We start from the raw sequence: 121,015 nt of genomic DNA on the forward strand, positions 1-121,015 counted from the left end.
GGGAGGAGGGGGATGGGGTGGGGGAGAAGGGTGATGGGAGGGGAGAGAGAGTGAGGGAGGGAGGAGAGGGGGCGGTGGGAGGGGGAGAGAGAGAGTGGGGGTGGGAGGGGGGAAGAGGGGTGTGGGGAGGTGGAGAGTGACAGAGGGAGTGGGAGGGGGGCAGAGAGGTGGGGGTGAGAGGGAGGAGAGAGACAGGGAGTGGGAGGGGGGCAGAGAGTGAGGGGGTGAGAGGGAGGAGAGAGACGGGTGGGAGGCGGGAGAGAGAGAGGTGGTTGGGGGGGTGGGAGGGTGGAGAGAGGAGGGGATGGGAAGGGTGAGAGAAGGGGTGGGAGGGTGGGAGAGAGATAGAGGTGGTGGGAGGAGCGAGAGAGAAGGGGTGGGAGGGGGGAGAGAAGGGGGCGGGAGGGGGGAGAGAAAGGGGGCGGGAGGGGGGAGAGGGGGGGTGCGTGGGAGGGGGAGAGAGAGAGAGATGGGTGGGAGAAGGAGAGACATGGGGTGGGAGGGGGAGGAGAGAGAAGGGTGAGGGGGAGGAGAGAGCGGTGGGGGGAAGGTGAGAGAGAGAGGGGGTGGGAGGGGTAGGAGAGAGAGAGAGGGGGTGGGAGGGGGAGGAGAGAGAGGGGGGGAGAGAGAGAGGGGGGAGGGGTGGAGAGCGGAGGAGAGAGAGGGGTGGGAGGGGGAGGAGAGAGAGGGGGGTAGGAGGGGGAGGAGAGAGAGGGGGTGGGAGGGAGAAAGGGGTGGGAGGTGGAGGAGAGAGAGAGAGGGGTGGGAGGCGGAGGAGAGAGAGAGGGGTGGGAAGGGGAGGAGAGAGGGGGGTGGGGGGGGAGAGAGGGGGGTGGGAGGGGGAGGAGAGAGAGAGGGTGTGGGAGGGGGAGGAGAGAGAGAGAGAGGGGGTGTGGGAGGGGGAGGAGAGAGAGAGAGAGAGGGGGTGGGAGGGGGAGGAGAGAGAGGGGGTGGGAGGGGGAGGAGAGAGAGGGGGGGATGGGAGGGGGAGGAGAGAGAGGGGGGGTGGGAGGGGGGAGGAGAGAGAGGGGGTGGGAGAGGAAATGGAGAGACGGGGGTGGGGGGGAGTGAAAGACAGGGGTGGGAGGGGGAGGAAAGAGAGAGGGGATGGGAGGGGGAGGAGAGGGAGGGGGTGGGAGGGGAGATGGAGAGAGAGGTGTGGGGGGAGAGAGAGAGGGGGTGGGAGGGTGTAGAGTTCAGGCTATGGGGGGTTAGGGGTGAGAGAGAGGAGGGGAGGGGCGCGTGGGAGGAGGGGGAGGGAGATGGGGGAAGAGAGAGGGGAGAGGGAAAGAAAGGGGGTGAGGAAGAGGAGAGGAGGATCAGAGAGGGAAGAGGAGAGGGGGTGAGTGGGGAGATGGGATAGGCAGGAGCAGGTGGAGAAGGAGGAGCAGGTGGGGAGGCAGGAGAGAAGGGGGAGGGACAAGGAGGTGGAGAAAGATGAAGTTGGGATACAAGTGAGGGAGGGGTAAGGACAGGCAAAGGGAGAGGAAGGAGGAGGTGGAGAGGGATGCGGGATAGAGAGGGAGAAGGGAGGAGACTGGTGTGGAGGGCAGGATGAGAGTGGGGAGGAAGGTGGGGGAGGGGGAGGAGAAGGGAGTGAGGTGGGGGAGGGGGAGGAAGTTAGGGAGAGGGAGGGAGGGAGGAGAGGGGAGGGAGGGAGGGGACAAGGAGTGGGGAGGGGTGAAGGGAAAGAGGGTAAGAGGGATGAATAAGAGGGGATGCACGTGAGTGGAGGGGGGACTGGGAAAGAGGAAAAGGGGAGAGGGGAAGAACAAAGAAGAAACAAAATTACAGCACTTGAACAGGCCCTCTGGCCTACTAAAGCCTGCGCCGATCCAGATCCTCTACCTAAACCTGTCACCTATTTTCTAAAGATCTATATCCCTCTGCTCCCTGACCAGTCATGTATTTGTCAAGGTACATCTTAAATGACGCTATCATCCCTGCCTCTACCACCTCCATTGGCAACACGTTCCAGGTGCTCACCACTCTCTGCATAAAGAACTTTCCATGCATATCTCCCTTAAACTTTTCTTCTCTCACTTTGAACCCTTGAGCCCTAGTAATTGGGATCACCACTCTTGGAAAAAGCTTCCTGCGATCCACCCTGTCCATACCTCTCATGATTTTGTAGACCTCAACTTCCATCTTTCTAATGAAAATAACCCTAATCTACTCAACCTCTGTTCACAGCGAGCACCCTCTATACCAGGCAACATCCTGGTGAACCTCTTCAGCACTCTCTTCAAAGCATTCACATCCTTTTTTTAGATTAGATTAGATTACTTACAGTGTGGAAACAGGCCCTTCGGCCCAACAAGTCCACACCGCCCCGCCGAAGCGCAACCCACCCATACACCTACATCTACCCCTTACCTAACACTATGGGCAATTTAGCACAGCCAATTCACCTAACCTGCACATCTTTGGACTGTGGGAGGAAACTGGAGCACCCGGAGGAAACCCACGCAGACACGGCGAGAACGTGCAAACTCCACACAGTCAGTTGCCTGAGGCAGGAATTGAACCCGGGTCTCTGGCACTGTGAGGCAGCAGCGCTAACCACTGTGCCACCGTGCCGCCCACAGATAATGTGGCGACCAGAAGTGTACGCAGTATTCCAAATGTGGCTGAACCAAAGTCCTATACAACTGTAACATGATCTGCCAACTCTTGTACTCCTTACCTTATCCAGTGAAGGAAAGCATGCCGGATGTCTCCTTGACCACTCTATTGACCTGTGTTGCCACAATGGACCTGAACACCCAGATCTCTCTGTACATCAGTATTCCCCAGGGGTTTTCCATTTACCGTATAACTCGCTCTTGAATTGGATCTTCCAAATGTATCACCTGGCATTTGCCCGGATTGAACTCCATTAGCCATTTCTCTGCCCAACTCTCCAATCTATCTATATTCTGCTGTATTTTCTGACAGTCACCTTCACTATCTACTATTCCATCAATCTTAGTGTCATCTGTAAATTTGCTAAGCAAACCACCTATAACTTCCTCCAGATCATTTTTGTATATCACAACAGTGGTCCCATCACAGATTCCTGTGGAACACCACGGATCACAGTTCCGTTGATGGGGGAGTGCCGAACCAGAGGACACAACTTAAAAATACGGGGTAGACCATTTAGGACAGAGATGAGGAGAAACTACTTCACCCAGAGAGTGGTGGCTGTGTGGAATGCTCTGCCCCAGAGGGCAGTGGAGGCCCAGTCTCTGGATTCTTTTAAGAAAGAATTGGATAGAGCTCTTAAAGATAGTGGAGTCAAGGGGTATGGAGATAAGGCTGGAACAGGATACTGATTAGGAATGATCAGCCATGATCATATTGAATGGCGGTGCAGGCTCGAAGGGCAGAATGGCCTACTCCTGCATCTATTGTCTATTGTCTATTGTATTTTTAGAAACTCTCTGTGTCCTGCTGACCCATCAGTTCTCTATTCATCTAGCTAGTACACCCTGGAACTCATGTGACTTCCTTCCTTCATCAGCATACCATGGGGAACCTAATCAAACGCCTTACTGAAGTCCATATATTTGACATCTACAACCCTTCCCTCATCAATCAACTTTGTCACTTAGAATCATAGAGATGTACAGCATGGAAACAGGCCCTTAAGTCCAACTTGTCCATGCTGACCTAACCCATATATCTGAACCTAATCTAGTCCCATTTGCCAGAACTTGGCCCATGTCCCTCTAAACCCTTCCTATTCATATACGCATCCAGATGCCTTTTAAATGTTACAATTGTACCAGCCTCTACCACTTCCTCTGGCAGCTCATTCCATACATGTATCATCCTCTGCGTGAAAACGTTGTCCCCTAGGTCCTTTTAAATTTTCCCCCTCTCCACCCTAAACCTATGTCCTCTAGTTCTGCACTCCCCACCCCAGGGAAAAGACTTTATTTATCTGAATCTATGCATCTCATGATTTTAAAAGCTCTATAAGGTCATTCCTCAGCCTCTGATGCTCCAGGGAAAACAGCCCCAGCCTATTCAGGTGTAATCTGCAAACTTATTACAACCTCCTGCAAACCTTCTATGTTCACATCCAAATCATTTATATAAATGACAAAAAGCAGTGGACTCAGCACTGATTGTTATGGCACACCACTGGTCACAGGCCTCCATTCTGCAAGGCAACCCTCCACAACCACCCTGTCTTTTACCTTTGAGCCAGTTCTGTATCCAACTGGCTAGTTCATCCTGTATTTCATGAGATCCAATCTTGCTAACAAGTCTACCATGAGGAAACCTTGTGGGATGCCTTACTGAAGTCCATATGGATCACGTCCACTGCTCTGCCCTCATCAATCTTCTTTGTTACTTCTTCAAAAAACTCAATCAAGTTTGTGAGACATGATTTCCCATTCACAAAGCCATGCTGACTATCCCTAATCAGTCCTTGCTTTTCCAAATACGTTAGTCCTATCCCTCAGGATTCTCTCCAACAATTTGCCCACCATCGATGTCAGGCTAACTGGTCAATTATTCACGGGCTTTTCCTTACTACCTTTCTTAAATAGTAGCCAACTTCCACATTAGCCAATTTCCAGTCTTCCTGCACTTCATCTGAGACTATCAATGAAACAAATAGCTCAGCAAAAAGCCCAGCAATCACTTCCCTAGCTTCCCACAGAGTCTTCTAGGATACGCCTGATTGGGTCCTGGGAATTTATCTACTGCTATGCATTTCAAGCCATCCAGTATCTCCCCCTGTGTAAAATGGACATTTTTCAAGATGTCACCATCTATTTCTCTACATTCTATATCTCCCATGTCTTTCTCCATAGTAAACGCTGATGCAAAAAATTTGTTTAGTATTTCCCCCATCTCCTGCGGCTCCACACATAGGCTGACTTGCTGATCTTTAAGAGGACCTATTCTCACCCTGGTTACCCTTTTGTCCTTAGTGCATTTATAAAAGCCCTTTGGATTCTCCTTAACCCAATTTGCCAAAGCTATCACATATCCCCTTTTTGTCCTCCTGATTTTCTTCTTTAAGTATACTCCTACTGCCTTTATACTCTTCTAAGGATTCACTCCACCTCTACTGTCTATAACTGACATATGCTTTCTTCTTTTTCTTAACAGAACCTGAGTATCTCTAGTCATTCAGCATTCCCTACACCTAGAAGCCTTTCGTTTTGCCCTAACAGGAATATACTGTCTCTGGACTCCAGTTACCTCATTTTTGAAAGCTTCCCATTTTCTAGTTGTGAACATCTGCCCCCAATCAGTTTTTGAAAGTTCTTGCCCAATACCATCAAAATTAGCCTTCCTCCAATTTAGAACTTCAATCTATTCTTTTCCATCACTATTTTAAAATTAATACAATTATGGTTGCTGGCCCCAAAGTTCTCCTCCACTGACACTTACTTATCTACCCTGCCTCATTTCCCAAGAAGAGGGCGTTTTGCACCTTCTCTAGTAGGTACATCCACATACTGAATCAGAAAATTTTCTTGCCCACACTTAACAAATTCCTCTCTATCTAAACCCTTAACACTATGGCAGTCCCAGTCTATGTTTGGAAAGTTAAAATCCCTTACCATAACCACACTTCTTATTCTTACAGATAACTGAAGTCTTCTTACAGATTTGTTTCTCAATTTTCCGCTGACTATTGAGGGATCTATAATATAATTCCAGTAAGGTGATCATCCCTTTCTTATTTCTCAGTTCCACCCAAATAACTTTCCTGGATGTATTCCCAGGAATATCCTCCCTAAGTACAGCAGTAATGCTATCCCATATCAAAAATACCATTCCCCTTCCTCTCTCGCTACCCCCCCCCCTCCTTTCTATGCTCTCTATAGCATTGGTATCCTGGAACATTAAGCTGCCAGTCCTGTCCATTCCTGAGCCATGTCCCTGTAATTGCTATGATATCCCAGTCCCATGTTCCTATCCATGCCCTGCGTTCATCTGCATCCCTATTAGGCCTCTTACATTGAAATAAATGCAAATCATCAGTCCTACCTTGTTCTCTGTTGCTACGAGCCCTAACTTCCTCAAAGAATTCTATTAAGTTGGTAAGACATGACCTCCCCTGTACAGGACAATGTTGCCGATCAGTGATAAGCCCATTTTCATCATTAGATTCTTAATTCTAGATACTGAATTAAAATTCCACCATCTGCCATGGGGGTGTCAAACCCCGGTCCCCAGAATTTAATCTGGGTCTCTCAATTAATAGTCCAGTGATAATGCTATTAGGCCATCACCTCCCTGTGATGTTTTCAGAAAAGAAGTAACTTGAATAAGTGTGCTACCTGGTAGTTTTCTTTTATTCATTTGTGGAATGTGGGTATTGCTGGCTGGCAAGCGTTTATTGCCCGTTCCTAGTTGACCTTGAGAAGATAGTCATGAGCTGCCTTTTTGAACCACTGTAGTCTGTTATGGGTTGACCTGCACTGCCATTAGAGAGGGAATTCCAGGATTTTGACCCAGCAATAGCAATAGTCAGAATGGTGAATGGCTTGGTGGGGAACTTGAAGGTGGTGGTGTTCTCATATATGCTGGGAGAAAGTGAGGCCTGCAGATGCTGGAAATCAGAGTCAAGAATGTGGTGCTGGAAAAGTTCAGGTCAATCTATGTTTCAGGTATAAGCCCTTCATCAGAAATCATCAGATTCCTGATGAAGGGCTTATGCCCAAAACATCGATTCTCCTGCTCTTTGGATGTTGCCTGACCTGCTGTGCTTGTCCAGCACCACACTCTCTACTCTGATCTCCAGTATCTGCAGGCCTTGTGCTTCCAGAAGGAAGTGGTTGTGGGTTTGTGTTTGGAAGATGCTGTCTGAGGATCTTTGATGAATTTCTGTATTACATCTTGTAGATAGTAGCAGCAGTGCATGCTGAGCTTTGGTGGTGAAGTGGGTGCTTATGGATGTAATGCCAGTTAAGGAGGTAGCTTTGACCTGGATGGTTTCAAGCCTCTTGAGTGTTGTTGGAGCTGCACTCATCCAGGCAAGTGAAGAGTATTGCATCACACTCCTGAGTTGCGCCTTGTCGTTGGAGGTTTGCTTTAGGGAGTCAGTTGAGTGACTCACCACAATATTCCTAGTCTCTGACATGCTCTTGTAGCCAGTGTTTGTGTGACAAGTCCAGTTGAATTCCCAGTCAATGATAGAAGGAGATTTAGTGATTATATTGGCTCTTGTTGGAAATGGTCATTGCCACAAAAATGTCAGGCACTAAAGGTACAGCAAATATGATTATGGAGAGGAACATATCAAAGGTGTCCTGCTGTCTAGGCTGATTTAAGCAGGTGCTAACAGGTTATTTTCATTCCTGTTCATATTATACTTAGGTGCAAGAAAACAATAGTAGAATGTTTGAGAATTCATCAGAGCATTGCCTATCAGGGCTGATATCTTTCAAATAGTGATTACAATTCAACTGATATCTATACGTTCACAGCTTTTCCACATCCTCCATATTTATACTTCCTTTCACTCTGCTGCTTTTGGTGAGAACATAATTCTATTCTCCCGCCAGCTCCATTGCAGCCAGCTTCCAAAATGTCTCCCTCTTCCACAGTCAAGGATACACTTCTGTTGTATTTGACAGGGCCCTCAAATGCATTTATACCATTTCTAGCTTTACACTTTGTCTTCTTAAACTACAATACATCCCTTTTGTCCTTATCTTTCCCCTACCAGCCTCCGCATTCAGCAGCTTGAGGAGAGATGCTGTCACTAGACGAGCAATCCAGACACCTAGATAATACTCTGGGAACATGGATTCAGATTTTACATTGGCAGTTGGTGGAATTCAAATTCAATTCATAAATGTGGATGATAATAATGTTAGCCTCAGTAATTTTGGATCACAAAATTCCAGACTCTCAAATGTCATTGACTATTAACTGCACTCTGTAATAGCTCAGCAAGCCACTCTGTTCAAGGGCAGATAGGGATGAACACCAAATGCTAGCCTTGCGAGCAACAATGACATTCCAAGAAAAAAAATAAAAATAAAATCCATCCTCCATCATTTCTGTGACCTCTTACCCATACCTTCTCTCACGCTGAATTCTGAACAAACTGCTCCATGCTACCCTAGTCCACTTTTGTATCACGTGCAGAACCTACACTGTTTCCTTGCCATCTTCCCATGTCAGAGCAGAAGATTAAACTCATGTACTTTTACCTCTGCCCTGTTCATTGAGGCCTCAAATGCTTCCTCTGGCTGAAAGTGTTTTCTATACTTCCATCTTAATGGTATGTATTCACTGCTCACAATGTGGCCTTTTTGACATTGGGGGTCAACACATGCAAATGGGATGGCTTTGACGAATACCTCCAATTGTAATCTTGACTGAACTTTACAGTTGCTCACCAGTTAAAATTTTCATGTCATTGTCATTTTGATCTCTGCATTCATGGCCTCCCAAATTGTTCCAATGAAGCTCAGCCCAAGCTGGATTAATAGACTCAACTTTCTAAACAGAATTTTCTAAACTTTAGACCTGAACTACCACTCATTTTCAAAGGGAGCAAATACTCCCCATGTCTTCCTTTTTCCTCAGCCAAGGTTACCCCTCCATTATTGTTGACTGTGTTCATCCTACTTCCTGCATTTCTACCCTCATGCCTTATCCCTCCCAGAACCAAAATATCCCTCGAGTCCTTTTTTTAAAACAACTTTCTGCCCCAATTGAGATTAAAATGAAATGAAGCCATTTACTGTGTAAGGTTTTTTATTGTTATAATTTACAAACTTCAGAAGATTTGCATGAATTTGCCAGAAATATTGTCCATCAGCATCATCGAACATTTTCACATTGCCACTGGCGGCTTTCCAGAGGCCCATGTTTATCTGCAAAATAAATAACAAAAGTAACTGAATTTATTGGAATTCATTCCATTATGAAGAAAGTACAAAACCTGTCACCACTGAGATGCATTTCTGTCAGGGTGTAAAATATGAAATATTTACTGTTAATCACAGGACAGAGTCCGGGCAGATCAAAACTCTAATTTCTGTATTTAAAATAAATATAATACACTATTAGTCATTAACTGAGAGTTGTGCCTCTAGTGCTTCAAATTGCAAATTAGACAGCTCCTTTAGAAGCCGCTGAAAAGGTGTCAGGTATTTCCCAATTGTGATGGAATGTACCTGACCACTCCTGGTTACATTGCTGGACTAAATCTGAAATTAATACTACAGAAAATATTAACCTTCTCTTCAATGGCAATAAACACACAGGAAGAACAGAAAATTCTATATTGCAAAATACTACTAGCCCTTGCACATTTAGCAATATCTATGTTTGCCACTTGTACCAGTATAAATGTTTACCTCATGGTCCAAAAGTACTGCAGTAAACTTAAAAACTCCTTGTATTTGCAGGAAGTAAACAAAAAAGAAATGATGCATAAATCTGTACATGCAATTCAGTCATGGTCAAATTTAAGCCCAAAATGGTAAACAAGACAGCAAGGCATATATAAAACCAAGTAATGTGGTCACAACAGTACTCAAGGTAATATGAAAAGAATAAACAAAAACATCAAATGAAACGATACAACATACAATTTAAAGGCATGCATGACAAGAACAGAATTGGTGCAGTGACAAACCACAACAAAAAAAAAGGTAAAACCAAATACAATGAAAGCAAAGCTTCACATATAATCTTGTGTTATTATGATAAACTTTAACAAGAATTAAAAACAACATTGCAGGACACTGGATTAGTTAGAACAATGAGCACATTCAATTATACAAAAAAAAAGTGACATGATAACCCTGTATAAGGCAAATAACAAGGGAAAAGAAAAACACCCTTACAAGGACAAGATTTAAATGTCATAGAAAACAGAGGAGTTCCCACTTTCATCTATGGTTTTGAAGTAGTAAACAGAGAGATCTTCAAGATTAAAGATTATAAATACCATTAATGTATCACTGACAGCGGAATCAAAAGAGGGAATATCTTAGGGTAATCACAGAAAACAATTGGGCAGTTCCAAAAATTTAGTGGAATCATCAGGTTGAACTCATTGTCATTCAAAACTCTGCTGCTTATGTCTCAACTCCAACCAAGTCCCAAGTTTTTTTTTTGTTCTGGCAAGTGAGCATCACTAGCAAAGCCAACCTTTACTAACCCTTCATAATAGTCCTTAAGACAATGGTGAGCTGTCTTTTTGAACATCTATAGTCTATGTATGAGAGGTAGAGACACAGTGCTGTTAGGAAAGTAATCCCAAGATTTTGACCCAGGGAAAGTGAAGGATTGGTGATATGGTTCCAAATCAGGATGGCGTGATACTCTGTGGGAAACTTGAACGTGGTGTTGCAAGTTTCCGTGTACCTGCTGTTTCTGTTCTTTGTAGATGGTAGAGGTCATGGATTTGGGAGGTTCATCAATACTGTGTGCTCACTGACCTTGTTCCTGATTAAACAGCACTATAACTTTTAAAAATCTCATCATGGCCTTACCCCTACCTATCTTAAACTTTCTTATTCTTTTACCCCTGCCTTAGTTACAACAGCTTTTGTATCCTGGGATCTACATTTCATGTTATTGAGATTTAATTTCCACCTTCAATTTGTTCATGATACATAGATATAAGGTCCCCAGTAAAACCATTAGTTACTTTTCTCCATATTCAACAAGTTAATGCTCACCACAATACTTACAGAGCAGCAGCACCGGAGATAATCTCAATAAGCTCCTTGGTAATGACAGCTTGGCGAGTGCGATTGAATGTCAAAGTCAGCTTGTCAATAATTTCCGCTAAAAGAAAAAAACGTTATTATTTAAGTACATTAGCTTTTAGATAGAGAATAAAATCAGAGAGAGGCAAGAGTGAACATTGGGTCAATGGAAATAATGCTGGAGAATTCACCACCACCACCACCCACTCCTCCACTCCCCCCACCTCCCCAAAGAAAATTACTGCTTCTGAGGAATTGATTTTTTTTTGTTGGTGTGATTCAAGTGGCAACAGCTGTTTGCCAGTACTATGTTTCAATGGCTACCATTCATTGGGTCTGAGGGATGATGGCCAATTCTATTCTGTTATCGCACTCTTAATGCTCCAGTTACAAAGATTAATGAGTCATGATCAAAAGAAATAGCAGCTAATTTTCTCTACATTGGCCTAAGTGTTTTCAGGGATATTGTAGTGCTCCTGTGAGTTCAACTATACCAAGTATCGAGCAACACTTTTCTGGTTTGTAAGACCTCATAATCTCACTGTGTAAATCTGGAAAATCATGAGTAAAGCTCACAAGATACTTTTCAAAGATAACAAACATTTCTTACAGGCATTCTTGCTGGCACTATCCATAGCAGTCATCCTAGCACTCTGCTCGCTTGTACTGGATTCCTTTAAGCTTAAGTAGATGATGTTTGCTAGAGAGAACTCCTGATAGTTTCGCAGAACATCTGCATCAATATCATCGTAAACACTAATGTTCTCTAGAAATAAAGTTAAAGACTGATTAGTGGTTAGGTCATCACAAATATGGACAAGTTACATTAGTGTAATGATATAAATAATGTGAAAATAAAGATTAAAGAACAAAGGCCCTCCAAGCCTGAGCCAATCCAAATGTACTGTCTAAAACTGTCGGTCAATTCCTAAGCATCTGTATTCCTCTACTCCCCACCTACTCATGCATTTATCCAGAAGCATCTTCAATGAATATACTGTGCCCGCCTCTACCACCTCCGCTGGCAACGCGTTCCAAACGCCCACCACCCTCTGTGAGAAGTACTTGCCACATGTAACCCCCTTAAACTTTCCACCTCTCACCTTGAAAGCGTGACCTCTCGTTATTAGATCCAAAGCAAGTTCAACTTATTGCTTGTTAAATATAAAACAGCCACAGTTTTTGTTAAGTGAGGTCACCTTTAAAGACACAATATATTTGAGCTTTGAAAATGTTTATTCAAATAGGGCGAGGTAACAATTCTGAATAAACACGTTGGCAATGCTCATTGATCATCGATGTAACCAACATTCTAATGAATGGAATAAATTTAAAGGCAAACAAGTGGGCTGGCAAATATTTTAAGAAATAATTATTTTTCTTCCACTTGTTACAAGAAATTCAAATACACCTTCTAGCCAGAATATACAACTCTGACACACACCTCTGATTTTATTCTGGCTTTAAGAAATGTATTTTGTGTTTTTTTAAAAAATGAAGATAGGTTGAGACCAAAGGTAGCGAGCTGTCACTTCCATGTTAAAAAAAAAACCAAAGCTGTTTACATTATTAAAAAGTTAAAACAATGGATACAGCTTAGAGGGGTGGGGTCAGGCTCCCACAGAACCAGGGTTTCAGTTTAGTTTTCCACTGTTGAGTTTTGAAGGTACCATGTATCTCACCCTCCAACAACTAAAACTCTTGAGATCCCCCCATGCCCCACCTCTTTCTCTGCCAGAATTTTCTCTTGGTGTTTTCCCCTGAACTGGAGAAATATTGCTTGTCAGCCAATTTATTTTAATGATTTTGCCTTTGCCCAAGGCTGTGTTTATAGTATGTTACCATATTTAATAACTAAACAGCAACCGTTCGAATAATCTATTATACTGTCAAGTTTTCCAATAAATTTATACCAATCTTTTTGTTTGTATTTTAATTGTAGCATAAGAATAATGTGTGTTTTGCACTGGTTGGAGACACTTGGCCATGGCCTTAGAATGAAGGGACGACCATTTAAAATGAGATGTGGAGAAATTTCTTCAGTCAGAGGGTGGTGAATCTGTGGAACTTGTTGCCACAGAGGGCTATGGAGGCAAGTCCTTGAGTATATTTAAAATAGAGATAAGGTAGGTTCTTGACTAGTGAAGGGATCAAGAGTTGTGTGGATAAGGCAGAAGAGTAGGGTTGAGAAACAGGTCTGACATAATCAAATGGCAGTGCAGATCTGATGGGACAAATGGCCTAATTCTGCTCCTACAGTTTGTATTTTAACAAGTAGTTACAAGGGCAGTTTAGAGTATAGGGCCCAAATCTATTGACAATATTCCAAATGCAGAGCCTTATACATCTCTTCTATTCCAGCCCTCTTGAAATTAATGCTAATATTGGGCATTTGCTGACCAATGAACCTGCATGTTAACCTTAAGAGAATCCGGATATCTGAAGCCTTTGCCCATTTAGAAAATATTTTCTGCCTCTATTTTTCCTATCTCACACTTCCTCACATTGAATTCCATTTGCCATTCTCCTAGCTTGTCAAAGTTCTTCTGCAACCTCACCATTTCCTCAACACTACCTATCCATCCACCAATCTTTGTGTAATGTACAAACTTCACAACTATGTCCTCCGTTTCTTCATTTAGATGGTCAATGTATAACGTGAATAGTTCTGATCTCAATGTGGGCCCCCGCAGAACTCCACTAGTCACCAGCTGTAATCCTGAGAAAGACCCCTTTATCCCTACTATCTGCTTTCTGCAGGTCAGCCAATCTTCTATCCATGCCAGTAACATGCCTCTAACACCACAGGCTCTCAATTTATTTAGCAGCCTCCCTTGCAACATAATATCAAAGACCTTCTGGAAATCCAAATAGATCACATCCACTGGGTCTCCTTTGTCTAACTTGCTCGTTACCTTCTTAAAGAATTCCAACTGATTTGTCAGGCATTATCTCCCCTGAAGTCGTGCTGATTGAGCCCAAATTACACACACTTCAAAGTATTCCACGATTTCATGATTAATAATGGACTCTAAAATATTACCCATGTCAGACGAACCAGCCTTCGCCTTTTTGCAAAGTTAGAGTATAATATATAACTACATTGTGAGGATATTGTGACTTTGTAACAGTTCTCATTAGTACCAATGTCAATTATTTGTTTATAAATTGCAATAAACTATCTAAATAGAAAGTGGTAATTCAACAAGGTGAATCAGAGTAACACCATATTCATCTACCTACTTTACAGACATGGTAACTTACCAGCATTTGTAAGAGTCTCAAAAGAGAAGACTGGCTTCTCCTCAGTCTTGTAAGAAATCACAGACCTAAAAACAAGGAGACGTTATCTGTGGCAGGAATTAAGATGCAATTGTTACACACCTTTCAAAACAAATCCAAATTAAATATGCAGTTACTACAATGCATACAACTTCATGTGTAGGCAAATTACCTCATGACTGGAATACCCCATGCACTTCCCTTAATTGCGACCCACTTATTTCACTAACTTGCATTTATATAGAAAATTATACTCTAAGCTTTTTGTTTAAAAGCCCCTTGATATCTAACGTGCCTTGTCATGATTAGATTAGATTAGATTCCCTACAGTGCGGAAACAGGCCCTTCGGCCCAACAAGTCCACTCCGACCCTCTGAAGAGCAACCCACCCAGACCCACTCCCCTACGTTTACCCCATTCACCTAACACATGGCCAATTCATCTAACCTGCACATTTTTGGACTGTGGGAGGAAACTGGAGCACCCAGAGGAAACCCACGCAGACATGGGGAGAATGTGCAAACTCCATACAGACAGATGCCTGAGGCGGGAATTGAACCCAGGTCTCTGGCGCTGAGAGGCAGCAGTGCTAACCACTGTGCCACCCACAATCTGTTTTTGTTTCATCACTCATGAGATGTGGGCATTGTTGGCTGGCCAACATTTAATGAGCTGCTTGAATCAGATTGATCAGTTTATTGTTGCAGAATCCATGTGCTTCTTTAAATCTATGAGGAAAACAATAATGCTTGCACCTCAGTTCTGGTATTAGTATCCCAATGCAAAGATGTGCACTTTTGTTACAGTGTTAGAGGTTTCATTTTTGACTTTGATCAACATAGAATTAGTGCTGTGAGCAGGGCAGAGGCTGTAATTAATAGATTGCAGAGGGAAATGTTGAGATAAGTGGGCTCCAAACGGAGAAGTAATGTCTGTTCATGGCCTTTCAAGATGGAGCTCCAGTTGCAGAAAGTAAACAGATCCCCACTTTTCTTTTGAGCAAGGTGAAGAGAATTGTGGTGGATTTGAAAAGGAGGGATGCTAACGAAAGAACAACAATAGCAATATTGACTCACAGAGGAAGCAGAAAACGTAAGCAAATGGTTAAGTTGAACCGTAAGGACAATCAAGGGAGAAGGTGGATTGTACGGAAAAAACTAAAGTAAAAAAAAACTCACGCTAAGTAACTTACCTAAACCTGTTGAATACAATAGAACCTTTATCAAACTCAAAGCCAGAGTTCAAGAGCTCAGACGCAATAACTGAAGCATCACCAAATGTTGGTGGTTTCCGGCCCACTTCCTTGAACATCACCAGCATTTGACTTCCATGTTTTCTACAATGTAAAGCAAGAATGGAGTCAGCCTCAAACTTGAAAAGTTTGGTCAATAGTTTCCCAACGTGCTTATAGAATATGGCTTTACAACTTGTGTAATTTCAGAATTGGGTTTGCCTCCAAATTATTAGACCATAGTACTGCTAAAACCATAGTGGAGTATTACCTTGCAACAAAATGAATATGTAAGTAATCGTCTGGATGATTTAGCAGAAAGCTGTTCATACTTTAAATCTGAAGACAGATTGTCTTCATTATTAGTCTGATGTGAAGGGGTCTGCACTGAGTAGTGTAAAATATAATATAACAGTCTAACAAGGAAACAGAATCAGCAACTTGTAGTTACAACATGAACCTTAAAATGATTATGGAGAAATATAATAAACATTCACCTTTTCCTACTCGTGTGATGGTGAGGTTGCAAGTCATTCAAAATGGAAACAACAAAGAGAAACTTAATGATGCCATGTATTCATACCATCAACCCACATTATTTTCAGCTGATAGTATTTTAGTCTAGAGTAAATTATCAATGTTTTTGAGCATGGACAGATTTTCAGACTCAAAACGATAACATACCTGTATAGCAGTGCTCTCAGCTTCTCACCAATGGGAACAATCTTAACCTCTTTCCCTGCAGCAGTCAACTCCTCTATTTGATTTCTTATGTTCTTAGCAACATTACTGTGGATACCACCACAAAGACCACGATCAGAAGACACCCCAATGATCAAGTGTCTGGCTTGGTCTTCAGGTGCTTGAATTTCTGCTTTTTCATACAGAGCTTGTGGAAAAATAAACAGGGTCAATAATAAAGCTTGTATTCATATTGTGGCTCATCAGATTTGTCAAAACAAAAAACTTGAGCAACTTTTACATTTTAATCAATTCCATTCAATCAAGTGCAGCATTTTCTGTGTAAACAGCGCAATAGCTTAAAAGGAAGATTTTACAAATGCCAGTAAGACTCATGCATGATATTTGGTGGGCTTCTAGAAAAAATGGGCAGTACTAATTGCCAAAGAACTAGAGTAATTCCACCAAAACACTCAATGATGCGGCTTCATAGCATTTCAAAACCATTACGTTCATACAATGTCTGATTAACTGCTCATTTTTAGAAATGGGAGTTTGCAAATTTGAAGATGATAAGAAGCAATTTAATTTCATTTTCAAATTAATGGAATAACTGTTTCAAATTTAACTTTTGAGTTTTTTTTGGCGGGAATTGCAGGCAGCACAAAATGAATGGATTAATTCAGTTGGCTGCTCAGCACGTGCTTTCAGTCTCTCCGAACACTATAGATAGGACATGGACTAAAAAACAGGCTCATGGTATTGCCCAAAACTGCTGCAGTGAAGAAGAAAGAAATACCACTCAGCAATCTACATTAAATATTCATCATTATATAATTCTAGTGCAGATGCCTTTATTACCGTACCAAGAGCTCCTGTTCCATAAACTCTTGCTGGTTTCAGTTCTCTCTCTGCTCTAGCATATTTTGCTGCAGCCACCATTTTCATGGATTGGGTAATCTTTTGGATATTTTTGATGGACTTCAAGCGCCTGGTAACTGAAATAGGCAAATATTTAATCAAGCAGTGCTTTACCTGGACCATATTTTCACATCACATAATGAAGTCTAAAATACATCCTGAAGTCACTTTTATCTACCTGCCTATAAATGTCACATTCTGTTATTACCAGCTGTGGATATTCCTGGAAGAACATGAAAAACTACTTTGCAGCAGATTGGTGCTGGATCCACTAATTTTCATCATTTACATAAATTATTTGGATGTAAGCATAAGAGGTAAAGTTAGTAGGTTTGTAGATGACACCAAAATTGGAGGTGTAGTGGACAGTGAAGAAGGTTACCTCAGATTACAACAGCATCTTGACCAGATGGGCCAATGGGCTGAGAAGTGGCAGATGGAGTTTAATTCAGATAAATGTGAGGTGCTGCATTTTGGGAAAGCAATTCGTAGCAGAATTTATACACTTAATGGTAACGTCCTAGGGAGTGTTGCTGAACAAAGAGACCGTTGAGTGCAGGTTCATAGCTCCTTGAAAGTAAAGTCGCAGATAGATAGGATAGTGAAGGCGGCATTTGGTATGCTTTTCTTTATTGGTCAGACTATTGAGTATTGGAGTTGGGAGGTCATGTTGCGGCTGTACTGGACATTGGTTAGGCCACTGTTGGAATATTGTGTGCAATTCTGGTCTCCACCTTATTGGAAAGATGTTGTGAAACTTGAACAGTTTCAGAAAAGATTTACAAAGATGTTGCCAGGGTTGGAGGATTTGAGTTATAGGGAGAGGTTGAACAGACTGGGGCTGTTTTCCCTGGAGTGTCGGAGGCTGAGGAGTGATCTCGCAAAGGTTTATAAAATCATGAGGGGCATAGATAGGTTAAATAGACAAAGTCTTTTCCCTGGGGTAGGGGAGTACAAAACTAGAGGGCATACGTTTAGAGTGAGAGGGGAAAGATATAAAAGAAACGTAAGGGGCAACATTTTCACACAGAGGGTGGCACGAGTGTGGGATGAGCTGCCAGAGGAAATGGTGGAGGCTTATACAATTGCAACATTTAAAAGGCATCTGGATGGGTATATGAACAGGAAGGGTTTAAGAGGGATATGGGCCGGGTGCTGGCAGGTGGGACTAGATTGGGTTGGGATATCTGGTTGGCATGGACAAGTTGGACGGAAGGGTCTGTTTCCATGCTATACGTCTCTATGACTCTATAAATAACATGCCTTTGATGGGGAATTTAAATACAAAATAATTAAACTATCCATCTAAAAGGAGACAATTCCTATGACTTGGACTCAGTTATTTTTATCTATTAAGGTTTCTCTGTCTAACTGGTGAAGTGACAAGAAACAAATTTTGATGAGAGGGCACTTAATAAAAGTATGTAAATTTTATTCCTGCACGTTTAACAGTCACTCACTTTTTGTCCCCAACTTTTGGACTAAGCAGTCTTGGTTTCCATACACTGAAATTCAGTTTAAAATAGATCTTTTCAGACAGCAAACTCCGAGCATTGCTTCATTTCTTTTCCCCCAAACAGAAGACTGCTAAACTGACTTCATATTTTAACTCTGAATTTAACACACAGTTTTGTTTTACTTATCACCATGCCAAAGCTCCCAATGCAATGTATTTTAGAACATTGACCACTCTTATGACCCATTATTAATGCAATCCATTAAAACAAAATTAATCTTTTCAGACATGTTATCACACAGTTCTAAAGCAGATAGAAATTGAAGCTGGACCTTATGGCCTAGAGATAAGGACACCACCACAAAGACAACTTGCAAAAATATTTTAAGTACACAGAAACACAGGTGTCAACAGTGTGATGGAACTGTCTGTCCTTTATAAAGACCTAAAGAAATAGGAACAAGAGTATGTCATTTTGCCCCTTCAGCCTCCTTCATCATTCAATAGAATTATGGCTATCCAACAGACCCCACATTAATTTCCTAACATTTCTCCATAACCCTCAATTCCCCTGCTGATCAAGAATCTCTCACAGCCTTAAATATACACAAATACTCTGCCCCCATTGTGGCAAGAAATTCCAAAGACTCTCAGGGAAGACATTCCTCCTTACCACAGTCTTAATTTGGTGACTGTTTAAGCTGACTCTTACCAATTTTAGCATCCTCTCTGGATGCATCACAGCTTGGAAAGGCAAGTGGTCTGCCCAAGACTACAGAGTTGTGAACGCAGTCCAGTCCATCACACAAAGCAGCCTTCCATTCAGTGACTCCGTCTGTGCTTCCCACTGCCTCAGAAAAGCAGCCAACATCAAAGACCCTTCCTACCCTGGTTATACTTTCCTCCACCCTCTTCTGTCAGGCAGAAGATACAAATGTTTGAAAAGATATACAAACAGATTCAAGAACAACTTCTTTCCTGACGTTATCAGACTTCTGAATGGACCTCTCGGATATAGTTGATCTCTCTCTGCACCTTCTTTGCAGCCATGAAACTATATTCTGCATTCTGTTCTATTACCCTGATGTACTTATATAAGGTATGATTTGCCTGGATAGCATGCAGAACAATGCTTTTCACTATATCTCAGCGTATGTGAGACCAATAAATCAAATCATATATCAAAGCTTAAGACATTCACAATTTACCTCTTCAATTTATCAAAGTGTTCTGTAATAATGAAGAAAGTAGGCTACTTACTGTCCTTCAGGGTTGCCATGTTTCGAACTTGGCCCCTGTAACATAATTGAGATTGGACTTTAGTAAAGTTAAATAGGAAATATATATTATTTGGGTGGGAAACTAGAAATTTCAACTACCCACTCTGCAGAAATTAACGACCGTGATCTTATCTACTGGTTGATGCTCCTGGACACATTCCTAATACCTTGGGATGTGCAAGCATAAATGCAGATTGCCAAACTCAGCAATGTTCACCTTGTTGCTATTTGATAAGCTGGTCGCTTAATGTATGAACTGTATGAGTACAATTTCCTACAACAAAAACAAAGTGCCAGATAAACCCAGCAAATCTGGCAGCATTGTTGACACAGAAAATGAGTTAATGTTTCAAATCCAAGATGACTTGTTCTGAGGAAGGATCACTCAACCCGAAATGTTAACTCTGATTTCTCAGTGTATATTTTTTCTCTGTATTGGAGTTCACAGAAATGTTCAGTTAAATGCATTATGGGAAATACTACTGTCAGTAAAAACGTTCCTTTAATATAAAAGGTGACTATAGATGTCAGAAAGAAGAGTTGAACACTTTGTACTAGGTATAAATAGAATAATTTAGCATCAGAGGAGACCTTACTTTAAGTCCAACACTTGTTCAGTACAGAATTAACTACGGTTATATATCATGAATTCTAAATCCTGGCAAAGCCCAATTTTGATCAATTATAAAGTAGCCAGACTTGCGCACACATTTGCAGCAGCACACCTGATCACATTACGTTACCCCTAATCAACTAGATTCCTCTAACAGTATTATATCTTATAAGGGTCACTGGAACAAAATTCTGCTTTCACTCCACACATGCTGGCAGATCTGCTGAGCTTCCCCTGCAATTTCAATTTTTGTTTCAGATTTCCAGCATCTGCAGTTCTTTGGTTATTTGCTTAAGTACGAATACCTTAATATAGAATAGGCAATTCTAAAAATTTTCTCAAGTGCACAAATCAAACTAATGTTTTCTCAAACTCAAACGGTATAAGATAAACTTAAAGAGCAAATGAGTATTGCAAGCCATCACTGAAAGTAGTTCATCACTGCTACATCCCACACTGACTGTTGTGCAAATACAACACAGACCATACACAGAAGTGGTCCAGGTTCAATAACTGAGCAGTATTAAATTAGTTTCCCTCTTTCAGATCAGGAATAAAGCACTACAACTAGAGTCCGATAAATTAAACAGGTTCAACCTAATCATTATTTAACAGAATGCTGAACAGGAGGATAACAGAAAAGATCAATGTGGCTTTTGATTATTATGTACATCGGCTATCATAAGGAGAAATCCAGTCTCCTCATTATACAAATTTCTACATGCTGAACTGTTACAATACCCAATTACCTATTGTTTCTTTTGGTATCACGTCTCAACTAAAGTCATCTCCTCCATGAACAAATGAAATGGAAAAAGAAAATCAATAAATGGGAAAATAGTAAATTTTCAAACCGTAGATAAACACATGCTAACACTTTTTGGAAAACTTTTAAAAGGTTTCAATGTTACAAATATTAAGATGATTCCTTGGCAAAACTTCTGTTGTACCTTGATTCAACTTGATTTTACATGTCTAATATCTCAAAATCCTCATTCAGTAACAGCTATTTTATCTTCATTCTCCCCGTGCCTGCGTGGGTTCCTCTGGGTGCTTCGGTTTCCTCCCACAATCCAAAAATGTGCAGGTTAGGTGAATTGGCTATGCTAAATTGCCCGTAGTATTAGGTGAAGGGGTAAACGTAGGGGAATAGGTCTGGGTGGGTTGCGTTTCAGCTGGTCGGTGTGGACTTGTTGGGCTGAAGGGCACGTTTCCACATTGTAAGTAATCTAATTTAATCTAATCAATTCAGTCCAGCATTTGCATCACAAAATAAGCACGCTAATTGGACTTCATGCCATTGGGATATTTACAATTACATTATGTTCAATGAACATGATTTTGTTTTTGTTTTAGTTACATAATAATCCAATTCATTTAAATTAATAAAGTACTGTATATCATGATGGCCTTGCCCTGCAATCCAACTAAGTTAGTTTGCAGATTACAAACAGGTTCCTTTTGTTAAATTGATTTGTGCAAACATCTGAACACAAGGCAAAATAATGCAAAATAGTAATTCCTAATTAGAGGAAGTGACCGGTGTCAGATCTTTAAAATTACATCCCAGTATTGGATCACTTTATTAAGTCCATAAATCAGGGACTCACTAGAATCATTACTTCACTGTTTCTACAATTAAAGAATGATGGTAAAGTCATTAGCACTGTCACAGATGTTGTAATCATAACTGAATAACACCTCTAATAAAGACTCATGACAAAACAGCCCCATTTCAGATTTTTTAAAAATTGCTGTATATTCTGGTATTTTCTGCATCAACAGACATGATCTCTCTGCCCAAACTGTTTATAACCAAGATCTCACTTATCAACTCAGGTGGACACAAGAAAGCAATTTCACAGTATTATCCCCTCAATTGAATAAGAGGGGAGTTTTACAGTATCCTGGCTAATACTTAGCCATCAATCAACAGGTTACCTCGTCGTTGTCACATTTGCTTGGGGGGGGGGAAAGCTTGCTGTGAGCAAACTTTCTATGCAACAACATTGTACTCCATCCCATGTGTGATTTGGATTCTTCTGAGGCGCTATATAAATGCTACATTAGGATCTTTTATTTTTTTTAAAAAAACAAGTAGGATCCGTCCAACCAAACAGAAAGGAAGAACCTTCCAGCTGTTTACGAGAGGCCACATCAAAATACAATCCTAGGAGGCGTACAGAGGCTGCAAGAAGAGGCAGTCAAAGGGTTTCCTTGGAAAAGGCCTCCAAGCCTGGGGTCATCGACCCAGATCAATAACACACGGAAGGGAACACTGCACCGCCCTGCAGTTTAACTGAGAGCATTCCTCTCGAAAAGGAGAAGCCGCAGTTTAATTACACAGAGACAATGTCCATTACCATTGGGGTTCAAACAGCAAAGCACCACTCCTGGCGAACATGGTGACTCCTTCCCGGGCGGATACGGCTGAAGGTCAGCGCTCAGCAACCGCGCATGCGTCAGCTGTTAGTCCACGTGAACACCCGGCGAGGTGGGACCACCAACCGCGCGCTGCACATTGGGGGCCGTAGTCCCCTCTGCCGTCGACAGGCCGCGGTCAAGCCGGTGTTCGAACTACAGTTCCCAGAAGGCCATTCGACACATTTTCGCCCCCTCCACCTCCGACTGCGTTGCCCGCGGTAAAGTTGTAAATATTCCCTCCCCTCAGATTTTAAATTACCGGGGGGAAAAAAAGCAACACAAAGAGGAAGGGTGAAAAGGTTTAAGAAAAAGCAGCTGGGTGGAAGGCGATGACGAACACGCAAGGTGCTCCGGCGTCGGTGACGTCATCGCTTTCTGAGGGGTGCGGCGACGTCAGCACTTTGTGCGCTGTCAGTCCGCCGACGCCGCCGCGGTTGCTGAAGGATGGGCAAAGCCGAGTTCCTGACTCCCAAGGCGATCGCCAACCGCATTAAGTCGAAGGGGCTGCAGAAACTGCGATGGTACTGTCAGATGTGTCAGAAGCAGTGTCGGGACGAGGTGAGCGAACCAGAGTACGCGCAGTTCCTGCCTGGGTGCAGGATTCAGGGTCTCGCTGGTCCCCCAGCATCAAGAAGGAAGGCCTCCTTTGTCAGGGAAGCCATGATGCGGGGGAGCTGCTGCTGCTGCTGTTGGATAAGAGTTTAAATATCACACCACACCTGGAGTCTGACTCCAGGTTGGCATACAGAAAGTCTCTAACCTCACACCTTTTAATGCGTTGTCTGAGCTGAGATGTCACCTATGTGCTAATATATAGTGTTAAAATCGAGGTGTCACTTTTTAAAAAAAAATATAACCTTATGTTATCTCGAGAATGCGACTTGAAAGAAGCTCTGGGATTTGCATGTGAAGCAATCGAAACCTGCAATCCATTATGAAAGACTTAACAGCAATCTAGGTTTTTTTCTGATGAAGGGCTTTCGATTTTCCTGCTACTTGGATGCTGCCTGACCTGCTGGTGCTTTTCTAGCACCACTCTAATTTTAATTCTGATCTCCAGCATCTGCAATACTCGCTTTCGCCTAGCAATCTAGATTGGTTCAATTTCTCGTATCAGTTGCATGACATTGTGATTTTATAAATTCTGTGACTTGTGACCCTGCCCCTGTAGCTATCTGACGAAGGAACAGTGCTCCAAAAGCTAGTACTTACAAACAAAGCTGTTGGACAATAACCTGGTGAGGTGTGATTTTTAATTTTGTCCATTCCTGTCCAACACCGGCACCTCCTCAACATGATAAAGCCTCGAAGTTATCTTGTGACTTGAAATAAATTCTGAGATTCTTGCATCCCCATTTTAAATGATTAAAGACTTAACAGCCATCCATACTTGTCTAACACATTTCATCAACTGTATGATACTTTGATCTTTTATTATACATTCTGTGATCTGGAGAAACTGGTGTTGGGCTGGGGTGGACAAAGTTAAAAAGCACACAATGCCAGGTTATAGTCCTGCAGGTTTACCTGTGTCCCATGTATCCTGCTCAACTAGCTTCCTGACAAAGGAGCAGCGTTCCAAAAGCTTACACTTTCAAATAAACCTGTTGAACTGTAACCCGGTGTTGTGTGATTTTTAACTTTGTTGGGAAGGCCACTGTCATCCTCTGAGGAGAGCAAGGGGAAAATTACTGCAGATGCTGGAATCTTCCACAGTTAACAAATGCTGGAGATCACAGTGGGTCAGACTCATCTTGACTCAGAATGTGAGCTTCTGTCTCTTTCTCTCTCCCCATGGATGCTGTCTGACCTGCTGTGATCACTAGCATTTGTTGTTTTCAGAGTAAGGAAAAGGTTCTCTGTGCTTGAAACATTAACTCTGCTTTCTCTGTCTCACATGCACGCACAGATGTTGCCAGATCTGCTGAGTTAATCCAGCATTTTCTGTTAGTGTTTCAGAGAGTTTATTAGATTGGTTTCTTATACATGGGAATTGCACTGCTTCAAAAAATTGAAAGTCATTGAGTCATAGACATATACAGCATGGGAACAGAACCTTCGGTCCAACTCTCCGTGCTGACCATATATCCTATATAAATCTAGACCCATTTGCCAGCATATCCCTCTAAACCCTTCCTATTCATATACCTATGCAGATGCCTTTTAAATGTTGTAATTGGATCTGCCTCCATCACTTCCTCTGGCAGCTCATTCCATTGCATGAAAACGTTGCCCTTTATCCTTTTTATATCTTGACCCTCTCACCCTGAACCTTTGCCCTCTAGTTTTGGGCTTCTCCACCCTGGGGAAAAGACCTTGCCTATTTACCCTATCCATGCCCCTCATGATTTTATAAAATAGGGTAACCCCTCAGCCTCCGATACTCCAGGGAAAATAGCCCAAAAGGAGATAGAAACTCTGGAGAGGGTGAGGATTTATCCAAGAATTGCCAGGCTATACATATTGGGAATGACAAACAGATTGGATCTTTTATTTTCCTTGAAGAAAGAAGACCGATTAGGGGATCTCCATAGCGCCATAATAGATAGGAACAGGAGTAAGTCATTTAGCCCCTCGAGCCTCCTCTGCCATTTGTTAGGATCATGGCTGAGCCAACATTCCTCATAACCACGTGCCTGCATTTTCCATGTAACCCTTGATTCCTCTACTGGTCAAGAACCTATCTATCTCAGCCTTTACTAGATTCAAGGACTTTGCCCTCACTGTGCTCTGTGCCAAGGAGATCCAAAGATACACGACCCTCTGACAGAAGAAATTTCTCATGTCATGTCATAAATTGGTGTCTCTTTGGTCTGAGACTGTGCTTTCTGGGCGTAGAATCCATAGTGGTCTTTAAAATTACAGAGCATCTAGCCAGGAGTTGTTTATTATTGGTGCACTATATTTTTTTCTAAATGACAATTCAAATGTCTAAATTGAAAATATCTTTTATCAAAGTTGTGGCTAATTATGAATAATTATTGCAGATTAGGGTAGGGGAATTTGAAACTAGAGGACATATTTTTTCAGAGGGAAGCTTTGTCACACATAGGGTGGTTTGGCTGTGGAATGAACTGCAAGAAGAAGTGATAGATGCAGATATAGTTACAACATTTAAAATACATCTGGACAGGTTTATGAATAGGAAAGGTTTAAAAGAATATGGGCCAAACATGGGCAAATGGGACTAATTTAGTCTGGGGAAACTTGGTCAGCATCAATGAGTTGGACCAAAGGGTCTGTTTCTCTCCTGAGTGACTCTATGACTCGATTACACTCCGATCTGGAATGATGTGTAGAGACTTTGTTGGTAGAAGTACCTTAGCACATTCTGTCAAGGCTGGTAATATGTAATATGTTCTCAGTAGAAGTAGTGGAGATAAAAGTTTCAAAACCGGAAAGATGCCTTAGACTGATTGCTAGTGCTGAAAACCCACTTTCCCACAAGTAGAAGAAAAAACAATTTGTAACAGCATTATTCAAAAGTGTGATCTTAAAATTCTACATGGCTTGAGCATTACCGTAATTGTATTGAGTCCAGTTTTAATTCCTCATGATTCTTTTCGACAGAGGCGTTATAGACAGTAAATGACTGGATGACTGTTAGTTCTGTGGTTGAATAATTTCAAAAAGGAATCTGAAAATATCTATACAAATGCAAGGATTTATTTCATATTGTAAATCAGTACAGTATAAATGATGTGGAGATATTTCACTAGAAAGAAAGCAAAGAATTGGATAGCTAGGCTGTATTGTTTAGTGGTCATTTTTTCCCTGGAAAACTGTGGAATAAGAATATTGATATTATTTGTGTTGTCTTCCAGAATGGCTTCAAATGTCACTGCATGTCAGAATCTCACCAACGGCAGCTTCTGCTGGCATCAGAGAACCCACAGCAGTTCATGGACTACTTTTCAGAGTATGTATAGTTTGGCACCCTTTAAGAATTACTGCCAGATCTGCCCAACGTGATGTTAAGATTAGATTACTTACAGTGTGGAAACAGGCCCTTCAGCCCAACAAGTCCACACCGCCCCGCCGAAGCATAACCCACCCATACCCCTACATCTACATCTACATCTACATTTACCCCTTACCTAACACTACGGGCAATTTAGCATGGCCAATTCACCTGACCTGCACATCTTTGGACTGTGGGAGGAAACCGGAGCACCCGGAGGAAACCCACGCAGACACGGGGAGAACGTGCAAACTCCACACAGTCAGTCGCCTGAGGCTGTGAGGCAGCAGTGCTAACCACTGTGCCACCGTGCCGCCCACAGTGGAAGTACTGGGAGTTATAAATTTTGAATGATACATAATGCTTTGACTTGGAATAAGATTTCTTGCAACCTTTCCCCTTCTAGCTGTTTCCAATTTGGTTGTTCCTCAGTTTGAACAGATTTATTTTCTCCTGCTCCATTACAGTTCTGCAGAAGAATGTATTTGATACAAATTTGATTGATGAGGGAGTTGATGGGGGAGATGGGAAAATGGAGTTGAAGTTATAACCAGAACAAATCTTACCAAGTAGCAGAGTAGGCTTGAATGGTCTATCATGATTCTAATTTTTATATTCCTGTGTATTTCTCCCATCATTACCATAACCGTCATTTTGAAAACTGGGCTCTAAATATAATGAAATAATTTTTTAAAATATTTAGTATTCTTCTTATTATAGAATACCGCAACATGCAAAGAGGGCATCCAGTAATCAAGTCTGCTCTAGTTTGTGCCTCAAAATGAAGTTTCTTATTTGATCACATACTTATGTATGAAGGCCTAAAGTGAACGGGTAACTTGGGAAATAGTTTCACACTCAACTAAATGATATTACCTCAGTGCCTGCTTTTAGAGTGCTGTGACCCTAAACATCGCTGTTTAACTCAAAAGTTTAAAATGCTAGAAAATTAGACTACTCAAGGGACCAACATTTTCTCTAGGCTGCACAGCTGCATGCTCTCTAATATTCTCTAAATAAAGAAATAAAGATTGGCATGCTGATGCAGGTCATTGCGTTGACATTTGAAGTTGCTGTTGCATATTGATCTCGAAGGTCCATGCAGAAGAAACAAGTTAGAGGGATTGTTGTATGGGGCTATCTGAAATTTCAGGTTTAAAGTTCAAGAATGTAGCCTTTACACTGGTTTAATTTAAGCTATCACTGATGCTAAGCTGATCATTCAACACGAACCTGCTGCCTCAAAGTGATGTTAGAATCAAGGCAAAATAACCAAACTAATGTGATTTGTGTTGTAGCTATAGGACACATTGTGTCTTTGTTCAATTCACAAGTTACTTGAAGATAATGTAAATTGTTAGATGTTGGTTTCGTTTTAGAGATTGAGAGCCTGAAATTATTTTAACGGGCAAAGATGCAGGGGTGGGGGATGAAAGATGAAAATTTTTGTTTTACTCTAATTTATGTTTCTGAATGAATTGTCTGGAAGGCTGGTAGAAACTGATTTAATTGTATCTTTCAAAAAATAATTGGATCTCTACTTAAAACGAGAACATTTACTGGATTACAGAAGAAGAACAGGGAAAAATAATTTGGTAGCCTTTTCAGATGGCCAGCACAAGTATATTGGACCAAGTATTCTCTTTTGTGCTATAATTCAGTTCTATAACACGGCAGTGTTGACATTTTCACTGGATGGTAAATGCTGCCATTTCCTGGTGAAGTATTGCACACAATTCTTTGTTTTCCTCCAGGGAGTTTCGCAATGAATTTCTTGAACTTCTTAGAAGACGCTTTGGTGAGTTTCCGATTGTTTTTTTGCCATAAAAGTCTATTTGAATTGAATTTAGTTCATAGAGAGCTCACATTTTGGAGCATCACTGATAAATCTAACTAGTATTTCTTGCTGGTTTGCTTCTTCTTTTGTTGTAAATAAAAAATTATGACATTTGTACTGTTTCCCAGTGGTGCATCATTTGTCTCCAGAAAATAAGCACACAAGCTGCATGCTGACCTTTTTCAGTATGCCTGTTCATTCAACATTAATTGGCAATATATTAGCTCCTTACTGAAAGGTGATAAAAACTTTTCTCTTATTTCCATTTACAAACAAGCCAAGCTTTAGAAATGTGAAATAAGTAATATGCTGTTTCAAATAATCCTTTGTGTATGTAACTTGAATGTTTACATTCAGTGCCCAAGGTATCTGCTAATATGTAGGTCTGAGATTTTATAGATAATCTGCACATATTATCTGCTCAACAACAGTACTAAGTAAATGCCGAATAATGACATGGAGTGACTTCCTTTTGGATCTGACTTTTGTTTTCAACAGTACCTCTTGTATTAAAGAGTGTTTCATCTTTGGCTACCACCTCTGTTAACTCCACATAGGGAATTACATGGCTAGGTAGAGAACAAGCTACTACAAGTTTGCTGCCTGTGTCGGTGCCAGTATACCCAGTCTCATTTGTTTGGAGTTTTGCTTTAATTTTTGATCCTGGTACTAATCCAATATTAGCATAAATGTTGTTGTTACAACAATAGTAATTTCTTCTAGTAGTAAGATAATTGGACTTTCTTTTTCTAGGAACTAAACGTGTTCACAACAATGTTATCTACAATGAATACATCAGTCATAGAGAGCATGTTCATATGAATGCAACAATGTGGGAGACACTGACTGATTTCACCAAGTGGCTAGGCAGAGAAGGTGAGAAAGATCTGTTAGATTTTCATTCTTGAGTTAATCTTACCCCTCCCTTATATCTCCATTTTAAAAAAAAAGGTTTCCTGCATTGTTTTACAATTTGTGGTGTAAGGATCAAGTTTAATCAAATTCAAGCATCACTGAACACTGCATTACTCCGGCTGAAATCCTAGTTTGAAGAATCCTAGTTTGACACTATTGAGCTGTGATGAAGTAGTTCCCATCAGTCTTGCACCAAGACGATGATTAAATGGGCAGTTTGAGATCCATGTCCTTTAAATTACTGTTCAGTCAACTGTAATTATCAAATGTGAGTATACACAAATTAATCTCAATAGCTTTTTTGCATTGCAAGTGTTTTGCGTTCCAATTTCAGGTTACTGCAAAGTGGATGAAACTCCAAAGGGCTGGTACATTCAATACATTGATCGTGATCCAGAAACTATTTGTAGACAACAGGAGCTAGAGAAAAAAAAGAAGCAGGAGCTGGATGATGAGGAAAGAAATTCCAAGTTTATTGAAGAACTAGTTAGGAGAGGAAAAGAAGGAAAAGAAGAGGTAAAACATTGATTTGTATTGAGGAATTTATTATATATCAGTTTGTGGTGCGCCTCTGTATCACCTGTTCCAAACTTTCCAGCTGATTGTTTGTTTGTTTGTTTGTTTGTCATGGTTTCTTCCATCCCTGAATTACAGCTCACAAGTATTGTGCTCCTATTCCCCTTGCTACCCTCAAAAATATTATGCACAAACCCTGGATAAACTACTTAATAAATGCAGACAGCAGCTGTTGTTCCTGGAGCATGGATGTCGGCTCTATAGCTATCATTGTATTGCATGATCATTGCCCAGTATCAACTTAACATTTCCAAATCCAAGATCATCTGTTTCAATTCCACGTGTTAACTCTGCCGATGTCTCCATGCTCCTCCAAAATCTATCTCCCTTCGCATTAGGACGTAATGGCTGGTAATCTTACAGTTCTGCTTAACCATGACCTTGGTTGACAAGCTGTTATTCTATCGTCACTGAGATCATTTTATTTTCATCTTGGCAGTATGATCCACCTCTGCCTCTATCTACAACTCAAACCTTTATCTCTCCATTTATCTATTTTGGCTTGTTTCTTGAAAACTGACTTTCCCCATGTGCTGCTTGCCAGCCTCTTGAGCTAGACTCTCCATCAGTTCCAACTTGTTTAAAATTTGACCACCCACACTTTATTCCACAATGACTCTAACCTCTATGATTCTCATTAGCTTTTTGTCACCTCGCAATGCAAAGAATTCAAAGTGCATACTTTCTGTTACAAAAACCTCTTTTCCCCATTATATATACACAGCTTTGTAGCCTTTCAATTGGGTCCAGCCTTCTCTGTTCACTTTTTCTTTCTGCAGTGTGAGTGGCAGAGCCTTCAACTGTTTTGGCGCAATCTAATTTTTTTTCCCTGAAAATAAGTGAATTGTAGCTTCTGAAAATGACTGAAACTTTCTTTCTATAGAAATATTTTCACTTAAATCCATTTATGTTCTTTGTCTTATTAGTGATTAATAATTTTAATGAAAATTTGACTTTGCTATGCCATCAGAAAAAATACACTCCACGCTACGTAGAAAAAGCATTGGATTTTCAGAGACAGTCTGTATTTTGAGAAACTAATCAACGACTAAAAGAGCTATTGGTATTTTTGGCAACTGACAGTAACCATAGCTCACAATATACTCTGCCCCAGTTTTCTCTCTCTTTTTCACACTTGGTCCTCTTTTTCTCTGAAGTTTATGATTTACCAATGAGCTGAATGGTCTTCATCTGTACTAATCTTGTAACTGCCTCTTTTCAATCAGATAAGCAAACAAACCATTCAATCAATCAGTTAATTATTTAATGTAGCAGCAAAGTGAACAATATATTTTGTGGGGAAAGATGTGCCTGCAGTTTAAGATGTATAAGTATTTTTTTAGTTCAAGAATCTTTATGTTGCTTTGAAACAATGTAACTGCAACAGGGTGATTCCAGTTATATATGGGTGCAGTTTTGTAGCTAAAACATTCCGATAGTTCGCAATTGCCTCTTGAGTTGATTATTCTGCTGCTGTCCTTGTACCTTATTTGTACCAAGCCCTGTTCGCTCATCACCCGTGTGCTCACTTATCTAAGCTGGTTTTCAGCCACTGATGCCTGAGTTTGAAAATTCTCATCCTTAGTTTCAAATCACCTGGCAATATCGCCGCTATCTGTTTAATTCCTCTAATCCTCCAGTTAGCTGTGCCCTGTCACTTCTGGCCTTTTGTTCGATTTTCACCATTTGCCATTGAGAGCTGTACTTGCACCTAGATCTAGGCTCTGATCTCTCTACACTTCCCCTTTAAGACCTTGCTGAAAACTTACTAGAGTCATAGAGATGTACAGCATAGAAACAGACCCTTAGGTCCAACCCGTCCGTGCCAAACAGATATCCCAACCCAATCTAGTCTCACCTGCCAGCACCCGGCCCATATCCCTCCAAACCCTTCCTATTCATATACCCATCCAAATGCCTCTTAAATGTTGCAATTGTACCAGCCTCCACCACTTCCTCTGGCAGCTCATTCCATACACATACCACCCTCTGTGTGAAAAGCTGCCCCGTAGGTCTCTTTTATATCTTTCCCCTCTCACCCTAAACTTATGCCCTCTAGTTCTGGACTCCCAGACCCCAGGGAAAAGACTTTGTCTATTTACCTATCCAGGAGCCTCATAATTTTGTAAACCTCTACAGGGTCACCCTTCAGCCTCTGACGCTCCAGGGAAAACAGCCCCAGCCTATTCAGCCTCTCCCTATAGCTCAAATCCTCCAACTCTGGCAACATCCTTGTAAATCTTTTCTAAACCCTTTCAAGTTTCACAACATTTTTCCGATAGGAAGGAGACCAGAATTGCACGCAATGTTCCAACAGTAGCCTAACCAATGCCCTGTACAGCTGCAACATGACCTCCCAACTCCTGTACTCAGTACTCTGACCAATAAATGAAAGCATACCAAAGGCCGCCTTCACTATCCTATCTAACTGCAACTCCACTTTCAAGGAGCTATGAACCTGCACTCCAAGGTCTCTTTGTTCAGCAACACTCCCTGGGACCTTCCCATTAAGTGTATACGTCCTGCTAAGACTATTTGTCAAAATTTTGCTCATCTGTTTTAAAAACCTCGTTATGTGACAAATTGTTTTTGATAACACTCCTGTGAAGCACTTCAAAACATTTAATTCTCTGAAAGGTGCTATATAATTGAAAGTTCTTAAAATAAATATGTTTACGTATTTAATCTTTTAGGACATTCCAGTTTTTACAGAATTGAAAAGAGAAAATGAGGAAGAAAAAGGTATGTCTGAAGTGAATGAGTAATGTGTTTGTCCTCCTAACTTGGCCAGAACATTGCAGTGCATTCTGTCTATTGCATATCACTTAACCGCTTTTCAGTCCCCATCAAAAATCTTATTTCTTGTGAAAAAGCAGGAAATGTTCTGACAATACTTTGCTCCGAGTAACCGAATGTCTATGTAATCCTTGAAGTTTGTACTAGGGAATTAGCCTTGGTGCCTATTCTCCGTTCATGTGTTGAATCCCAGTAATGGTATTCCAAATGTCACCCTCTCTAATATTTGCTAACTAATTGCACGAATAACATTTCAGACCATTCATATGATTGAATTCATTGTGAATTAATTTCTTTTTTTTTAGCAAATTATTACTCTTGTTCTATTTCCTCCCTTGTTCTTCTTTTTTCAAGTAAATTTCATATCTACCTGTTCTGAAATGCTATGAAACAACTCTGGAGCAGGTGTGACTTGAACCCAGGCCTTCTTGCTTAGAGATAGGGAAATTACGGCTATACCACTTCCTGCTCCTGTTATCATACTTATAGGATATATGTATGTGTATTTATGTCCAGAATTGTTCTTACACAAATGAAAGTTTTTTTAAAAATCCCACTACTAACTCACCTGTGGTCCCTTGATGAATCTTGAAAGTCGTACTTGGACCACTTGTAACCTATTAACAGTTTCTTATATATCTGTGAACAAATTTTGCTCCTTAAAACCTTGACCATACTTTTGATCGTCTGTCTAGCATCTTGCATAGCTTGATGTCAGATTTTGTTTGGAACTCCGATGAAGTACCTTGGGGTGCTTTACAATGTTAAAGATGCTAGATCACTGCAAGTTCTTTATTTGCATGACCACTGACAGCACTTAGAAATGAGAAGCTATGATGTACTATCAATGCACATGAGTTAAGCAATGGTAAAAACACTTCAGAAGCAGGTACCAAACATTCTGTGCTAAAAGTTTGTGAGATGATTTGTAGCTCGGCTGCTCGTTGTTGTGGTTCTGTTCGCCGAGCTGGGAATTTGTGTTGCAGACGTTTCATCCCCTGTCTAGGTGACATCCTCAGTGCTTGGGAGACTCCTGTGAAGCGCTTCTGTGATCTTTCCTCCGGCATTTGTAATGGTTTGAATCTGCTGCTTCCGGTCAGCTGGAATGGACAACCGGAAGCGGCAGATTCAAACCACTACAAATGGTGGAGGAAGGATCACAGAAGGGTTTCACAGGAGGCTCCCAAGCACTGAGGATGTCACCTCGACAGGGGATGAAACGTCTGCAACACAAATTCCTAGCTCGGCGAACAGAACCACAACATTCTATGCTAAAGATAAGTTAAAACTGGAACTTTCGTCTAATAATCTTTCAGTATGTATCTTTCATCGTATTGGCAGTTTCTGAGGCTATGATTGAGCTATTCCTGAATATTTCCTTTCTTGATTGTAGCATTCTCAGATTTTGGGATTTTAGTTATCAACTGATAATTTGTGATTATATTACTTCCTCCCACCCAACTCATTAGTACATACATAATTACAGAAACAATTACACCTTAAATATAACCAGAGGAGCTGATTTACTTTACTTTAGGATTTGCCTTTAGATGTCTACATCACTTATTTTGTTTGAAATGTTTCAGCACTGTTGTTGTTCTCAATCCTGTTCTAATAATTTTAGTATTTTTTTCTAATTTATGTTTTCATGACTACAGTTGGAAAGATAGATTAAATGTGGAAACTGCTCATTTTTTAAGATGCTTTTGAAGTTATACTCTTTTAAGTAGAAGAGTAGATTCCATCGAAAGATTCAAACTATATATTTCTAACACTTGTAAACTATTGACAATCAACATAAATGTCTTGATCTATTTCTTTTGTTTATAGTTGCCTTTAACTTAAACAAAGGACAAAGTGCATCAGCTACAGCAGCTCCTAAATCTAGGTAAGAAATCTATCTTGCTGTTATCTTACAAGTTAAGAACACATTCCTTGAAAACCTATTAGAAAATGTTTCGATTTTTCTTAATATAGTTCTGATTTGGCTGATAACTGAGAAAGTAAATACGTTTTGCAAAAGAAATTGTAGCTAAGATTAATTTTTTAGGGTCATTTTGTTTTTGATTTCTTAAAAGCATTCAATTGCATTCTTTGTCTTTTCTAAAATGTCATCTTTCTTTGAATAGGACAGCTGATTTTCACAATTTTTCTTTCACTCTTACTTGTTCAGGCTACTAGGCAGCCTGTAGAACAGTATTTCCAAGGCAGACAATAGCCACAGGAGCTATCCATAGTTATTCAGTTCAATTTTTGTGTGCTATTCCTCCTCCTTGTCCTCTGCCTCTCTACCCAGCCCACTGTGTGAGCATGTCATTAATGATGTAACTGCTCTAATGCTTCTAGTCAAGAGACATTCTAGTAGCAGAGCAGCCCAGTCATTACAACTTCCATTTGGTCTTTTGTAAATGATGACTGTTGCCTCATCAATGCTTGACTTCCTTTTTATCTTTGAATAATTGACCATCATATGAACTCCTAAGAGCCTAAGCTAAATATAATTATGTAAACTCATTTGGTTCCACTTTTTTGAATTGGAAATGTGGAGTAGTTGTTCAGATTGTGAGTACAGTTGAGAGAAAGAAGGGTTCTATCAATGCCTACAACTTGTGGAATAGGAACATATGGTTCAGAGTAGGCTATTCAGCCCTCTCTCCAGCTCCACCATTTTAGATCATGACGGATCATCTACCTCAGTGATGTATTCACATGCTATCCCCAAATTCTGTGATGTCATTTGTAACTAGAAATCTGTAAATCTTTTGTCTTGAGCATATTTAATGACTGCGTTTCCACAGCCTTCTGGTGTAGAGAATTCTGAAAATTCGCCACCTTATGAACCTTTTTTCAATTATTGCATGTTCTTCATGTTCAACTGAATGCATACAGAAATGACAAATATTTGCTCTGATTGTAAAGAAGAATCCACTAACTTTATTCTGTCTGAATGCAATATGTTCTGCAGCATAAAAAAAGTTTGCTTAGCTTTGAGAAAAGAAGTCAGGGATGCTGAATTCAGCCAATTAACTACAAAAGAATTTGTAAACCATATCTTGTGTGTTTTTCAGTACGCTGGGACCAAGTCCATTGCAAACAATAGCTTCAGTAAAACGAAAGGAACCGGGCCATACATCTTCAGATACAAAGGACAAGAAGAAGAAATCTGCACTAGATGAGATTATGGAGGTATATTACTGCAGTGATGACTAGCCAGTAGTTGATCCTGTGGTTTTCAATGTTTGTTTAATTAAGAGTAAAGATGTCTGGCTCTGTTGTAGCCCATTATTCCTAAATTTAAATGCTTCATCATTGCTGGCCATGTCTCAAATTGCCTGGATCCTATATGCTGCGCTTTCCTTCTGAAACTTTTCCACATCTTTGTCATTTGCAGAACTTATGAAAACGCTTTGACCAAGCTGTTGATCATCTGCTTTAGTATCTCTGTGACTTGGTGTTGTATGATCCCAGCTTATGTTCATAATGGATAAGACAAATTCCAGAGTGGAACCTAATGTGTTAGATTCTCACTTCCTTTGTTTTTAACAGTGGAGGTCTTTTTTTTAATTCATGGAATGTGGGAGTTGCTGGAACTCAGACAGAATTTATAGTCCATCTTTACTTGGTTTTGAGATGTTGCCCTTGAACCGCAGTTATCCATTAGTATAAGTCCAGTTACTGAACACATTTACAAGGCTACCAGTGTATTGGTACACAAAGAATGAAGTGTTTATTAAACAAGAGAACACTTGACTGATATTACATTATAAATAAAAATAATATTGCAAAGATTTTATTACAAACATCAGGATAAAAATTCAAATTCAAACGATTGCTTTTATCCCAGTGTGACGATGCTGCCCTTTTAACAAGGTTATTTTGTCCTTCGTTTTTTCCAATAGGGGTTGTAAAGGTGGAGGTGCCGATATGTCTGGAAATGGCTACTTTAAACAATGGCAGGGGAGTGGCTAGTTGTCTCAGTTCAGATTTTTTTCTAGCTTGGTCTGATTTCGTTGGCAGTCAGAAATTGCTGGTAGCAGGGAAGCTGCTACTGTGAAAAAAGATTCCATGCTTAACACGTTTCCTGCCCGACTCTTCTCTCTGCAATCTCTCCTGTCTGTAAGAACCTGAGTTTGAATTTGCTATTTGCCAAGGGGTGTGTGTTTGAGATGATGCGGGTATTGGAACAGCTCCTTCGTTAAGTTACAATTTCAATTTGGTTGGGTTTTCAAATAATTAAGTTATTCTAAAATTTGTTTTCTTCTGTTCATGTGTCAACCGTAGTGTGTAAATAAATTGTTTTGTTTAAAGCCAAATGGTTTGACCAACTACATCACTCCTGGAATATCTACTGTACATCTGCCTTTAAAATAAGAAAAGTTAGAGTCTGGGCAACTGTCTTAAAGTGTTTTGATGGGATCTGGCTTGGTCCATTACACCAGCAATACCCTAATACTCAGTGAAGAGTTAGCATTATCTCCATGGTAAGGCTTCTCGTTCAGGCTGACATGGCTGTAACCAGTTTCCTTCTGGTAAAGTTTTGTGCATTCACAGGATGCTTTTCTTCCTCAGCTTGTACCTCTCCTGTAGACACCTTAAACGAACTGCATTCTAAACTTTAACTTTAGAACAAACATGAGGTTCTAAAACAGCTTCCAGCAGTTTTCCTGCCAGGTTTCTGAGAGTCATAGTCATACAACACAGATACAGACCTTTCGGTCCAAACAGTCCATACTGACGGAACACTTCGGCCTCCACTACCTAATACTTGCAGAGAGCCTGACTGAATTTCTGGATTGTTCTCTCTCTGTCGTTGGACCCACAATGCTAAAAACGAAACCACAATTTTCTTCCCTTTACCTTTTTTGAATGCACTGAACTGTTCACCTCAGAGGCTTAATGGCTCAATAAAATGGATGTAAACAAAACTACCCTGTCGACCCCCTCGCACCAAGCTTCTGAATGAAACTGTTAAAGTTGACTTTCCTTCTTAACACACAATACAAGACTTGAATTCAACTTAAGTTATACATTTTATTAGTGTCAAATGTTTGTTTGGCAACATTTGTAAAGCAGCTTGGGTTTGAAATGGTGCTGTTTTATTGGTGGCATAATGACAGAGATCCGCTCCACTTGATTAGTTGGCAGTAAAGAGGCGGGAATGTCATTGCAGTCTTAAAACAAAGTCATTCACTGTTGTCTGCAGGCTGGACCTAGGTGAGTAGGTATCAGTTGAATGTAGAAGAAATTAATGGGTCAGAGGAAAGCTCATTGATTAATGTTTTGTAAAGGTTCTGCAATGGGGCTTCTAACACTACAGTTTTTGGCACAGTGCCTCAAAAAAGTGACTTGGTGATAGCACTTCCAGTACTATGATGTTGAGGAGGAGAAACCAGGGAATATTGGGCATTCGAGCAGAGAAGGCTAAGAGACAACCTGATTGAGATATATAAGATTATTAAGTGCATGGACATGGCAGACAGAAAGCAACTGTTCCCCTTAGTTGAAGCGTTTGTAACAAGACGGAAACATTTTAATATGAAAGGTAGGGGTTTAGAACCCCTTTCTTCACCCAAAGGTGGGGTGGGGGTGGAGGTGGTGGTGATGGTTCTAAACTGTCCTGCCTAGGAGGTAGTTGAGGCAGAAAACCTTAAACTTTGTAAGACGTGTATGGATGAGCACTTGAAATGTCATTAAAATTCAAGGCCATGGAATGCATGCAGATTTAGAGTAGTTTTGTCAACGTAGACCTGTTGGGCCAGTGGGCCTCTTGTGTTCCATATGATTCCATGAATACTTGAAACTCAAGTTTAAGGTAAAAACCAAAAGACAAATGCTGTAAATCAAAGACAAAAACGGAAATTCCTTGAAAAGCTCAGCAGGTCTGGCAGCATCTGTGGCGAGAAATCAGAATTGATGTTTCAGGTTGAGTGACCCTTCCTCAGAGCTCCAGTTGCCCCCAGGTATTGTATAATACCTCAACGATTTATTTCCTTTCACTTCATTTATGACTTTGTTTCGCTGCTTTTGTCAAAGGCTGCTAACAACATGGAATATCTTTTTAAACCTTTCAAAAGCTAGTCAGAATGTTTGTCTTCTACGGCTACTTACCTTGCAGTGACCATATCCCCGTTGTTTTCAGCAACACTGTAAATTTTCCAGTTCTGTTCTCTCAGCCTAACAACCTTCGTGAGCTTAAATAAAAACCGAAAGAACTGCAGATGCTGTAAATCAGAAACAAAAGCAGAAGTTGCTGGGAAAAGTCCAGCAGGTCTGGCAACATCCGTGAAGAAAAATCAAAGTTATACATTCAGGTCCAGTGTCCCTTCCTCAGAACTAATGGTAGCTTTCTGAGCTTTCTGCATAAGAACTGTACAGGAAGCTGCAAATGAATATGATGGTCCATTTCATGTGAGCCACTCACTTGTTAAAAATTAATCTACACTTATGCCTCCCCAGCTTGCTGTATTTTTCATTTAGCAGATGGGTTTAAGAAGTAGAGTGAATTTTTAATTTTGGATTATGATTTTGAAAGTAGAGTAATTATTTTGAATATCTTCTTTGTTTAGTTTGAAGAACAGAAAAAGAGAAGCCTTAGAAAAGACTACTGGCTTCACACTGTAAGTTCAGAAAGTAATTGTTGTGCTTACATGCAATACTCTGTACAGTTACTGATTTGTCTGACATACTCTGTGTCTCTGAACAGTTTTGTTTTTGTCATTCTTGTGTGATATTATAGACATAGTTGCTTACAGAAGAACTTGGCTGCAGCCCAGTTCTCTTTTGTCCAAGACAAGTAATTTGCACGGAAAGATAAACTTGCTAAATGCTATCCTCCAAACACTTGTGAAAATATAACAGTGTCATTCAGTGAAAATGGATTTCAACTTATCAATTTATGATAAAACAGTGTTGTCAATTTTTGTTAGTAAAATTTAAGTATATCTGGGTCTCCATTCCTGGACTACTTGCCTGTGGAATCTTCCCCAAACTGGGATTCGATTATCTTTATTTGATAAATTGAAATATTCAGAAGCCTGGCCCAAAGCTGCAATGGAAAGTAGCCAGTTAAAGTTTTTTTGATTAGAATTGTTAGCTCTAGAGACTTTTTTTTTTGATCGAATTGTTAAGTCTAGAGACTTTATTTTCCTCTCTATTGTTGTGTAGTGCTTTACCTTTAGTTACTAACTGAGAGTGAAATCTGTTCATTCTGTTAAAATTCACAATGAAGAGAGTGTGGCTCATAACTCTCAGCTGTAATGCTGAGAATAGCCCTTAAGCAGTTTGTTGTATGGAATTGTGGATTTCTATGCAAATGTTATTGAATGTTAACTAAAAACAAAGTGCTGGAAATACTCTCTGACGTGCTGAGTATCAGTGAAGAGAGACAGAGTTAACCTCAGTGATCTTTTTTTATCACAACTAAAGTAAGAGAAATTGAGTTTTAAAGCCAACTAAGGGCCCAGTCCGCGATGAGGAAGAGGACAGGTGAGATTAAGTAACAAAACATTTCATGATACAACACAGCGGTAATAGTTACAGTACAGAAACAAAGGCTGTGTCCAGATGAGTGAATTGTTCCAATACACATAACTGAATGCAACAGAGACAAAAATAGTTATCCATTTTTAGTTATCCATTTCAAACGCAAATGTTCAAGAAAGTTTTCCTCGATTAAACTTCTGTAATCTTTTGATTTGTTATAAACACTGAGAGGAAGTATAAATCGAAGATGCTGGATAAATTCCGATCTAGGCAAGAAAAACAGTAACAGTTCGATCAATAATATTTCATCAGAATTGCTGTTTCCTCAGATCTGATTTGCTCTATGTTGCCAGCATTTTCTGTTTTTTTTCAGATTTTCAGTATCTGGAGAATTTTGTTTCTATGAAGATATTGAGGTAGCTCTATATTGTACTGCTTGCCTAAATATGGCAGAAGCCTATCCTAGAAAAATAATACCCCAAGCTCTTTGTCCACGGTCTGCCCATGTGTTAAAATGAACATGTTGCAGGAACTCTTTAATAATTCAATTTGATTTTTTTTCCATCTGATTAGGGAATAGTTGTTAAATTGATAACCAAGAAACTTGGTGAAAAATATTACAAGAAGAAAGCAGTGATCAAGGTAAGAAAGTGTATATTTTGTGAAACCTAAATACAGTTAATCTGTAAACTGTGGTACGTGTGCTGTAGAACCCCAGTTATTTGCTGCTAGCATTCTATCAGATGAATAATGAAAACTGGCAAATAATTCAGCCTCCCAGGTGCATTGCTGACAGCTGTAAAGGTCTTTGATCTATTTGGGTCACCTAATTAAGTTGTTATTGTTGTGGATAAGACTTTTTTACTTGTTAGAGAAATAAATGACCCTGTTAACCATCTAATGTGAAGCTAAATTTTTGAGCTGCAGCAATAAATCTTACAGGAAATTGAATTTCCAGGTAAAAGCTATCCTGCTAGATCAGAACAGCTGAACAATCATTGGAAGAACTGAATTGCATATTACCTTGTCTGAGCAACAGCACACACACACACGAAAAATGTACTACTATGATACTTGACTAAATAAGGCTTGAAATGATTTCTTGCTGTTTTCAGGAATTTGGGTGTGCTCATGGTTGTTCTTACAGCATCACTAAAGTGAAGTGCTGAGGGAGTGCTGTGCTGTGCTGTCACTGCTGCTGTTTATCAGATGGGCCATTAAACAGGAGCCTGGTCTGCTTCCTCAGGATTGAATGCAAAAGATAACCTGGTGGTATTTGGAGATGAGCAGGAAGTTCTCCTGGTGTCCTTGCCAATGTTGATATTTCAACTAACATTGAAAGCCATTGTTCCGATCACTTAATTTTCTGCTATTTGTAGGAGATGCTAGATAAATGCAAATCTTCCTTATATTCAGCTACCTGAAAAAAATTGCACTAATAGAGTACAATTCAACTCTCATTACAGGATGTGCAAGAAAAGTACACTGCCATTATTAAAATGATTGATTCTGGAGACAAACTGAAAGTTGACCAGACTCATTTGGAGACTGTCATTCCAGCTCCTGGTAATTTCCACCTTTTCTTTATTAACTGATGTATTTGTACTGAAGGTTTGTTAGTAGTTATAGAAATCTGGTTATTATTCATGTTAGTTGAAATATAATGATCAAATCCTTCCTATTTTAGGTAAGAAGCTGTTGGTGGTGAATGGTGGTTACCGAGGAAATGAAGCTGTTTTGGATTCTATAAATGAGAAAAACTTCAGTGCTACAATAATCATAGAATCTGTAAGTACATATTTTCCTGCCTTGGGAAAGGCCTTGACTGTCACTTATCCCTTAAATAAATTGTGTATCTACTAACTTGTTTACCTAACTACTTAACTATTAATGTGCGAAGACCTTGATTCTTGCCTATGCTAGGATAATAACTGGTGTAGGAGCAGTGAAACTAATTTTAAAAGTTGCACTGATTTTGGAATCCAAGGTCACCAAGTTGCTCCCTTTTAATTTTGCAGTTAATATCATGCTTTATTTTAAAATGTTTCAATGATTCTTCGTAACATGTGGAATTTTCTTCTGATTGTACTGAATGTGGACAGCACACTGGCTCAGTGGTTAGCACTGCTGCCTCACTGCACTGGAGACCCAGATTCAGTTCCAGTCTCAGGCAATTGTATGGAGTTTGCGCATTCTCCCGTGTCTGCATGGGCTTCCACTAGGTTCTTAGGTTTCCTCCCATATTTCAGAGGTGTGCAGGTGAGGTGGATTGGTCATGGTAAATTGCCCCGTAGTGTTTAGGGCATTGGAGACGAGGTGGGTTAGTCATCATTACAGGGATAGGGTGGGATACTCATTAGAGGGTCAGTGCAGACTTGATGGGCCAAGTGGTCTCTTCCTTCACTGTGGGGATTCTGACTAGGCATAAAGTCTTGGGATGAGAAGTGGAAAGCCTCTGTCTGTTTTTTGAGTTAGATGGGGTTTTAATAGATTAGACTTGAATTTTCTGATGTACTGGGGACATTACTTCTATGTTTAGTGATTAATCATTGTTTCTTTATAGGGACCTCTGCAAGGGCGGAAGGTTGAAGGTGTGCAGTATGAAGATATTTCAAAGTTGGCATAAGCAGTGTTAACCGTCGACTTAATAGTTCAAAGCATCATGTTGGTGTCCACTGATTTTTTTTTTAAAATTGCAAACTCTACTGTGTCAGGGTTTTTCATTTCTAACATTTTGAATGCTTCTACCCAGCTCCTGCAAGAATGTAATTCGTACTTTTTTTGGTTTGAACTTTCATTCTTGCAATGGAACGTTGTATGTGTAATAACTCTTGTTTAATATAATTACTGGATGTATGCCTGTTTAAAAGCTTTGTGTTGCAGTTTGAAGGTTTGAGTGTGATCGTCATTGTTAAAGAATATATTTGAACAAAAAACAAATAAAGCTTTATTTTAATTTCTTAAATATTTGTAGTTATTTTGTAGTTATAACATCAAACCTAGAAATGTATGATGTTTAATTTTCTTGATTGTATATTCTGATATCAAACATGATTATTTTGTTATAACTTATAATGTAGTATTCTTATACTTTTAGTTTCATTTAGTATTTGTTGGTTTTTGTTAACTTTAGCCTCCAAGTAAACAATTGTTCCCAGCAGCAACATCCAGCTCTCAAGTAGAAATAGTGTTTTCATTGTATGTCAAAAAATAATTACCAGATAAGTATTTATCCATAGGTCCTTTTTGTTCCAGGCTCACACATACAATCATTGACCAAATCGCAAGTTGTTGACCTTGCATCTACTTTTTTTTTGGGATGTCAAAAATAAAATGGGTAGGACAGTGTTCCTTAGAATTAAATAAAAACAAAACAATTCTGGAGAAAGACAGCACTTCTTCCAGCATCTATGAAGAGAGAAACCAAACTAACATTGAGTTTGATTATATATTTCTGTTTTTATTTCAAATTTCCAGCATTGTCAATGTTTAGCTTTTATTCCTCAGGGAATGAATTGTGATTTGGTTATTTTTAACTTTTCATTTAGTCACTCATATCAAAGGAGCAGTTTGAACATCTTCCTATGTTCCAAAGCCCTGCTTGGGTTGATAGGTCAGATATATAAGCATGGTACTGCAATGATTCCAGCAGATTCAGTTCATTGTAATACATAATAAAACTACTTTTCCAATTTATAATCGGAATAAGTTATATGCTCATGAGAGGTCTCCTGAAAAAGAATGCAAGTACGTAGTATGTCACATTGTAACCTTATGAGTAATGAGAAACTCATGTTTGCGTTAACTATTTATTTAATACCTCTGTGTTTAAAATGTTGGCATTCTTAGTCATGCATTTAAAAAGAAATCACGGAATTGATGTAATTTGCAAAATATTATATTTATTCTGCACTACAATTTTGCGGCCACTGTTAGTAAACTTGATCATTTCCTAGCATCATTTTAAATACAGTAATCAAAACAGAAAAGCAGAACAACCAGAGATTATCATGTTTGCTTTCTCAGGTAAGCCGGATGTAACATGTATCCTGTGACTCAATTCTTGACCATTTATCTAACCTGCAGTGATGAATAAGCCAACCAGAGATTGCTAAATAAACTCTTGTAGCTTTTATAGCTGGTATTGTTGATAATGTGCATGGAATACCTTGTTCAAAGCACTTTTTAAAAAAAAAAGCAGAGCTGGAATTCCTTAAAGGGGGAAGTCACAGCTGAGCAGTTGTATTTATTTTGAAACTCTTACTCCATCTATTGCAGTCAAAAGCAGCCTTTATATATTTTCTGTTTATAATTTTGAAATTTGGTTAACTGGAAATGATATTATTCCATAACAATGCACAATGGTTCATATTCACATTACTGAGCAACATTCAGCAAATAGAAAAATATTTGGAGTACAAGTACAGCAGACCTTCTGTAAATGTTATCTAGATGCCATCTAATCTGCATTGTAAGTGAATGTTTGAACACCTTAGTAAGAGATCAAAAGTATGTGAAAGGGTTATAGAACAATACTACAGTGAAAGATTACTATAGAAAACACTTCGGTCAAAGCAACATTCTTGTGATGATATTGAATGAAAAGTTTGCTTTAAAAGTAATTTTTATGACTGTTTTTTAATTATTTTTTTCTATGCTGCAGATACTCTACCTTCTATCTTTCTAGCCTTTGCAGTTTCAGAAAGCTCATGGATGATTCAGGAAGCTGTAAAGGTGTGGAACAAGATAATCTTTGAAATGTCCATCGATAAAGCCTTTTCCGCTATTGTGGATGAACCAGCATTGGACATCTGTTCCATTTACTGTACCCATTCTATAGTCTTTCTGTAAACCCCTGTAGGACAATGGAAAATGTGGTTACATTCAATCGTGCCACTTATCTTCCCACTTCACGTCGTCATCTCAGAAATCAACTTCACTTGTAAAATTTCATAATCCTACCTAGTATCACCAATATAGTCCACTCACCTGCTTGCAAAGCAGATCTTAAGATTTTAAATATTATTGCTGTCTTTCAAGAACACTGAATAGAAGGAATGACATGTTGAAAGGAACAGAAAGTAAAAATATTGACTGGCATCTCAGCACTCATAAGATAGAGATAAGAGGGATACAGGATGTTTCAGAAAAACTTGCACCTTTCAGTACCTTAGGAGATTCCAAACTACTTTGCAGCCAATTTATACTTTGAAATTTGGTCACTGTTGTGGGAAATATGGCAGACAGTATGTAGCACAAATAGCATCATGACTGACCCGATAATCTTTTTGTCGTGTTGACTGAGGAATGCTGATTAGCACATCAGAATTAACTTTTTGAAATAGTAGCATCTTTTATGTCCACTTGAGTACAGATCATGGGGTGGGGACCTTTTATGTAACCCCTCAACTGAAAGACAGAACTTGTACAATACCTGCACTGGTACTGCAGTCATATTGCCTGACTTTGGCATTTTGTGCTCAAGAAATCATCTGGGACTTGGACCCAAAGCCTTCTCATTCAACAGAGCCACAACTTGGCATGCTTTTAAGCTTGAAAATGTGTTTTTGGAAAAGCGCAGCAGGTCGGGCAGCATCCAAGGAACAGGAGAATCGATATTTTGGGCATAAGCCCTTCTTCAGGAAACAAGAATCGACGTTTTGGGCATAAGCCCAGCTTCCTTGAATGCTGCCTGACCTGCTGCGCTTTTCCAGCAACACATTTTCAGCTCTGATCTCCAGCATCTGCAGTCCTCACTTTCTCCTCAATGCTATTAAGCTTGACATGCTAAAAGGAGTAAAGTTGCTGGTACTGTATAAATGGAATTGCAGCTATTGAAACTGTAAGGAGACCTATGCAAGGAATTGTGATAGAAATTGGTGATAATAAACACAACTAAGTAATCAATTATATATTGTCTGTCAGTTCATGGATAAATGACAAGAAGTTTGAGTAATCCTGAGAACCTACTGTCCTGTGTAATATGTATCAAAGGGATTTGCCTATTCCATGTCTACATTAGGACTATTGAAAGAAAGGTGTGAATTTAAGTAATTGCTTAGAAGTGACTACTTGTGAAGCGCAAATAAATAATTTTTGAACACAGGTGAACCTAACAAATTCAATTTAAAACTTGCTGAATTCAGCTAGTTTGACATATTTCACTAATCCCCACTGGTAGTTTCAGGTGAATGCTAGCAAGTAGAGCTTAATCAGCTGCAGAAAATTAATCCTGTTTAAAGTACAGCAGAATGGCACTTGGTGGGAGTATTACTTCAATTCCCATCTGCCAAAGTAAGTCCATGTATTAAAAAAAACTCATCTATCTTTGTTGTAACTGTATAAGTTAGTGCATGTAATGGAATTTAACTAGTAAGGTGTGCTTTGCAAATAACTGAAATCTACTAGGAGAAAGTGAGGACTGCAGATGCTGGAGATCAGAACTGAAAAATGTGTTGCTGGAAAAGCGCAGCAGGTCAGGCAGCATCAAAGGAGCAGGAGAATCAAGAAGGGCTTATGACCGAACTGTCGATTCTCCTGCTCCTTTGATGCTGCCTGACCTGCTGTGCTTTTCCAGCAACACATTTTTCAGCAAATAACTGAAATCAACATTTTACTGACTTATTAACACTTAATAAATTTACATTTTGTTCTCGTGGTACTGTAGCCATCCAATTTATTAGTAAAATTACCCTTTTTTTGGTTCCTTCCTTTTCATGAGATGAATTGGCACGGTCAAAATTTGTTACCGACTCCTAATCCTCTTGAACTGAGTGGGTTGATAGGCCTGTTCAGCCATATTTCTGTGTAGGCCTGAATAGCAGATTTCTTTCCAACAAAGGCATTAGTGAACCATCTGGGTTTTTAATGATATTGATTCATGGTCACCATTATTGAAACTAACTTCAATTTTAGGTATGTTATTTGAACTTAAATCCCACAGGCTAATATGGTGACATTTGAACCTATGTTCGCAGAGTATTAGTCTGGGTCTCTGGATTACTGATCCAATGGCATTGTCATTGCCCTACCACCTCCTTCATATGTTTATGATATTAAAATAATGTAAACACAACAGTAAGTACACTGAATCTGTTTGCTAAGTGCTACTTTATTCTTCACCTAAGTACCACAGATAGGTTCAACAATCTCCTGTTGCCTCCAACAAATTATTCTTGTAAATCTCCCAATGGTTGGTTATATCACACCATGTACAAAGGCTTGGATACAAAATAGAACACGATTAGAAGCATGAGTAAAGCTGAAAAAGGGAAATGTTTCCTTAATTTAGGTTTTATTGCTCAGTGGACCCAATATAACTAGTCAGACCCTTTGTTTTTCACATACCTGGTTACCGTAATTCTGTGTCCTTTCACTTCCATGGTTGCTTGTGGTTTATCAGGATCTGAGCCCTGGTGGATATCATACACGTTCACTTCAGGTTCATGGATGAACTGACCTGCAATGAATTTGATTTCTTTACGTTTCATTATATGTTAGAAACCAAAACGTTTCATGTTTGGTGTACCTTGGATGCTGAATAGATAGTTTAGACCGGCCAACATAACATTGAAATTTTCCATTGTATCATAGGTCATGCATTAGAAAACAAATCAAGAAATTGTAAAATAGAATTTTACAGAAATGTTTTTACTAGTCTAGATGGGATTGAAGTTCACAAGAAGGAGGTGATAGAAATTCTGGAAAGTATGAAAATAGATAAGTCTTCTGGGCCAGATGGGATTTATCCTAGGATTCTCTGTGAAGCTAGGGAAGAGATTGCCGAGCCTTTGGCTTTGATCTTTTTTGTCATTGTCTACAGGAATAGTGCAGGAAGACTGGAGGATAGCAAATGTTCCCTTGTTCAAAAAGGGGAGTAGAGACAACCCTGGTAATTATAGACCAGTGAGCCTTACTTCAGTTCTGGGTAAAGTGTTGGAAAAGGTTACAAGAGATCGGATTTATGATCATTTCGATGGGAATAAGTTGATAAGGGATAGTCAACACGGTTTCGTGAAGGGTAGGTTGTGCCTCACAAACCTTATTGAGTTCTTTGAGAAGGTGATTGAGGATAAAGCCGTTGATGTGGTATATATGAATTTCAGTTAGGCATTTGATAAGGTTCCCGATGGTACACTATTGCATAAAATACAGAGGCATGAGATTAAGGGTGATTTAGCGATTTGGATCAGAAATTGGTTAGCTGAAAGAAGACAGGATGATGGTTGATGGGAAATGTTCAACCTGGATTTCAGTTACTAAGTGGTGTACTGCAAGGATCTATTTTGAGTTAATTGTTGTTTCTCATTTTTATAAATTACCTGGATGAGGGCACAAAAGAATGGGTTAATAAATTTGCAGATGACTCTAAGATCAGTAGAGTTATGGATAGTGACGAAGGATGTTGTAGGTTACAGAGAGACATAGATAAGCTGCAGAGCTGGGCTGAGAGATGGCAAATGGAGTTTAATGCGAAAAAGTGTGAGGTGATTCACTTTGGAAGGACTAACAAGACTGCAGAGTACTGGGCTAATGGTAAGGTTCTTGGTCGTGTGGATGAACAGAGAGATCTCTGTCTATTTACATAGATCCCTCAAAGTTGCCACTCAGGTTGATAGGGCTGTTAAAAGTTAACATACCGTATGCCTTATTAGGAGAAAGATCAAGTTTCAGAACCATGAGATCATGCTGCAGCTGTACAAAACTCTGGTGCAGCTACACTTGGAGTATTGCATGCAGTTCTGGTCACTGCATGATAGGAAGGATGTGGAAGCTTTGGAAAGGGTTCAGAGGAGATTTACTAGGATGTCACCTCGTATCGAAGGAAAGTCTTGTGAGGAAAGGTTGAGGGACTTGAGGCTGTTTTCATTAGAAGGAGGTTGAGAGGTGACTTAATTGAAACATCTAAGATAGAGGGTTAGATTGGGTGGACAGTGAGAGCCTTTTTATTTGGATGGTGATGGATAGCATGAGGGGGCATAGCTTTAAATTGAGGGGTGATAGATATAGGACAGATGTCAGAGGTAGTTTCTTTACTCAGAGTAGCATGGGTGTGGAATGCACTGCCTGCAACAGTTGTAGGCTCGCCAACTTTATGGGCATTTAAATGGTCATTAGATTGGCATATGGATGAGAATGGAATAATGTAGGTTAGATGGGCTTCAGATTGATTTCACAGGGCAGCGCAACATCGAGGGACGAAGGGCCTGTACTGTGCTGTAATGTTCTATGTTCTAAGTTCTATGGTTGCGTTTTCCAAAAGAAACTCTAGAGATACTTGACAACACATCTACTGTGTTTTGATTGTATTATGTTCTGGATATAAAAGACTGTAATGTTACATTAGCTGGACTTGTGTGGTGGAAAAGGTGAACCAAGACCTAAATGACCACCACGTGATACTCAGACAACAACTAGCTGACAATGGGGATAATCTTAATCTGCACTGCTAAGCAAAAAATCACAGGATGAGATCGAACGTGGATTTTACAACTTGAGTACCAGTCAACCATTAACCTAAATGGAGAATAAGAGGGGTGGAGTTGCAAAGGAACATTGCATCCAATCCAAGCAGTTTCCAAATAGGTAAGATTGACATTGTCACAATTAAAAGTGAGAATTACTAACTGAACCATTTGCATTTTTGTTGAAAACTTATTTTGCTGCTGCTTTGGATGTAAAGCATGATGAGAGATTACCTTTTCAGATTTCAGAAGTGATGCCTCATGAAGTGGATGTGAGGTGAGCTAAAACCAATGAGATTCATATCCATTTCAATTGAGTGATTCTTTTTGGCTTGAACAAGTGAAACAAGTTTTATTGAGATTTGAAGTAGGATCTTAAAGACAGTAATATGTATGGGCTAAATTGTCTCTGAATCCTAGATTATTACACTTAAGTTATTTTTTATTTGTCTATATGAAAGATGCAACATTATGAAACTCTTGATGTACCAATTCTGAATTAATGGTTTACCCAATACTAAATATTTACCAATTAATCCATGGACACTTGTTGAGAAGTTGTTTGTAGGAGGAGCGTAAAATCCCAGGAAATCTACGTTGGTTGGATGGTTTTTCCAGACACGATGCAATAAGATCAGGAAGACCATATCTTCTCCCACAGTAATGGTGACATTATTATTTCTTTGCACTGACACAACAACACTAGAACAGAAAATAGACAAATAGTTTGAGTAAATTTCTCAAGACTTATTACATCAGTCTCTTTAGTACTTCAGTGCAGTTTGTTGTTGATGGAAATGTTGTATCTAGCATCTCCATGATGGAGGAATTGTGGGGAGCTGTAGGTCACTGCTGAGGATTTCAATCTGTGCCTCTGAAAACCAATCTGTTCAACGTGATGAGGGTTTTTAAAAATTAAATGTATGCAATCTTGTTATGATCAGAAATACTGAATGAAAGGTTCACCTCAGCCTCCTCCTCAGGTTTCCTGTTTCACAGAAACGAATCTTCAACCAATTCAAATCGCTCCTTGTAATATTAAGACAAGATCAAAGATACTGTATAGAGCAAAGGTAATGGACCTTGACAATATTCTGGCAATAATACTGAAGATATATTCCAGAACTAGCTTTGTTCCCAGCCAAACTGCTCCTGTACAGGTGCAACACTGCCATCAACTTAACTGGGCATTTTTGTTTACATTATTATGTCCAGTCCACAAAAAAATCAGGACTTTCCATCCTAGCCAGTTACCACCCTAGAAGTCTACTCTTCGTCATTGACAAAGCATTGTTGACGATCTCTTCCATGACTACCAAGTTTGGGTTCAATCAGGCTATTCGACTCCTGAACCCATTTTAGCCTTGATTAAAACATGGGCAAAAGAATTGAATTCCAGAGGTGAGGTGAGAGTGATTGCCTTTGACATCAAGGTAGCAATCAAATAAGTATGGCCTCAAGGAACCTTAGAAAAATTGGAGTTAATGGGAATAAAGGTGAAAACTTTTCACCCATACCTAGCACAAAGGAAAATGGTTGTTTTTGGAGATTAATCATCTCAGCCCCAGGATATTATTGCAGGAGTTCCCCATTGCAATGTCCTAGGTCCAAACATTTTTAGCAGTTTCATCAACACCTCCCTCCCCATTATAATGTCAGAAGTGGGGATATTCAATGTCTACCCAATGTTCAGCACCATTAACAGCTCCTCAGATACTGAAGCAATCTTTGTCCATATGCAGTCAGACTTGGGTTTGTAAGTAGGAGCAAGTGAGTACTACAGATGCTGGCAAGTCAGAGTCAAAAAGTGTGATGTGGAGAGGGGAGTTTGAGCCCAAAGAATGTTGTCACATCCGGCAGATATTTGCATGCACATCCACCCATCTCATTCACTGTGTCCCTTGCTTTCAATGTGGTCTCCTCTATATCAGGGAGACAGGGCATCAACTCATGGACACACACACCAAACAACCCCATTGCCCTTTGGCCAACTACTTCAACTCCTCCTCCCACTACCCCAAGGACATGCAAGTCCTGAGACTCCTCTACTACCAAATTCAAGCCAACCGACGCCTGAAGGTGGAATGCCTTATCTTCCGCCACACGGCATCAACATTGACCTCACTAGTTTCCAAATCTCCCCTTCCTCCACCTCATCCCATATACAACCCTCCAACTTGGCAACACCCTTTTGATTTGTCTTACCTATCCATCTTCCTTCCCACCTATCCGTTGCACATTCCCCACAGATCTATCACACTTCGCCTTGACCTGTATCCACCTATTGCCTTCCCAGCTACCTTACCCCCAACCCCCCTAGTTATCTCAGCCCCCAAACCCCTCCACATTCCTGATGAAGGGCTTATGTCCGAAATATCGATTCTCCTGCTCCTTGGATGCTGCCTGACCTGCTGTGCATTTCCAGTGCTGCACATTTCAACTTACTTATGCAATGTGAGTGCCAGGCAATGACCATCTCTAACAAGAAGGCAATCTAACCAAAACCCTTTCACGTTCAAAGCATCACCATTGCTGAAGTACTACTGACTAGACAATGAACTATATGGGCTAAAAGTAAAAGCAAATCAGAGGCTAGGAAATCTGTAATGATTAATTCACCTCCTGACTCCAAAGTTCCTGTCCATAATCTACAAGGCGTAAGTCAGGAATGCAGTGCAATGCCCTCCACTTGGCTGGATAGGTATATTTTCAACAACATTCAAGCAGCTTGACACCTTCCAGGACAATCTTCCTTTCACAATTAGCCCTGACCTGCATCCACCTATTGCCTTCCCAGCTATCTTACCCCAGTCCTACCCCCTATTTATCTCAGACTCCATTCTCCTCCACATTCATGATGAAGGGCTTTTGCCTGAAACGTTGATTCTCCTGCTGCTCAGATGCTGCCTGACCTGCTGTGCCTTTTCAGCACCACACTCTCGACTCTAATCTCTAGCATCTGCAGTCCCCACTTTCTCCTTTCTATTAATTTATGTATGGTCAAAATAATTTTTCATTAAACAGTAAAATGCATGTTTGGCTATAATGGTAGCATTGATGACTACGGCCTGGAACAAAGATTTAATCAAGGGGAAATGACCAATATTTGAAGAAATCTATATTGGAGCTGGGTTTTTTTGGGACTTTCAAATTTACATCTTCAAAAGTGAAGCATTGAATTTCCGGTGGAATGATCAAAGTTTTAATGAGATTTGGTTTACCTAACATATGTGTATGTCACTGAAAATTCTGTGGGATCTGAACTTGACCACCTCTATTTGATGTGTTCTGTGAGGTGTCCAACCCAAAGATAGTCTTTTAACTCATTTATCTCATGTTAGTTCTGGATGTTAGAGTATAAGTATTAATTATTAGATTGTGTTAGTTCACTTGCTTCATTCACCAACGTGGAATTGTGTGGCTTTATTCTCTTAGTAAGTACTTGGGACCTGAAACTTCACCAATTTTACGTAAAAAGGTTACTGGTTCTGAACCAGATGGTAACAAATTTGGCATTCATGTCAGGGATCACTCAGCATAAACCCTGAAAAAGGTGTGCAATTGGCTCTTCATTCTTTGTGGGATGTTTCCACCCACCTTCCAATTCCTCATCAAACTCCCCTCAACACACTACAGCAACCAGACCATCTTTTTCTGCTCAGAGCATTCATACTGGAGGCCTATATGCTAAAATCACTAATATGTGAATTTGTATTTCCTGATACAATAGATGGTTAGATTTCATGAACCATTATTTGAAAAACAATAACAGCTCAAAACTTGCCAAAGGCCCTTGTCAATTTCTTTGTGTTGCCTTGCCCAACTGGATGAGCTTACCCAGCATGAGTCAGAATGCTTGATTCTGACCACCAAAGGAGAGTTTTGTGTTGCCCATCTTTCAAATGAATCTTCTCTGTGTTGATCTCAAAGCTCAAGTTTAGATTGGTAAAATGAAGTCCAATTGTGCCAAAATAGGTGTTCAGCTTCCCATTTTTGGTTTGCTTGCCACCAATAATTTTGCCATTGATCGCAATACCTGCCAACAGATAAAAAAAACAGCTGCCTTAAAGGGATATAACCAGTTGGATATAACTTTTTTTGCATGAAAATGATCATCAAGGGTTTTGCTGACAGAGCTAGGGCATGGTTAACAGTATGAAAGCTTTATTCATGAAGAGAAGAAAAGGCACTTATCTTGTTGCAGTATCAGCTCTTTGCCAGCAGATGCTGGTGTTGGACTGTATATAACTATTTATGTTTTACTGATAGATGCCAACAGTATTTCATATGAATTATTTCTGCTTCCATTTTGCTGCACTGAGGAGTGTCCCATTGTTATTAACCTGCTCTCCTGGTACCAAATCTTTTGAGCAATGCTAACAAATGTTTTCTTTTATGGAGAAATTGTAGAGTACATACATGCATAATTAAAACAAATCCTAAATTTGCTGTCTGAGTTACCTTGCAGGTTGCATTCCTTAACAAAACATGCCCACTGAACATACCAAAGCACATGCCTACTGCACATGTCTGCTATACATGCCGTTTCTTTACCTACTAAACATATCAAAAAATATTAGAACTGCTGCATTCAGGATGAAATTAATTTTTAACAGCATTTCAACAATTGTTTGGGGCGACACCGTGGCTAAGTGGTTCGTACTGCTGCCTCACAGCACCAGGGACCCACGTTCGAATCCAGCCTTGGGTGACTGAGTGGAGTTTGCATATTCTCCCCGTGTCTGCGTGGATTTCCTCCGGGTGTAACAGTTTCCTCCCCCAAAGATGTGCAAGTCAGGTGAATTGTCCATGCTTAATTGCCCATAGTGTTTGGTGCATTAGTCAGGGGGGGGGAATGGGTCTGGGTGAGTTATTCTTCGGAGGGTCGGTGTGGACATGTTGGGCTGAAGGGCTTGTTTCCACACTGTAGGGAATCTAATCTCATTTCAAAGGTTACTTTGTTTTGAAGATTTTAAAATGTTCTAGCTTTGCTTTTACGTTTTATATCTTTTATGTCATTTTTCCATTGTTCCATCCCAATGTTGATATCACTTTCTGCACATGATTTAAACTTAATTTATAATTCCTGATTCATAGTTTAGATCGTCTATCTCAGTGAGGATTCAGTCTGACCGGCTGAATAGTTTCACTATTGCTTATCCTGCTCAACCCTGTCCCAAATGTCCTGTAGCAGGCACCTGTTTAAGTCAGATACCAGACGAGAACAAATGTCCAGTCACAAACCTCACTAAAACTTTGGGCATATCTTGCAGCAAAATGATCAAGGTAGGCAGCTCTCCCTGCCCTAACTGCAAAGTTCTGCCATGTGAGAGCTGTGCATATTAATATACAGAGTAGTTCATAAAACCACATAAAATAGGAATAGGAGTAGACCGTTCAGCCCCTTGAGCCTGTTGAAGACTGATCATGGCTGATCTGACACTCCTCCTGTCCACCTTTCTACAATTCCCTCATAACCCTTGATTCCCTGACTGGTCAAGAATCTTTTCAATCTCAGCCTTAAATATACACAAGGACTCTGTCCTCACAGGTCTTTGTGGCAAGGAATTCCAATGTCTTACAACCCTCTGACAGAAGAAATTCCTCCTCATCTCAGTCTTACATTGGCACTGCTTTATCCTGAGACTATGCCCTCTGATCCTATACTGTCCCATGTGGGGGAACATTCTCTCAGCTTTTCCCTGTGGTGGTAGAGTCCAGAAATAGTGGGCATAAGGGACAACTTTTTCATGCAGAGGGTGGTGCGTGTGTGGAATGAACTGCCAGAAGAAGTGGTGTAGGCTGATACAATTACAACATTTAAAATGCATCTGGATGGGGACAAGAATAGGAAGGGTTTAGAGAGACATGGGCCAAGTGCTGGCAATTGGGACTAGATTAGTTTAGGATATCTGGCCAGCATGGACAAGTTGGACCGTAGGGTCTGTTTCCGTGCTGTACATCTTTATGACTTTATTTACCCTGTCGAGCCCCTTAAGAATCCAAAATGTTTCAATGAGATCACCTCTGATTCTTCTAAATTCCAAGGTGCAGAGTCCCAACCTGTTTAACCTTTACTCTTAAGATAATCCCTTCATACTGGGGATTGTCCTAGTGAGCCCTCTTTGAACTGCCTCCAATGAAATAGTGCTCCAGGTGTGGTCTCATGAGCACCTTGTACAGTTGTGGTAAGAATTCCCTACTCTTATACTCCAAACACCTTGAAATAAAAACCAACAATTACTTTGCTTTCCTGATTAAGTGCTGCACGTGTGCTAGGTTTCTGTGTTTTGTGCACAAGTACCCCTAAGTCCCTTCATCTTGCAGCTTTCTCCAATTCTTCTCCATTTAATCTCCATTTAGGGATTGTATCCCGTGCAGGAGAAGCAAGAATCCAAAATACTTCTCTTCTTCAGTTCTCTCTTCTGAAATAAACAACTTCACATTTTTAAGTAATATCTTTCTGAAAGTAAAGTTAATTGAGTAAAGTCTTCAAGATATTAACTAACCATTACAATCCACTTCTAATTCTAGCACCTGCATTTGTGTAATCCTTTGAGTTCCTTACAACATTATGGGTAGATTTTCATTTCCACAGCCTGCGCAGTAATCTGAGAAGATTGCAGCCTACTCATTGATTAGAAATGGTTGAAAATCAGGCGAGAGACAAGGGTAGACAATTGACTACTGCCAGATTGTTGCTCAGATGCTGAAGACACTCTATAAGACCATGAGATGTAGAGGCAAAAACAGGCCATTCAGCCCATTGAATCTGGTCCACCATTCAATGAGAACAAAGCTGATTTGACAATCCTCAACTCCACCTTCCTGCTTTGTCCCCATTGAAATAACTCTGAATGAAGACTCTTATCCTGTCACCAAGTAACCCGATATTTACATGCGCATAGTACATCACACTGACCCAGCTAGCTCAGAGCTGGTTGCGAAAATGAGCAGAACCCCTGACACTCCTGTTTATCTCTATCAGCCAGGGCTCCCTGATTGGATCAGGTTAACAGCCCCAGATAGGGAACTCATTTTCTATGAGATCCACCTGGCTTACCCTGTTATAATCACTACACTCATAATCCTTGATTCCTTTACTGATTAAAATTGCATTTATCTTAGCCTTGATTCACCCACACTTCACTGATTTATTCATTGTTTTAGAAGCTCAGTTCAATTCTTAGTCTCAGGCCTATATTCAGAAGTTCTCACTCACAACTAGTACATTTCCTCTTCGAAAGATGTTACTTCTAGCCAATTCTGAAAATGTCTCATCCAGTTCATTTGGTGATTATATCATAAATCGTTCCCCAAAAGAGCATTTTCATCTTGGATTCTTACTTCTCCTACACAGGATACAATCCCTAAAATAAAAATTAATGTGACTGGATTTTCTTCTAGTTTTGATGATTTGTGCTTGATCCTCATTATTTTTCTCAAAAATAAACAAACAGGACTCCATTCTGCCCCTGCACCACAAGAAGGGATGTGGGCCGGGTGCTGGCAGGTGGGACTAGATTGGATTGGGATATCTGGTCGGCGTGGACAAGTAGGACGGCAGGGTTTGTTTCTGTTCTGTACATCTCTATGATTCTATGACCCCACTGTTCGATTTTCACTAAATATAAGTTTACTATTAAAGTGGAATTTGAACCCCAAATCTTGAAGGATAAATTTAGCTTTAATTGACTATAGGCGATTGCACATGGGAGGCATCTTTTGCAATGCACCTGATTTTCCTTTCCAACACAGAGCCGTTTTGTTATTGCTTATATTGTGCCCAGTGTCAGAAGACAATATTTCTCCCACCCTGACTGATGAACAAATAATACCAGTTACATTCCCTTAGCATTTGGGTGAGAAATCTCACGAGTCAAGCTTGGTTTGTTCAGTAATTTCATTGGTGTCCCTCATCTGACAATTTCCTAATAGACCTGTTTTACTTTTGTTGAATGGCCTCTTGAACTTTGGCTGTGACATATTCAATCACACCACTTCCAATATCATCAAGGCCCAAATCCTTTCCAAAAGGAAGGGTACATTTTTGTAAAATAATATGTTAAAACTTCTAAAATAAGTAAATTTAAGCCAAATGAAGCAAGAATCTTTGTGATTGAAACATTAACTCTGTTTCTTTCTCCACAGACACTCCCAAATCATCAGGATTTCTCCAGCATTTTCTGTTTTTACTTCAGATTTCCAGCATCCACAGTATTTTGTTTTATTTAAAGCAAACCATTATTTTACCCATCCACTCCTACAGACTACACCTCCTCCCACCCTGCCTCCTGTAAAAACACTATCCCTTATTCCCAATTCCTCCACCTCTGCCACATCTGCTCCCAGGAGGACCAATTCCACTGTAGAACATCCCAGATGGCCTCCTTTTTCAAAGACTGCAATTTTCTTTCCCACGTGGTCAACAATGCCCTCCAGTGCATCTCCCACTTCCCACACCACAGTTCTTAAACCCCACCCCTCCAATCGCATCAAGGACAGACCCTCCCCCGGTCTTCACCTTCCACCTCACCAACCTCCAGATACATTGCATCATCCTCCGCTATTTCTGCCACCTAAAGTCAGACCCCACCACCAGGGATATATTTCCCTCCCCTCGCTACCTGCGTTCTAGAGAGACTGTTCCCTCTGTGACTCTCTTGTTAGGTCCACGCCCCCCCCCCCACCAACCTACCCTCCACTCCCGGCACCTTCCCCTGCCACCGTAAGAAGTGCAAAACTTGCGCCCACAACTCCCCGCCTCATCTCCATTCCAGGCTCGAAAGGATCCTTCCACATCAGACAGAGATTTACCTGTACTTCCACACACATCATCTCCTGTGTCTGTTGCTCTCAATGTGGTTCCCTCTACATTGGAGAGACAGGATGCCTACTTGTGGAACATTTCAGAGAACATCCCTTTGACATCTGCACTAAACAAACCCACTGCCTTGTGGCCAAACACTTTACTCCCCCTCCGACTCCGCCAAGGACGTGCAAGTCCTGGAACTCCACCACCACTACCAAACCTGAGCCACACGACACCTGGAGGAGGAACGCCTCATCCTCCACCTTGGGACCCTCCAACCACACGGGATCAATGTGGATTTCACCAGTTTCCTCATTTCCCCTCTCCCCACCTTATCCCAGATCCAGCCTTCCAACTCGGCACTGCCCTCTTAAACTGTCCTATGTGTCCATCGTCCTTCCCACCTCTCCGCTCCTCCCTCCTATCACCTTCACACCCCTCACCTGCATTTACCTATCGCATTCCCAACTATCTTCTCCCCACCCCCACCCCCAAGTCATGTATCTGGCCCCCTTGGGCCACCCCCTCATTCCTGATGAAGAGCTTATGCTCAAACTGTCAACTCTCATGCTCTTCGGATGCTGCCTGACTGGCTGTGTTTTTCCAGCACCACACTTTTCGACTCTGATCTTCAGCATCTGCAGTCCTCACTTTCTCCCCATTGTTTTGTTCAGACTGCATTGAGTTTTGTTTTTGAAATTTCTCTAATTAACATGAGGGGAATTAGAGAAACTATTTTCTATTGTCCCAGTCAAGAATTGTATATTTTTTGCTGAATTAACCTACTTAGTGATGTTATCGCATACTAAATGGAACAAGTAGGATTTAAACTTGGACCACTGCACTGCAAGAACCCCCAGTCATGCATTATATATTTCATTACAATCTTGCACAGCCACTAGCTTTCACATAATAATTTCATAATATTAGGTCTTTTAAAAGAGTAGGTTAGGTTTTACCATTACCTCTGATTGGATCTGACACCAGATTCAGGATTTTTCCAGGTTGTGGATTAACATTGAAGCAAATGTCTTGTTTGCTCTTGGGCAGGTGAATAATGAAATGTGGATCATTTTCAACTAAATAGCAAGAATAAATTATTGATTATTATTAGCAACTGGTTTTCAACAGCTTATAGTCAGCATCCAACTTCGTGGATTCAGTGGAAATATACAAATTATATTAGCTTAACAATAACTGTCCGAGTATTATAATGTTATATATTATACAGTAGTGGATAGGGGAATGGACAAGCTGAGAATGACTTTCCTGAACAGTAATAATACTAAGTGCCCTTCCTTTCAGATTGTGTAGAGGGCAAGAGCTCTGGCTTAACATGTGACAGAGGGCTCCAGCTCATCACCAGTTTGACAACATAACCATCAAAGTTATACAGTAATTGTAGATTGTGTTTTGTTTTTATTTTCCTTATACTCATCTCACCATTCCCCACCAGCCCCCCCCCCCCCCCCCACCTTCCTGTGATACTTCAGCATGTTGCAGTTCCTTACGAATTTGTAATTTAACAATGTTGGTAAGTTAGTTGAGAATTGTTCTTTCTCTTTCACTCGAGCACCTCATACGCAGACTTCTAGCAGCACAGCTCAATATCTCAACATTGATGTTTTTTCTAAAGCAGTGCTTTGTAATTGAGGGTGGCTTTCTTCCACTCTGAAGTTGTGGGTCTTGGGGTGGGTAGGCAGACTGATGCTGGATCTGCTAACCCTGCCTTAGGGAGGGTATTTGAGGAGGTGGATGTGATGCTTGTGTTTTCACACACTGTTTCTGCTGTTTGCAATAGTCCTCCAGCTAGGCCTGTCTATGATGCTCAGAATGACTGGCTCCTTCGCACATGTTTCTTCTCTAGTTTCGAAGAGCTCTGAAGCTCTATATTGGCCGCTGTGTAGCTACATTGTTGTTGAAGCAGGTGTGACAATACAATGGCTATAAGAGGTGTATTTTGCCCGGGGTTTGTTTTATGAAGAGAGGTTGAGACAGTGGTTATGAGCAGTCTGCTTCAAGCCAGTCAAGTAAGTAGCTTATGAGGCCTTGGTGTTTTTAAAAAGTTGGAATAATAGAAGCAGCCTGAATGGGTGGGATCAGGCTCCCACAGAACTGAGATTTTAGTTTAGCTTTCAGTAGCTGTTGGCAGTTGGAAGCTGCAATACATCTCTCTTTGTTACATCAATGTCCTTGCCAATATTCATCCCTGAATCAACAACACAAAAAGCAAATCAGTCATTTTCATATCACAGCTTGTGGGAGCTTGCTATGTGCAAACTTACTGCTGGATTTCCTACATTATAATAGAAGTTACACTCCCATTAAAGTATTTCACTGACTTTAAAGTGCTTTGGTGCAACTGTGAAAGGTGCCATATAAATATAAGTCATTCTTTAGTTCTACAGGTAATTCTTAAAAATTGCATAAAGCGGGCAGCAACATGAACATTTTGGTACTACTGCTATCCTTTGATTAATACGTCACCATGACATCTTGAAGTATAAATAGAGCTCTTTATTATTCATTCAGATGGGGAGAAAGTGAACCGTTAGCAAAATTAACCGAGATATCGGTAACGTATGGATCATTACCTGATGTGACAGGAACATTCATTCCTACTTTTGAGTCCACTTCAGGACGAATAAGTTGCTGAGGAGGTTGGGGGGTGGAATAACTCTTTTTAGCCCAAGTTGGAATAGCAGGTGTCTTCTTCCCAATAATAGGAGTTCCTGCAGTATAAAGCAAGCCAAATCAGAGAGTTTACTTCCATTTATACACATATTCTGCTTTTATTTCATAGGGAGAGTATTAAACAATTCCATCGAGACATTCCATTGAGAATATTCCATCGAGAATACCTTCAGTGTGGAAGAAGGCCATTCAGCCCATCAAGTTTACACTGACCCTCCATAAAGCATCCCAGCCAGACCCACCTCCCTACCCTGTCCCCTGCATTTCCTGTGGCCAATCCACCTAACCTGCACATCTTTGAACTGTGGAAAGAAACAGGAGGACCCAGAGGAACCCCACACAGACACAGGGAGAATGTGCAAATTCCAGACAGTTAACCAAGGCTACAATCAAACCTGAGACCCTGGTGCTGTGAGGCTGCAGTGCTAACCACTGAGCCATCATGCTGCCCCTAAATCAGCCATTGAAAATGCAGAAGTTAGAGACGCCACCAGCAACCTTTAAGAAATTCCAGCCAATGAGACAGTGAAAAGATGACCACATGGGAAAAGGAGATCACCGGGTAGGATGAGGAATGGAAGTTATGGTTCCTGGAGGAAGACCATTAAGTCATGACATAGAAGCAGAAATAGACAATTTGGCCCAGTGAATCTCCTCTGGCATTAATGAGATTATGGCAGTTTTGATAATCCTCAACTGTACTTGCCTGTTTTATCCGCATAACCATTGGTACCCTTACCAATTAAAAATCTGGTGATCTCAGCCTTGAATATATTTAACAACCCAGCTTGATAGCCCTCTCCAGGAAAGAATTTCACAGATTCATCACACTTGGAGAGAATAAGTTCCTTCACCTACTAGGTGGCCCCTTCTTCTGAGATTATGTTCCTCTGGTCATAGACAAGGGCACACAACCTTTCCACATCTACCTTATCAAGTCCCCTAAGAATCTTATATATTTCAGTAAGCTCGCCTCTAATCTCCAAAGATTATAAACTCAACCTGTCAAACTTCTCATTATAAGAAAATCCCTCCATATCTGGGAACAGCCTAGTGAACCCTTTCTGGACTGCCTCCAAGCCAGTATATCTTTCCTGAAGACTTACAGACTTATCCTATGAATAATTGAGTTGGTACTTATGGTACTTTTGTGCTTTGAAAACTAATTTCTGCTTTAAAGAGACTGATATTGCAAACAAATAACATTTTACAATTATTAACTAACATTGCTAAAACCACGTACTTGTAGTTGCTAGATTAGTGTTGATGTGGTATCTTTTCAAATTTAACTGATTCTTGACTGGATAGATGTGGAAAGGTTGTGTGCCCTTGTCGATGACCAGAGGGACATAACCTCAGAAGAAGGGGCCACCTAGTAGGTGGAGGAACTTATTCTCTCCAAGTGTGGTGAATCCGTGAAATTCTTTACTGGAGAGGGCTATCAAGCTGGGTTGTTAAATATATTCAAGGCTGAGATCACCAGATTTTTAATTGGTAAGGGTACCAATGGTTATGCAGATAAAGCAGGCAAGTATAGTTGAGGATTATCAAAACTGCCATAATCTCATTAATGGCAGAGGAGATTCACTGGGCCAAATTGTCTATTTCTGCTTCTATGTCATGACTTAATGGTCTTCCTCCAGGAACCATAACTTCCATTCCTCATCCTACCCGGTGATCTCCTTTTCCCACGTGGTCATCTCCCTGTCTCATTGGCTGGAATTTCTTAAAGGTTGCTGGATTTACAAAAGTGCTGAAAATATCAAATAAAAACATAACCATATGGATAATAGGCCAATGATTAAAAGATCATTTTAGATTCAACCAAAAGTACACACTCAAGGCACTAACACATTCTCTTTTTCAGATGCTGACAGAGTCTCTTTGCATTTTCACTAGTATCCATTTTTGGTTCAGAAGCACATTAGTTTGCTATAAAATTAGGATTCATTTCTTCCAATGGTTATTGTGTATTTCACTCTATTGCATGAAACATAATTATAAAAATGTTAATGTTTGGCTTTTGAAATTATAATAGTTGGAATAAAATATTGTTAATCTTAATTGGACAGCTGATTTAATATCATATGTGGCAGAATAGAATTCTTAATTTTACTTGGACATTGTGACATACAGTGAGGGGAATATTGTAATTTTCTGACACTTGTACATATCTAATGATATAATGGTATATGGGAAGGCATACAATAACGTTCATAGATTATTTCCAATCTATGAACGTATTAGGACGCACTTCTGGAGCAGGACCCTGGCCTTGAACCCAGGCCTCCTGGCTCAGAAGTAGGGATATTACCAATGTACCGCAAAAGCCCCAACAGAGTAACAGTTATAGAGTCATAAAGTCAAAAAGTTTCCTAAACTGAACTAGTTCCATTTTCCTGCATTGGCCCATATCCCTCTCAACCTTTTCTATCCATGTACCTGGCCAAATGTCTTAAATTTTGTAACCGTACTCACCTCTCCCACTTCCTCCGGCAGCTCATTCCATTAACGCTCTGTGTGGAAAAGTTGAGCCTTGGTCCCTTTAAAATTTTTCTCCTATCACCTTAAAGCTATGCCCTCTAATTTAGGACTCCCTATCATGTGGAAATAATCTTGGCTATTTATCTTATCTATGACCCTCATGACCTTATAAACTCTATAAGATCACTCATCAGCCTCCTCTGCTCCAGGGAACAAAGTCCCAGCTTATCCAACCTCTCCTTATAAATCCTTCTAGTCTCAGTAACATTCTTGTATATCTTTTTGCACCCTCTCCTGTAAATGACATTCTTCCTTTAGCAGACCAACCAGAGTTGCATACAATACTCCAAATATGGCCTTACCAATGTCTTGTACAGCAATAACATGATGTCCCAGCTCCTTTACTGAATGCTTTGACCGATGTGGTAAGCGTGCCATAAGCCTTCTTCATCGCCCTGTCCTCCTATGATGCTCCTTTCAAGGAACTATGTTCCCTAAATTTTGCTGTTCAACAATACTCTCCAGGTCCTTACTGTTAACTGTTTAAGTCCTGTACTGGTTTGACTTACCAAAATACAACACTTCGCAATTGTCTGCATGAAACTCCATCTGTCATTCCTCAGCCCACGACTCAGTTGATCAAGATCCCATTTTACTCTCAGATAACTTTTTTCACTGTCCACCAAACCATCAATTTTGGCATCACCTGCAACCTTATTAACTATCCAAATTGTCTGTGTAAATGACAAACAACAGTGGACCTAGCACTGATTCTTGACCTAGCACATCACTGATCACACACCTCCAGTTCGAACAACAACCCTTTACTATGCCCCTCAGTTTCTTACCGTCATTTGTATGTCTACTTTTAATTTAATTGGATTAGAATTGCGGTTTACGGTGGCCTGAAAATATTACATGTCCAGAAATAAACAAGAGCAAGGACCTGGGCAGTAAGTTTCCCATTTAAATGGTAGAGTTCACCACTATCCAAGGTTTCGGGCATCTGTAGTAGGTCTTGGAACTTATCACCCGTGGGTACAGGGAACACCTGTATCAACCACCTATAATTTCCCATTCTTACATAAAGCAGCGAATATCTTATTAGCCTATAAATTGTCCGCACAAACTGTAGCAAATCTTTGCACATTTATGATAATTGCAGTGCTGATGCAATTTTCCTATGATTTTTAATAATGAAATTAACATTGCACTTCTGACAATTAGTTTTTGTTGTTGTCAGGGAAACAGATAGTAAGATAGCTGGCGTTGACGGAGACCCGACTTGTAGTTAGGTCACTCAGCATTCTGTTGCATCCTCAAATTGGCTCCTTTTGAGTCTAGTGGCCAATGACTTTTGTCCAGTGCTGGAACCAAGACCCAACCCTGGGAAAAATGGCAAACACTCTTAATGCTGTACATTTACTAACCTGTACAGCATCCATTTCTGGTGCTTTTAGGAGAATCTGCCAACAGCCTCTGGCCAGTTTCGTCATTCTCTACCATCATGGCAGTCACAGGTGTTATAAGTTGGTGAACCAGGGCAATAGCTAAAATTCTGCTTGTGATATTCCTCTTCTGTAAAGCTGACTGGGCAAGCACTCTGTTGTGAAATGGAAATTCAGAGAATTGATCTTTATGTGAGTAAACCACAGTGGCTGACTAAAAGAACAATCAAAATAATATTGATAAATAATATCATTGTGGTTGAAGGATAGGTTTATATCTGTTATCAAATACATTATTCTAAAGGGGTATTGCAGTCAGAAATCTTTAATGATTGGAAGTTGTGAAATGTGATATTATCAAACAAATACTGTTTTATCATATTATTTTTATCTTCTATAGGAGGGGTATATCATCTATTTCAAACAAGTTAATGCCCTAATTAAAACAATACACTGAGGAATTAAGCTCCTACTGAGTCGTTCAAGGCTGATATTACTGACCTCTCAGATAACAACTGGTTAATAGTAAGATAGGCCCATAGCTGCTTTGCAAACTCTGGAAGTACATATTTCTGCTTAGCCAGGATCTTGTCAAGTTCGTCTGTTGGAGAGTCTACTTGAAACATTAGATCATTATTTGCCTGAAAGAGAAAAGAATCGGTAAAACACGTCAAGGTTTCACATTTGACACATTAATATCATCAACAATCCAGAACCAGCTTAGAACAAATTCTGACAAACTTCTACTGGTAATGTCTGATCGTGCCTTCAGAATTAAATGTTTTTCAGAGATTTCTCCATTATATTTTTATGTCATTGTTATCTCGAGCCATCTTTTTTCAATTTACTGCTCTGTGCACAGATTAATTTATCTAATTCAGACCAAACTAAAGCTAAAGTGAAAACTAAAACCAAACCTGATTTGTTTACCAAATCATTAGGTAATTTAATCCAAAAAACTCTGATGCATTTTATTCAAGATATCTCTAAAAATTTCAGTGTGGGCTGATGATATGAGAAGAACTTGAAAATACATAATGATCTGTCAGCCAGTAGTCTTGCAATTCTGCTATACCTGTCGACAACTATTATGTAAATTACAATTCCCATGAAATATAAACAATCTTTATTTGCAGTTACACCTCCTCAAAGCATGTCAAAAGCATAAAGAAAAACAGAAAGCTATCTCAGAAAGAGCAAGCAGAGCAAAAACAAACAGCATGTTCGTATGATCAATTTGAATTTCTGTTAGTTAAACAAAATTATTATTGTTTCTTTTAAACAATGCAAAATCTGAATTAAATCAAATTTAGTATGCAGATAGATAACTTGGATTCAAACTAAATTTTAACAAAAGGTTTAAGTATTTAGATACAGTTCCTTTTGTTTGTAACAGTGTATTAATGCAAATTAAAATTGCCTGCTATATGCAACTGGGTTTAACATGACAGGACACTACTTAAGTATTGAAAATGTCCCATCTGTTTAGTGACCTTTTGTCCAATTTGTCCCAACTCCATTCATTTCCACAGCATTATTGAAAGTAGACTTGGCACTTAGTACAAACTGTCATCCCACAGAGAGATTTAGAAAATTTTAAGTAAACATAGAGTTATTGAACATTCATGACTTGTTGCTTACTTATGGTCTTCTTGCATTTTGCACACCTTAACAAGTGCAAGCTTGGAGTAAACAGAGTTGTTTCACCTGGAGGTAAATGACAACTTTAAAATTGATGTCAATGCAGGTCATTGACAAATTTTGCATATTTTATGCGATAGGTGCTGTAACACTAAAGAAGGAGGGTACTTCAGAAAAGATAGTATGAGTGGACAAAATGTGTGACTGGTCAGAATAACTGCCAGGTCAAATTTATTTAAATAAACACCAAGTACTGCTTACTTAGTGGTTAAAATAGCCATGGTCTGCTGAGTTGTAATAGACATAATACTTAATATATTGAACCAATGCACAACAACAATCAAGAAAGCTACCAGAATGCTGAACTACATAGCTAACACATTAGATTACATGTTAGATTAGATTTAGACTTTATGGTCATGAGTACTCAAGTTCAAAAGTACAGGTGTACAGAGAAAAGTTTTCAAAGTCGTCACACACGGCACCAATTAGATATAAGTTCCTAGGTACAAGAACTTAAGGGCAAGGTAGAAAGAAATAAGGAACTAAGTTAAACGTTAAACATTACAGCGACCCTTAGTACAGCATAAAAGAGGGAAATAAAGAAATAAAGTTACAACTTAAACATTACAGTCCTTATTCGTATTAAGTTGAAAATAAAGAAATAAAGCAAAAGTTCAAACTGTGCAGCCTTTCTTAAGTGCTTAGCCATGTTGAGACCACACTTCCTATAAATCTTCAATCTCCTCTGCTTTGACATGCTTTCCCTAGACTGGCTCGATTTCCCCTAGCTCCATTGGCTCACTGGGCCCGCTCCTGGCATCTCAGGCTGCCAAAGCTCCAATCCAGGCACCCGTCCACACTGGGCTTTGGCCTCGCCTTCGGTGTGTGCACTGGACATTGGGAACTCCACAAAAGTTACAAGTCAGAATGCAAATCGGAGTTCAGTGCTATGCAGTTTCTAATCAGGAATCACATCATGCATTGCACTTGAATGCTGGGGCCTTCTATAGGGAAGCTTTGTTAAACTTGGGAGGGTTCAGGAGACATTTACAAGGATTTTGCCAGGGTGGAGGGTTTAAGTTGTAACTTTATTTTCCTTTTATTATGCTGTACTAAGGGTCACTGTAATGTTTAACTTTTAACTTAGTTCCTTATTTCTTTCTACCTTGCTCTTAAGTTCTTGTGCCTAGATACTTATACCTAAGATGGCGCTGTGTGTGGTCAGTTTGAAAACTTTTCCCTCTATTCCTGTACTTTTGAACTTGAGTACACATGACTCGAGTTATAGGGAGAGGCTGAAAAGGCTGGGATTTTTTTCCCTGGAGCTTTGGATACTAAGGTTTATAAAATCAGGAGGGGCATGGACAAGGTAAATAGACAAGGTTTTTTTCCTGGGGTGGGGGAGTCCAAAACTAGAGGGCACAGGTTTAAGGTGAGAGGGGAAATGTTTAAGATGGACCGCAGGGGTAACATTTTCATGCAGAGGTGGTGCATGGATGGAACGAGCTGCCAGAAGAAGTGGTAGAGATGGGTGCAATTACAACATTTAAAAGGCATCTGGGTGGCTATATAAATAGGAAGGGTTTAGAGGTATGTGTCAAGATTAGAGTGGTGCTGGAAAACACAGCAGGTCAGGCAGTATCCAAGGAGCAGGAAAATCGACGTTTCGGGCAAAAGCCCTTCATCATTCCTGATCTTGACTCTGATCTCCAGCATCCGCAGTACCTACTTCCGCTTAGAGATATGTGATCTACCCATAAATTTACATATTGTACTTACAAAATTAGATCATCAAAATGTTACTTGGAAAGGTCAATGAAGAAGGTTTATGATTTATTATTATTATTTTGGAACTTCTGAGGCTCTATAAGGCTCTGGTCAGACTACATTTGGAGTGTTGAGTGCAGTTTTGGAAAGATGTACTTGCCCTGGAGCATGATCAGAGGAGGTTCACGATAATGGTCCCAGGAATGAAAAGCTTAACTTATGAGGAGCGTTTGAGGACTCTAGGTCAATACTTGCTGGAGTTTAGAAGGATGAGGGAGGATCTAATTGAAACATGAAGAATACTGAATGGCCTGGACAGAGTAGATGTTGGGAAGATGCTTCCATTGGTTGGAGAGACTAGGACCTGAGGGAAAAGCCTTAGAGTAAAGGGAAGACCTTTTAGAATAGAGATAAGGAGCATCTTCTTCAGCCAGAGAGGGGTGAATTGATGGAATTCATTGCCACAGAAAACTGTGGAGGCCAGGTCATTGAGTATATTTAAGACTGAGATAGATAGGTTGTTGAGTATCAAGGGGATCAAGGGTTATGGGGAGAAAGTGAGAAAATGGGGTTGAGAAACTTATCAGCCATGATGGAATGGCGGAACAGATTCGATGGACTGAATAGCCTAATTTCTGCTCCTATGTTTTATGGTCTTATGGAACTTGGGTTATAAGATAGCTATGAGTGTGTTTTTGGTTTCAGTTCTGTGAAAGTGACTTGCTTTTTTTAAGGGTTCGAAACTCACTTTTCAGCAGTGGATCAAAACAACATTTCAAAGAAATTAAATGACTTAAGTTCAATGACTAGACAAGCTACTTAGTGAGATAATGGCTAAAGTGTTTAATAATTGAAGATTTATGATCTAGGGAGAGACAGATGAAGAATGGTCAAGAATAGGTCCAAATTAGAAGTAAGGATCCATATCAGCAGAAGGTCAGTTTCATTTTTGTGGCCTTTAGGCCTATTGGGAGGTGATGGCCTAGAGGTATTAATAATTGACTATTAATCCAGAGACACAGATGATGTCTTGGGAATTGGGGTTCAAATCCTGCCATAGCAGGAGTTTGTGTAAATTAAAAAAAACAGGATTAAGAGCCAAATTAAACCACTGCTGATTGTTAGACAAACTGTTTGGTTTGCTCATATCTTTTAGGAAAGAAAATATGCTGTCTTTACCTGGTCTGTCTTACATGTGACTCCAGACCCAGCGCAATGTTAACTGCCCTCTGGGCAATTAGGGATAGGTAATAAATATTGGCCAGGTCAGTGACATCCACATCCCATGAATGATGATAAAAAAGAAAGGCCATCAGAATTAGAAAGAAGTTTTCAGCTGTTTTAACGGTCCGAATCGACAGTGTTCTAAAAAGTACTAAGCCTTTCTTGTAGTTCAGTGAGGACATATCAGTGAGTTAGCCTGTACCTGTTTCTTGGGAAGAGACAATAATGTAGAGAATCACATCTGGTGAATGTTCAAAATTTCACTAAAAGAATAAAGGAGTTAGGAAAAAGGAGCCATCTTTTTGCTGTATATGGTAAGATGTTTCCAAATCATCTTGCATATAAATATATATAGATTTTTTGTCTTTTCCATTGTGAAATAGACATAATTTATATGTTATATGTAAAAATACACTTGCAGCCTCTTGTGTTTACATTCAATCATTAACTATTATAGTAACCAAATTACAAAAGTAAAATTTATTATTTTTCAAGCCTGGTTTCACTCTGGGATCTGAGTTGTTCAGTATTACCATCAGCTGGAATCATAATACCTACCTTATAAGGATTATATTCACTTTGTTTCCTATTGCTTAATATTAATAATTCAACTTACAAATCTATAATGGTTCATATAAATATCCACTTTCTCTTAATTTTTGTTGAAATCTGATTTGTTCGTTAAAACACTGATTCTTTCTATTTCCAGTTGGTCCTGTTTAAACCAATTTGCCACCGGACACCTCAGACAATGATCTATATAATTAAGGAGCTAAAAATGTTAAGATATTTCTCACTAGCACAACAGATTAGCTATAATTGTCTCATTTACAGGTAGTATATATTCTATGTTACTTGTATGAATTTATGATTTCTCATTATTTCCTGCTCCCTTTTATTAGGATATTAGTCTCTCTCAAATGTACTGACCCTCACTTTTGGATTCAAACACCACACAATGTTATAGGTTGGCATTTGAAAGCACTACCTTGGATGTACATCATTGCCAGAAATGCTGCCTTTTGGATGAGATGGTGAACTAAGCTCCCATCTTTGTGTTCAACTGGATATTGTGACTATGGTTGTACTGTTTGAAGAAGAGCAAAAATATCTTCTGTTGGTGACTACCAAGCAACAGATGCTGAATACCAATTTAATGCATAAGACATTGTTTTAATAATGTTAACAAAAGCAAGCTTTATTTTTTTTTCCCTTCCATTGATCTTCATCTTTGTTTCACTTTTCTTTCCCTTTCCTAGTCTCCCATCACTTCCCCATTCTTTCCCTTCTTTCTGCCATTTTCTCATTCTCCCCTTCTCTCTCCTCCTTCTTTCATTTCCCACATTCTCTTGTTGTCTTCATACTTTTGGCTTTACCTTTTATTCTTGTTGATGCACAGATGATAAACAAATGTGTGTTAAGAATTAGATGCGGGGGCCAATTGTTAGTATACCCTAGTTGTGCAAGAGTTTTAACAGCATGCAACCTGCTGTGAATGTTTATCTGAAGTGGAATACAATTGCTGCTGGAAATTAGGTCAAAATGTTTGGAGCAAATGAATGACAAGTAATGGTTGTAGCTGAAAATGTGTTGCTGGAAAAGCGCAGCAGGTTCAGGCAGCATCCAAGGAGCAGGAGAATCGACATTTCGGGCATGAGCCCTTCTTCAGGAATGGTTGTAACCAAACAACATATTTCTTTTCATGTTCAGAAAGTTGTGCTGATCAATGCCTCACTGAATGTACTTACTGAGGACGCGGTCACCAGGCATTGGAGTGGTGAAGGTTTCTTCTCTGCCAGTTTTCCTGCTACAATTATCTCAGAACCGCTGAAATACTTGTCAAAACTACTTTGTGTCACATCTGTCACATCGTCACCGTAGTGTATGTCAATCTTTCTCAGCAACGGAGTGGCCACTTCTTCATAAAAATCCTGTCATTCACAATTAGAATTACAGTTTATTAACGTCAACCTAAACTGGACTTGAAAGTTTCAACATCTAAATACAATAATATTTTGCATTGTGAACTCAGTCCTCTTGGCCAGGGATGTAGTGCAGAGGGTAATCAAGCACGAGTGATCAATAAGTCTCACATGGCCAGGAAGGAGAGATCACATCCAGAATGAGACATAGCACAAGTGAATATATAGCTCAGAGAACTTAGAGACAACTTGGGAATTCAGGGCAGAGGGGAAGAGGTGCTTTTTGCTTCCTTGGCTCATAGTTTGTGAGGTTTTTTTAACAGGATAAATTGAAACCCAGGATCAGTTGCTCAGCTCAAAAGATTTTCATCACAGATAAACCTTAAATTAATTGGCTGGTGATAGCTATTAATTTATTTTCTATTATAGGTTACTTTCAGATTGAAAATAAATAGGGGAAATACTTACATGCAACAATAAATGAACAGTACAAAATTTTAAAACTCAAATTATTAACAAAGCAATTGAAATAGAGAGGCCAGGCCAGAAAATATGGTGTAACCGAATGATGTGGGAACTGGTGACCCCAATGTAATTCATAGTGACCACATCTGAAGCAAGTGTTGGTTGTTCGATGAACTCCAGCTCACATATGATGAACTGGAGTCTGAGCTTCAAATCGTGTAACACATCAAGGAGGGGGAGAGTTACCTGGACGCTGTGTTTCAGGAGGCAGTCACACCGCTTAGATTAACCACCTCAAATTCAGCCACTGGTGAGGGACAGGAGTGTGAGATTACCAGTAAGGCAGCTACGGTGATCCAGAGGTTGGTGCTGAAGGAGCCTGAGCCCTTGAGTTTGTCTAATGGGTTTGAGTTTCTTCCTGTGGATGGAATTTGGGCTGTTGGGAAGATGAGCAAACTGATCATAGCGCCACAGAACCATTGAAGGTGGGGGAGAAAAGAAAAATGTTGCTGTAATTGGGGATAGTATAGTCAGGGGATTAGATATTATTCTTTGTGGACAGGATCAAGAGTCCTGAAGGCTATGTTATCTGCCTGGTGCCCGGGTTTAGGATATCTCATCTGGGCTGCAGAGGAACTTGGAGAGAGAGGGGAAAAATCCAGATGTCATGGTCCGTGTAGGTACTGACTATATAGGTAGAAAAAGGAAAAAGGTTCTGCTGAGGGAATATGAGCAACTAGGGATTAAATTAAAAATCAGAACTGAAAAGTTTGTAATCTCTGGATTATGACCCGAACCATGATCAAATTGGCACAGGGTCAACAAAATTAAAGAGGTAACGTTTACAGAACAAGTATTAGGACAAAGAGTAAGGAAAAAGTCAGGAATCTAACTTCAAGCACAGCAGGTAAGGGGACAGTTATGAGAAGGGGGAGTAAATTCAGGAGCGAGGGAGTTGCACTTAAATACACACAATTAACAAAACAAGGTAATTGAGCTTGCAGCACAGATTGAAATTGGCAGATACATTGCTGTGAGTCTCACACAGCAAGGGGATCAAGGCTGGGAACTAAATATCCAAGTGAACACGTCCTATTAAAAGGACAGACAGATAGGCAGAGTGGGTGGGGACCCTTGTTAGTAAGAGATGAAATTAAATTGATAGAAGGAAGTGATATAGAGCTGGAAGATGTAGAATCTATGCGAGTAGAGTTGAGAAACTGCAAAGGAGAAAAGACCCTGATAGGAGTTACATACTGGCCTGGGAAAGAAAATAAATTAGGAGATTAAAAAGTCATGTAAGATAGTTCACTGTTACAATAATCATGGCAGACTTCAATATGTAGTTGGTCTGGAAAAATCAGTTGGTAGCGGATTTTAAGAAAAGAAATTCGTGGAATGTCTGTGAGATGGTTTACTGGAGCAGGTTGTGGTACAGCCCACTAGGGAACAGGCAATTCTGGATTTGGTATGTATAATGAGGCACACTTGATTAAGGAATTTAAGGTGAAGGAACCCCATAGGACATAGTTGCATGTGAAACAATCAACACACCTGTTTCTCAAACTTTTGAGATACCTTATGCTGCCTGGGTAATCTGATATAGACTGGGACTTTTTAACAAAGACCAGTTGTTCCACATTCAATGGAAAGGACCTACATTGGACATTGACTTTACTGGACTCTAATTAATGTGAATTAATACCAATATCATTTTCGAAGTAATTCATAACTTTTTGTTCTGTTACTTTTCCTTCTTCCGTGTAAGCTTGTTGTGTGTCAGCATTGTGAATTATCTCCCAGGCTGAATGCTCGAAAAAATGATCTGTTTTAGTTCCTAAACAAAGGCTTCGAGGAGGGGGAAAATCCACAATCCATTTCAAAAGGGAAAATAAACAAAAAAAACGTAAATAAGTCCAAAACCACCTCTGTTACAGACAGATGAGGAGAACAGTGAAATTAAATAAATTCACTTCTCCCTCTTGTTTGTGATAAACTGAAGAGCCAGTGTAGGAAGGCACAAAATATCAAAACAATAAAGTAGATGAGGCTAAAATAATTCAAATGCTGTTTTGATGCTTGCCAATATAAATACATCAAAACTCAAGACTTGAGGTGAAGTTATGATGCCTACCATCAATTTGCCAAGAGAAATACATGGAATTTTCCTTTGACTATTTATAATAGTACGTAACTTAATAATGCCCTTTCACCTACCACTCAGAAATGGAGACCTGTTAGAGGAAAAATTGGATTTATTATCAACACTGTAACCATAACTGAGCAGACAACAAAAAAAAGCCCCAGAAACAATACCAGTTAAAACAATGGGAATGGCACATAAAAAGGGCTTCATCTGATTGTTATTAGTAACGCATTACCTTCAGCTGACTGGATGCATTGACATTTGCAATAATACGCCGAGCAACTCCTCGGTTTTCAAGAGCTATCCTTTCTAGAAAGTCGTAGTCCACATCAAAACCAATTCCGAGGCAGAAAAGAGAGATATCTTCCTGCATTTTTCTTCTGACATTTTTCTGGATGTTGCTCAGTTTAATTTCACCTGGATTATAAAATCAAATTCTAAAGATTTGGTATCCCTCTTTGAGCAAGTTTTATTTAAATATTTGAAAGTTACACATTCACTTTTAATGGTCAGTTCAGTACTTTTAATAAAAAGGAAGTAAGTTCTGGCCTTCTGACATCCCAAATGCTTTACAGTCAATACAATACATCTGAAATGTAGTTGTGGTTGTAATGTAGAAAATATGATGGTCAAGTTGCCCACAGCAAACTCCCAAGGACACCTGTGTACTTCTTGAGGGATGAACATTGGCCAGGATACTGAATGTAACTCCTCTGCTCTTCAAAAGAGTTTCATGGGATATTTTATCTCCATCTGAGAGCGCTGACAGAGACTTTAGCTGACCATGTTATTTGAAGATTTGATAAAAATCATAATGGAGAAAGGTCATCTCACATCTACAAAAAGCACCGACAAAAAAATTTAGTATGCCATTAAGAAACGTCATTCAACAAAATCTAACCTTTTTAAGGAGTTTCTTCATTGAGACCAATAAAATGGCAATGGAAGTTTTCAGCAGTTTACAAGTCTTTATCTAACTATAGTCTATGAGGACCTCAATGTGGCACTCTCTGAAGAAGCAGAGACTCACTGAGCATTGTCAGGCATTTAATTGCACACATATGGACTCGAGACATTACTGATCATTTCAGAGGAACAGTGACAGAAACATGTCCAACCATTATACTGCAAAATCTGGGCCAAGTTGAAATTTCAGCAATCTTTTGCAATTATTGCTGTTGCAAAAGTTTAATTTATTGGAGCCCAGCTCTGATGGTTACTCGGTCTGGCTTGGGTAGAACATTTCAGCGGGTTTGGTTTGTGAACAGATTAGTAGTCACTTCTGTTGCCACAGTTGGGTTTTCTCGTAAAGCTGGCTGGACTGTGGGATGTTGGATAAGCAGCTAGAGAGTGAGATGCTTTGGTATGGTTGAAAGTTTGGTATATTGACGATAACTTCACAGTCACATATTGCCAAGTCTCTCAGAAGATATGTGCTGGAGACTGTACTGCAGGGATCAATGTTCTTATACTTTAGTATGTAAATGAAAGCGTTTATTGGAACTCCAGAGAGTCAGCCATTTGTAACACTTAGATAAGGCAGAGACAAAAATGCAGCAGAATCAAAACAGGAGCAATCTCGTCTAGGAGAGCAACCTGTATAGTGTAGGACTGAATGCTGACATCTGGACCTTATAGCAGGTAGGATTCAGGATGCAAAGTAATGCAGAGTTGTATCCATGGAGGTAGATTAACCCGTAGTGTCAGCTCAAACCAGGAAGAACAGGGGAGGGTTTTGTCTTCTCAATAAATACATGGGAGTAGGTTCTTCAGCTCGCATCATTACATGGATAACGGTTGTTTTGATCAAGCAATGCATATCCTTTTTCTTTTCATTTTACTGACAATGGAAAAGAAAGTGGCAGATATTTACAGTATCAATTGTAAAGCCTTTTCTAATTATATTAAGAATTGGAGGGTGATAAAAGGCCACCAAAGGGCCAATGGAGGAGGGCTGTTTCATGTGAACTCCATGGTCATGGCCAAGGCTTTAAATGACTACTTTGCATTAATGTTCCCTCCTGCTGATTATGGTGAGTTACCATTAGTGCAAAGTGCCTTTGTAAATGTTAAAGTGGATGACATGTAAAGATGAAAGGAAAATGTGCTCTCAAATTAGTTAATCATTTTAATGGACTGGGGTGAATATTCTCAATACATAGAAAGGAAAAACAAGCAGGCAATGGGAGATAATTATAGGCCCATTAGCATAATGATAGTCAGAAGAATGTTGTTAGGAGGACTCGTTAAGGATACCACATATGACTACCTTGATGAATAGAGACTTAAAACATGACTCTAGAAAAGCAAGTCATTCCCTAAGAACATTGAATTATTCAAGGAGATAGCTAGACTCTTGGAAGTAGGTGACCTTGTAATGATTGCAATTTAAACTTTTAAAGAATTTTCAAAGGCGATTTCACAACCTCAGAATGAACCAAAATGCTTAGCAGTGAATTATGTACACTCAAAATGTAGACACAGGAATAATATAAGAAAAATAGTGGACAATTTACAAAGGAAATGTATGCAAACAACACTGAGGTAAATAACCAGGGTAATAGATATTTAGATGTTATTTGAGATATTATGCAGGACACTGAAAAGAATTCCCTTTGTTCTTTGAAGACAGCCATGGGAGTTTTTTTATGGCAATCTAAGTGGGTAGGCATGACCTTGATTTAATGATTCAATCTTAGAAGATAAAACATCCCTCAGTATCACATTGAAATGCCAACGTAGATAGTGTTCATGACACTGGGGATTGGAGGCAAAGCTGGAGGCACATGGAATTAGTTGCATTCTCTTAAATTGCCATCTTTAAAGTTAGCAGTTCCTTAAGGAGAGTGCTCATTACTAGAGCCCTGCACGGATCTACATCGAACAATACTTTTTTCTAATATTCGCTCATGGGATGTGGGTGTGGCTCACTGGCCTAACATTTTTTGCCCCCATGCCATGAAGAAAGTGATGATGAGCTATCTTCTTGAACACTATACCATAGGTAGACCCACAATGCTCTTCACAATCTATAACGATGAGCTAACTAAATCCGATGAGGATACGGTTCAGCAGTTTGAAAATCTGTGTCAGAACCCTGACTAGAAAGAAAAGATACTGTCTGATCTAGACTTGATGAAGAACTGTGCAAGCACCTAGCAGATGCAATTAACGATCATTATCTATGTAAGCAGATCTAATTTTTATGCTATGTCAACTTCCAATTTACAGTCAGCTCAGTATGAAATGCATTTTGGTGTTATCCTACATGTGCCAAGTCCCACCTGGTCCAGAGGAGTATAATAACATCTCTGAACAAGTTAATTAGAAAAACTCTAAATGTTCACAACCAGTGCTGAAAGATTATATCAAAAACAATTGTAGGATGTATGGCTAGACCAATGCAATATAAAGCATCGTAATGCCTAGGGCAAGACCTTGGCAGGGCTTTATCGTAAACATAATGTCCAGTTCAGTTGGTGGAAAGTATAGAGGACTGAAGAAAATATTTGATTCATTCCTTAGCTAAAAACACTTACCACAATAGAATCAGAGAAATGGGTAATTTCATTACAGAAAATAATTATCTGTTTAACTGGTCCCTTATCTTATTGCCATCTGTGAGACCCTGCTGTCCACATATTAACTATAATATTTCTCTACAACGACCTGACCATAATTCAAGATTAATTCATTGACTATGATGCACTGACATGAAAGATGCGATATAAATGCAAGTTCTTTTACTCCAATTTTGATGTTCCCTCATTTAAGGTATATATTTGTCAAAATAATGAACTAATTCATATTGACAGCTATATATTGACAAATATATTGTAAGCTAATTGTGTTGCAATAAAGCAATATGAGAAAAGACCAATTAAGTTGAAATATCTTACAAGACATCAATGTCAATTAAAGCACAAACACAAATATCACCAAACACTGTTTATTTTCATTAAACAATGAAAACCAAGTACTAGAAAATATTCTTGAATGTTACCATACACTAGACGTATTCATATTTCAAACATACCTGCTGTTTAATAGAAACCGTGTTCATTAGACTACGGAATTCTTGGAATTCAAAGGTGAATGAAGTTACATCAGATTTGAGGATTTCAAAAATATTACACTTTAAGAAAAGAGGGAGGTTGAGGCTGTTTTTGTGTCATATGGAATTGTGACCTACAAACACCTACCAATGAATAACAACGAAACCCTATCAGATGTTCTTACTTATACCTTTCTATTGTGGCCTTAAAAGCTGCAATTTAAACTCATCCAAATCTTATTAGCTAAGTTACATTTGGTATTATTTAGTACATCTGGATAATTATATTTCCACTACTATTCACAAGGATGATACCAGACAGAGGGATTTTAACAATTACAGAGAATTGAAAAGATGTAGCTGTTTTTCCCCAGAAGTCTCCAACAGGGCCTGATGGAGATCTTTAACAGAAAGAAGGGGCTAAACTGGGTGGACATGGAAAAAGTGTTTGCACTGTGGAGGAGATCAAACCTCGAAGTCATGGATGTAAGATAGTCAGTAATTGGTCCAAATGGGAATTCAGGAGATGTTTTCCCGGAGAAAGTGGTTGAAGTTTGGAATATGTTTTTACAGTGTTGAGGTTGCTAACATATATACATTTAAAAGTTAGCTCCATCAGCACATGAAAGAGAAAGTAACAGAAAGTCATACTGAAATAAAAACAAAACACTGCAGATGCTGGAAATCTTAAATGAAAACAAAAAGTGCTGGAGAAACTCTATGGAGAGAGAAACGGAATCAACATTTTGATCCTGGTATGACTCCTGTTCAGAACACAGATTATTTACTACAGGTATTGCATTATTTTCATTGCTTAATAAGCTAATCAGCATTTGGTTCTGATGAAATTATATTATACTTGAAAGTTAATGCTTGTCTCTTTCCACAGATGCTGCCAGACCTGCTGAGTTTTTCCAGCATTTTCTATTTTTGCTTATACAACAAAACTTTTCTGATAAAGTTACGTGAAGTAAGGTTTGAGGAGGAGTGTGTGGAACATAAGTGCTGGTATATATTATTAGACTAAATTGTGTTTATTTGTGCTGGAGATTCCATACATCTTCATCCATTTTATGTATGTATAATGTTACAGATAATATATAAATGTAAGATAATATGTAAGCCCTACTGGACAATAGGACTGCCCTCTCATTAGAGAGAGAGAGAGAGAGAGAGATGGCTGGTGGTGGTTTAACCTGAGGGTCACTAGACCTCAGGCAAGAGGAGAGGTTGAGAATGAGAGTCCTTTATAGTAACCTCAGTTGGTGTGGGAATTGAACCCATACAATTGGCAACACTCTGCACCACAAACCATCTATCCAGCCAACTGAGCACCAGATAATGTATGTTATTGTTAGCATGTTCTTACCTACTGTGGGGTCTCCATCTGAAACCATAATAATGAATGATACAGATCGTGGATCCAGCAGACCCAAATTATTGGCTTCCGTTAATATATAAATGGCTGACAGGACTGCTTCATTGATGTTTGTTCCTGTTAAAGGATAAAAGATGGAAACTGTAAATGAATGATGCATGCCATGTAAATAAATTAATGCTTCTCGAATTGGTGGAGCAACTTGGATGTAGAGAGCTGGAGTAAATATATGATTATTTTTGGATTTGCTTTTTTTTTAACCAAGATGTGTATAAGAGTCACAACATCATGTTGCACCCCATACAGGACACTTTTGGAATACTGCATATAATTCTGGCCACCTTTCTATAGGAAGGATATTGATAAACTTGAGAGGGCGCAGAAAAGATTTACAGGGTGTTGCCAGGAATGGAGGGTTTGAGCTAATGGGAGAAGCTGAATAGACTGGGGCTCATTTCCCTAGAGTAAAGGAGGCTGAGGGGTGACCTTATAGATATTTATAAAATCATGAGGGGCATCAATAGAGTGAACAGTCAAGGTCTTTTTCCAAGAGTGGAGGAGTCCAAAACTAGGGAGCAATGATTTATGGTGAGGGGGGAAAGATTTAAAAAGGATCTGAAGGGTAAATGTTTCACACAGAGAGTGGTGCGTGTATGGAACATGCTGCCCGAAGAAATGATGGAGTCTGGTACAATTACAACATTTAAAAGGCATCTGGATGGATATATGAATGGGAAGGGCTTAGACAGATATGGGCCAAGTGCTGGCAAATGGAACTAGGTCAGATTGGGATGTCTGGTGGACATGGATGAGCTGGACCGAAGGGTCTACTTCCATTCTGTATAGCTCTATGACTCTAAAAGTTCTGTTTTCTTTCACTAGTTGTCTGCAACTGTTCTAATTTCAGAAATGTCAATTTTTTGTTTTATATATCTCCATATAGATTCCGGGCACTGATCTTAACCAAATCCTTCGCTCTTCAGATATCATGGGCTGGACTTTACACCTCATTGTTTGTGGGTTGAAGGCGAGGGTCCTATAAAACCTTACTTTGACTTTCCCATTGTCCACCTGCCCCTGTGGACTATTAGAAATTTTGTTGAGGGCAGATCACCTGACCTTCGGGCTATTTGGGATATTGAATGACTAATGGGTAATTTGGGGCCTCTTTTGCTGAAGCCTGTATTTATCTCAAACCTGGAAGTTTAGCCACATACCGCTGGGCAAGGAGGAGGGGATTTCTTTGGTATATTTAGCAGCGAGCCCCCACCCCGTTCAACCTCCTGAGATTATCCTCCTCTTTTAGCCCTCTCCTGGCCCTCTTGAACTTGGCATCCCCACCCTCCGCTGACCTTCCACCCCATTGCTGATTCAGGGGTCTCCAGATTCAGGGCTGACCTGGTCTCCTCAGTGTGGTGGGACAGTCTGTAGTTTCAGGATTGGCCTTTCCACCACTCTGGCTCTGCTAGATCCAGAGATTTCCTCCCCATCCAATTGACCGACAGCACTCTAAGGCGGAGCTCCAGAGGTCTTGACTTAAATACTGATCCCAGAATTCAACTGCAGTGGGAGGGGCTTGGCCAGGATCATGGCAGGCTGTACCAAGATTTTTTAAACTGGGGAGGGAGAAATCTGCAGAAAATTTAACCTCATGTCAAAAATATTTACTTGAGACTGGAGGCAGAGATTTACAATTCCTTGTTGATCTGCAACCTTTCCTGAGCAGCAAACTTAGCAGAGGCTTGACTGGATCAGGCTACATCAGCATCACGTTCAGTGCAGATAGTGGCCTGTCTGTAGTCGATGTCTCATATCCTGATCATTCTCCACCATCTACAAGATTGACATCGAGAGTAAGATCCCCACCAAACCAGCACAGGGGATCAATATGCATCACACAAATAGACTTTCAGGTTCCTTAATGCTGGGCCTCATGGTGAATGTAACAGGACTGTGCAATTTTTAAAAAAGTTCACTCATGGGATGTGAGTGTTACAGGCCAGGCCAGCATTTACTGTCCATTCCTAATTGCCTAGAGGACAGTTAAGAGTCAACCACATTAGATTAGATTACTTACAGTGTGGAAACAGGCCCTTCGGCCCAACAAGTCCACACCGCCCCGCCGAAGCGCAACCCACCCATACCCCTACATCTACCCCTTACCTAACACTACGGGCAATTTAGTATGGCCAATTCACCTGACCTGCACATCTTTGGAGTGTGAGAGGAAACCGGAGCACCCGGAGGAAACCCACGCAGACACGGGGAGAATGTGCAAACTCCACACAGAGAGTCGCCTGAGGCGGGAATTGAACCCGGATCTCTGGCGCTGTGAGGCAGCAGTGCTAACCACTGTGCCACCATGCCGCCCACACTGTGGGCCTGGAGTCACATGTAGGCCAGACAAGGTTAGGATAACAGGTAAAGGTCATTAATGAACCAGATGGGTTTTTCCTGACAATTGACAGTGACTTCCTGGTCATCAGTTGACCCTTAATTCCAGATTCTTCATTAAATTTAAATTCCGCCATCTGCCATGGTGGGATTTGAACCAGGGTGCCCAGAACATTCTTTCCTGAAGAAGGGCTGATGCCCGAAACGTCGATTCTCCTGTTCCTTGGATGCTGCCTGACCTGCTGCGCTCTTCCAGCAACACATTTTCTGCCCAGAACATTAGCTGAGTTTCTGGATTAATAGTCTATGATGATACCACTAGGCCATCGCTTTCGCAATGCAACAAGCTCACTGCACACTGCAAAAGGACATTACAGGGAATATTGAATACTCACCACATGCCTTAAGTGGCATAACCTCCTTTAAGATGTTCAATGCCATTAAAGACAACGCAGTTCACTTAACCGCTGACCCTGTCACTGGACTCAGTAACAGACTCAGTAACACCCTACTCTGGCACTGTGTGGTTCTAGAGTATCAACTATTGCAGAGCTCATTACAACAACTCACAAAATTGCTTTCACGCCATCATCCAGCCTTGTGAGCTCTGGACTAAAACTGGCCAAGAACTATAACATCTTAATTGTCAGCACCATCATTCCCTCATGCAACTCTGAGGGTATACACCATTCTGATTTGAGCACAGTTACATGTTCCTTTACTTTTCTGGTTCCAGAACTTAGAATTACCCTCTCAGCACCATGATGGAGGGAATACAATTATTAGAAGGGTTTCATGGACTTTTAAGGTGGTTAGTCATTAACATTGTCTGGGTGGACAGTAAACATAGGCTTGTCTATATTTCCCTCATCCCAAAACAAATCAAAAATTCCTTATATGTCAATTACATTTTGTTTTCTTAAGAGACAAGTTAAATATAGATCCCTCTTAGTAACAGATCAATATATTGTGGGTTACATGAATTTACTACTTCTGCTGAGATAGAACATTGTTTCATCAACCTGCGACAAACAACATTTGGTTCACTCCAAATCAAAATGAGTGAGGGGAATGTAAACCACATTACTGAGAGGGAATAAAAATAACAAGGTTCCCTCATCAACTCTGTGAGTTAGTCAGTCAGTAGATATCATCTCTGTCTCAGCTTTTCTTCTCAGTCTGTACAGTGTTAGTTGATCTCAGCCATGCGACAAGAATTAGCCTCATTATCAGCTGTCCAATCCTGTTAATTATTTAACAGGAAGTGCATTTATGTGGCACACAGGGTTGAGTTTAGCTGTGATATCCACACAACTGAAACAATGCTAACTGCCAAACTTCTTATTATTTGATAGGATATAGGCATCACTGGCAAGGGCAGCATTTGTTGTTCATCGCTGAGAGACCTTGCAACTGAATGGCTTGCTAGACTATTTAAGATACAACTCCCTAGCACCCGCCCCCTCCCCCCACCACCCCCCCCCCACCCCCGGAACCCCCACTGTCCAGCATTTGGTCCAGACCAGGTAAGGATGGCAGGTTTCCTTGCCTGCTGATGAACAAGGACGGTTTTATTGACAATCGATCAATGATAGTTTCATGGTCATCAGTGTTGTGACTAGTTTTCAATTCCAGATTAATAAGTTGAATTCCACTGCCAAAGAATCACAGAAGCCTCACAGAGCAGAAGGAGGCCATTCAGTCCATCCTGCCTGCAATGGCTCTTCACACAACCAAAATTACTTAGTGCTAGTCTCTGGCTTCCTCCCCAAAGTCTGCACACTATTTCTATCTGAATAATTACCCAATGCCCTCTTAAATGCCTCAATTGAACCAGCCTCCACCATACATCCAGGCAACATATTCCATACCTAACTACTCACTGAGAAAAAAATCTTTTTTTCTCATATCAACCCTTGCTTCCTTTGCATATCACTTTTTATCCATGCTTTCTTCTTCTTGTTCCTTTTACAAATGGAAACAATTTCTCCCTATTTACTCTATCCAAACCACTCATGATGTTGAAAACCTCCACCAGTACCATCATCACCTGAAGAAGGGCCAATTGTGATTTCAAATAAACCTGTTGGACTATAACCTGGTGTCTTGAGATGTTTGATCTTGACCACCCCAATCCAACACCAACACCTCCATATCACATCTTCTCTCCAAGGTGAACTGTCCCAATTCTTCAACCTATTCTCATCCTCATCCTTGGAACCAATCTTGTAAATCCCTTCTGCACTCTCTTCAATGTATTCACACGTTTCCTATAATGTGACCCAGAAATATACATAATACTTCAACTGAGCAGTGGTGAGCAGAGCTCCAGGTCCCACAGCATTAGCCTTTGCTTTTGGGTCACTAGTTAATAGAATTAGCAGTGCATGTCAAACTTCCTGTAACTCATACATTAATGACAGCCACTTAGATGAGATACTGAATGGAATCATGTGTAGCAAACCATACACACATTTGAAATTTGATGAAGAAAAAGCAGAAAACAAATAAACCAACATCTTTGAACTAATGTTTAAACAGTTGTGGATGGTACTACAATTTGTTGCCACTAGGTGCACGTTCCAACCTATGAATCGTCATTTAGCAATTGCTATTTTGTTACAATGTCATTGCGAGGAGTAAAATCGAATTAAAGTCTTTCCTCACAGGGAATCTCAGCAATGAGTCATCTGGGGTTATGCTTATCCATCCCTTAAACACATACCACCACTCGGCTGGATTTTCTCGATATATTTTTTGGCATCCTCAATCTGGTTGGGAGTGGCTGGGACCAGATGTTGATTCCAGAAACGAATGTTGTGGTTGAAATCAATAATTGTGAACTGGTCCTCTGGGCGGAGATCAGACAGGATCGTTGCCATGGCTTCAACAGTCTAATATAGAGAATGAAAAATATTGATTAGTTGAAGTGAAGTTTATTCATCATCGGTTTCAGTCTTCACCAACAATCAGGTGTATTGAAAAGTTGCAGTGAGTCACATTTGCAGTTTATTCTTGGGTTATTCCGATGCACATCTAAACATGTAGTCATTCAATTAAAAAAAATAATTCTGGAATGTTGTGAAAAGCTTATGTTTTTTGAGAAAGGGACATTTTTTGAAGCAAACACAGAGAATGTTGGAGAAGCTCAGCAGATCTGTGGAGACAGCAATAGAGTTAACGTTTTGCTTAAGTATGACTCTTCCTCAGGATTGAAAGGCATTTTTATTATATGTACTTTTGACATAACCAGAGGAGGGGCAAGAGGACAGATGGTGTCAAAACTCAATGTAAAATACAAAAGGGCAGCTCATTGAGAAGAAAGAAAAAGAAAGATGTAAAATGGGTGTAAGTAAAGGTGTGAAAGGGAGAGAATTAATCCTGTTTACTATGTGCAAAGAAAACAAGACATAAACATGACAGGGCTGTGGGGGAGAGAATGTAAGAAAAATGGAGTTCAGAGGTCATCACTTTTCATTCTGAGGTCCTTCTCTCTGTTTGGGATTGTTTGAGGAATTGGTGCATCTCAGGAAATTGAAAGTGCGTGTAGTGATTGGAACCAGGTGGACCTTATTGACTATGAGATCCTTGATTGGGATTGTTAACCTGGGCCAATCAAGGAACCCTGACTGACTGACATTAACAGGTGATGCAGAATCTCCTCATTTCAAGGACTGACTCTGAGCTGGCTGGCCACATCCAGTGTACACCCTTTATGGTAAAAACAATGACTGCAGATGCTGGAAATCAGATTCTGAATTAGTGGTGCTGGAAAAGCATAGCAGTTCAGGCAGCATCCGAGGAGCAGTAAAATCGACATTTCGGGCAAAAGCCCTTCATCAGGAATACAGGAATCAGTATTCCTGATGAAGGGCTTTTAACTGAAACGTTGATTTTACTGATCCTTGGATGCTGCCTGAACTGCTGTGCTTTTCCAGCACCACAAATCCAGTACACCCTTTATGGACATGTAAATAAAGGGTGACTTGGTACTGTCCTTTTTGCAATTATTTCAGCACAGTTCTGACTTCAACCATCATTGCATTCAACAAATCAAGAATTTCTGGATGTTTTGCCAGTCCTAAAATTTGCCTTAAAGCATGTCATCAAATTCAGGAATTATGGCCTGGATTTTCACCAAGTCAGACTGAAATTGACTCAGATTAAGGAAACGGAAGAGATAGGATGTAGCTACTAAGAATGAACAGGATATCCTGTGCAAATATAAATCATGAAAGTCTTTGCCTCAGTCTGCCTGCTACGAGGGATCCATGAGTCACAAGGCACAAGTCTTCTGTAGAAAATTAGACTGACGTTGGCAGCAAAGGCAATTGACAAAGAAGAGATCTAGTGGGGCCAGTGCAGCTCGATTGAGTATGAACCTAAGAAGTGAAAAGGGCGACTTTGAAATTTTCTCAGCCTGCATCATTCAGAACCTAGACAATACCTTCATATTGAAACAATGTCACTGAAGCGAAAGGATTTACCTGCTTCATTTTAATTCCCCACATTGAGCCACTGACATCAATGACAAAGATGATGTTTTTAGGAAGTGGTGGAAGATTATCAGGAGCAAAAAAGTGAGCAAAGTAACCATTGGAAACCTACAGTGAGACAGAGAGAAATGGTTAGCAAGGGTATAGCACAAAATAACATTGTCTTTGCAAAAGATGTAAATGCATCATTAAGATTCAAGTGAAATGTTCTAAAGTTTGGGCAAGACCTGAAGGTTTCCACCATTGAGCTCCCGTTTCACATCATATCTCACAATGATACGTCCATCAATGGCTGTATCTGTACAATTTGGGCATTTCCGCTGTTGGTCCAAGTTTGGCTTGAAGGAAACATGAGCCTAAAAATACAAGATGGAATTGTGAGTATCTGTCCAGGTTGAGAGTTGAATCTAACATTGGTTTCTGAGAGGTATTATTGTGACTGTATTCTTGAGACTGCCTAGCTTGCTGTGTTCTTCTAACCTCTTTAGCTTCAACCAGTACATCGAGCAACTTCTCTGAACAGCAGCTTGGTGTGTTTAACACTTTGATGGGTTTGCAGGAAATTTAAAATGAAAGGAACTGACATTACAATATGTTCTGGAGTTTGATCAACAGGCGTCTTCACTATTCAGCTACGACTAGATCTGCTCGCTCAGCAGCACTTGCACCTAACGTATTTGCTTTGGGTTAGAGGCATCAAGATTATAAGGACTATTTAAACAATCTAGGTTGATTTTAACTGCAGCAACCAGGTATTAACAGAGAGAGAATAGCCTGAAACTGGTGCCAGATTATTTATTATCTCATTCACTATGACCCTCCAGCTACCATCTTCATAGTGGTTTTCCTATGAATGGCTTGTCATATTTAAGATGAAAATTCAGAATCTTCAATTGAGGTAGGACCCCAAATGCAATTTTATGGTGCAAATGGGCAAAATAGGTGCTACAAAATGGTCAGGTCTACACATGCTTCTCTAGCAGATTGCTTTTCCCTCCATGTTCAGTCCATATAGGAATGGGCTGATTATCCAATGTTCCTCAGCTTGTGGACATGTCCCTGGGTTAAATTGTTGAGTCTGCATGCAAGTCAGTTTATGTGCAAGTCGGAACACAACGCAGCACAGTGTAAAATAGCTGTTCATACGTATAGGAAACGCTCATATGTTGGATCCTTTAAATTACACTCCTGTATGGGATGGCGTTCATAAACCTGACATTTGTAACTCAGGAACCCCCCCTGTCATTTCCTGCAGCAATGCACATGAGGTGGGACATTAAAACATCATGGCAGCAACATAAGATGGGCAGTAATTATGCTGACTACCCATTCTGTTCTAAAAAATTAAATTCGCCCCACCCTGCGTTCATGATGTCAGAAGTCACATGACATCAGGTTATAGTCCAATAGGTTTATTTGAAATCACAAGCTTTCGGAGCGCTGTTCCTTCATCAGGTGTCATAACCAGCACCTTCACATCATGCACTCATGAAGTATTTGCACAGTGTGTAATCAGACTGAGTTTACCATGTTTTTTAAATCCCTATCATGAGTCAGGCTGAGTCTTTCCTTTCATGAATAATGAATCCTGTACTGATATAATCAATACAAATATTTTGACTTGACCTCCAACTGTAATCATTGAAATTTGGATCATATTTAATTATTTCTTTGATCCACAATTTTCATTCATTTTGTCATTAACAGATTTGTGTGCTGTCAAAATCAGTAAGAGACAATATTAAGAGAATTACCTTCTGAAAAGATGACAATGACTATACTTTAGAATCATAGAATATACAGTTACAGAAGAAGACTGTAACTTTAGGGTGCAGGACCTGGAGTGTAGGGAGGGTAGGAATATGGTATCAATCTTAAAGGATCGTGCCTGTAAACAGAAGAGTGGCTTGAAGTGTGTATACTTTAATGCCAGAAGTATACGAAATAAGGTAGGTGAACTCGCAGCGTGGGTTGGTACCTGGGACTTCGATGTTGTGGCTATTACGGAGACATGGCTAGATCAGGGACAGGATTGGCTGTTGCAGGTTCCAGGGTTTAAATGTTTTAGTAGGGTCAGAGGTGGGGGTAAAAGAGGGGGGGGTGTGGCTTTGCTAGTCAAAGATAGTATTACAGCGGTGGAAAGGAAGATGGATGAAGATTTGCCATCTGAGGTAGTTTGGGTTGAGGTTAGGAATAGGAGAGGTGAGGTCACCCTGTTAGGAGTCTTTTACAGGCCTCCTAATAGTCCTAGAATCGTTGAAGAAAGGATTGCGAAGATGATTCAGGAGAAGAGTGATAGTAATAGGGTGATTGTTATGGGAGACTTTAACTTTCCTGATATTGATTGGGAAAGCTATAGCTCAAGTTCGTTAGATGGGTCAGTGTTTGTGCAATGTGTGCAGGAGAGTTTCCTGACACAATATGTAGATAAGCCAACAAGAGGTGAGGCCATACTGGATTTGGTTCTGGGTAACGAACCAGGCCAGGTATTAGAACTAGAGGTAGGTGAGCACTTTGGGGACAGTGACCACAATTCGGTGATTTTTAGTCTCGTGATGGGGAGGGATAAGTGTGTACTACAGGGCAAGAGTTATAGCTGGGGGCAGGGAAATTATGATGCGTTGAGGCATGACTTAGGATGTGTGGATTGGAAAAGTAGATTCCAAGGCAAGAGCGTAATTGATATGTGGAACTTGTTCAAGGAGCAACTATTGAGTGTCCTTGATAAGTACGTACCTATCAGGCAGGGAGGAAAGGGTCGTGTGAAGGAGCCGTGGTTTAATAAGGAGTTGGAATCCCTTGTTAAATGGAAGAGGGCGGCCTTTGTAAAGATGAGGCGTGAAGGTTCAATAGGGGCGATTGAGAGTTATAAGGTAGCCCGGAAGGACCTGAAGAGAGAGCTAAGAGCAGCAAGGAGGGGACATGAAAGGTCCTTAGTTGGTAGGATTAGGGAAAACCCTAAGGCTTTCTATAGGTATGTTAGGAATAAAAGAATGACTAGGGAAGGAATAGGTCCAATCAAGGATAGTAATGGGAAGTTGCGTGTGGAGGCTGAAGAGATTGGGGAGGCGCTGAATGAATACTTTTCGTCAGTATTCACTCAGGAACAGGACATTGTTGTCGATATGAATACTGAGGCACGAATAAGTAGAATGGATGGCTTTGAGATATGTAGAGAAGAGGTGTTGGAAATTCTGGCAAGGGTGAAAATAGATAAGTCCCCTGGGCCTGATTGCATTTATCCTAGGATTCTCTGGGAAGCAAGGGAGGAGATTGCAGAGCCATTGGCCTTGATTTTTGTGTCCTCTTTGTCTACAGGAGTAGTGCCAGAGGACTGGAGGCTAGCAAACGTGGTTCCCTTGTTCAAGAAGGGGAGTAGGGATAATCCTAGTAACTATAGGCCAGTGAGTCTCACTTCTGTTGTGGGCAAAGTCTTAGAGAGAATTATAAGGGATAGGATTTATGCACATCTGGATAAGAATGATGTGATCAAGGATAGTCAGCATGGTTTTGTGAAGGGCAGGTCGTGCCTCACAAACCTTATTGAATTCTTTGAGAAGGTGACGAAGGAGGTAGATGAGGGGAAAGCGGTAGATGTAGTATATATGGATTTTAGTAAGGCGTTTGATAAGGTCCCCCATGGTAGGCTACTGCAGAAAATACAGAGATATGGCATTGAGGGTGAGTTGGAGGTTTGGATTAGGAATTGGCTCTCTGGAAGAAGACAGAGGGTAGTAGTTGATGGCAAAGATTCATCTTGGAGTGCCGTCACTAGTGGTGTTCCGCAAGGATCTGTTTTGGGACCATTGCTGTTTATCATTTTTATAAATGACCTGGAGGAAGGGTTAGAAGGTTGGGTGAGCAAGTTTGCGGATGATACGAAAGTCGGAGGAGTTGTAGACAGTGAGGAAGGATATGGCAGGTTACAGCGGGATATAGAGAAGCTGCAGAGCTGGGCAGAAAGGTGGCAAATGGAGTTCAATGTAGCTAAGTGTGAAGTGATTCACTTTGGTAAGAGTAATAAAAAGATGGATTACTGGGCTAATGGTAGACTACTTGGTAGTGTGGAAGAGCAGAGGGATCTTGGTGTCCATGTACACAGATCTCTGAAAGTTGCCACCCAGGTAAATAGTGCAGTGAAGAAGGCATATGGCGTACTGGCTTTTATTGGTAGAGGAATTGAGTTCCGGAGTCCTGAGGTCATGCTGCAGTTGTATAAGACTCTGGTGCGGCCGCTTCTGGAATATTGTGTGCAGTTTTGGTCGCCATACTATAGGAAGGATGTGGAGGCACTGGAACGGGTGCAGAGGAAGTTTACCAGGATGTTGCCTGGTATGGTAGGAAGATCCTATGAGGAAAGGCTGAGGCACTTGGGGTTGTTTTCTTTGGAGAAAAGAAGGTTTAGGGGTGATTTGATAGAGGTGTACAAGATGATTAGGGGGTTAGATAGGGTTGACAGTGAGAACCTTTTTCCGCGTATGGAGTCAGCTATTACAAGGGGGCATAGCTTTAAATTAAGGGGGGGTAGATATAGGACTGATGTTAGGGGTAGGTTCTTCACTCAGCGAGTCGTAAGATCATGGAATGCCCTGCCAGTAGCAGTAGTGGACTCTCCCTCTTTATGGGTATTTAAGCGGGCATTGGATAGGTATATGGAGGATAGTGGGTTAGTGTAGGTTAGGTGGGCTTTGATCGGCGCAACATCGAGGGCCGAAGGGCCTGTACTGCGCTGTATTGTTCTATGTTCTATGTTCTATGTTCTAAGCCATTTGATCCATCCAGTCTATACATACAAACTGGAAAATTTACTCTCTTCTAAATTAGCTGGAAAAACAAAAGATTTGGAGCTCTACAATCCACCTGGCAGTAGAAAATTAGAATAAGGAATTAATTTATTTAACCAGTTAAATTTCCCACAAGTATGGATCAGACATTAATGTCTGAAGGTATTATTCCCACCAGCTGTAACCGTGATCACACATATCCAACTGTAATATAACCAAGGTCTCTCAAATGGACACATCAAATTAAAACCTTCAACTCATTGAATAAAGTCCATTCAAATACACATAAACTAGTGGAGTGGTGAACTATTTCAGTAGATTGTAGGCCAAATATAATGAAAAACAGTTTTGTTGTTGAAGACTCTCATGAAGCCATTTTTGTCTACATTTTGAGATTCAGGGTAGTGCTACTTTGAGCAATAGTGTGTTACAGAGAGAGACAGATTGATAACCTAGATGGTCTTACCATGTGAGCCTGTACAATTACAACTCCAGTTTGTAACTTAGGGCTGGTACTCAGTATCTAAGATGCTTTGGCATCTTATATCTCAGAGTCATAGAGTCATACAGCACAGAAATAGACCCTTCATCCAGCCAGTCCATGTCAAACATAATCCCAAACTAAACCAGTCTCACCTACCTGATCCTGACACATATCCCTCCAAACCTTTCCTATTCATGTACTTATCCAAATATCTTTTAACTCTCAAAATGGTTTCATGAGAGTCTTCAACAACAAAACTGTTTTTCATTATATTTGGCCTACAATCCACTGAAATAGTTCACCACTCCACTAGTTTATGTGTATTTGAATGGACTTTATTCAATGAGTTGAAGGTTTTAATTTGATGTGTCCATTTGAGAGACCTTGGTTATATTACAGCTGGATATGTGTGATCACGGTTACAGCTGGTGGGAATAATACCTTCAGACATTAATGTCTGATCCACACTTGTGGGAAATTTAACTGGTTAAATAAATTAATTCCCTATTCTAATTTTCTACTGCCAGGTGGATTGTAGAGCTCCAAATCTTTTGTTTTAATTATACCTGCATCCACCACTTCCTTGAACCACCCTCTCTGTAAAAAACTTGCCCCTCATGTTTTTTTAAAATTTCTCTCCTTTCACCTTAAAAAATATATCCCCTATACTGAATTATAATTGGGTTTAGACAACAAAGCATTTTCAGGAAATGCTAAACCAGAATGCTAAAAATACAGTGCCCTGACAGCAAAAGATAAGTTGAATTTTCAGTTGAGCTCTTTATGGCAAATGGTTCTCATTTAAAGTTACAGTCAAAGCATTGAAATATTCAATTGCTCACCAGACATCTCTGCATTGTTTTGTTTTTCATTTCAACTTTCTGATATTTTATTTGTATTTCCTTTTCTTAACATCTCTCGTATTTTGAATGCCACCAATAAGACACTGTGCAGTGAGCAACTTGGTAGTTGTTGGCATAGAACCAATCTTGATGAAAAATGAAACGTTAAATACTAAAGGTGTTGAGGAGTGTGGTGGGAGAGAGGGAGTATGGTTTCGAGATGGAGGATCGGCCTATGATTTTAGTAAATGGTGGACCAGGCTCTATGGGCCTAATGGCCTACTTCTGTCCTTATTTCTATGTTGTTGTGCTTTTATAATGGGTTGTAGTAATTATAGCTTAGACGTTTGGGTTGAACATTGAGAACCAGTACAATACCATTTATGAATCTCTGTGTTAATTATCATCATTCGTTTTTTAGAAAAACGTAATAGAAGTTGTAACTGAAGTTGACCTTGTTCTCTCCTTTAGTTATGCGGATGACCCCATCAAACTGTGTTCCAAACATGTTCGGTGCTTCAATACGGCTGATTCCTTGTGGCTCAAATATATAGACATCCACCTAAGGGGAAAACAAATTATATTCCGAACAAATGGACTTATTAATTAAATATATCAGATTCCTTTTTAAAATCTCCAGATGGTGAACAAATCCACATTGAACAGAAGTATCATCAAGTCCATGCCTTGATACCCACATGCAACATCCAAGTAATGCACAAATCAGAAGCAGGAATCTTAACTAATGGTTGTTTTCTATGTGAGTAATGCTGAGACCATTTACGATGTCTCTGTTAGCTAACACAGCACAGTTTAGGGAGAAAACTGTGATCTGCCCACTCTGAAGATCTCAGTGTAATAGCATGTGCCACATTAAACCACTGAACTATCAGAGTTGTAATATTTATTTATTTATTAATCTCCTGTTGCCCCCTGGATTAGTTTGGAATTTGAAATGTTTGACCTGCCACTAAATGTCAACTACAATAACTAGGAGAGTACAGTATTTGCAGGCACATAGAAGTTGCTAATTAAGTCAATGTTGGGCAGCACTGGCTGAATAGATCCTTTCAGATCCACTGGGTGGTCCAGGATCAGACAGTCTGGGGTTCTTGTCATTGCATTGTCTCAGGGCTGGATTGCTGTGGTCCCATTTTCACTTGCCCACACCTTCAATACATTCTGTTCTGAAGAAGGGCCACTGGACTTGAAACATTAACTTTGATTTCTTTCCACAGATACTGCCAGACTTTGAGATTTTGCAGCAATTTCTGTTTTTGTTTCAGATTTCCAGAATTTGCAGTTTTCTTCATTTCTTCCCCCTTCAATCCATTCCTTGCCTCACAGGTTGAAGAAAAGTTTCAGTGCTTTATATATGTTTATACTTCCTTAGCATGGAAGTATAGAGAAAGGGACACTATAACATCACCATAGGACCCTTTAAAATCAGGAAGGATGAGAAGCACAGGCAGTAAGGTGTGAACCTACGTAGGGAAACCCCAATGGACTTCAAATCAATTGCCTTAACCATGAAGTTTGTATTTCATTTGAGTCTCCTTTAGTCTGAGAAACTTCCAAAAATTGAGGGTGGGCCAAACCAATTGAGAAAAATTCTGGTCACTGTCTTGTTCCTACCACACAAGTGTACACAATTGGAATTTGACTTTGATATATTTACAACACTTATTTTCAATCAGTGGTAGAGCCTTGGAGTCATACAGCAGAGTAATAGTCCAACCAGTCCGTCCTGACTATAACCCCACATAAACTAGTTTCACCTGCTTGCTCCTGGTCCATATCCCTCCAGACCATCCCTATTCACGTACCTATATAAATACTTATTCAGCCATGGCAAGTCAGAGACCTTGCTAACATTATGCTCATTGTTTCAAGATGGCGCCTAAGCGTGGCAACACTTTCTATATACCACACGAAGAAACACTTATCACAGTAGTTTTATATACGTGTGACAACAAATCTAAATCTAATCTATTTTAATCTAATCTAACATATTGTAGCAGCTTTAACATGTGTACTGAGGGAATTTTGATGATCCGATCATCACAGTTGGAGAGTTTTTCATTTGGTTAATCAAATGCCGGATAATCAAATGCTAGATAACATAGTTTAGCCGAACATCAGGACCTTGCAATTTTGTTTGAATAATCCGAAAGTCAGATAATTGAATATTGGGTAACTGAGGTTCCTCTGTAATCATAATTTAATGCACTTAAGAGGAATGTCACTGGACCAGCTAACCATAAAACCTGGGCACATGAATTTGGATGGCAGGTAGTGAAATTTGAATTCAGTAAAATCTGGAATATAATGCTTGTCTAATGGTAACTGTGTCAATTGTTGTAAAAGCTCATCTGGTTATTAATGTCCTTTATGGATCTTTTACTGGTCTGGCCTACATGTGAAACCAGACCTGCGGCAATGTGATTAGGGATGGGCAATGACTTCTGGTCTAGCGAGTCACATCCCAAGAACAAATTAAATAAACCTCACCTGCATCAAGTCAAAATTGAGCTCTGTAGATGATGAACCCTATAATGAAGTCAGCCATGGTAGAGTCATTTAGCACAGAAATAGCCCCTTTGGTCTAATCAGTCCATACTGACCATAATCCCAAGCTGTACTAGTCCCACCTGCCTGCTCCTGGCCCATATCCCTCCAAATAGTGTAGAACATGAGTTATCTGACTGGGGCTGTTAACCTAATCCAATCAGGGAGCCCTGGCTGACAGATATAAACAGGAGCATTAGGGGTTCTGTTTACTCTGGGAGCTGGCTCTGAGAGAGCTGAATCAGTGTCAAGGACTCTCCGTGTATAAATAAAGGGTAACTTGTTGACGGGATACCAGCCTTTGTGGAGTCATTTCAGAGCCAAAGAAAGAGGTAGTGGAAAATGTGAAAAAAAGTTTTACCAATGAGATGGGATTTAAGGAAGGTCTCAACAGGAAGTGTAAGAATTCAAATGGGCAGCAATCCTTTTGGAGATAATACTTGCCATCCGGTCAGAGTGAAACCCATTGAGTACACAGTGTAGCAATAAAGATTATTGAATGTACCTGGAGCTGCTTCACTAAGCTTCCTGGGCGGAGTATGATAGTTTGTTCATAAAACCCCAGTCGTCGTTGTAACAGTTCTTGGCAGTAAAGTTCAAAGCTGACTTTGCTCCCACCAGGAACATTTACTTCAGCCTTAAAGCTTTCCATCTCATGAGCTGATGTCCTAAATATGAAACACATCGAGAAATTACTGAAGGGCCTTTTTTTGATAATGTAGTATTTTCCTGGCCAACTCATTATGTACACAGGAAAAGAAGAGAATCGTCTTGTGTTTGGCTTTGGAGAGCAGTTAGCCACCAGGTGAGGAGGGGAGATCCAGGACTACAAACAGAATGTGTAATACAGGATAAAAAAAAGCATAAACATCAATGGAGACTTTACCTAAGAATCCCAGCAGCCTTCCCTTGGGCCAATGCTTCTGCATAAAGTTTTCTGGCCACACTTGTTTCATGCACGGATCCAACAAATGTTATGTCATTCACCGTCCTGTGTGAGAGATGGAAAGCATATTTATTAATTCCATTAAAGTAATGATGCAGGTTTATTTTGCTTCTTATTATCTAACCTACTTTTCCCATTTTTCATTTTTCATAGTTACCTTGAACCCTGTCTATTCTCCCCTCTCTTAATCTCAGGAGTTTGGAGGTTAATCATGTTCCTTCTATAGATCAAACCTGGGAGGTGAAGTTCCATAGAACTTAGCATAAAGAAAAGTCTTGTGTCTAAAACATGTTTCATGACCACTGTTTACAACCAACGAAGACCTTTGAAGTGTTGTCGCGTAAGAAACACGTTAGTCAATTTGCCCACGAAGTACGATTATCCTTTGAAACAAAACTCTTGTCTCCAGACTTCATTCATTTTGGAAATAATTTTTGTTCTAATTTTTCTCTTAAAAGTGCACTTCTGTTAATCAACTAGCATTGCATGTAATTTAGAAATTGGGGATTTACTGAGCAGTGAAATACAAGTCAACAACCCAAAGAGGATTCACATGAGCCAATACACACAAAACTATACCAAAGTCCAAAATCTTCACCAAATTGCCTACTTTTTTGGTAAAATGGTCATTTGTGAGAAGAAACTGAAAAAAACACGGAAGTTGTAAATCAGAAACGAAAACAGAAATTGCTGGAAAAGCTCAGCAGGACTAGCAGCATCTGTGGAGAAATCAGACTTCTGAGGAAGGATCACTTGACCCAGAAGGTTAACTGATTTCTCTCCACAGATGCTGCCAGTCCTGCTGAGCTTTTCCAGCAATTTCAGTTCTTGTTTCATTAGTGAGAAGAGTTTGTTTAAAAAATGTCACAATATGAAAACTTGTGTTTAACTTAACATTTAATGTTTTACAATTGCAGTATAAGATGAAATAGAATGCATAACCAATTTCGGATGGTGGGATGGAGGGGTGGTTTACATTTGGTCATTGTCAGTGACAAATGGGCTCACAGTAAATTAATCACCTTCTTGTCATTGCATACAATTTTCTTTTCCAAATTTCCAAGAGCCCTGGCTGCATACAGTTGGTTGGGTCACTGTGTTCAGCCCATACCCTAACCTTTAAACACAGCCACTTTATAAAGTTGTTCCATAATGGCCAACATTTGATTTTCTTTCATTTTTGTTGAGGCCAGGTAGAGATATAGTACTCCGAGAAAAGTAGCTGATTCCTGGAGGTCCCTGTGTGTGCCCTCACTATGCCCTCAACCTCCTCATCTCCAACTGCCACTGTGACATTGACCCTCAACCTATCCACACCTATCGCCCAATCTAATCTTTCACCCTTGTGTAACCTAACTATGTTTCTGCCGGGGATTCTGTGCTCCCAAGCCCCTGATCTGTCCTGTCTGCTGGCTCAGCCTGCTGATTTTCAACAAGAACTTCTGCTTGACCACATACCAACACACCTGACCACTGGCTATCACTCTTTGGCAACATCACAACCATGGCCATTTGATGATGGAGCAGATTAAACTTGCTCCCATGGCCATGCATAGGTGATTCTGTCAGCCTCCCCAATGGTTGTGTCCATACAAGTACCATATAGCGCCATATTAATCCAATTAATCATGGATCTCACATTTGATTATCAAGGTGGAGATTCCAGCTGAGGTAGCAGTAGACATGATATACTGTATTTGGCCAGAGCACGCCTTGCTTACAATGATACAAATCATTGGCAATGATTGGCAAGACCAATATCTGAAAGAGAAACTGTGAGGAAAGGGACTCAGCTGAAACTGTGTTGCTGGAAAAGCGCAGCAGGTCAGGCAGCATCCAAGGAGCAGGAGAATCGACGTTTCGGGCATAAACCCTGAAGAAGGGCTCATGCCCGAAACATCGATTCTCCTGCTCCTTTGATGCTGCCTGACCTGCTGCGCTTTTCCAGCAACACATTTTCAGCTCTGATCTCCAGCATCTGCAGTCCTCACTTTCTCCAGGGAAGGAACTCACCCTGACACAGAGGCTCTGCTGAACATTTTGTGCACTTTCCCTGTTTACAAAAGTAACCATCAGGAGCTGTTAGAAGGAACAGTTTTACTTGCTTTCAGAACTCACATTGTGAAATTTGAGATGTAGGCTCCCTTGGGAATTTCTACGGTGAACACCACATTCTGCGGACTCGAATCCTTATTCACTACCTTCGTGCTGAAGACTGTTTCAGCAAAGCGTGAGGTGATAATGGATTTAACTTTATAGCTGTGAATGGTGATGTGTTCATCAATGTGATCCTGTTTGACACAACAAAGATTTTAGCAAAAAACATTTGTTATTTTGCAACTCAGGACCTTGATGGTAATTTTCTAAAATTAAAATAAATGTTTGTTCTCCCTCTTTCCGCAGACTTGATGTTCAAGGTTTGGAACAGCACAGAGAAGACACTTTGAGTTCCCTGGCCAGTTCTGATCATTTTAACTTCAAAGGGGCATTGTCTACATTGCTTTAGAAATATTAACTCTTCCTAGGATCCATAGATACTTTCTGAATCTCAAAATGTGGGCATTTACTATTATGGACTTGTACCTTATAGGCTAAAGTTTTCCAAACTTATTTGGCATAGACTTGTTGCTATTGGCAAACGCAAGAAATTTTCAACAATTTGTCCTCAGAGATTGATTAATAGATATTATAAATTTTGATGAATTTTCATGGTAGTTTGCATTAGCAAAGTTAATGTTGTTATGGATCAGACCAAACCCCCTTAAAACATTTCAAGAAAGTAGCCCAGACTTTGCCAGTTGTTTTAAGCAGATGTAACGTAGATTTACCAGGAGGGATGCAGTGGTCAAACCACTTAGTCTTAAACAAGACAGGATTTATTTACAAGATTACTGAATGAAACACAAACAAAAGAGAACAGAATGCAGAATAACTTAATCTATCTGAAAACCCAACAGAGCATCTCAACTTAATGATTCTGTTCCAAATACTCGCAACAATGCCCTTTAATACCCTTTGGCACAAGAGGTAAAATGAAACACAGGACTTTACAGGAGAGATGTCAGAGAGATCTGGTTCTTTCATGTAGCTGTTTCTTGGATTAGTAACTTCACTGACTGGCTGACTGCTTTCAGTGAATAGTGTGGCGCTGGAAAAGCACAGCAGGTCAGGCAGCATCTGAGCATAAGGAGGGTCATGATTCGGGCATAAGCCCTTCAAGTCCTGCCCAACATGTCGACTGTCCTGCTCCTCGGAAGCTCCCTGACCGGCTGTGCTTTTCCAGTGCCACACTTTTAGACTCTGATTTCCAGCCTCTGCAGTCCTCACTTTCTCCTACTTTCAATGAATAACCAAACCAGAGAAAAGCTGAGCTGGAAGAACTGGCTATTCCCCTTTCATTGTACCAGTGTTTTTATTTAAACTTGAAAGTCTTTTTACTGAGGCAGTATTTGTTAGTTATAATCAGGTTGGCCCTAAAACCCATCCAAGACCAGACTTTTCGGAGTCTGTGTCTTTTACTACCTCTCTGAAAAAAAGCCAAGGACAGTGTAACCTTGTTAAGGGAGCAGCTTCATCACAATTTCCAGCTTGTGACAGAATGAGGCTAAATCCATTCTAACAACACCACCTGACTTACATTCCAAGCCGTACTTTCCAACATTCCAGGTGGAGGGTTGGTGGGAAGCAGTGCTAGATGTTGTGCCCGTTGGGGAAGTGGAAGAATTGGGTGCAGGCTCACTCCATGCTCACCGGTGATTGAAGGCGGGATGATGTGTGAGGAAACCATGAAAGCTGAGACTCCGACTTCCCCAAAGGCTCTTGGCAGAGCTCTCCTGTTCTTCCTGGCGCCTCCAGAGAACTTAAACATTTTTAGAAGACCCCTTTGGTGCCTCATCTAGCTCAAATCTTCTACCAATGGGATGACCTAATAAAAATTGTAGTCAGGTCTCAGTCATGTGATTGAGACCAGTTGGTTGTGATATCAGTGAGATAAATATGAAAACGTCAGTTCTAATTTATTCTCTGGTGAATAAGTAAAGTGGGTAATTTTAATTGTCAACATATTCCTTGAAAGGGTCATATTGTATTTGAGAAGATTCTGTTTTTCTCTCTCTAAAGAAGTTGCCAGACCTGCTCCAACACTTACTTTTTTTATTTATTCTTTATGTGCTGGATTTCTGCCAGATGTAATCACCCATCTGTTCATTCATTTACTTTTCTGTCTATCCTTCCGATCTCTCAAAAAGGCATGAGGCGGGAAACAATCAATTATCCTTATTGAAGGGAAAAACCATCTCAAGGAGCTAGTTCAATTTACTCAATGGCCTGACCAACTTTTCAATAAAGGACTACTATCAGTGATAGAGGACAGACAAGCAAATTTGTGCATATCAATTATTTACAAAAGTGAAGTGCCTGTAAGAGGAAAGAAGTCAATAACCTATTGGTCTTGCAAACATCGTGATCAGTAGATGAACAATGGTTAAACTGATCAGGAACTTCAAACACTACAGAATAATGAGATAGAGTGAGCCTACCTCGTCCTCCTCCTTGCTGTTGTCATCACTTCTCTGTGAAATAAAACAGTAAAACAATATTTTCTTCATGTTCAGAAAATGTTACTCATTTATCCCATTATAAAACAGTACAGTGTCAAAATGAAACGTCACCACCATTTTCTTGCGGGCAACTAAGGATGGGCAATAAAATGCTGGCCAGTCAGTCACACCTATGTCCCACAAGTGGGAAACATAATTATTTTAACATAAGTATTAACCGTTCAAAAAAGAGGTTCATTATCAACAGCTTCCTCATTTCCCCTCCCCCCACACACTATCCCAGTCCCAAGCCTCCAACTCGGCACTGTCCTCCAGACTCACCCATCATTGCCCCCTCTGACCTCTCACCTTCTCCCTCACCTTTATCCACCTATCACTTTCTCCCTCCAATGCCACCCCCTCGCAGTTATTACTCAGCCCCGACCCACGAACCTCATTCCCGATGAAGGGCTTATGCCTAAAACATCGATTCTCCTGCTCCTCGGATGCTGCCTGACCTGCTGTGCTTTTCCAGCACCACCCTTTTGACTCTGATCTCCAGCATCTGCTGTCCTCACTTTCTCCTCATTGCAAATTAACAGTCAAAATCAGCAAGGTTCAATAACGTTTCTCTAATATTGTTAATTCGGTTCCAGTGATGAAAAGGCGATGATCGTGGTGCTTTGGGATCTTGATTCAAAGTTGAAACATGTTCAGGCATAGTTAGAGGGTGTCTTTAACAGTCTTGACCATTGTGAATTGGTGAACATTCCTTTTCTGAAGCACTCTAGTGTGTCTCTCATTTCATTTACTCGTACCTGTCTGTGTCATAACAGATGGCTTGACACGTATCACTTCCCAGACTGTTTACCAATATGACATCAGCAAAGTAAGATAAAGAAGTGCAAATGCTGAAGATCTGAAACAAAATCTGAAATTGCTGGAAAAACTCAGGAGGTCTGGCAACATCCCTGGACATAAAGAAGAGTTAATGTTGTGAGTTCAGCGACCCTTCTTCAGAACAGACAGTGACCGGGCTTGAAATGTTGACCCTCCTTTCTCTCTGCAGATGTTGCTAGACCAGTTAAGTTTCTCCAGCAATTATTGTTTTTGTTTCAGATCTTCAGTTTGTTGTTTTATCTTGTGAGTGTTGCTGACAATGCCAGCGTATGTTGATCATCCCTAATCAAACCTGAATTGAGTGTTGTGGTAAGGCCGTTAAGAGTTAACCACATTGCACTATGTGTGGTGTGGAGTCACATATAGGTCAGACCAGGTAAGGATGTTAGATTTTCTTCCTTAAAGATCATGATTGAACCAGATGGGTTTTTACAACTGTTGAATGGTCACCTTTATTAGGATTAGCCTTACGGTCCAGATTTGTTTTTAATAAGTAAGTTTAAATTCTGCCTTGATAGGATTAGAACCCAAGGCCCCCAAAGCATTATTCTGAGCCTCTGGATTTATGTCCCAGTGTTATTAGCACCCCGTCACCATCTTCCACTTGATGTTGGCTTAGATATAATATCATGTCCCAATAAAACAAGATTTGGCTTGTTTCTTTGGAGCGATGTTGACTTAAGCTGTTTTGGATAGCACATCCTTGTATCGAAAATTCTGTCAACTTAATTCAATCAAACTCTTTAACAGGCAAAAGAGGAGACTTTAATTTCATTTACTTTCGAATTCCGATTCAATTCCTTATCTCTGAGATACAGTGTGTTCTAGCTCACCTTTGTTAAAAGCAAATTTAATATTCGCTTTTGACCTATTTTTCCCCTTCTGTATCTCTCCATCAGCCTTGCATATGTTTGATAGGTCACATCAGCTAACTAATAGCTTGACAGAGCACAAAGCTCCAAAATATTGAATGCACACGCAAAAGAAAAAAAGTAACAATGTCCCACAGAACTTTCCTTTTCCTTTTTTGGAATTCCATAAAGCTCAGCATTCACATACTGTTTTCTATCAAACAGAATTAACTAGAGACAGTTTGTTCATATTATCTGCAAATCAAAACTGACATTTTCTTTGCAATGAGAAATAAATTTTCTTCACATGGTTCCTACCCATCAAAGCAAAATTGTGAGTCTTTATATCCTTTTAAGATACTGTTTCTGTTTAACATTGCTTAATTCATATTCCTGATACTGGCTTTAGCAAGTTAACAAGGAAAGCGATATAAGAACTTTCTGTGTTCATAAATAAAAGACTGTTAGTATTGAATAATAAAGTTCCCTTTCATATTTGAGACCCTCATCAAATACTCAGTCCCAGGTTATAGATAAACACAAAGAAAAAGAACTAACAATGTGCCTGATTTTGTAATTCCATTTGTATCTATCCCATGCTGATGAGAACATTGGTCCATTTTTAATAATTTACCTTTTGGTAAGATCAGTCATTTTGGAACAAATAGCAATAATAGAGCTAATTAATATTTGCCTGTAAGTAAATTTGTTAGGAACTGGGTCAAGACAAAACAATTATTAACATCTCATAACTCACATTACTGGAATTGTAACACTCGTAAACATTCAGAAGGTAAAAGAACAGCTTAAAATTCAGATCTCCACCCCTTTCACGAATAAATAAATTGCAAAACAATCTTCTAACAGAAAGAAAGACTTCCACTTTTGATGTGACAAGTGGAGAGCAGCAGAGTCAATAAAACAGGGACATAATGATTATCATGATCGGACTAATGATGATGAAGAAATGTGCTCCAACCCAAATTGACAACTGCAGAATTTAAAAACGATTAATTAAATAAATGCAGAATTTAAAAGCTAGTGTCATGGTGCCCATGAAACTATCTCATCAGCCTTGGCTCAGCTGCAGCAGTCACTGAAGAACAGGGGAGTCCATCTTAATGTGCTGTCATTACTTACCTTTTAACTACATCACTAAGAAGAGTCAGTAACTCACTACTGATTGCAGGAGCTTGCTGTGTTTTCCTACATTACAGCAGTGACTACACTTTGGTAGTATCTCAATGGCTGGAAAGTGCTTTGGATTATCCTGATCCTGCAAAGGCTGTTGTATCATTGCAAGTTCTTTCTTTCTTAAGAGCCAGCAGTTTGAGCGGACCAAGAAGAAAATGATCAAAAGAATTGAAAAGACACATGACACCCATTAAACACAAACTAATAAACTGTCTTGGAAAGAAATGTTGTTATACTTTTTAATATTCTTAGTGATTGCCTAGGTCAAATGATTTCTCTGCTTCCGGTCTGTAACAACATTGTAATTATATTCTTTTTGAAAGCTTTATAAAGTTTCCTAATCAACTGTGTACAGAGTTATTATTATCTATTCTTATCCCAGAGAGTTCACGAACATCTTTGAGATGAACAAAATGTTTTTTTCAACACCCTTAGTGATTAGCACACATATCAATTCAGCTAGGCAATTCTCATTTAGGATACTACTGAAGTATATTGCTGTCACATTCAATGGACTGAACCTTACCTTTTGGCGTCTTTCATATTTGTTTATATTTACAGAAGGACCATCTACAATCTTGTCAGATCCAGGAGTTCCTACGGGCTGGTATAGAGAGAAGCTTTTATTGAGGTCAAGCAAGAACACAGATCGTTTACAAATTAAGAACAGGTTTTAGTAACACGTATGTATTTTATTAAACATCCCCAATGCAAAGACATGTTTAAAAATAACTGATAAAATACAAATACTGGAGCCATGTTCACAACCAAAATCCCAAGTAATCAAAAATGCCACACTACCCAATAACATATTTATTTCATTGTTTTGTTCCAATCTTACAAACTACAGGGAACAGTAGCTTAGTGACTACATTACTGAGTTAGCGATCTAGAAACCAGAACGAATGATGTGGTGACATCTGTTCAAATCTAAGCAGGGGAACATAAATTTAATTAATAAATAAAACGAAAACTGAAAAACCAGGCTCAGAGTTCATGAAACTACTGAATCATCATTTAAATCCTCTTTCAGGGAATAAACTCTGCACTTCTTGCCTGGTCTGGCCTGAGTCTCCAGATCCACAGCAATGTAGTTGACTCAAAAATGGTCTAGCAAGCCAGTCAGTTGTATTCAAGAAGACTTATCATCTTCACCAGGGACAATCAGGCCAGTTAATGTCAGTCTTACTTGCAGCACCCACATCCCATGAATGAATAAAAAAAATCACGTTTTGAAAAATGACTCTAAGTTTTAAAAATAAGATAAAATGCTGGAGAAGCTCAGTAAGGCTGTCAGCATCTGTGGAAAAAGAGAGAAACAGATTTAATGTTTCGAGTCTGAGATGGTTCTTCTACATCACTTCTTCAGACACTGATCATTGCTCTGTAAAGTTTGTCAAATCACAGCAAGAGTTTGGAATCTTTATGACAAATGTTTACTTTGCAATATTTAATCCACAATGTTGATTATTCATTTTTAAAATGCACATAAGACCAACTTAAGTGCAAAATTTTCAATCGGCACTTACAGACACATCCGAAAAGTCACCTGCAATTATTTCAAGACTTTGTATTTCGGGCACGAGAAAGAGCCAGGCACAGAGAATGAGGAGTTTCATGCTGTCTGATGTTCCCACACTGATGCTGCCAACACCAAATAGACTGCTAGTGACTCACTTATAAATTCAGGTGAAACAACAGGCAAAGTTGCATTTGCAGTTCCCTTCTTGAGTTCACTAAAACTTTACCCTGAGCTATGGTCAATAATTACTGAGTATGTTACCAAACCTGCAAACAGCTGGAAAGGTTGTGCAAACAAGACAATGCTCTCTGTACTTTTGGATGATAACTGTTTGAAACCTGATTGATTTTTTTTTCTCCTTTGCTTTGAAGGTTCTTCATTATGTTACTTAGTAAGGAACAGGGAAATTCAAACAATAACTTAAAATTACCTCAATCAATGAGGAAAGCCTACTGTACAAATGTTAACAATAATGTTGCATGTCAAGTAATTAATAAAGAATGCAGCCAGGTGGAGCATAAGCAACTCATTCTTGTTTATAGATGTTCAATGGAAGGTTCAAGGACCTTTTGCATCTTGGTTGATCGCCAATTATACATGTGCCCAATGGCAAGTTCCATTATATTTTAAAATTTACTTGCTTCTGTAATCTGGAGAATTAGCTGTCCAGTTTAAATACAGACTCCATGATGCACAGATTTTGAAGAAAAGTGTTAGATGGCAACAGTTCATTTAGTTCCATTCTGTTTCCCTCAGAAAGAAAGATGTTATGATTTTCAGTCATTCTCCTGATGCCTTACCATTGCCTCCTTGTGGGAGAATTTGATTGATGGCAAGTCCTTTTAGAGATAAACGTTTGCACTTTGTATTCAACAATACCTGTTTGCAATTTTTTTTTCAGGACTTGAATCAATATTAAATTTATTTGAGGAGTAAATTGTCCTCAAATTGGATTATTGCCAATTTCCAGTTATCACCAAGAGTTGGCAGCTGATAGAAGCAGGTTGTGGTCAAATTTCCTCGATTTCCAAACACATGTTAAAAACTTACTTTGATAGTGTCTCGCAGCAATGCCATTTCTACCACCGAGAAGTATTATAGCAGCAACTTTGTGTGAAACCATTACTCCAAGTCATGCACATTTATTAATCTGACCATTTCTTAGCATAGGCCAATACCTTCTATGTAAATGAACTGAAGAACACCACCTTTTTGAAGAGTAAAGGAATTTATTCTGTTAGAATGCCACCTACTACCAGCTTGTGGTTTGGGATGCATTGCTGTTATCGTCCTCTTTCCTTGACTGGGTCTAAGAGTCTGTTTGGTTTGCAATGGTAGAGGAAAGCCACGAGTGAATCTTAATGAGAGGAGACTGTTGTCTTTAAACAAGATGGAGTTCATTGCATGATAACAATTAAGTACAACTTCCATTGACAAGTTAGACATTGTTACAAAGACAATTGCGAGACCTGTGGACTCAGATGTTCCACCTTTTCCCATCCAAAACCAAATTGCTGTCACGCTTCACTGGGGAACACTTTAGAAATGAAGCTGTACTATTCTCAGAGTCATCACAAAAAGAAATTTTATCAGAGTATGTAAAATATCCTCATTTTCCTGTCTTTTTAGATCCAGGTTAACAGAGCCAAGTTTCTGAAGGTTTTTATCATTGACAACTGATCGCCAAGCCACAGACCCATCAGCTACCTATTGCTGGATGAATCACACTTCGTACTCATGCCTTGGTGCCAACCAGTCTGTTGTAACCTTTCCCAATTGCTTAAACAAGCAGCAATGTAAGCAGTGCCAACAATGCGTGTTGGCAATTTACTTTTAAAAAATGCACCAATCTCTTCCACAGTCCATGATTTTTAAAAACAGCCCTGTTTCCATTTCAGAACATAATCAACACAATAGAAAAATATAAGAATTCAGTCTGTACATTACATCACCTGATTGGTTGAGCTTAATACAGTCCCAAAATGAGCCCTTTCAGAGTCATTGTTACAAGCAAAAGATTTTGTTTCTAGTTAAACAATTAGAAGGGAGATCTGGCAAATAACATAGTTTGTGTACAACATTTTGTCACAACCAGTTTATGCTCAATGACCATGTTGGATAAAGCCGAAGATTTGGGAATCAACAAGACTTTACAATGGGTTGGAACAAGTTAGCTACAAGCCAGACAGAAGACATTGTAGAAAGCAGTTCTCTAAGGTAAATAGCTTACCAAGTTCCAGCTGTAGTCAGAAAGAATGAACAGAGTGGCATTCCAGCTACCGTGAACAATTTGTCGTTCTGTACGGTTAAATCATTTGGAATTGGACAAGTCTCACAAGCAATTCCAAATAAGGAAATTGGAATGCCAGTTTAGCAGGTATAAAAAGCAGCCAAGGAAACTCCTGATTTTCACAGTAACTCTGAGACTAGCAACTCTGAAGAGGTATCCTACATCAGTGAAGATGCCAACAAGAGTTCCATCCTGGGTAATAATGTTTGGGGTTAGTTACAGAACCCAGAGTAGGAAAGGACAGCAGTTGAGATATCTTTAGTAGTTAAAGACATGGGTCTTTCACATAAATATTTTTTAAAAATTAATTAAGTTTTATAGAGCTCTAAGGGTCTTCACTGTATCTTTAGCTTGGTATAAACTGTAGTCTCAGGGACGGGCAACATCCATGTAATGAAAATTGAATCCTCTCCTGGTGGGTCAGAGATCATCTGTGGCTCAAGTCAGCAGTTCTCTCTAGTGTAACACTACATCATTGATGAATACTTTGGGCTTCCTATGTTTAATCGTTTAATTAATATAGCTTAAATTTCTTCCTTGACATCTGTGGCTTTGAATTGATTCTTTCCCGAAGTGAGCTTCCACTTGTGTTTGCATACAGCAAGTGAACAGATAAACCCCAATCTTTCCTATGAGAATACCAGGGAAAAAAATAATCTTCAGTGGATAGAGTCTGCTCATCTAATTGAGTCAATGAAATGAAAAGAATTCAAAGGTTTCATGGCCCTGTGGCTGGGCAAACACAAGTCAAAGTTAATGATTTATAAATCAGCCTCATTGAAAGATGCACAACAGTGATCAAAAGAGACAAACTAGCTTCCAACCAGCTTTTAATCTCGTCATCATTGTTTTATAAGTTTTGCCTACATTGATATATTTTAATTTTTAACAGCTCAAAATAGAACTAACATTAAAAGTCCATTTGAATATATCAGTGAATTTACATTACATTTTACATTACATTACATTGGGGCGACACGGTGGCACAGTAGTTAGCACTGCTGCCTCACAGCGCCAGAAACCTGGGTTCAATTCCCGCCTCAGGCAACTGTCTGTGTGGAGTTTGCACATTCTCCCCGTGTCTGCGTGGGTTTCCTCCGGGTGCTCTGGTTTCCTCCCACAGTCTAAAGATGTGCAGGTCAGGTGAATTGGCCATGCTAAATTATCCGTAGTGTTAGGTAAGGGGTAAATGTAGGGGTATGGGTGGGTTGAGCTTCGGCGGGTCGGTGTGGACTTGTTGGGCCGAAGGGCCTGTTTCCACACTGTAATGTAATGTAATGTAATGTAAAAGTCCATTTGAATATATCAGTGAATTCCTTTTTGATTAGCTTCCAAACATTAATGTATTTCATTGGGCATCTAATCTTAACTTAGGCTATTCTTCAATCAGTCAAGGAGGTGTTATGCAGCTTGATGATAGGATGACCTGACTGAGGATAACCCAACCTGTTTGATTACTTGGAGAGAACATTAACTTGATTAAGAAAATGCTGGAATGGTATAACAGTATTCAACCTGAAAGATGATAACTGGAAACACCAACTAAAATTGCTGGGAAAACTCAGCAGGTCTGGCTGTGCATGTGGAGAGAAAGCAGACTCAATATTTCGGGTCCAGTGACCCTTCTTCAGAATCTGAGAGGTGATAACTGGACTTTGCTGAAATTACTCTGACTTAATTAACAATATCCAATGCCAACTAACAGAATCAATCTGATTTATTTTTAACAGTGTTATAGGCATTTGTGATTACAGCTGATAATTATTAGAATTAATCTGTGTGAAACTACTGCAGTTTCATAAACTGCTGTTTGCCTGTGTGCAGTGTTGTGTAACACTTGATGGTTGGGGACTGCAGCCTTCATTCAGTGTCACAGGCATTGATATCCCACAAATATCTTCTGCCTGAATCACCATTGAGGACTTTTTAGATTGTCTTTGTCTAGCTCCTCCCCTCCGACCTTAATGTCAATTGGCAAGAGGTGACTGGAACATGATTGTAAGATTTGGAAGTCCCTGGATTCAGACCAGCATCTCAATGATGGAGTTTGACTCAGTCTCAAGACAAAGGACCAATTCCACTTCCTGGAAATATCTGACAAATGTGTAGTGAAAGATGTGGCTTGAGGATCAACCACATAAGAATTCACCAGTGGCATGGAATGTCCACAGTGGACCATCATACTCGATAGCGAGTTGTTGCTGTCAACGATGATTTTGTAACATAATTGTTTAACTATTGACAATTAAACAAAAAGAGCTATTGCAAAAGTAACCAAACTGGTATAAGAGGGAAACCTGTGGCAAGGTTACCACAGTTAGAATGATTCTGATCTAAATATCGAGAATGTCTACCTTCAGTTTTGTTGAGGATAAACTTTTCACTCAATTTGATTGATTTTCACGTTGATGGTTCAAAGTTCAGACTCATCTTCCAGAATATTCAATGGAAATCCTGCATCAATGGAGTTTCAATTGTGTAAATTTATGAATGAACATATAATTACTAGAATTATAATTATGAACAGCTAACGAGAGATTTTTGCCCTGAATCTATTTAACTTTTTACAAACATTATTTTCCAGGCAGTAACCAGACTTAATATAAACGTTAGTAAATAATACTTACAATTATAGTTAAACGTACAATTATTTGTGTCTCTGTTTAATTATAGCTAGGCAGGTTTTATTATTTTATATTATTTTTAATCAATGGCATTTCCTGGCTTCACAGTGTACACAAGGCTGCTATTAAACTATTATTTCCATGTTGATTAAGTTCAATGTAAAGGCATCAGTATAACTCAAAAGTCAGTTAGTAATCCTGAGATTAGATGCATTGACGCTGAGAAATGTGAATGCATAGTCTTGCACCTCTGGGCTGATATTCACTAGATCCAAAGTTACTTGGATAATATTTAAAGTAAAGTTTATTTGTGTTACTATTGAGAGAACCACTAATTCCAGTAGCTGTCTTAACATTTAAAAAATGATCTCTGGGGAGCTGTGTCTCACTACATTGTCACATGTGTGATTATCTGGTCACACAAATAACATTTACTGACATGTACAATTTAGTAGGCAGATGGAAAATGTGGATTCAAATATAAAGGTCTTCTTGCCAAAGCTATTTCATACGTGAGACGGCCAGTCAATTCTCAGTTTAATTCTCATTCCCATTTTGTTTGAAAGCAAATTGCGAAGGTTGTTATTTGTTCAAGACATCAGTGGAGATCTCCCAGAACAGGCTTCCAGCTTTTATCAGCTGTCTTCTCTTGGGGTGTCTCCCTGCTTGGTGTTTAGTGACTCCCCTCTGCTTCCTCATCATGACCAGTATAGTATTTCACATCACTGGGGGTAATAGTCATTGTGTGTGATTGTATGAATCAATGGCCGATTTTACATACTTTGCTGATTTTACACAGTTAGATAAGATAAAAGCCTTTGAACCATAAGTTAATGCAACACCGAAGGAGGCCATTCAGCCCATTGTGTCTGCTCTGATGGCATTATGGAATTCTACTGATGTGATGGTACTTTCCTACCTACCTGACATTTCCAGCATCTTCGTCGGGACATGAACAATGCAAAGATCTTCCAGCACTAGGAATACCAAGCATTGGGGTTCAGCATCAGATTTAGTGGACTGTAGCATCTTAAATAAATCAAGATATTAAAAAAAGTCACTTGCACACCTGAAGGTTTGATTACTGGGAGAATGTAAATGCAATGGATTCTCAGTTCCATTCCAATCCCAATGCCATGTAGGTTGCAATGGCAAATCTCTGCCAGCTCATATGATATTGCAGCACTAGATGGCGTACTGTAGCAAAGCTACAGCTCTTAAACAATCTGAATGCTTTGGTTGTGTTAAGAAATATTCAAACAATTGATTTAATGGCCCAGATAAACCATTGGCCAAACAGTCGGTAATCCAGCTAAATTCGAAGGTGCACATGGGGACCCTGTAGAGTTCCCATCAGAGCATGCTCTGAAGAAATTGCTTAGGAAATTGAACTTTCCTCTGGGCAGTTCCTCTGTTCCTAGAGCTGTCTGAAAGTCTCAATCTTAAACTGGAGACTTTGGGGAGTACTGGTGAAATTAATTACTCAGAAAAAATTACTCTATTAAATACATAATTGGGTGAACTCCCAAATAATTAGTTAACAGACCCCACACCTATACACCCAACCACACCTTTGCCTGACCGTTTTCTCCCCTCAAAGACAATCTGATGTCCCTATGGATACCTCCCCCCCACTTTGGGCACCTTAAGTACTGCACCCTCCCAACTCTACCTAAGGACACAAAACACCTTCATAGGAACCACAGACCCAATCCACCCTACCCCCAATACCCAACATCCCATTGGAATTAAACACACATTCCGCTCCTCCACCCCCACCGTTCCCAACATCCCATTGGGATCAGACATCCACCCCACCCCCCAGGGATCTGGCAGTCATGTCAGACCCGGCACACTCACCCAAGTCTGTACCCAACTCTTCCTGGACCTACCTCCTGCCACCTCCCGTACCAAGCCTAACTTACCTTGAAGGCAAAAGTGAGGACTGTAGATGCTGGAAACCAGAGTTTAGATTAGAGTGGTGCTGGAAAAGCACAGCAGGTCAGGCAGCATCTGAGGAGCAGGAAAATCAATGTTTTGGGCAAAAGCCTATGGAGAGTTACTTGTCCTATACACCAGTGACCAGTGGCCTATTGCAGAGCATGGCCTCAGCCTGTGGTCACATGGAAGCCCCGTGTGCTGGTCTGCCACAGAGAGCCTTTGGAGAGAGTCTGTGATGTTTGCCTTTTTATCTTCGCTTCTTGTTTTTCTGACCTATGATTAGCCTATGTATAGCCGTCATGTAACGTTTTTTACTTCATTTGTCTATTCTGCAGCTAAGGATTGTGCCTAGGTACCTTTGTACCTCAGATGGTGTTGTAATGCTTTGACTTGTAAACTTTCCGTTGTGCTCATTTGTGTACATGTGACAACAAAGCTCATTCTATTCAATCATTTAATTCAAGATTTGTCACAATGGAACCACGACTCAGCATTTCGGAGGGAGCCCTGACTGGAATCTCCTCTCAGAGGTGTGGAACACCATTCCTTTGTAAACTAGAGTGGGTGGAGTAGCAAATGGCATGAGATTCCCACTCCTCGGAAAATCCAGCCTGTGTGATTTGCATATGGCACTTAATTTTCCACCTGTCTCAACTGAGACGATGACAGTAAGAATAAATCATTTTCCTCTGGTGGATACGTGTAATATCTATTAAGTTTCAGAGGATGGTAGAAGGTCTTGTGGTAAAGTGGGTGATGTACTAGTTTCTGAGCCAAATTCCCAGGTTCAAGTTACACTCCAGAACTTGACAGTAACAGAGTGCATATGCATAACTCAGCCACCAGGTGGCATATCAACTTGTAAATCCTTTCAACATGCAGCAATGGGAGGCAGTAAGTGTGGGAGAGGCTCTTGGGTCAGCCATGTGATGGAAATAAAATTAAAGCTCATAAGTAAAATATGTGTGTAAGAGTCCATGTTACCATAGCAACCCAGACTTCTTGGGGAATGAGTTAGCCAGTCTGAATCAGATGTTGTAAAGAACACACCATTTTGTTTTTGGGCTGAAAATAGGAATAAATGGACACTGTTATAAAAGGAAAAACAAAACGGATGGTGATTTTTAAATTCGCTCATGAGATGTGGGCATCAACGAGCTGACCAGCATTTATTGCTATGCTCATAGTTGCCATTAAGAACGTGGCAGTGAGCTACTTTCCTGAACCACTTCAGTCCATGTGCTGTTGGTACACCGACAATACCATTAGGGAAGGAATTCCAGCATTTTGACCCAGCAACAACGAAGGAGCAATGACATTTTTGCATGACAGAATTGTTAGTGGCTTAGAAGGGAACTTGAAAGTGGTGGTGTTCCTATGCATCTGCTGCCCCCGTCCTTCTCGGTGGAAGAGGTCATGGGTTTGGAAGGTGTTGTCTTACGATCTTTGATGAATTTTTGCAGTGCATTTTGTAGATAGTATGCACTGGTGCTGCTGAGTTTTGATGGTGGAGGAAGTGGATGTTTGTGGATGTAGTGCCAGTTAAGGAGGCTGAGCTGAAAATGTGTTGCTGGAAAAGCACAGCAGGTCAGGCAGCATCCAAGGAGCAGGAGAATCGACGTTTCGGGCATGAGCCCTTCTTCAGAAATGAGGAAACTTTCTCCTCCAGTTAAGGAGGCTGCTTTGTCCTGGATGGTGTCAAGCTTCTTGAGTGCTGTTGGAGCTGCACTCATCACATTCCTGATTAGTTGAAGTATTCCATCACACTCATGATTTATGCCGTGTAGTTGGAAGACAGGCATTGGAGAGTCAGGAGGTGAGTGACTCACCACAGTTATTCCTAACCCTTGACCTGCTCTTGTAGCCACTGTGTTTATGTGACATGTCCAGTCAAATTTCTGGTCAATGGTAACCCCAAGGATTCATTGGGGGAATCAGTGATGATAATAACAATGAGTATCAAGGAGTGGTGTTTAGATTTTCTCTTATTGGAGATGGTCATTGCCTGGTATTTGTGTGACACAATTGTTATTTGCCACTTGTCAGCCCAAGCCTGGACATTGTCCAGTTCTTGTTGCATTGAACATAGACTGTTTTGGTATGTGAGGAGTTGTGAATGTTGCTGAACATTGTACAATCATCTGCGAACAACCCCACTTTGACATTCTGATGGAGGGAAGGCCATTGATGAAGCAGCTGAAAATGGTTGAGCATAGGACAGCACCCTGAGGAACTCTTGTAGAGATTGGGTGAGGCTCAGGGTTAGGGTGAAGAAAAGGAATTGGCCATTACTTTGCGGATAATTTTGAGTCATCAGCAATAAGAATGAATAAGATTGTGTAAATAACTCATTCTACTTTTGTGGTCTGGACTTGTGATGTTGAACTGTGATTTCTATTGATTATATGTTTCGCCTGCCTATCGGATTTGTGTGAAATTGTCTTCTGTTTTATTTGAGAGTTAGTATGCATTTGGGTAAAAGGGGGTATAGATTAAGTTTAATAGTAGTAGTTTAGTAATTAACTATGCATCTTCTTTGTCATTTTGTTAAACTATCGCAAATAGTTACTTTTCTTGAACATGATAAAAACCAGGTGTGTGTTTTTTTTTTCTTTCAAAATGATCCAGTCTCCAAAGGGAAGGAAACACTCAAGTGGCCAGTCACAACTCCAGGGTGTCGGTGGACACCCGCGTGCTCCTTCTCCAAGGACACTCGGACCAGGTGTGTGTTATGGTTGCATTTCAAATTGCACTCAATGAGTGAGATAAAGCGTTTCTGAGGTTTATTTAAATTCAGATGCATTTTTCACAGCTGATGGAATAATGTAACTCAAGAATCAGTGTACATTATGGGGGTGAATCACTGTTTAGGTTAGAGTGCAAATGGGATCTCTTTACTTATCCTACCTGTGGTAGAAATCACAGCTCTTTGGGTTGAATCTGTCTTTGGGCAGAGAACCAAATAGTAAGGCGGACCCACGCACTTTCACCAATGGAACGTAAGATGTTTTTTGGTCTGTCCGAAACCTGTTGATCTTCCAGCTGAAGGAGCTGATCCCAACTGAGTATTGCGGACTGGCACATTCCAAGGTCCAGGACTACGTGTTGAGGGACGTGCTGAAGCCTGGGGCAGTTGCCACCAAAGCGTGGTGGGGAAAGACCACCGTGTAATGTCTGCCTGCCAAAGAAGAACACCGAGGTCCACTCAGTAAGTGGGCTCCACTGAAGCCTTAGCTAAATATATGGATGGTATATATGAATGATTAATTCCGATCTCTGTATCTAAAGAAGTGGAATGTATATTTATGTATGGCATCACCAATTGTATAGACATCAAAATAATTTTATGAATAAAGTATATTTTTTAAATAAAAAAAGTAAAGCTCTGAATTCTAGAAATGTTAAATAAAAAGGTCCAGCTGTGAAAGTTTACATTCAGTGACCCAGCAGAGATATAATTGAAGCAGACCCATTGAAGAAAGCAAGACCATTTCCAATATGAAAACTAGCAATGGTATCTGCTGTCACTCGGTTAGTCACATTCTTGTCCCTGAGACAAAAGGTTTTGGGCTCAGTCATCCTCTCAAGACTTTCCTATTCTAAGATGCAACCCATAAGATACAGGGGATTTATCAGCTCTGTTTATTTCCCTAGGACTTTTTCTCAAGTGATAATTATTGGTAATTATTTCCTCTCCTTCTTTTAGGCTTGATTAAGGTAACCTCCCAAAAATTCTGGAATCTTCTAGACCAATGATTTTATATGATTGAGGCAGACCATGGTACCAAAAGGAAAGACAACCATGCATTATTATCATTAACAAGAAATCAATAGAAACTTGGATTTCCAGCTGACAGGTAACGATAAAGCTTCACAGGCACCCAGGGGAAGAACACCCATACCAACAAAAAGGTGGCACAAACATCCTCATCCTCAGAATTAGATCAGGACCAGCTCAGGGAGACTGGCCAATACACCACAGTGACCAACCCTGTGAAGCCTGAGACTTAGACAGGAGATCGAATAACCAAGGTATAATAGGAACAAAGACTTGGGGAGTAAGGTTGACCAATGATGTTAACATCATCAAATCATAATTATTGTATCAGAGTCACATGAGTAAGTAGGGAGATCTGGAAGTAAGCAGATCATAATCTGAAGAGGATGTTTGTAAAGATCTCAATGAAATATAGAGTTCTCAACTAAAAGGACTATGGATTCAAGCATCATACTTTTGGGAAACTAGACTCCCAAACTTAGAACAGAAAGCAACTACATGGAACTGACCAAAAAGATAGTGAAGGAAAGAATTATGAATAAAGTGAAGAGTATAAAAATTTTATCTATCTACTATTACAATGCTAATGTGTTCACTGAATTGTATAATGCAGCAAAGTGATTGAGACAGATGTTTACTCGACAAGGTTCATCCCAGCTGTTTTCATTATAAATAAAACATGGAACCACTTTGACAAAAAGCAAAATCCTGCAGATGTTAGAAATAACGAAAAAGTAGATAATGTTGAAATATCTATATGAACTATTCTTCCTATGAATAAATTGCTCCAGAAATATTTCTGCAAACACACAACAATCTGAGAGTTTTCTGTTGTAATACCATTTATATGTATAACTGGTAAGAAAATGTTGAACTTTATTGTCAGCAGAAATCACATCATTACTCCTTAAAAGTGTCTTTGAAATTCTTTATTAGAAAAGGTACTTATCGCAAAAACTGATTAAAAGGAGACTCCAAAATAACTTATGTTTAATGCATACAGCTTTCTTCAATATCTTGGACCAGCAGTAATTCATTTTTTAAAATCTTTTTTATCTGAATTGGAAAAGTCAGTTTCAAAAGCGTCTGTTTTCCCCGTATACTTAGAGAGGCATTAACCAGACTGGATAAAGTAGTAACACTCTTTTGTCACAAAGTAATGATGTCAGAAGGCCATCTTCTACACAGGAAACAAAAATATCAGTGCACAATAGCCTACTTTTAATTGAAGATTCCAGTTTAAAAAAACTCTACTGTGAAGCAGATTTCTCTACATTAAAACAGACTTGCTTTCTGTTGAAACGAGGGAAACAGTATAAATTTAAAACACACAGACTCCAGGTTTCCTATCTGTTAGTCAGCAGCAGGTAACCCTCTTTTGACACCATTATCTGGTGCCTAAAGGTTATTAGTGTAGCTCTGTGACAGGTAATGGCTGCTTCTAGGTAAATGGAGATAGCTTCGACTTTGAAAGTTGTTTTAACTGAACAGAGAAAATTATTGGATCTGAATAATGAAGAAGTGCTTGATGTGTATTAAATTTCAATTGGCAAAATGGACTTACTTTTTAATTATATGGACGGCAAAAAATATTCAGATATTTCCCAGTTTTATTTTGTTCCTTGAAGAATAAACTTTAGTAGATTTGAACAGTATATGCATAGTGCTACAGCAAACTAATAGAATAGAATTAGGCACATAAACGTGGACAGTAAGCTAGAATATAATTTGAATAACATAAAATAAGAGGAATAAAATGTCCAATACCGAACGCCCCAGATGGCCTCCTTCTTCAAAGACCGCAACTTCCCCCCAGACGTGATCGACGATGCTCTCCACCACATCTCCTCCACTTCCCGCTCCTCTGCCCTAGAGCCCCGCCCCTCCAATCGCCACCAGGACAGAACCCCACAGGTCCTCACCTACCACCACACCAACCTCCATATACATCATATCATCCGTCGTCATTTCCGCCACCTCCAAAGGGACCCCACCACACTTCCCCTATCAGCGTTCTGAAAAGACCACTCCCTCCGTGACTCCCTTGTCAGGTCCACACCCCCCACCAACCCAACCTCCACTCCCGGCACCTTCCCCTGCAACCGCAAGAAATGCAAAACTTGCGCCCATACCTCTCCCCTTACTTCCCTCCAAGACCCCAAGGGATCCTTCCATATCCGCCATAAATTCACCTGCACCTCCACACACATCATTTACTGCATCTGCTGCACCCAGTGGCCTCCTCTATATTGGGGAGAGAGGCCGCCTACTTGCGGAACGTTTCAGAGAACACCTCTAGGACACCCGGACCAACCAACCCAACCACCCGTGGCTCAACACTTCAACTCCCCCTCCCACTCCACCAAGGACATGCAGGTCCTTGGACTCCTCCATCGCCAGACCATAGCAACACGACGGCTGGAGGAAGAGCGCCTCATCTTCCGCCTAGGAACCCTCCAACCACAAGGGATGAACTCAGATTTCTCCAGTTTCCTCATTTCCCCTCCCCCCACCTTGTCTCAGTCCAAACCCTTGAACTCAGCACCACCTTCCTAACCTGCAATCTTCTTCCTGACCTCTCCGTCCCCATCCCCACTCCGGCCTATCACACTCACCTTGACCTCCTTCCACCTATCGCATTTCCAACGCCCCTCCCCCAAGTCCCTCCTCCCTACCTTTTATCTTAGCCTGCTTGGCACACTCTCCTCATTCCTGAAGAAGGGCTCATGCCCGAAACGTTGATTCTCTTACTCCTTGGATGCTGCCTGACCTGCTGCGCTTTTCCAGCAACACATTTTCAGCAATAAAATGCTTATCTTAACCTCACACCTTATCATTGAAACTTCTCCAAATGCCTCACTCTGAAAGTAACCTTTTCAACAGCAAGGACTATAATAGAGGCAAGTACAATAAATCTTTCAGTGACAGCGCTGTTAGAGAGTCATAGAGTTAAAGATGGACAGCACAGAAACAGAGCCTTTGGTCTAATCCATCCATCCCTCCAAACCCTTCCTATTCATATACCCATCCAGATGCCTCTTAAATGTTGCAATTGTATCAGCCTCCACCACTTCCTCTGGCAGCTCATTCCATTACACGTACCACCCTCTGTGTTAAAAAGTTGCCCCTTAGGTCTCTTTTATATCTTTCCTCTCTCACCCTAAACCTATGCCCTCTAGTTCTGGACTCCCCCACCCCAGGGAAAAAGACTTTGTCTTTTTATCTATCCATGCCCCTCATGATTTTATAAACATCTATAAGGTGCTTCCCATTATGTGCCTCAGCCTCCGATGCTTCAGGGAAAACAGCCCCACCCTATTCAGCCTCTCCCTATAGCTCAAATCTTCCGACACTAGCAACATCCTTGCAAATCTTTTCTGAACCCTTTCAAGTTTCACAACGTCCTTCCGATAGGAAGGAGACCAGAATTGCATGCAATATTCCAAACGTGGCTAATCAACATCCTGTACAGCTGCAACATGACCTTTCAACTTCTATACTCAATACTCTGAAGCATACCAAATGCCTTCTTCACTATCCTATCTGCCTGTGACTGTAATTTCAAGGAACTTTGAACTTGGACTCCAAGGTGTCTTTGTTCAGCAACACTCCCCAGGACCTTACCATTAAGTGTCTAAGTCCTCTCTAATTTTCCTTTCCAAAATGCAGCACATCACATTTATCTAAATTAACCTTGATTTGCCACTTGTTAGCCCATTGGCCCATTTGATTAAGATCCCGTTGTACTTTGAGGTAACCTTCTTTGCTGCCCACTACACCTCAAATTTTGGTGTCATCTGCAAACTTACTAACTCTACCTCCTATGTTCACATCCAAATCATTTATGTAAATGACAAAAAGTAGAGGTCCCAGCACCGATCCTTGTGGCACTCCACTGGTCACAGGCCTCCAGTCTGAAAAACAACCCTTCACCACCACCCTCTGTCTTCCACCTTTGAGCCAGTTCTGTATCCAAATGGCTAGTTCTCCCTGTATTCCGTGAGATCTAACCTTGCTAATCAGTCTCCCATGGGGAACCTTGTCGAACACCATACTGAAGTCCACATAGATCACATCTACTACTCTGCCCTCATCAATCTTCTTTGTTACTTCTTCAAAAAACTCAATCAAGTTTATGAGACATGATTTCTCATGCACAAAGCCATGTTGACTATCCCTAATCAGTCCTTGCCTTTTCAAATACATGTAAATCCTGTCCCTTAGGATTCCCTCCAACAACTTGCCCACCACTGACATCAGGCTCATTGGTCTATTGTTCTCTGACTTTTCCTTACCACCTTTCTTAAATAGAGGCAGCACGTTAGCTAACCTCCAGTCTTCCGGCACCTCACCTGTGACTATTGATGATACAAATATCTCAGCAAGGGGCCCAGCAATCATTTCCCCAGCTTCCCGCAGAGTTCTAGGGTACACCTGTTCAGGTCCTGGAGATTTATCCACTTTTTCTTCAAGACAGTTAAAGGAAGTGAGGACTCATTGTTATATTTTGACGCTGTTGGGTGAGAATGCACAGATAGCCAGAGCATTTGGTTTCTCACCCAATTCTGCCCCAAAGGTCTTCACAGCCACCTGAAGAGACAGATAGGAGTTTTGTTGAGCATCACACCTGGAACAGCACCCCCAGTGGTTCTGGTTTGGAGCACAGCCGTAGGTGTGCATTTGTGTTCCCTGTATCCTGTCTGATGCTTAAGAGCAGTCCCCTGCCTGCAATGTCCCCAGGTTGAATAAATAAAGCAGGACAAGAAAATATGGGGAAATGCTGTCTTAAATACACAACAAGAGGCCACAAAGGAAATTCTACCCTGCAGTCTTCACCTCTTTGCCATGGAGGTGAGTTTGGGGTACATTTAGGTGGGTTCTGAAGAGTCATACCAGACATGAAATGGTAACTCTCTTTTCCTCTCTCCACAGTTCTTGCCAGACCTGCTGAATTTATTTCAGATTTCATAGTATTTTGCTTTCATTGTGATAATTCAGAGTATAATTCTTTTACTCTTGGAGTAAAAGAAGTTAACCGTCAGATTACTGGAAGAACTCTGTAAAAATGAGGAGGTCATCAAAAATCTCTGGAAGCTTTTCCTGAAAATGTAATGAGAGCAGAGTCTTTGAACATTGTAAAGAGACAGATAGATGGATTGTTGTAAACAACGGGGTGCAAGATGTATCCAGGAGTATTAGGTTTTTTAAGTTTTCT

General features: G+C 40.1%; 3 protein-coding genes across 4 annotated transcripts; 1 reads left to right on the forward strand and 2 right to left on the reverse strand.

The window, feature by feature from the left end:
• Positions 1-8,706: 8,706 nt before the first annotated feature.
• Positions 8,707-22,646, reverse strand: atp5f1c (ATP synthase F1 subunit gamma). Of its 2 annotated transcripts, XM_072562999.1 has the most exons (9): positions 22,519-22,646; positions 19,523-19,557; positions 16,752-16,883; positions 15,889-16,093; positions 15,166-15,309; positions 13,956-14,020; positions 11,302-11,457; positions 10,674-10,770; positions 8,707-8,843 (listed from the first exon to the last, which is right to left on the reverse strand). In XM_072562999.1, exons 1-9 carry the CDS (start codon positions 22,557-22,559, stop codon positions 8,840-8,842), a joined length of 879 nt encoding a protein of 292 aa, XP_072419100.1. In that variant the 5' UTR covers positions 22,560-22,646; the 3' UTR covers positions 8,707-8,839. The 2 variants fall into 2 exon arrangements, with proteins under 2 accessions (XP_072419100.1, XP_072419099.1); XM_072562998.1 differs by lacking the exon at positions 8,707-8,843 and having other exon boundaries at positions 10,670-10,770; positions 22,519-22,574.
• A 327-nt stretch (positions 22,647-22,973) lies between these two features.
• Positions 22,974-43,111, forward strand: kin (Kin17 DNA and RNA binding protein). The gene is made up of 13 exons (XM_072563001.1): positions 22,974-23,137; positions 26,404-26,498; positions 28,295-28,338; positions 29,131-29,253; positions 29,627-29,808; positions 32,562-32,610; positions 34,495-34,552; positions 35,733-35,850; positions 39,231-39,281; positions 40,720-40,788; positions 41,613-41,712; positions 41,834-41,934; positions 42,710-43,111. The coding sequence occupies exons 1-13, from the start codon at positions 23,024-23,026 to the stop codon at positions 42,770-42,772; spliced, it is 1,167 nt and encodes a 388-aa protein (XP_072419102.1). The 5' UTR covers positions 22,974-23,023; the 3' UTR covers positions 42,773-43,111.
• Positions 43,112-44,028: 917 nt separating this feature from the next.
• Positions 44,029-105,367, reverse strand: itih2 (inter-alpha-trypsin inhibitor heavy chain 2). Its single transcript, XM_072563000.1, has 21 exons — positions 105,175-105,367; positions 104,172-104,249; positions 100,701-100,733; positions 98,281-98,453; positions 96,103-96,207; positions 95,722-95,884; positions 93,103-93,210; positions 86,766-86,894; positions 86,530-86,646; positions 84,768-84,936; positions 79,640-79,765; positions 74,452-74,633; positions 71,432-71,614; positions 65,550-65,689; positions 65,031-65,203; positions 61,017-61,154; positions 59,388-59,501; positions 53,448-53,646; positions 50,140-50,312; positions 47,494-47,605; positions 44,029-45,001 (listed from the first exon to the last, which is right to left on the reverse strand). The coding sequence occupies exons 1-21, from the start codon at positions 105,262-105,264 to the stop codon at positions 44,854-44,856; spliced, it is 2,853 nt and encodes a 950-aa protein (XP_072419101.1). The 5' UTR covers positions 105,265-105,367; the 3' UTR covers positions 44,029-44,853.
• Positions 105,368-121,015: the final 15,648 nt, after the last annotated feature.

The sequence above is a fragment of the Chiloscyllium punctatum genome, chromosome 44 (genome assembly GCF_047496795.1).
Source record: "Chiloscyllium punctatum isolate Juve2018m chromosome 44, sChiPun1.3, whole genome shotgun sequence".
In the NCBI taxonomy this organism is placed as follows: domain Eukaryota; kingdom Metazoa; phylum Chordata; class Chondrichthyes; order Orectolobiformes; family Hemiscylliidae; genus Chiloscyllium; species Chiloscyllium punctatum.

Bases quoted from the DNA above. Each gene is read 5' to 3' on its own strand.
- itih2 (XM_072563000.1), bottom strand. From the start codon at position 105,264: ATGAAACTCCTCATTCTCTGTGCCTGGCTCTTTCTCGTGCCCGAAATA. The intron at 86,647-86,765 runs GTCTTGCCCAAA...GTCTCACTGTAG, and splicing joins TCAATGGTGGAAACCTTCAG to GTTTCCAATGGTTACTTTGC. The intron at 47,606-50,139 runs GTAAATATTTAG...AATTCATTGCAG, and splicing joins AAGTGTCCATGGATTAATTG to GTCAGTTCATCCATGAACCT.
- atp5f1c (XM_072562999.1), bottom strand. From the start codon at position 22,559: ATGTTCGCCAGGAGTGGTGCTTTGCTGTTTGAACCCCAATG. The intron at 16,884-19,522 runs GTAAGTAGCCTA...TGCCTATTTCAG, and splicing joins CATGGCAACCCTGAAGGACA to TTACCAGGCGCTTGAAGTCC. The intron at 10,771-11,301 runs GTAAGAAATGTT...TTTTTCTTTTAG, and splicing joins TAGTGCCAGCAAGAATGCCT to CGGAAATTATTGACAAGCTG.
- kin (XM_072563001.1), top strand. From the start codon at position 23,024: ATGGGCAAAGCCGAGTTCCTGACTCCCAAGGCGATCGCCAACCGCATT. The intron at 32,611-34,494 runs GTATGTCTGAAG...TTTTGTTTATAG, and splicing joins AGAAAATGAGGAAGAAAAAG to TTGCCTTTAACTTAAACAAA. The intron at 39,282-40,719 runs GTAAGTTCAGAA...CCATCTGATTAG, and splicing joins AAGACTACTGGCTTCACACT to GGAATAGTTGTTAAATTGAT.